Raw genomic sequence first — 142336 nt, 5'->3', positions numbered from 1 at the left:
CTCAGGGCAGGGTTGAGGAGGTTGGATCAGGAGCTATTTGCTGCTGTAACATATACAATAGATAATGGAATGTAGAGGGAATGCCCCACTGGACGTTAGCTAGAGGATTGTAGTCCTGAAGCACTGTAAATTACAGTCTGTAATAAAAAGACATAGAAACTGTTCATGATATGTCTTTATATGACTGATGTTTTTCTATTGTCTCACTCCCAACTCAATACTATGATAATATAATTACACTGCTGTTACACTGTTTTGTAACTATGTTATGAAAGCTGCTCACAGTCTTGCTCCAGACCAGGCCTGTTGTGTGATACTGTTTAATGAAGGCCTGAAGCTCAGTCCAGATGGATAGGTAGGACCTCACCCACTCCACATGACGCTTGTCTCTACAGAGAGAGGGACAAGAGGAGAGGGGGGTGAGAATTAGTGAGATGTAAACAGAGACGGACGAAGAGAGAGAGAGAGAAACAGATGGACAGACAGATCAGGAAGGAAGAGAGAGGTATTCATAGAGCAACAGTTGATGTAATCCACCAGCAGCCATACTCACGAGTCTTTATAGTCTTTCAGAACTCTGTTAGTGTAGAAAATGGCAGCATCATTCATCTCCTTCACATAGGGAACTGGCTTCTGGCTCTGGAAGAGAGATGGAGACACCAGAGGAAAAAATTGTAAAACAAAGCTGACCCCATATAAATTCAGACAGCTCTGCTCTGCATTCAATGACATATGGATAGAGAAATGGAGAGAATATTATTATGTCACTCACCACCTATTGGACAGAAATGCATTAAACCACAGTGACTGTACAGTAGACAAGCCATATATATACACACACAAAGGATAGGCCACATGCATCTTTGGCTAGTGTGTATAAGACTCAAGAGAATGTGGTGACATGAGCGTTCAAACAGGTTTGACACAAATCGTGTGAAACAGTGGCTCCCTGGCAAACCGTAGACTTGTTCTGACAGAGTCCAGACCACAGTTTCAGTCTCAAAGCAGCTTGACTGGAAGGGATTTGATGAATGTAATGGTATGGATATTATACCAACATTCAACAGAACCAGTTTTTTTTTACTGGTAGTTTAGAAACACAAAGGAGAGGGAAATGGAGACACACAGTGAAGAAGATGCATGGTCCACGTCTGTCAGAAATAGAGACCTGTGTCGCTGCCCCGTGTGCCACCAAAGTGAGTGAGTGAATGGGTGATGAGGAGGTTAGATAAGTGACAGTTTGTTTTCTCCTCACCACAGCAACCCAGCCCAGCGCTGGGATGCTCTCGCTGACAGCTGATAGGTGGTTGAATTGGCTACTGCCACGGTTACGCTCCCGGAAGTTCTGAATCTCCTGGATCTTCTCTGAGATAGGCTTCAGCAGGTCAGCCAGCTCCATCTGGGAGAGAGATACAAGGGGGGAGGAGAAGAGAAAGAGATGGAGAGAAGAAATGCTTGTGAACAAAAACTGAACAATATCATAGGTGGTGTCTTTTATATATATATATATATACGTAACTGACAATATAAAAATAGCATTTATCAATGACTGTTAAAACTCAACACCCATAAATTCCTCTGTAATAGTGCTCTTAGCAGCTCACATATTAAATAGTCTGAGAGCACCACTCTCAAAGGTCCAGTTACTCCAGTTCTGCTACCTTGGTTATAACGGATTGCCTTGCCCACAAGCAACCTGCCATGCATGCCAGCTAGATGTAAATGACTGTTTAGAACTGGGCTACTTTATTAGAAGGACCCTATTTTCAATAGGAACTTCCAGATCCCTTCTAGCTTCCATCCTTCTTTCCCTCTTTCCTCCCTCCCCTCCCAGCATTCCTCTGCTCATTAGGAGATCCCTCTGGCCTTGTAAGGCACTGGGGAAAGGAATGCATTGTTTCCCTAGTAATACTGCTGTACAGTTCTCTTATTTTGACCTGTATCTAAACTGATGTTGCTATGACAATTTAACTAAATATGTCCTGCCTTGTCGATATGCTGTGGGAAAGATAAATAAGTATAATAATTTCTGTTTCTTTATTTAGCTTTATTTTGAGAAATGATGTGATTATTCTTGTGTTGCTAAGGCAACCAATTGAATCGCATCATGGGTTAGATACATTTTCTCTTACAAAAATGTATTTTGATTGAACATGGTTTAAGGTTTTGATATGTTGTCACAATAAACACATAATAAAGTACATAATCCAGTGTGTATGAGGTCATCCAATCAGTGGGTTAACTACTAAAAGACAGCCCCTCCTAAGGAACGTTCACAGACGTGGAGAGGAAAAATAATTCTCCTTTCCACCGCATCCTTTAATAAGACTGTTCAATGGGATCTGGAGAGTGAAAGTAAAAAGTCAGTCGACTTTCGTATGAAAGGACTGTCTATCTCGTGTGTCAGAGGGAGAGGCAAAGAGAGAGAACCCTTTTTTGAACAAATTCTTGCCCAAATCAGACGCACATGATTTTCATAACCCAAAATAGACAGTCCTTTCATAGGTAGGACCAACGTCGACCGACTTTTTAGTTTCACTATCTACAGATCCCATCGAAAAGAACTTGCTAAAGGATTCTAAAAAGAAAACCACTTGTACATGAAATGTGATGATAATGCTCAGGAAGTTTTCCAATACATCTGTGATGATGACAGGCCCAGGCGGTCAACAGAGCCGGGTCAAATCATGTGGTCAGGAAAACCTCCCGGCCCTCGTGATGATTCATCTGTTAGTTCTACATATCTCTGAGGCTAGAGATCTCGCTCCCTTGTCTGGCCCAATGCTTCTACCCGCCAAGCTACCTGAAGTGTACGATCAAGCTATTTGATCTGTATCATATAAGCGTACAATATCTGCTACCATGGCTTGGCATCCCATATACTGACATTCACGGACATGCCAGGCTCTGAGCGATAGTGCAAACATGATATCAACGTTCCCAGTGAAAGTAACAAAGGAAAAAATGATGGTGGGATTTTACAGTGTAAAGCTTCACAGCAGAGCAGAGGGCTGGCGAGGGAAGACAGCTGTACTGTGGGATAAACACCCATATGAAAAAATACTATAGTATACTATGATCTAAATACTGTAGTATTACTATATTTACATACTATAGTATTCACTGTAGTGTTTTTGTGGACATGATTTAAGCTGACTATAGTATAAATACTGTAATATTACTGTTGTATATACTATAGTAATTACTGTGGTATTTTTTGTTTTATTATCTTTGACATAGAAGTGGGGCTTCCTCCTTGAGGAAACCTACTGGGCAAATACTAAGACCAAATTTTCCATAACCTGTAGGTAGGTAGGACTGGAGTCTGAACACAATATATGGTCTATACTTGGCATGTTGGTTTCTCACTCATGGGTGGCACAAATAGTGATATGGGGGAGGGGAATGTGTAACCTTCATTTAACCTTTATTTAACTAGGCAAGTCAGTTAAGAACAAATTCTTATTTACAATGACAGCCTACCCCGGCCAAACCCGGACGATGCTGGGCCAATTGTGCGCTGCCCTATGGGACTCCCAATCATGGCCGGATGTGATACAGCCTGGAATCGAACCAGGCACTGTAGTGACGCCTCTTGCACTGACATGCAGTGCCTTAGACCGCTGCGCCATTCGGGAGCAATGGGTGGAGTATATGCAAATTAAATACTATAGTACTCCTATTGTAAAAACTGTAGTATATACTATACTAATTACTGTAGTGTTTTTGCAGACATTATTGTAGTATTTACTAGTGTTTTTTGCAGATAATACTGTACTATTTAATATATGTAGTATTCTACAGTATACCACAAAATGTTATAGTAAGCACAACACATGATCAAGGGATACTGGAGTGTAGTATAGTTTTCTATTGTATCCTGCAGTTTACTACAGAATACTATAGTAAGTCCTATACTATTCTATCGTAAACTGTAGTCTTTTTTATGTGGGCGCACACACACACACACACACACACACACACACACACACACACACACACACACACACACACACACACACACACACACACACACACACACACACACACACACACACACACAGTGATAGGCTGTGACGGGGTCAGGTGAGCCCAGCTTCAAACACACACACATACACGGAGTGGCTCAAATATAGAACATGCCCATAAAAAGCCACGGAGCACAACCCCGGGCCAGTGCAGTGGAGAGAAAAAACTGAGGTTTACCGGCAGCTCTGGGGTCCCTATGGGAGAGCTGTACAGGGTCACAATCACTATTCCACCAAAGGCAATGATTAAGGTTTATATAAAACTATGTACATGTGAAAATGTGTCCATACAGTATCTGTGTGGTTTTGTAGTAGATTTCTCTGGGGGTATATTGATTGACAACAATATATTTTTGGGGGGGCTAAATCAATGCCTCTCCAATTTGAGGATTGTCAGTTATGCCAATACCATTGTGGATCGACACCCAAATTCTCAGAGAACTGCGACAAGAGTCTCTCTACAGCAGGGATTCCCAATCTCGGTCCTGGGGACCCGTTTTTTCTTTCTCCCCCAATCACTACTACACAGCTGATTCAAATAATCATCAAGCTTTGTAGTTCTAGGGCAAAAAAACTAAATGTGCAGCCCTTGGGGTCCCCAAGTTTGAGAAGCACTGCACTACAGGCTCTCTATAGGCTCGCTACAGGCTCTCTACAGGCTCTCTATAGGCTCTCTACAGGCTCTCTACAGGCTCTCTACAGGCTCTCTACAGGCTCTCTACAGGCTCTCTACAGGCTCACTACAGGCTCTCTATAGGCTCGCTACAGGCTCTCTACAGGCTCTCTACAGGCTCTCTACAGGCTCTCTATAGGCTCGCTACAGGCTCTCTATAGGCTCTCTACAGGCTCTCTACAGGCTCTCTACAGGCTCTCTACAGGCTCTCTACAGGCTCTCTACAGGCTCTCTACAGGCTCTCTACAGGCTCTCTACAGGCTCTCTACAGGCTCTCTACAGGCTCTCTACAGGCTCTCTATAGGCTTGCTACAGGCTCTCTACAGGCTCTCTACAGGCTCTCTATAGGCTCTCTACAGGCTCTCTACAGGCTCTCTATAGGCTCTCTACAGGCTCTCTACAGGCTCTCTTAACGGGCTACAGGCTCCCTTAACGGACTACAGGCTCCCTTAACGGTCTCTCTACAAGCTACAGTCTCTCTACAGGCTACAGGCTCTCTACAGGCTCTCTACATGCTATAGGCTCTCTTAACAGGCTACACTCTCCATACAGGCTACAGGCTCTCTACAGGCTCTCTACAGGTCTCTACAGGCTCTCTACAGTCTCTCTACATGCTATAGGCTCTCTTAATAACAGGCTACACTCTCCATACAGGCTACATGCTCTCTACAGTCTCTCTACAGGCTACAGGCTCTCTACAGGCTCTCTACATGCTATAGGCTCTCTTAATAACAGGCTACACTCTCCATACAGGCTACAGGCTCTCTACAGTCTCTCTACAGGCTACAGGCTCTCTACAGGCTCTCTACATGCTATAGGCTCTCTTAATAACAGGCTACACTCTCCATACAGGCTACAGGCTCTCTACAGTCTCTCTACAGGCTACAGGCTCTCTACAGGCTCTCTACATGCTATAGGCTCTCTTAATAACAGGCTACAGTCTCCATACAGGCTACAGGCTCTCTACAGTCTCCATACAGGCTCTCTACAGTCTCTCTTAACAGGCTACAGGCTCTCTATAGGCTACAGGCTCTCTACAGTCTCCATACAGGCTACAGGCTCGCTATAGTCTCCATACAGGCTACAGGCTCTTGTGGAAGGACCACCAGAGGGCAGGCTGGGCTCATAGATAGTAGCCCAACAAGGCATGTGAGACAAGGTAACCAGAGTCAATTAAGCACAGCTGACGGTACTAATGAGATATTCTCTTTCCCCTACAAGAGAGAGGATGGAACCAGCAAGAAGGGAGGAAGATAAACTATCTCTAAAGAATGGCTACGGAGAGAGAGGTGCTATCCAAGAAGATTCATTAAGACGGTGACGAATATGTGATTGTTGTTATAATTTGAAGATAACCGTAATGTGATCCTGTGTCATCTAAAGAAGACGTATGTTGTTCCTTTGGAGATTCTCATTGACTGTGTTGGAGTGTTTGTAGTGTCAGAAATCCCTCAATAGAGAACTGTGTTGAATCAAGAAAACCTACTCTGGACTCGTTTATTCCACCTTTCCACTTTAGAGTGACACCAAATGACTTGGTCCGCTCACATTGGTGGAGAATGTGGGCAACTAGGTGGACGAGTGACACAAGGATAAGTGAGTAAATCAAGATTCTTCCAGTAGACAGAGGAACCATTCAAGAACGATGGACAACGCTCTACTACAACAGTTGATAACGGCACAGCAGACAACCATAGAACTCCTGCAACGACAGCTGAGTGGGCGAGAAGAACCTAGAGTGAAGCCAAGAGCGGCTGCTCACGCCATCTTACCTCGTCTCTCCAAGGACGATGATATCGAGGCCTTCCTCATGACCTTCGAAAGGACGGCCACCTTGGAAGAGTGGCCGCCCACAGAATGGGCGAGCGCATTAGCACCTCTTTTGACCAGGGTGGCCCAGGAAGCCTATTTTGACCTGGATTCCCACGAAGCTGCGGACTATGGGCGACTAAAAACCGAGATCCTGTCCCGGTACCAGCTGACTGCCAGAGATAGAGCTGTAAAGTTCCATCAGTGGACCTATATGACTGACCAACCCGTCCGTGCCCAGATCTTCGCTCTAATACGACTGATGAAACAGTGGCTGGAACCCGGAAAGGGAGTAGGACATGTAATTGAGACCCTCGTTGTGGACAAGATATTGAGGGAATTACCCAGTGACTTAAAAAGGGTTGTGGGTCAAACCAACCCGTTGTCAGCCGACGACATAGCCCAGGCGGTGGAAACATACCGATCTACAGGGGAGTTGTTAAAAGGGGACAAGAAGGAACGGAAGGATTCTGCAAATCCCGTACCACGACTCGCCCGGCACGTCCGCCACCGAAACCTCCAAACCCCTCCGGAGGTGGGTGAAGTCATCCCCCACACAGCAGGGTCGGTGTTTTAAATGTCAGTCTCCAGACCATTATGCCTCACAATGTCCTAGCAAGGACGAGTCCATGGTCACGGAGTCATCGATGCCCATCCCCACGCATCCCGGTTCGAGAGGGCATGATCAACACTGTTGGTTAACAGAAATAGCCCCAGCCCCAGAGATTCCGGTTCGAGTAGAAGGACAAGATGTGGTTGCCATTCTCGACTCGGGAAGTATGGTTACGTTAGTAGAGGAGCAGATGGTGACCTCAGCAACACTGCTACCAGACAAAGTAGCCGTGTCCTGTATCCATGGAGACACACTGAACCCGGCAAGAAGGTGCATATCCGTCCTTACAGGATTCCTGAGGCCCGCCGAGTCATCGCCAAGAACGAGGTAAGGGAGATGCTGAGGATGGGTGTGATCGAGCCATCGACGAGTGAGTGGTCCAGTCCCATAGTCCTGGTCCCCAAACCCGATGGTAGTATGAGACTCTGCAACGACTTTAGGAGCGTGAATGCAATCTCTACATTCGACGCATATCCCATGCCCCGCGTGGATGAACTCTTGGAGCGCTTAGGAAAGGCCAAGTTCATCACCACCCTGGATTTGACGAAGGGATATTGGCAAGTGCCGGTGGCTCCAGAGGACCGCCCAAAGACCGCCTTCGCCACACCGGAGGGGCTTTTTTCAGTATGTGAGGATGCCCTTCGGACTGCATGGTGCTGCTGCAACTTTCCAACGCCTCATGGATGCCATTCTACGGCCCCATCAAGAGTACGCAGCGGGCGTACATAGACGATGTGGTCATCCACAGCGAGGACTGGGATAGTCACCTCCTACGACTACGGGCGGTGCTCATGAGTCTGGAAGCCACAGGGTTGACGGCCAATCCAAAAAAATGCTGCCTGGGTCTGTCCGAAGCGGAATACCTGGGGTACACCGTGGGGAATGGGAAAATACGCCCACAGGCAGAGAAGACCAGGGCAATTCGGGACTGGCCTCGACCCCAGACCAAGCGGGACGTTCGGGCCTTCTTAGGGATAACGGGATATTATCGCCGTTTTATCCCTGGATATGCAACCATTGCCAACCCCCTCACAAACCTCATCAAGAAAAACTTGCCAAACCGGGTAGAGTGGAAAGATGAGGCGGAGGAGGCCTTTCAATTGCTAAAAGAGGACCTGTGTTCTGATCCCGTCCTACAGGCTCCGGACTTCTCACAAGAGTTCATTGTACAGGTAGACGCCTCGGATACGGGGCTCGGGGCCGTACTAGCTCAGGGTGAAGGCGAAGCAGAGAGGCCGATTCTCTTTATAAGTAGAAAGCTCAGCGATCGGGAACAGAGATATGCTACCGTAGAGAAAGAGGCCCTAGCCATTAAGTGGGCCCTCGATTATCTCCGGTACTACCTACTGGGTCGGAGGTTTGCATTAGTTACGGACCATGCGCCCTCACGTGGATGGCTGGTAAGAGAAACAATAACAACCGAATAGCCAGATGGTTTCTTGCTTTACAACCGTTCTCTTTCCATGTCATCCACAGGGCCGGATCGAGGAACGGGAATGCAGACGCGCTGTCCCGACGCGACCAAGACGGTGCGTCTGGCGCCCGACCCTCCGGTCCGGTCCTGAGGGGGGAGGTATGTGGAAGGACCACCAGAGGGCAGGCTGGGCTCATAGATAGTAGCCCAACAAGGCATGTGAGACAAGGTAACCAGAGTCAATTAAGCACAGCTGACGGTACTAATGAGATATTCTCTTTCCCCTACAAGAGAGAGGATGGAACCAGCAAGAAGGGAGGAAGATAAACTATCTCTAAAGAATGGCTACGGAGAGAGAGGTGCTATCCAAGAAGATTCATTAAGACGGTGACGAATATGTGATTGTTGTTATAATTTGAAGATAACCGTAATGTGATCCTGTGTCATCTAAAGAAGACGTATGTTGTTCCTTTGGAGATTCTCATTGACTGTGTTGGAGTGTTTGTAGTGTCAGAAATCCCTCAATAGAGAACTGTGTTGAATCAAGAAAACCTACTCTGGACTCGTTTATTCCACCTTTCCACTTTAGAGTGACACCAAATGACTTGGTCCGCTCACACTCTCTACAGTCTCCATACAGGCTACAGGCTCTCTACAGTCTCCATACAGGCTACAGGCCCCCTACTGGCTCTCTACAGTGTCTCTTAACAGGCTACAGGCTCTCTATAGGCTACAGGCTCTCTACAGGCTCCATACAGGCTACAGGCTCGCTACAGTCTCCATACAGGCTACAGGCTCGCTACAGTCTCCATACAGGCTACAGGCTCTCTACAGGCTCTCTACAGGCTCTCTACAGGCTCTATACAGTCTCCATACAGGCTACAGGCCCCATACTGGCTCTCTACAGGCTCTCTAACAGGCTACAGGCTCTCTACAGGCTCTCTACAGGCTCTCTACAGGTTCTCTACAGGCTACAGACTCTCTATAGGCTACAGGCTCTCTACAGGCTCCACACTCTCTACAGGCTCTACAGGCTCTCTACAGGCTCTCTACAGGCTCCACACTCTCTACAGTCTCTACAGGCTCTCTACAGGCTCTCTACAGGCTCTCTACAGGCTCACACGCTCTCTACAGTCTCCTAAAGCTACAGGCTCTCTACAGGCTCTCCATACAGGCTCCACAGGCTCTCTACAGTCTCCATACAGGCTACAGGCTCTACAGGCTCTCTACAGGCTCTCTACAGGCTCCACGCTCTCTACAGTCTCTACAGGCTCTCTACAGGCTCTCTACAGGCTCCACACTCTCTACAGGCTCTCTACAGGCTCTCTACAGTCTCTACAGGCTCTCTACAGACTCTCTACAGGCTCTCTACAGTCTCTACAGGCTCTCTACAGGCTCTCTACAGGCTCCACACTCTCTACAGTCTCTACAGGCTCTCTACTGGCTTCTTAACTGTCTGAAGTAAAGATACAGGAAGTTCTCCTCACTAGTTCACGTCCACATTGATTTCCTGTTTTTTTGTAATGATATTTACACACTACGAGGTCGAAATAACACTGTGAAATTGTGAAAATGATGCTAATGCAATTTTAGTGTAAGAGGTGGTGGGATGGAGTTTTTGGCCCACAGCATGACACACGATCTGATTATTCTGACCAATCATCTTTTATTTGCATATGTATCCTCCTACCATGAAGTGGTAAGCGGGGTAGGCTCTAGTTAATATAGACGAGCCTATCCGCCAATCAGGGCTGTGTATGTATATATACACTGCTCAAAAAAATAAAGGGAACACTTAAACAACACAATGTAACTCCAAGTCAATCACACTTCTGTGAAATCAAACTGTCCACTTAGGAAGCAACACTGATTGACAATAAATTGCACATGCCGTTGTGCAAATGGAATAGACAACAGGTGGAAATTATAGGCAATTAGCAAGACACCCCCAATAAAGGAGTGGTTCTGCAGGTGGTGACCACAGACCACTTCTCAGTTCCTATGTTTCCTGGCTGATGTTTTGGTCACTTTTGAATGCTGGCGGTGCTTTCACTCTAGTGGTAGCATGAGACGGAGTCTACAACCCACACAAGTGGCTCAGGTAGTGCAGCTCATCCAGGATGGCACATCAATGCGAGCTGTGGCAAGAAGGTTTGCTGTGTCTGTCAGCGTAGTTTCCAGAGCATAGAGTCGCTACCAGGAGACAGGCCAGTACATCAGGAGACATGGAGGAGGCCGTAGGAGGGCAACAACCCAGCAGCAGGACCGCTACCTCCGCGTTTGTGCAAGGAGGAGCAGGAGGAGCACTGCCAGAGCCCTGCAAAATGACCTCCAGCAGGCCACAAATGTGCATGTGTCTGCTCAAACAGTCAGAAACAGACTCCATGAGGGTGGTATGAGGGCCCGACGTCCACAGGTGGGGGTTGTGCTTACAGCCCAACACCGTGCAGGACGTTTGGAATTTGCCAGAGAACACCAAGATTGGCAAATTCTCCACTGGTGCCCTGTGCTCTTCACAGATGAAGCAGGTTCACACTGAGAACATGTGACAGACGTGACAGAGTCTGGAGACGCCGTGGAGAACGTTCTGCTGCCTGCAACATCCTCCAGCATGACCGGTTTGGCGGTGGGTCAGTCATGGTGTGGGGTGGTATTTCTTTGGGGGGCCGCACAGCCCTCCATGTGCTCGCCAGAGGTAGCCTGACTGCCATTAGGTACCGAGATGAGATCCTCAGACCCCTTGTGAGACCATATGCTGGTGCGGTTGGCCCTGGGTTCCTCCTAATGCAAGACAATGCTAGACCTCATGTGGCTGGAGTGTGTCAGCAGTTCCTGCAAGAGGAAGGCATTGATGCTATGGACTGGCCCGCCCGTTCCCCAGACCTGAATCCAATTGAGCACATCTGGGACATCATGTCTCGCTCCATCCACCAACACCACGTTGCACCACAGACTGTCCAGGAGTTGGCGGATGCTTTAGTCCAGGTCTGGGAGGAGATCCCTCAGGAGACCATCCGCCACCTCATCAGGAGCATGCCCAGGCGTTGTAGGGAGGTCATACAGGCACGTGGAGGCCACACACACTACTGAGCCTCATTTTGACTTGTTTTAAGGACATTACATCAAAGTTGGATCAGCCTGTAGTGTGGTTTTCCACTTTAATTTTGAGTGTGACTCCAATTCCAGACCTCCATGGGTTGATAAATTGGATTTCCATTGATTATTTTTGTGTGATTTTGTTGTCAGGACATTCAACTATGTAAAGAAAAAAGTATTTCATAAGATTATTTAATTCATTCAGATCTAGGATGTGTTATTTTAGTGTTCCCTTTATTTTTTTGAGCAGTGTATAAACATTTGTATCAACACGCCCATACGATCAGACTGAGCATTTCAATGGCAAAGGCGGCTAAGGGAAATAAATGATTAAAAAAATATTTTGCTTTTTTAAATGAAATAAACACAGTGATTTATTAGACATACAGTGATGATTGAAACATTTAGAAGACTGCATGGGATCTTTAAGCAAACAGTCAATGCAGCCACCACCCACCACCGTCCTCGCCTCTCCATCTCCTCCCTCTCCTCGCCTCGCCTCTCCTCCCCTCCCCTCTCCTCTCTTATTCCCTTCCTCTCTGTCCCCTCCCTCTGCTTAAACCCTTCCTCCTTGTTTGTGTATCAGACAATTGGTGAATTCTTTCTCACCGCCTCTTAACCAATGACCTGCGAGATAGGAGTTAATCACTTCCTGTTCAGCTTTGGGCTCTGCCCCCCACCCCCCTCCCCCTGGTTCAATACAAACAAACAGCCAATGCGATGATATCAAGTTAACCCCCCCTTCCTCTCCATACCCCCTCCCTTTCCCCCCCTCAATTCCCCATACGTGAATGTGTTGTATTAGTGTTCTTTTTTATAAAGGGGGTTAATCCCTATGTGAACAGAGCTCCGGGGCACCGCATGGCTGCCCACTGGCCCAGCAGCACTGGGAAACACAGAGAGGCCTGGAAAAGGCTGCTGCTGGAACACTGGAATGGCTGATACTGAAATGAGCAATACTGAACTGGCCGACACTGAAATGAGCAATACTGAAATGGGCGATACTGGGACACTGTAATGGGCGACACTGGCTACATTACAGTAGATAACAGTAGATAAGTGCACATTAGATAACTGTGTTGAAGTGCAGTGCAGTTGGCCAATAGTCCTGATCCATACACATTTGTTTACTTGCTTTGGGTATCTGCATTCAGGACAGTTCTCCAAGCCATTACACATATCATCCTTACCTGAGCAGGCTCCTGGTGTGTGGTGGCCATTTTGAGGAAGCTTCTCTGAAGCTGCAGAGCATTGTTCACCATCTCCGACTGTCAATCACAGAGGAAAAAGATTCAAATGTCAAATCTGAGATTATTATAAACCACACTCTGCACTGCATCATGCTGGTAACAATGCATTAGTCAGGTCCCACGAGGCATGTCCCATGTTTGGGAAAACCTCCAGAGGAACTCCGGTTTTGCCATAAAAGGAGCGTTCCTAACTTAAAAAAACACCTCTAACCCACACACCCCCTCCTCCTCATTTCACTGTGATGGGAGAAGGAGATTAAGTGAATGTTGTTTTATGAAAGAAAAGACACATGAAGGAATATCCTCTCCCCATTTCACCACATATCAAGACCATTTCTCTGTCATTCTGCTTTTCCACATATTAAAGTCCTCACTTATTTCATTCCCATTTGAAATCATGTCTGCCTTGAGAAAGGGATTTCTGCAACTGGACTTGCTGCCAGTGCCTGGTATGAATCAAGGTTAAAATGATGCCTTTATTTTGGGAGTCGGAAGAGAAATCATCAAAGTGGTTGCCAACATGATTACTAGTCACAAACTACACCCCATCTCCCTTTGGAAAACGGCCTGACATCTTGGTGGAATAGGTGTTTGTGTCGCGTTTTAAATATTGGAATGTAGGGTTAAAGTTCAAACACACTCCCGCCATTGGCTTTGTAGGGGACAGGAAACAAACTGTAATTTAAATCACTCCTACTCCTCCCATCTATCTAGAGTGGTTTTCTGTAGGGAGCCGGAGTGGTTTTCCCTGGCCAAGCCCTGGACCCCACACAGTCAGAGGTTCCCAGAGCCAACTCTATGAGAGATAAAACAAGGGGAATCTATACCATGTCTCTGTCCCAAATGAAACCCAATTCCTTACAGGCTGCCATATTGGATGCATATCTCCATATAACACTAGTCCCATTGACAGAAAGCAGGCAGGGGAGTGAAGTGGTCACTAAGTGCTCCTCTCAACATCCCTCCAGCCCTACTGTCACTGGTAGAGAAAATCTCACTGTGTTAAAGATTCATCTTAAATGTGGTTGCGATTTGGCTGGGTGACAACAGTTGCATATACAGTATCATTAAATCAAGTTACACACCAAGTTTATCTCTAGCAGAACAGAGTAGTATAGCAGAACAGAGTAGTATAGCAGGACAGAGTAGTAAAGCAGGACAGAGTAGTAAAGCAGGACAGAGTAGTATAGCAGGACAGAGTAGTATAGCAGAACAGAGTAGTATAGCAGGACAGAGTAGTATAGCAGGACAGAGTAGTATAGCAGAACAGAGTAGTATAGCAGGACAGAGTAGTATAGCAGGACAGAGTAGTATAGCAGGACAGAGTAGTATAGCAGAACAGAGTAGTAAAGCAGGACAGAGTAGTATAGCAGGACAGAGTAGTATAGCAGGACAGAGTAGTATAGCAGGACAGAGTAGCATAGCAGGACAGAGTAGTATAGCAGGACAGAGTAGCATAGCAGGACAGAGTAGTATAGCAGGACAGAGTAGTATTGCAGGACAGAGTAGTATAGCAGGACAGAGTAGTATAGCAGAAGAGAGTAGTATAGCAGGACAGAGTAGTATAGCAGGACAGAGTAGTATAGCAGGACAGAGTAGTATAGCAGGACAGAGTAGTATAGCAGGACAGAGTAGTATAGCAGGACAGAGTAGTATAGCAGGACAGAGTAGTATAGCAGGACAGAGTAGTATAGCAGGACAGAGTAGTATAGCAGGACAGAGTAGGCAACAGTCTTATTTTCATCATCCGTATTATCTTTTTATGTGTTCTCATCTGCTGCTCTGGTACAAACATCACTTTGAGTTTCTGTCAGTTAAAGCGCCTGCTTCGTTTAATTTACTGTAGACTAACAGTTTAAGATAAAGACAAAGACCAAATATAACGGCAGTGTGTTAACCAAGACAGCTGGTGTGTGTGTGTGTGTGTGTGTGTGTGTGTGTGTGTGTGTGAGAACATTTGAGGGATTTGGGGATTGAGGAGGAGACTTTGTGATCTTAATGGCACAGAGCCATTTCCCATTTGCGGCCTTTAGTCAGTCATATGCAGTCGCACACACACATTCCTGCAACTCACATGCTTCTCCACATCCTCTCCTATGGCACGGCTATTCTTCAGGTACTCTGACAATGGCCCCATCAGCAGCAGGTCAAAGGCCTCCATACACTGGGACTGACCTGGAGAGACAGGAGGAAGAATGGTGGAAGAATGGAGGGAAGAAGGAGAAAACAATGCCCACAGAGGAGAGGTCAGGCGTTTTTCTACCACAGTATCTTTTCAGAGTTTAATATAGAATATTACATGTTTATAAACGTTCATTGGATAAAGTAGTGTCCCCAGTTGAACCTAGAACCTCACTACCCAATGCTATACACTGCTGTCACAGTCTGGACCACTACATTTCTACTACTCACCTCCATTGATCCCGTTACATTCCCCGTTGGCCATGCCATTGGACACCTGCATGTTGATGGACACCTGCTCCACACGAATCACGGCCTGCTCCAGCCGCTGCACTAGCGTTTCCATGGCGACGGTCCTGGAACGAAGCAGATAAAGTCAGTGGACTGATATCCATCACTGGGGCTAGTAGCCAGGGCTGGTCATGTTCCCCATGACGTCTCTCTTCTGATTTCAAGAGAAATGCAATACAACCCATTACTTTTCTTTTGTATCTAGATTTATAGGGGTTGGCTAATTTGTAGGGTCAGAGGGACATTTGAAATGCTATAGGACACTTGTGACACTGCAGACACTTAAAAACCCAAAACACGATAGGATTCGTAGGGCCCTGGTGAAAAGCAGTGCACTATAAAGGGAATAGGGTGCAATTTGGAACGCAGACCGAGTTTTTCTGGAACTCTAGCCATCTGGTCCTTTGCCACAACTTCCGCTACACAATCAATCATCTCACATCATGTACACCATACCATAGGTCAGGGATCATCAACTATATTCAGCCGCGGGACGATTTGTTCTTGAGCGGACGGTCGGGGTTCTGGAACATAATTACAAATAATTTGTAGACTGCAAATTGATCGCAAGAACCCCAAACAGATATAATGTTTGACTAAAACATAATCATTTCAAACCTGGCTTACATTTGTATACGATCACGTCGTGTCTCTCAATGCGTGGGAATACTTGGGAACAGACTTCTTAAATTACGATCTCTTGGAGCTGATTTCCTGGTGTGTTTTTTTACAACCCAATTAAGATGGTTTGGGATGAGTTGAACTGCAGTGTGGAGGAAAATCAGCCAACAAGTGCTCAGCATATGTGGGAACTTCTTAAAGACTGTTGGAAAAGCATTCCAGGTGAAGCTGGTTGAGAGATTGCCAAGAGTGAGCAAAGCTGTCATCAAGGCAAATGGTGGCTACATTGAAGAATCTCAAATATAACATATATTTTGATTTGTTTAACCTGCTAGGGCTAGGGGGCAGTATTGACACGGCTGGATAAAAAACGTACCGATTTAATCTGGTTACTACTCCTGCCCAGTAACTAGAATATGCATATAATTATTGGCTTTGGATAGAAAACACTCCAAAGTTTCTAAAACTGTTTGAATGGTGTCTGTGAGTATAACAGAACTCAAATGGCAGGTCAAAACCTGAGAAGATTCTGTACAGGAAGTACCCTGTCTGACCATTTCTTCCCCTTCTTGATTATCTCTATCCATTACAAAGGATCTCTGCAATAACGTGACACTTCCTACGGCTCACATGGGCTCTCAGAAGGCGGCAAAAAGCTGAATCGTGGCTTTGCAGGCTCATGCTGAAACAAAGTAGCGCGTTTGGGTAGTGGCTGGTTACAGTACTGTGAGACTCAGGCTCGTGCCCGCGTCGACCGAAAGCCTTGTTTTCTTTCCTCTGTTTACCTAAAAGGAGATTCCCGGTCGGAATATTATCGCTTTTTTACGAGAAAAATGGCCTAAAAATGGATTTTAAACAGCGGTTGACATGCTTCGAAGTACGGTAATGGAATATTTAGATTTTTTTTTGTCACGAATTGCGCCATGCTCGCGACCCTGATTTACCATTTCGGATAGTGTCTGGAACGCACAAACAAAACGCCGCTATTCGGATATAACGATGGATTATTTTGGACCAAACCAACATTTGTTATTGAAGTAGCAGTCCTGGGAGTGCATTCTGACAAAGACAACAAAAGGTAATCAAACTTTTGTAATAGTAAATCTGATTTTGGTGAAGACTAAACTTGCTGGGTGTCTAAATAGCTAGCCCGTGATGGCTGGGCTATGTACTTAGAATATTGCAAAATGTGCTTTCACCAAATAGCTATTTTAAAATCGGACATATCGAGTGCATAGAGGAGGTCTGTATCTATAATTCTTAAAATAATTGTTATGCTTTTTGTGAACGTTTATCGTGAGTAATTTTGTAAATTGTTAGTAAATTCCCCGGAAGTTTGCGGGGGGTATGCTAGTTCTGAACGTCACATGCTAATGTAAAAAGCAGGTTTTTGATATAAATATGAACTTGATTGAACAAAACATGCATGTATTGTATAACATAATGTCCTAGGGTTGTCATCTGATGAAGATCATCAAAGGTTAGTGCTGCATTTAGCTGTGGTTTGGGTTTTTGTGACATTATATGCTAGCTTGAAAAATGGGTGTCTGATTATTTCTGGCTGGGTACTCTGCTGACATAATCTAATGTTTTGCTTTCGTTGTAAAGCCTTTTTGAAATCGGACAGTGTGGTTAGATTAACGAGAGTCTCGTCTTTAAATAGCTGTAAAATAGTCATATGTTTGAGAAATTGAAGTAATAGTATTTCTAAGGTATTTGAAAATCTCGCCACGGGATTCAACTGGCTGTTGCGTAGGTGGGACGAATTCGTCCCGCCTAGCCCAGAGAGGTTAACACTTTTTTGGTTACTACATGATTCCATATGTGTTATTTCATAGTGTTGATGTCTTTACTAGTATTCTACAATGTAGAAAACAGTAAAAATAAAGAAAAACCCTTGAATGGGTAGGTGTGTCCAACTTTTGACTGGTACTGTCACGTCCTGACCCTAGTAAGATGTCATTTTCTATAGTAGAGTAGGTCAGGGCGTGACATGGGGGTGTTTTGGGTTGTTCTATGTTTTGTATTTCTATGTTTAAGTTCTAGTTTTGGGTTGATCAATGAGGCAGCTGATCCTCGTTGCCTCTGATTAGAGATCATATTTAAGTAGGGGTTTTTCTTCCTGGGTTTTGTGGGTAGTTGTTTTCTGTTTAGTGTATGTCACCTGACGGAACTGTTGTCGGTCGTTTTGTTAAAAAGTCTTAATTAAAAGTAAATATGAGCACTCTACACGCTGCGCCTTGGTCTCCTTTAGACGACCCTCGTTACAGGTACTGTGTGTATATATATATATATATATATATATAAAAATTAAGTAGTGCGCTGGACCTTTACTACTCCTGTATGAGCACACTGAAATAGCTGTCTGCAGAGCAGGGAGAAAAATTCTGCACCCCCACCCCTAAACATCTTCCCGCGACCATGAGGAGAGAAGGAAAGAAGGGGGCATTTCATTCATACAGAAACAGGGCATTGCTTTCAGTCATCGTCCATGAAAAACCTGCTGATCTATTGGTAGCCCTGTATACTTTAGTAGCACAATTTTTTTTTTTATCAGAGTTCTATGGTCAAAAGTAGTGCACTATAGAGGAGTCCAGGGATAGGGTGCCATTTGGGACTCAGCCATAGAAGTTATCTTCTCTTAGTTGAGGAGAAACCACATCTATCTGGTCACCTGATCCGGTTGTTATCAGTGGAGACTGACCTCATAGGCCAGGCCATTAGCCTGATTGTGTTTCTTCCTCCAGTGTTAGCAAACCAATCCCCATGCAAGGATCGGGTCCAGTGATGTCACCGTCACACAGACTGGATTATGAGTCCTCCCTAACACACACACACACACACACACACACACACACACACACGGGTGCTGAGGGGAGGACGGCTCATAATAATGGCTGGAATGGAGTGGTATCAAACGTACTGAAACCATGTGTTTGATGTATCTGATACCATTCCACTTATTCCGCTCCAGCCATTACCACGAGCCCGTCCTCCCCAATTAAGGGGCCACCAACCTCCTGTGGTACACACACACACACAAATACAGAGACAAACACACACACTTCTCATAATCCAGTCTTATTATGATGGCGCAGGAGGTGATGGCTGCCGTTTTACGGGCTCCTTACCAATTGTGCTATTGTATGTGTTTTTTCGCGTTATTTGTAACTTATTTTGTACATAATGTTTCTGCCACCGTCTCTTATGACCGAAAAGAGCTTCTGGATATCAGGACAGCGATTACTCACCTCGTACTGGATGAAGACTTTTTCTTTAACGATCAGACGCAAAGGATTTACTACAGACACCCAACAAGGCCCAAATCCCCATCATTCGCATGAAGAAGAGACGGAGATATTGGGGATGTAGGTCGGGGTGCCTTGTAAGGATCCGATGGCGAGTGAGTAATCCCCCTCTACCATCAGTCCTATTAGCCTACGTGCAATCATTGGATAACAAAATGAATTCAAATCAATATCTTATGTTTCACAGAGTCGTGGCTGAACGACAACATGGATAACATACAGCTGGCTGGGTTTTCGGTCCATCTGCAAGATAGAATACCTGCCTCCGGTAAGACAAGGGGTGGTTGTCTGTGTCTATTTGTAAATAACAGCTGATGCACAAAATCTAATATTAAGGAAGTCTCTAGGTTTTGCTCGCCTGAGGTAGAGTATCTCATGATAAGCTGTAGACCACACTATTAAACAAGAGAGTTTTCATCTATATTTTTTTGTAGCTGTCTATTTATCACCACAGACTGAGGCTGGCACTAAGACGGCACTCAACGAGCTGTATAAGGCCATAATCAAACAAGAAAATGCTCATCCAGAGGCGGCGCTCCTAGTGGCCGGGAACTTTAATGCAGGGAAACTTAAATCCGTTTTACCTCATTTCTACCAACATGTTAAATGTGCAACCAGAGGAAAAAATAAAAACTCTACACCACTTTTACTCCACACACAGACGCGTACAAAGCTCTCCCTCACCCTCCATTTGGCAAATCTGACTATAACTATATCCTCCTGATTCCTGCTTGCAAGCAAAAACTAAAGCAGGAAGTACCAGTGACTCGCTCAATAAGGAAGTGGTCATATGACGCAGATGCTAAGCTACAGGACTGTTTTGCTAGCACAGACTGGAATATGTTCCGGGATTCTTCCGACGGCATTGAGGAGTACATCACATCAGTCACTGGCTTAATCAATAAGTGCATTGATGACTTCGTTCCCACAGTGACCGTACGTACATACGCCAACCGATTACAGTCACTTAATGTATTATTACCTCAGTCATATCCTGAATGGATTACAGGCAATATCCGCACTGAGCTAAAGGGTAGAGCTGCCGCTTTCAAGGAGGGGACTCTAACCCGGAAGCATATAAGAAATCCCGCTATGCCCTCCGACGAACCATCAAACAGGTAAAGTGTCAATACAGGACTAAGGTCGAATCGTACTACACCGGCTCTGACGCTCGTCGGATGTGGCAGGGCTTGCAAACTATTACGGACTTCAAAATGAAGCACAGCCGAGAGCTGTCCAGTGACACGAGTCTACCAGACGAGCTAAATAACTTCTATGCTCGCTATAAGGCAAGCAACACTGAAGCATGCATGAGAGCATAAGCTGTTCCAGGCGACTGTGTGATCACGCTCTCCATAGCCGATGTGAGTAAACAAGTCCACAAGGCCAGACGGATTACAAGGACGTTTACTCCGAGCCTGCGCTGACCAACTGGCAAGTGTCTTCACTGACATTTTCAATCTGTCCCTGACCGAGTCTGTAATACCAACATATTTCAAGCAGACCACCATAGTCCCTGTGCCCAAGAACCCCAAGGTAACCTGCCTAAATGACTACTGTCGTAGCATTGACTATCATTAAATGTGAAGACTGTATATTATCAAATCAATTCTCTGTGTAATTTAGTTTCGCAATTAAAATAGTCATGTAACTTTAATTAACTAAGAAGTCAGGGCACCACGGAAAATGTTGTTTATAGAGTTTCAATTTCCCGAATATAACTCTTCAGATATTTCCATATCTTATCGATTACAGTCACTTAATGTATTATTACCTCAGTCATATTCTGAATGTCGCAAACCCTTGGATATCTGCACGAACCCTAACATAGATCATGAATCAGCGATATACAAATTGGTTTAATTATTTATTTACTAACTTACTTCATCAATCACAGAATTACATAGACACTAGAGGTCGACCGATTAATCGGAATGGCCGATTAATTAGGGCCGATGTCAAGTTTTCATAACAATCGGTAATCGGCATTTTTGGACACCGATTGTGTCCGATTTTTAAATGTATTTTTTACCTTTATTTAACAAGGCAAGTCAGTTAAGAACACATTCTTATTTTCGGCCTAGGAACGGTGGGTTAACTGCCTTGTTCAGGGGCAGAACGACAGATTTTTACCTTGTCAGCTCGGGGATTCGATCTTGCAACCTTCTGGTTACTAGTCCAACGCTCTAACCACCTGCCTTACATTGTACTCCACGAGGAGCCTGCATGGCTCTTGTGTTCTGTTACGCGAGTGCAGCAAGAAGCCAAATTTAATGCTAGCTAGCATTAAATTTACCTTATAAAAAACAATCAACCTTCACAGAATCACAAGTTAACTACACATGGTTGATGATATTACTAGTTTATCTAGCGTGTCCTGCATTGCATATAATCGATGTGGTGCCTGTTAATTTCTCATCGAATCACAGCCTACTTCGCCAAACGGGTGATGATTTAACAAGCGCATTCGCGAAAAAAGCACCGTCGTTGCACCAATGTGTACCTAACCATAAACATCAACGCCTTTCTTAAAATCAATACACAAGTATATATTTTTAAACCTGCATATTTAGTTAATATTGCCTGCTAACATGAATTTATTTTAACTAGGGAAATTGTGTCACTTCTCTTGCGTTCTGTGCAACAGAGTCAGGGTATATGCAGCAGTTTGGGCCGCCTGGCTCGTTGCAAACTGTGTGAAGACTATTTCTTCCTAACCAAGTCAGCCAACTTCGCCAAACGGGTTGATTTAACAAAAGCGCATTTGCAAAAAGAGCACAATCGTTGCACGAATGTACCTAACCATAAACATCAATGCCTTTCTTAAAATCAATACACAGAAGTATATTTTTTTAAACCTGCATATTTAGTTAAAAGAAATCCAGGTTAGCAGGCAATATTAAACTAGCGAAATTGTGTCACGTCTCTTGCGTTCATTGCACGCAGAGTTAGGGTATATGCAACAGTTTGGGCCGCCTGGCTCGTTGCGAACTAATTTGCCAGACTTTTACATAATTATGACATAACATTGAAGGTTGTGCAATGTAACAAGAATATTTAGACTTATGGATGTGTAACCGATGTGAAATGGCTAGTTAGTTAGCGGTGGTGCGCGCTAATAGCATTTCAATCGGTGACGTCACTCGCTCTGAGACCTGAAGTGGTTGTTCCCCTTGCGTTGCAAGGGCCGCGGCTTTTGTGGCGCGATGGGTAACGATGCTTCGTGGGATTTCAGTTGTTGATGTGTGCAAGGGTCCCTGGTTCGAGCCCGGGTTGGGGCGAAGAGAGGGACGGAACCTACACTCTTACATTGGTGCCGTGACCCGGATCATTGGTTGCTGCGGAAAAGGAGGAGGTCAAAAAGGGGGGTGAGTGTAACCGATGTGAAATGGCTAGTTAGTTAGCGGTGGTGCGTGCTAATAGCGTTTCAATCAGTGACGTCACTCACTCTGGTTGTTCCCCTTGCGTTGCAAGGGCCGCGGCTTTTGTCGCTCGACGGGTTAATGATGCTTCGTGGGTGTCAGTTGTTGATGTGTGCAAGGGTCCCTGGTTCGAGCCCAGGTTGGGGCGAAGAGAGGGACGGAACCTACACTGTTACAGATGCCACCCGTTAGATAAAATACAGAACAGTTCCGTATTTCACTGAAAGAATAAACGTTTTGTTTTCGAAATGATAGTTTCCGGATTTGACCATATTAATGACCTAAGGCTCGTATTTCTGTGTGTTATTATGTTATAATTAAGTCTGATTTGATATTTGATAGAGCAGTCTGACTGAGCGGTGGTAGGCAGGTGCAGGCTCGTAAGCATTCATTCAAACAGCACTTTTGTGCGTTTGCCAACAGCTCTTCGCTGTGCTTCAAGCATTGAGCTGGTTATAACTTCAAGCCTATCAACTCCCGAGATTAGGCTGGTGTAACCGATGTGAAATGGCTAGCTAGTTAGCGGGGTGAGCGCTAATAGCGTTTCAATCAGTGACTCGCTCTGAGACCTGAGACCTTGAAGTAGTTGTTCCCCTTGCTCTGCAAGGGCCGCGGCATTTGTGGAGCGATGGGTAACGATGCTTCGAGGGTGGCTGTTGTCGATGTGTTCCTGGTTCCAGCCCAGGTAGGGGCGAGGAGAGGGACGGAAGCTATACTGTTACACTGGCAATACTAAAGTGCCTATAAGAACATCCAATAGTCAAAGGTATATGAAATACAAATGGTATAGAGAGAAATAGTCCTATAATTCCTATAATAACTACAACCTAAAACTTCTTACCTGGGAATTATTGAAGACTCATGTTAAAAGGAACCACCAGCTTTCAAATGTTCTCATGTTCTGAGCAAGGAACTTAAACGTTAGCCTTTTTACCTGGCACATATTGCACTTTTACTTTCTTCTCCAACACTTTGTTTTTGCATTATTTAGACCAAATTGAACATGTTTCATTATTTATTTGAGGCTAAATTGATTTTATTGATGTATTATATTAAGTTAAAATAAAAGTGTTCATTCAGTATTGTTGTAATTGTCATTTTTACAAATAAATTAAATAAAAAAAATAAAAAAATAAAAATCGGACGACTAATCGGTATTGTTTTTTTTTGGTCCTCCAATAATCGGTATCGGCGTTGAAAAATCATAATCGGTCGACCTCTAGTCCGGCTTACCGCGTGTTTCTTTGGCAGAGTTGCCAACCATTTCAACATATAACTACCGCTTCATGTTTTCTGATCTAATGCAAATTTTGTTGGAAGTGGCTTTCATACTAGAGTAGAAAAAGAGGCGTTCCATGACATTTACATTTTTGTCATTTAGCAGACACTCTTATCCAGAGCGACTTGAGTGCATACATTTCATACATTTTCATTTCATGCATTTTTTGGAGGGGGGACTGGCCCCCCGTAGGAATCGAACCCACAACCCTGGCGTTGCACACACCATGCTGGCGTTGCAAGCACCATGCTCTACCAACTGAGCCACAGGGAAGACGTCGTGACGCCGATGTAACTGTCTGTACTCACGGGGTGTGGTCACTGACTAGTTAAAACTTCATATGAAAACCCATACTCTCATTTAGAAGGCTAACATCACATCTCATCTTTCAAAAGTATTACTATACTCAATCATTTATTTTATCCAACATTCAGACGCAAACCCCATAATTGAGAATTGTATACAAACAAAGAAAGAGTAATGTATGTCTCCTGTCCTTCATGAGGTCACCAAATGAAACAAACTCGACATGACTGTCCCTTAATTAAGTGTCCACGGACCATTCCCACATTCTCAAAAAAAATATTGTTTAATTCTCCAATTTTTGAGATTAGGAGCTTTGGCAAGAAGAATGTATTTGTTCTCCATAGGCTCTCTCGCTCACGTCGTGACACTACTGACCCGTAGCACTAACGTCTGTAGCCATGAAGTGCTTTGAAAGGTTGGTCATGGCTCACATCAACATCATTATCCCAGAAACCCTAGACCTACTCCAATTTGCATACCACCCCAACAGATCCACAGATGATGCAATCTCTATTGCACTCCACACTGCCCTTTCCCACCTAGACAAAAGGAACACCTACAGCTGAAGTCGGAGGTTTACATAGACTTAGGTTAGAGTCATTAAAACTCGTTTTTCAACCACACCCCAAAATTCTTGTTAACAAACTTTAGTTTTGGCAAGTTGGTTAGGACATCTACTTTGTGCATGACAAGCAATGTTTCCAACAATTGTTTACAGACAGATTATTTCACTTATAATTCCCTGTATCACAATTCCAGTGGGTCAGAAGTTCACATACACTAAGTTGACTGTGCCTTTAAACAGCTTGGAAAATTCTAGAAAATTATGTCATGGCTTTAGAAGCTTCTGATAGGCTAATTGACATCATTTGATTCAATTGGAGGTGTACCTGTGGATGTATTTCAAGGCCTACCATCAAACTCAGTGCCTCTTCGCTTGACATCATGGGAAAATCAAAAGAAATCAGCCAAGACCTCAGAAAAAACATTGTAGACCACAAGTGTGGTTCATCCTTGCGAGCAATTTCCAAACACCTGAAGGTACCACGTTCATCTGTACAAACAATAGTACGCAAGTATAAGCACCATGGGACCACGCAGCCGTCATACCGCTTAGGTGCGAAAAGTGCAAATCAATCCCAGAACAGCAGCAAAGGACATTGTGAAGATGCTGGAGGAAACAGGTACAAAAGTATCTATATCCACAGTAAAACGAGTCCTATATCGACATAACCTGAAAGGCCGTACAGCAAGGAAGAAGCCATTGCTCCAAAACCGCCATAAAAAAGCCTGACCGTGAAGCACACGGGTGGCAGCATCATATTGTGGGGGTGCTTTGCTGCAGGAGGGACTGGTGCACTTCACAAAATAGATGGCATCATGAGGGAGGGAAATTATGTGGATATATTGAAGCAACATCTCAAGACATCAGTCAAGAAGTTAAAGCTTGGTCGCAAATGGGTCTTCCAAATGGACAATGAGCCCAAGCATACTTTCAAAGTTGTGGAAAAACGGCTTAAGGACAACAAAATCAAGGTATTGGAGTGGCCATCACAAAGCCCTGACCTCAATCCCATAGAACATTTTTGGGCAGAACTGAAAGTGTGTGCGAGCAAGGAGGCCTACAAACCTGACTCAGTTACACCAGCTCTGTCAGGAGGAATGGGCCAAAATTCACCCAACTTATTGTGGGAAGCTTGTGGAAGGTTACCCGAAATGTTTGACCCAAGTACAACAATTTAAAGGCAATGCTCCCAAATACTAATTGAGTGTATGTAAACCTCTGACCTACTGGGAATGTGATGAAAGAAATAAAAGCTGAAATAAATCACTCTCTACTATAATTCTGACATTTCACATTCTTAAAATAAAGTGGTGATCCTAACTGACCTAAGACAGGGAATTTTTACTAGGATTAAATGTCAGGAATTGTGAAACTGAGTTTAAATGTATTTGGCTAAGGTGTATGTAAACCTCCGACTTCAAATGTACGTGAGAATTCTATTCATTGACTACAGCTCAGCGTTCAACACCATAGTGCCCTCAATACTCATCACTAAGCTAAGGACATTGGGACAAAACACCTCCCTATGCAACTGGATCCTGGACTTCCTGACAGGCCGCCCCCAGGTGGTAAGGGTAGGTAACAACACACCTGCCATGCTTATCCTCAACACGTGGGCCCCTCAGGGGTGCGTGCTCAGTCCCCTCCTGTACTCCCTGGTCACACATGACTGTGTGGCCAAGCACGACGAGATTGTTCTGTGTTTAGCCTTGTGCCTTGCCAGACTGTCTGTATATCGTTCGTTCACTTGTTTTGTTATTTTGGTGTTCATTTTGGGAAGTTAATAAACGTCAAGATGCGCTTACACATACCTGCTGCGTTTTGGTCCTCCATTACCGACGAAAACCGTGACATGTAGATATTACCTCAACTAACCGGTGCCCCCGCACATTGACTCTGTACCGGAACCCCCTCTATATAGCCTCCCTACTGTTATTTTATTGTTGCTCCTTATTTATTTATTACAAATTGTATTCTTTTTTTTTTTTACTTCAGTTTATTTTAGTAAATACTTTTTTTTTTTTATCTTAAACCTGCATTGTTGGTTAAGGGCTTGTAAGTAAGCATTTCACTGTAAGGTCTACACCTGTTGTATTCGGTGCATGTGAAAAATAACATTTGATTAGATTTTTTGGACCCAGAACAGTCTAGTTCAGTCCAGTTGTGCTGTGTATCCCTACCTCACCTACACTTCAACATGATAACATCCCTCACCGGTACTTTAATAAGAAGCAGAAGAGGGTTTCAGCCAGTCCCCGTGTTGACCATGCATCAGCCGTCCTCCTAGCTATCTGCTACAGTAGGACCTAGCAGCTAGCACATTCATTAGTGATCTGAAGTGTGCAGTAGGCCTCACACCAGCAGTACTGTGAGTGTACTAATTCCTTGGTGGTGGATGGGAGGTGCAGCCTGGGCGTATGCTATTAATCACTCCAGAGAATTCTCCCAGCAGTGCCAAATGTCTAACATGGGCTTCACTGTCTATTTATGCAGGCTGCCAGACAGTACAGGGCCCTAGAGTCTGTAGCCAGCCACTGGAGACCTCTGGGTTTGGTTTGAGGTCTTCTAACTGGATGTTTGAAAGTTATTTAGACACCCTTGGAAGACAGTGGAAGTTGAAAGACAAAATGTGTCTTTGTTGTTAAAACAACTGTGTACAGAATGTTGGGGAATAAAACCATCTCAGATATATATATACTTGCTATGTAACTACTGTATGAAAAAAAAGTACCATCTATGTAAAATGTCTGTATATGTAACAAAATGTAAAATAAAGTTACTTTTGTCCTCTAAAGATGGCTTAATAAATAAAAACATACAAAATACAAATAACCCAATATGTAATGGGAATGTAACTTTATCAGTGTGTATAGTAATTACTGATAGGTGGAGGCGTTCTCTAAGTACTGGTCCAGAGTCCGTTTTCGTGCTTGTGCTCCAATGGGTGAGATAAGGTATAAGAGGCAGGGAAAGCTGATATTAGATCAGTGGACAGAGTTGACTGCTCACTGGCATACATAACACTGAATATCTGATCATAGAGTGTATGAGCCACAATTGAACTATGTCTATAGTTGTAAATAAAGACATTTGACAAGCCTTGCAACATGCTATAAAACAGAGTACAGTCTGCCACTGTATTTTCCCCAGCCCTATTCATAATTTGTTTCACACGGAAGATATGTTGAAAACTGTGAATGCAACAGCTAGAATCTGGCACAGTATGACTTGATTAGCATCTCTTCACCATTGTGAGTTTGCCAAAGTCTCCGTGGCGATAGAAAGCATAGCGAATGCCATTTTAGCTCTTTCACTCTTGGACCCCAGCTATACAGTGTTACAGTAAGTTATTTGTATAAAGTGATTGAGGGGAAAGAGCCAGGACAGGATTTGAACCCCAGCCTGGTCTCATAGACTAGACGTAACATAGTAAATGTATTCTGGGATACTCAAATTAGTATGATATGTTTCGTTTGATACGGTTACATAAACAGATAATTACTTAAGGAAAAAACGAACGTAGGGTGATTGGTCAGGGTGGACGGGTGGGCGACCCAAAGTTTGCGAGTTCAAATCTCATCATGGACAACTTCAGCATTTTAGCTAATTACCAACTGTTCAACTACTTACTACTTTTTTGCTACTTTTCAACTACTTAGCATGTTAGTTAACTCTTCCCCCAACCCTAACCTGAACCCTTTAACCTAACTCCTAAATGTAACCCTAACCTTAAGCCTAACCCCTAGCCAACGAGCTAACGTTAGCCACCAAGCTGGATTTCATAACATATCATACGCTTTGCAAATTCATAACATATTGTATGTTTTTCAAATTCGTAACGTATTGTATAGTTAGTAAATTCGTTATTGTATAGTTAGTAAATTCGTAACATATTGTATGTTTAGTAAATTCATAACATATAATACAAATTGTAATTCAGAATGCATTATACAAAATGGGTAATGGACATCCACAAATTAATACATACCATACGAAACGTAACATATCATACTAAATGGAGTGTCTGATTTACTTACAGAATAATATGAAATGCTCTGAGACCAGGTTGAACTCTGAGGTTAGAGGGTTTAGAGAAATTGTTTTCTTAGTAAACAAAGCACCTAACAATTGTCTGACCAAGGGGAGGGATTTGGACCCAATAGCTGTGAAAGCAGACATCGGTGGTGTGTTATTATTCTACTGAAATGAGAATGCCATTATACTCAAGAATCACCATAGGGTCTCATAACTCTATGCCCTGGGTATCTGATCTCAGGGCTATATTGGGCCCCTGCTTCAAGCTAGTGGTGGTGATTTCCTGTCATCTATTCTAAGTTGGAAGGTTCTATGGTTAGTGCTTGATAGGCCTATAAGGTCTTTGGGCTAAGGACCATTTCATTCTTAGACATGATGATGGCCCTTCATAAAAAACCTCTAGATCTGAAACTCGAGTTTTGTCAAGAGAGAGAGATCTGAAAACTCTTATACTTATAGGGCTTATGAATTGTACATTTGAGAGTAATAATCTATCTATACCAATATGGAAATAATCAGCAGGCTAACACGTGAGAATTGAAAAATGTTCATAATAATATAAACAACATTAAACTGTCAACATTCATAATGTTCCCTGAAGGTTCATTCAAGGTTGGTGTGACACAGGTGTACTGATCCTGTGCTACAACTATGTATGTTGTGTTCATGTGTCCTCACACAGATAACAAGGTATGAGAGGTACGACAATAGCGTCAGGTCATTCCGACTCGGCGCCACACACTACACCATAATAATAATAAAACAATGCTGACATGTCATCCGTTACACTTTCATCCTGCGTCATTTGCATGCTGCATTGTATAGGCTATACCGTTGTCATCACATACAAAAATAACAATGACATCGACATACAAAATACTAAAATTCGTATATTCTAGCACTAACTGTAGCCTTTTTGACGCAATACCTGTTTTCTAGAATAAACTGAAACGCCGCAAATACGGAATGGTTTAACTAGCCATACAAACACAAAGACAAGACACACATAGATAATATGGAAAGGGCGATTGTTCAGACCTTTGTGGCTATCGGTGTCTTCCTTTCTCGTGCCAATACAGCGAATAGTATAACCGCACGCGTTTCTGTGAGGCGAGCCATCTACAAACGTGCCGCCCCAGTCCCCACCTCTCTGCCTCCCATTCCCATCTCGTCAAAAATATAAAAATCGTTAGAAAACAAACTAACCAACAGATTTACCTTCGATAGGTCCCTATCAAGTCCTGGCGTAGTGTTTTATTTCGGTTTTGTAATGTCCCAGGTTGATTCGTTCCTATGTCTGCCGCTTCACCCAGCCTCCCTGTCAGTCAATCGCGCAGATAACCCTAAGCTTCCGGGACTTCCAAATTAAGCAACATTTGTGAACCTGATAACGCAGTTGAGTGAGTGGACCACTGGCAAAGTACCAGTCGGTGCCTCCAGTCTTTCTCTCCCCCTGCCTGGTCTTGAGGAGCAGTGGTGGGAGCCCCAGACACCTAGACTAAGTATGGAACGTCTGATTGACGTCTAATGTTGTGTATGTTGTCAGTGGTCTTACCCTATGACTCAAAGGATAGTGCTGTGTGGACATTCAAATTCTAAAAGCTTGTCATATGAAAATTGTATATTAACATTATCATCATCATCATCATTATTCTCTCCAAGGTCATAAGGTTGCCCACTGGGTAAAACTGATTGAATCAATGTTGTTTCCACATCATTTTAACCCCAAAAATGTATGTGATGATGTTTAATCAATGTGGAAAACTCATTGGATTTGCAAAAAGTCATCAACGTAAGGGGATTATTATTTATTTTTAAACTTTTAACCTAATTAAGATTTCACCTTGAATCGACAATAGTTGACAACTCAAACAAATGTAAATCAAAACTAGACATTGAACTGACGTCTAGGCCCAGTGGGTGGGGATCATTATGTGGTGATATAATCACTGGTTATAGCTAGCTCACGTCAACTCAAATATAACTGGGAGCAAGTTTTAACAGGGCCATTCACTGTGCTCCTGATTATGTTAACTGCACCTACTACTGTCTGTCTGTCTGTCTGTCTGTCTGTCACATCCCAATTCACAACCTGCCTCTGAATTCCATCATGGCGGACGTCAGATGCCATGGAAGCCGTAGTGATGTCACGTGAAAGGCCTCTGTCTCTGCTGTGTCATGGCAGCTGCCTGAGTTACACTGTAGGCTGAAATAGTCCAACTGTGTCCCAAATGGAACCCTGTTCCCTATGCAATGCACTACTTTGACCAGAAAAGGGTACCATGCTGCCTCCGTGCCAGGTTAGGGAGGAGAGGGTAGGGATCTTTTATTGATTCGAAAAGCCTCTGAATCAGTCCTCAGAGGACTCCATTCCCAAACTCTCTGCTGCCAGACGTGTTTGTTTGAGTGTGAGGTGAATGCTTGTCCCACGTCATTGAATGTTCGGCTAAAATGGTGGAGGGGCCTTGGGTGACAGTGTTACAAAATGAAGAGCAGGAGCATGGTCACCAGCATACAGCTAGCAGACATTTTGTATGTAACCCCATAAGGCTTCTTTCTGGCTGCTCTGTGGTAATTTACACTCACACACGTGTAAAGTACATCACGCTGTTTGCTTAGCTTGTACCACTTCCTCCCGATTCGGCCCATAGCTTACGCGAACTCGGGACCTCTGTCTTGCTAGTACACGTGACCGCCCTCCTGAGTGTCTTACCAGTCGGCGCCATGAAAAAAATGAGCTATTTGCTGGTTCAAGTGGGGACAGTTCAGGCTGAAGAGTCTCACACATCCCCATGTGCTACATACACCCCTCAAACTTCCCCAACAGCAACCCAAGTTTTGAGCTGAGTGCAACAGTAGATCCGGATCACGGCATCACTGTAAAGGACGTCCCGCTGCTCGAGTATCACTTCCTCCCGATTCGGCTCATACCTGGCGCAAACTCAGGACCTCTGCCTTGTCAGGAAGACAAAGGAGCTGATCGTGGACTACAGGAAACAGAGGGTTGAGAACACCCCCATTCACATCGAAGGGGCTGTAGTGGAGCGGGTTAAGAGCTTCAAAATCCTCGGTGTCCACATCACTAAGGATTTATCATGGTCCTTAACACACCAACACAGTCATGAAGAGGGCACGACAACACCTCTTCCCTCTCAGAAGGCTGAAAAGATTCTGCATGGGCCCTCAGATCCTCAAAACGTTCTACAGCTGCACCATTGCGAACATCTTGACTGGCTGCAACACAGCTTGGAATGGCAACTGCTTGGCATCCGACCACAAGGCGCTACAGAGGGTAGTGCGTACAGCCCAGTACATCAGTGGGGCTGAGCTCCCTGCCCCCAAAAATTGTCAAAGACTCCATCCACCCAAGCCACTCTCTGCTACCACACGGCAAGCAGTACCAATGCACCAAGTCTGGAACCAACAGGACCCTGAACAGCTTCTACCCCCAAGCCAGGGGTCCTAGTCAAAAGTAGTGCACTATAAAGGGAATAGGGTGCCATTTGAGATGCAGATCCATGTGTGTTTGAGAGAGAAGCTTTTCCCTAGTGAAGAGGTGACTGAGCCATTCTCGTGTTGTAGGGTAAAAATCTGGGACATGTGTATCCATAGAAACTGCTGAACATCATCAACTTTAACACCTTCACCTTTCATACCTAATCTTCTGTGGAGACTATTAATGGTCTCAGGCCTCCACCACAAGGCCCACAAAAAGTCACCCAACCTGAAAACAACCCAATTGAACATCAACTCAACATTGTATCTTGAGTAAATAAAAATAAAAACATTCTGATTAAATATAGAACCTTTTATTTCAATTTAGAGTAAATAGTGTTGAAATTCTGAAATAAGGTTAACACTGTACATGCCTTAATCCAGTGACAATGAAAAGCTTCCTTAAAAAGTATTTTTGTCATTTATTTTCATATTTTCCCTTGTAAGAAATAGTTCAAGTATAAAAATTCCCAAGTGTAAAATAGCCCATCTGATGTATATTAAAAGCAATAGAAGCACAGCTATCCAAACCATGACAATAACTATACATTCTAATGTATAAAGCAGCATTTTGCTCATTTGTCAGGATTTTTTTGTCTTTTCCAACGGTTCTAAACAGAGGCAGAATAACAGTCTGCACGCAAGTATGCCTGCATTTAAATAAAATTTCATACAAAAGGCATTCATCTAGCCAATATTTAATGTCATGTTCTAAGATTTCAAAAAGGCAAAAAGTATAATTGTACAGTGCACATACAGAATTGTATCTTAAATAAATCAACATTTTTGGTAGAGTATGTTAATAATAATAATACAACTAAATCTACTCAATAACTTATATGCCTTGAGATGAATACATAACAATAGTAATTCAGTACCGCCACTAAGTCTTTGTCCGTAGAGCACATAGAACATAGTCAACTCTGAAAATAAATATCTTAAATAGATCTCTTTTCTTACTCTCTTAAATAGCAACACAAATGTGAGGCACACGAAGAACCCCCAGATTCATGTCAAGCGCCTGCAGCCCCGCCACCCCCTTTCTACATTCCCCACTGCCACCACTTTCCAGACCCTCAGAAAGGAGCCCCGGAGTTGGGGTATGTAGTCTGGGTAGAGGAGGAGTTGGTGAGACTTAGAGGAATGGGTACAGGGCAAGGGTCAGGGGGTTGGTGAGGCTGTAAGGAGTGGTTACAGGACCAGGCCTAGGGGGGTTGGTTAGGGTTAGGATAGGAGGGCAGTGTATGTACCTGACACCAGCCCAGCCGGCCAGCTCTAGGACAGAGGACAGAGGTGGAAATGCTGACAGGGGCAGGCAGACAGACAGGCAGGCCAGAGGGCCCAGTTCCCAAATGGGCCCAGGGATTAAAATTTGACAGCTCAACAAATAAGCACAAGTGATGCGTTCTTTCCAGAGTGATCCATCTGTGTGGCGCTGGGCTAACTGTCCCACCCCCCTCCCCACCCGCAGCTGCTCCCTCCCTCTCTTTCACTCTGACTAGATCCCATTGCACAGAGCCAGAGGGGAACACGACTGAGCCCTTTGTCCTTTACCACTATGTACATAACTGTGTGTGTGTGCGTAATGTATGTGTTTGAGAGTAACTGATTTGGTGATTCTCATTGTCTGAAAACCTTTCTTTCGGAGTTGCCTTCATATTGTTTGTGATGCCCTTTGAAGAGTTGATGAGTAGATGGCATTTTTGGTTATTCCTGCAGCTTTTTTGTCTTCTGGTGAACTGTTTGCTTTGCATAGGTCAAGAGATCAAGATACAGAGTCAAAAAAGGGACAATCAGCATCAGGAAGATTAAAAGGTAGTTCGTAATGCGTGACACGAGCCACGAAGGCAGAGATTGTCTTTACTAACACACTGGAAACTGGTCCATTTCCCTGATTATCACAACATTTACTTCAATGCACTTGAAAAGACAGAACGACAAGAGTCCTCGAAATGTGATAATAAATATATGTTATAAGGGCTTCAGAACACGTGTAAGTGTCCCGTAAAGAGAACGCTCTCTCTCTTCTATGTTAATGACAGCAATGGAACATAAGGTAATATTTTACACCAAGCTTAGTCGTTGCATTTCTCTTCTATAAATAAATACTCTACTACAATTATAATAATAGTAATAATTATATTAATAACAACAATAATAATCATAAGGATAAATCCACCTTATTTTGTTCTGTGAATTGGTAATGTTTACTAATTTTTTTTGGGGGGGGGGTTAAGCACAGCAAGTTGGGAAGCTACTGTATGGATCTCCCACCTCACCACCACCATCTTAACGACTCCGTCACTTAACAACACGGCCCCTCTCTCTTCCTCCTCCTCCTTCCTCTGCACAGCCAATCAGCCGTGGGCCTCCCATCCCCTCGTGTCCAATGGCTGCAGTGGCTGCTATTGCATGCGGTCAGCTTGCAGCTGCTGAGGCTGGTACTGACCGAAAGCTGCGGCTGCAGCGACGGCTGACCCCGGTGCGGCCGTAGGCAGGGGCTGCTGAACGTAGCCGTAACCGGCCGCAGTTATGTACCCGGCCGCCACAGGGGAGGCAGCGTAGGGATACTGCTCGTAGGCTGCAGCAGCGCTAGCGGCCACGGCGGCGGAATACTGTGCGTAGGCGGCTCCAGTGTAGTCGATGTACGGTGAGGAGCCGGTGGAGGCAGAGGCTGCGCTGGGCTGCATGGCATGGGGAATGACCATGGTGCTTGGCTGCATGAAGGCCTGAGGGTACACGTAGTGAGCAGGGATCCTACAGGACAGAAACAGACAGGGAGTTAGAGGTAGAGATCACAGACCTGGCCTTACACAGCCACTGACAGACAGCAGCAAACCCCAAGTTTGACAGCAGAACCAAACGCAACCAACCCAACCACACTGCGGCCAAGCGCCCCCCAACACATCAATACACCAGTCAATAACACCACGGAGATGCCTGCAAGTAGCTATTAGAGATATAGGGTTGCCAAAATAGAGATCTCTCTGTGGGATAAAAAATGGGTTGGTGAGAGGTGTTCAAAGCTCAGAGGGGTTTTGTCCTCTGATAAGGGATAGGAAGACATTTTGGGTTTTCAGTGACCCATTGATGCCGTCATGGAGAGATAATCCAGAGATGGCGAGAAGAGAGAACTTGGTTTGTGTGTGCATGGTCACATGTGGATTTGGCCCTGGTGCCAGTCCTAGTTGGGAGGGGATAGGGAACAGAGGGAGGGAGGGAGGCTCACAGGCAGCGCTGGGAGGAAGAGAGGACATGAGATGAGGGGGGCATTGTGAAAATGTCACTGCCACTTTGACAGCTGGACAGTTTTCAAAAAGGACACTGCTGGCTGTTTCCCCCTCTGTGCTTAGACAAAGAGCCCCGGGCGGGCGCTAGGCTAGCTGCACTCAGAGGGACCTTTTCATTAAATAAGCAATCAGGAACAATGAGCACATTCAGCCCTTCATGACATATCCCGGCCGTGAGGCTCAGCTCACTAGGCTCTCTAGCACTATCTGCAAGCGTGATGATGGTCGTTTGCGAAAGTTAAACTATTGTTTTGCTGGAGGAAACCCAAGTCGTTGACCTTGATAGGGAAATCACAAATGACATTCCTCAAAAATACTAAACTGCTGTTAATTGGAGTCAAGTTTATGATTCAGTAAGAGAAGACTGAGTAACCTAAATCAGTGTTATGAGAATGATTGACAATCACTTTATATTGGCTTACCACCATTTGTCAGTGTTGGGTTTCAAAGAGTTATGGTCTGGTGTGGATTTGTAATGGTCTGGAATGATGTGCATGGTGTGATGATGTTGTCAACAGGTCAATATAATCTCTTGAGAAACAACCTAACAATTGATCGGACCAAATAAATACTGACATCAATCAAGCCAATAAGAAACAAGATGGAGAGAGGAATCTTTAGTACAGTCATAGAGTTTGGAATCTGGATTGGAGAAACCAAAGACAAGATCTATCGTGGCAACCCTAATGTCAGCACTCCACTATCCAACCAATCACATCTCAAAACACTGGCCCCAACGAGGAAACAGGAAAAAACAACAGCAATTCTACAAGCACAGACGTCAAAGACAAAACAATTCTAAACGGTCCACATGGATAACCAACACAGCACAAACACAACCACTCACTGAAGGAAACAAAAAGGAAAGAATAGATACATTAAAAGAAAGAAAAAGGAAAGATCCAGTGCAGCTCTATCACTCAGGGGTCAGGGGCGCTCCTATGACATCACATTCTTGGCAGATGCCTCGCTGCTGTCTCAGCACAGTGTTACAGTCACAATACACGGTGGAGACACACACACAGGCTGGACAATGCAAAACAAAACGCAACACACACACACAGGATGTACACAGACATAACAAACGTGTACACACACACACACACACACGGGCCACTACAAAGAAAAACTCTCAAACACACACACGCACAGGCATGCAAAGATTGGTTTCACAACGAAACAACAAAATGCAGTGTCCACCAAAAAACACATGTCAAAGTTGACCATTGTTGTGCCTCCCCATTACTAGCTATATTAAGATATGGGATGCATCCCCACAGGGTCAAAAGCAGTGCACTATACAGGTAATAAGGTACCATTCAGGATGGAAGCATGGTGTCAAAAGTTGGATCAAACAGGTATTTTGAAATGCTGTTTCTTTTTTTCTGAAAAATTATTATTTCTTACAGTATGAGGAAAACCGGCACAAAAAGAAGCTCTTTCACACCACATATAAAATATGTTATGCAGTGTTACAACACACAACAAAGTTGCTTTTTAATAGCACTATATTTGCAATTGTAGAGAATGAAATGACAGCATTGAAGTGGTATGTTTAAATGATGGTGAATTATATTTTATTTGTATTTTATTTAACTAGGCAAGTCAGTTAAGAACATATTCTTATTTAAAATGACGGCCTATCCCGGCCATACCCTCGCCTGTGGGACTCCCAATTACGGCCGGTTGTGATAGAGCCTGGAATCGAACCAGGGTCTGTAGTGATGCCTCTAGCCCTGAGATGCAGTGCCTTAGACCGGTGCATCACTCAGGAGCCCAAGAAACCTGCTGTTGTTGGAAATAAAGGTTGCATCCTAAATGGCACGCTGTTCCCTTTCCACCGGCCCATAGGGATCTGGTAAACAGTAGTGCACTTTACAGGGGATTGGGTATCATTTGGGACGCATCCAAAGTATGAAGAAGACAGAGACGTTAAAATGGCCCATGATTGTTAGCCTGCATTAGACTGTTTGAAGCAATCACTGCCCAAGAGTTTCATCCCAATGTTATTTTTCCATAAATATATAGCAAAGTGCCAATAAGTCCTACACAAGTACGGTTTCCATAAGTAGTCATGACGACATTCCTGTAATGTGGATCTGGTCTCAGACATGCTCTTTGTTGCCTGGCCTCATGTATGATTGACAGGAGAGGCTGAATGCTGGGCCCCAGCTATTTTCTGCTTGCCTGTCATCCTACATATGACTTACTGTGTGTTCCCACCCCTAGAACTCATCTGGGCTCATATCTCACCCTACCTTTATTCACTTCCTCTATCTTGTCCTTCTCCCTCTCCCCTTCATAATTTCATTCAACATTAGACTACTACAACCTGTTTCTCCATCTCCAACAGAATAAACCTCTTATATGTTGGTAAATGCTGTCCCTGATGAAGACAGTTTGTCTGTCGAAACGTTGGATATTACATTTTTGCATCTGAGCTCCTAGAGTGTGCGGCTCTCCCTTATTTTCAAGTTTTCTACTCCGCTAGCCAGCACCTCGCCTTAATAGGTGTGCGTTTCTTTTTCTTCTAGGTAAATGCTGTGTCACCTAACAAACAAAACACACACACACACCAAATACACTCATCTGCCTGGATTCACTTCCGTAACGGTGTTGCTCATGGGAAGCACTGGCTACCCTCCGACTCCCATCTAAGTGCCCTCGTTTCCCTAGAGACACAAGCAAGGTTAAAAATACTAGGGTTACTGTGTCTCTCAATGCTCTGTGTAAATATATTATCTTTCTGTCTGGAACGTTGCGGTCGGTAAAGTTCAAGGCTAAATAAAGGTCTGTTTCAATCACATGTCAGATGGGTGACATCTTCGACCAGAGAGGGGGAAGAGTGGAGGGGTGGCGGGGTTTAGGAGTACACACCTGTTGTTCTCCGACACATTACAACCATTGGGATTCTGTTGCATTAGGAGCTGAGGAACAGCCAGTCATGCTACAGATAAATGTGAGAAGTGTAGAGGGGCGACATGGTGCTATAATAATAACAATGGATCTGGTTGCTACAGCCTCAAACAGTAGCCTGATCCCAGACCTGTACGTACTGCCATTTACCTAGTACCCATCAGAGGAGGCTGGTGGGAGGAGCTATATGAGGATGGGCTCATTGTAATGGCTGGAATGGAATCAATGGAACAGAGTCAAACTAGATTTCCATATGTTTGATACCGTTCCATTGATACCATCCACGCCATTACAATGAGCCCTTCCTCCTACAGCTCCTCCCCACCAGCCTCCTCTGCTTTATACCTATCTATCAAGCCTCCTACATGTGTTGGGATCATATCATTGGTGAGACTCATACCTAGTGGTGTGATAGCCATGGAGCTGGTTGCTACCCTCCCACAGGTGTGCCCATCTATGTCTGCGTCCCAATGGCATCCTTTTCCCTATATAGATTGCACTTTTTTTCATCAGGGCCCTAGTAGTGATCTATACAGGGAATAGGGTGCCATTTGGGACAAATCCTTTGTCTGCAGCCTTGGGCCTTCTACATGTGTTGGAAAGCACAGGTGGCACATAGGTGGCACTGTCTGGATGTGTCTGTGGCCCTTTAAACCTCCCTGGGGCCTCCAGCCTCCATGAGTTGGGCCTGCTGTTTTTAAAGAGTGTCCCATCCCATCATGACGGAGCGAGCCCCAGACCCCCTGCCCAGCCCCAGACCCCGCTACCAGTGCAGGCTTCATGCGACTGCAGCGTCAGCACTCCAGCCTTTGTGAGGCACAATGGAGAAGCTTGTTTTCCTTAACGCTGCATGCCCATGTGATGAAAGCTTGTTCAGAGGCTGTGGCATCCAGACATTTGTTTGTGTCATAGTAGAGACTCTGGTGCACTGCTCTACCACTGGACTGGACTACACACGAAAGGACACACACAAGCGAACACGTATGCACACACATACAATAGTATGGTCAGACATATGCACACAAACACAGTAACAGAAACACACGTTAGTAGGTGGTCTGCTTCAACTAAACTACTAGCCTTGGATGACTTTCCCTCATCTGTCACCAGTGTCCTGTAAGGGATAAGGTTAGTGACTACTGTCAATTTACAGTCTAGTCATGGACCTCTCACTGTTCTCTCTTTATCATCTCTGAATGAGAAACAGCAGCTCTCCTGAGAGTCGGCCCTGAAGTATGAAGTATACCATATACGGATAGATAGATGAGAGAGGGAGAGAAAATAAGAGAGGATGAGAGTTAGAAGAGACAAAGACCATGCGGAAAATGCCCTTGGTGGCTTGAGAAAAAGAGAGAAAGAGAGAGAATATGCAATTCCTGGGAAATACTCAATTCTGGGTGAGTTTGAGAGGTTAGGTGTTAATGCAAGAGAATTAATAACACCAAGAAGGTCCTAGAAATGTCTTGCAATGAGCTGTGAGCTGTTGATGGTTTTGGTGGGTTTGGAGGAGGGGTGACAGGGGGATAATCAGAAAGCACACAGAACACCGTCCCTCACGCCAACAACACATCCAACAACACATCCAACAACACACAGAACACCATCCCTCACGCCAACAACACATCCAACAACACATAGAACACCGTCCCTCACGCCAACAACACATCCAACAACACATCCAACAACACACAGAACACCATCCCTCACGCCAACAACACATCCAACAACACATAGAACACCATCCCTCACACCAACAACACATCCAACAACACATAGAACACCGTCCCTCACGCCAACAACACATCCAACAACACATCCAACAACACACAGAACACCATCCCTCACGCCAACAACACATCCAACAACACATAGAACAACACATAGAACACCGTCCCTCACGCCAACAACACATCCAACAACACACAGAACACCGTCCCTCACGCCAACAACACATCCAACAACACATAGAAAAACACAGAACACATCCTCACGCCAACAACACATAACTCACACCAACAACACATCCAACAACACACAGAACACCGTTCCTCACGCCAACAACACATAGAACACCGTTCCTCACGCCAACAACACATCCAACAACACATAGAACACCGTCCCTCACGCCAACAACACATAGACCAACACATAGAACACCGTCCCTCACGCCAACAACACATAGAACACCGTCCCTCACGCCAACAACACATCCAACAACACATAGAACACCGTTCCTCACGCCAACAACACATAGAACACCGTCCCTCACGCCAACAACACATCCAACAACACACAGAACACCGTCCCTCACGCCAACAACACATCCAACAACACACAGAACACCATCCCTCACGCCAACATATCCAACAACACATAGAACACCGTCCCTCACGCCAACAACACATCCAACAACACATCCAACAACACACAGAACACCATCCCTCACGCCAACAACACATAGAACACCGTCCTTCACGTCCAACAACACATCCAACAACACACAGAACAATGTTACCAAAGAAAAAGTAAACCACAAGCTACAACACAAAAGCATCAAATCAAATACATTTATTTTTTTGCTCCCCCTGGCAAAGTCAACACTCTTCCACAAAAACGGAAAAGAACACCCCAAATATCATCCAACCAGCTTTTTTCGGTCATTAAATAGACAGCACACGGTTTAGCTATGAACACCACTTCATAACAGTAAAAGAAAAAGCACACAAAGCTCTAATTGCTATTCTAAATAAATTAAAACTCAAAACCAAAATTAAAACCAACGTACATGCATCTATAATCACCATTTGAGCTTGTTTGTGTGCGTTTGAAATTACAGGTAATTCCCTGGTCTGATCTGTGACATGGCCACAGAAATAATCCTGAAACCACCAGTTATGTTAACCTGTATCGAGCCTGTCGGACCAGAGAGAGATAGATAACATTGAGTCATTGAGGCTCTAACTTTCCATTAGTTGTACTCAACGCATAACACACACACACACACACACACACACACACACACTTTCTCTTTCACTCACACAAACCTTACACTGATATGGTGGTCAACTTTGTAGTCAGTGATAAAAAGAAAGAGGACTTGTGAAACAGTTTTTTCCCCTCAACATAATTATCATGCACTGTAATCATGCAAGTATGGCGAAAAATAGGACTAAGCACAAAACAATTACATAAACAGATTATATAAACATACATGTCATTGTATGAACATGTCTTAACAATGCTAGACTTTCGCCAAATGAGGGACATCACTGCTAATATATTATAAGTAACAGATTCAGTGAGGTAACTCTAGTGAGGTTTCATATAGGTTTTCACTCATCAACACCCAACCATCCCCTCAACACACACAAAGAAGCATCAGTACTTACCCATAAGGCCTTTGGATAAAGGCAGGATGGATTTGTGGAACACCAAAAGTGAAACCTGGATGGAGATGAGGTATGGTCAAATTAATTAACGATCTTATTCATGTCATCTGTGAGTCCCAAATGGCACCCTATTGCCATTTTAGTGCACTACTTTTGACCAGGGCCCATAGTAGTGCACTATATAGGGAATAGGGTGCCATTTGGGATGCAGTCATTTAGTTCATTCTAGACACATCGGGACATCCTGAATCATGTATTGAACGCATTCATTTTACATATTTATGTGACAGAATGATTAATAACCCTTGGGATCATCATGAAAGTATTCTGCACCAGGCATGATTTGTGAGGAAAAAATGTGGATATGGAAATAAACATAAGATGAGACCTGGGGCATGTTCTATAGAACAAACAGCCTCAATGTTTTCAGAACATTACCATACAGAACAGGTACTGTTGCTTCCTACTGAGTTAAGTATACTTCACCTATAGGTATCTCTCTCTCTGTGTGACTGTGTGACTGTGTGTTTACCTGGCTGCATCACCCGTGGCTTGGCCCCCAGGTACGCCAGGTTGACGTTGGCTTTCCTGCCGTCGATGATGGGGTTCGGATCTTTACAGGCCCTGTCTGCAGCCGAGCGGTCCGCCATCGTCACCTGCAGGGACACACAGAGAGGGGGAGAGAGCACAGGTAAGAAGTGGTGAAGAAGAAGTGTGAGGGGTTGGTAAACATGTACGATAAAGACTCACCAATGTTCATATTCATTAGCTAAAGGGAGGCAAATATTAGAGAAAATATGGATATCACACACAACCCGACTGACTGTCAGTCAATGTTTTGAAAATAAAGATAACCACCACCACTACTTATAGCAAGTTGAGATCTTTGGTCCTAGGTAGGCTCTTAAACTCGTGATGAGTTATTTCCTTGTTTTCCAGAGCAGAAGCTAGATATAACGCCATCTCTGGCCATAGATACTCATCCATTCAAAATAATTGTTGTCAGTACATTGTTTTTCTCTGAGGACAAGTTTACTTGTGACTATAAGTACTCTATTTGAGAGTAATGACTATGTAAGAGTTTTTGGTGCGGTAGCAGGATATTTTTCAAATAACCCGAGGAAAACCTCTCAACTCATCAAATACTACAGGCTAATATTTCACATAAATGTGCTTAAAACTAAATGGCTGCAAGGAGGGAGGTATCATGACAGTAAACCAGTTTTATAGTAGCCCATCTGTCTCTTTTTAATGCTCATAGACATGCGGTTCTGCTCATCATCTTCTGAACATGTCAGCGCCGAACAGTGCGCGTGTGCGCCTATCGGTTGTTTTCAACGATAGAACGCTTCAAGCTGAAAACACAAGCCAATTTATGAAAAACTTCAAATATTAAGAAATAGGCCTACAGTAGCCTAACCAACACCCACTTTAACGATGACATGTGATTTACTGACATTTGAAATAATGCAGGCCTTAGACAGACACTTGTACTGTTTCACTTGCACTTTGTGTAAGTAAGTTATGAAGAATAAATACTATATTAATACTTACGAATCCATACCCCCTGGACTTGCCGGTCTGTCGGTCGGTAATCACGACTGCTTCTTCAATTTCTCCAAACACTTCAAAATATTTCCTGAGACTGGAATCCGTAGTGTGGTATGGAAGACCCCCGACAAAAACCTTCGTGTAGGTCGTGTCCTTCTGCGTGGTGTGCATCTTCACCAATATTTTAGTGCAAAATAGTATAAACAGAAACAATCAAAAATATAGTGCAATGTTGCCTTATCAGCTAGTTACGTTATTTATTAGTATTGCTATAAAAACGAACAATAAGACATTTACCACCGGAGAGGCTTCAGGGAAATAACACAAACTCGACAAAAATCAAGATTCGAGGTAGATTATGTTTCGACACTTAAAAGAGCTATGGAGCGGATTGTCCAAGAGATCTGCAGGTGTTTGCAACTCTTCTTCGTAACTGTCGTGACTAACTAAATATGTTTCGGACCCATTCCTAAAAGTGCTTCCCATAACTCCACCCAGTTCCAAACCCGAGGGCGGTACTGTGAGTGCATTACTGCCCGCCCACATGCTCCCCTACACGCTCCAGCAAACAGCTGGGAAGCGCGCACAATTAAAGATCCATGCCTGCTTAGTGGTGATGAAGAATAGACCATATTTCCCTACCACATGTTAAACCACCAGGAAAGTTATGGTCATTCGGTTTTTCATAAACCTAAAATAATCTGTTCTTACATCAATTGTATAGACTAGTGCTCACGGCAATGTTTCGGTTACTTAATAACCCACAGTGTTTTTAAGTTATATCCATGAAGATATAACTTAAAAAATGAAGGCATTGGTTCTCTTCCTGTCCCAAGGGATACCTGGCAGCAGGTGGTCGGGCCGGGAAGGTCCATTACGCACAGAGAGGAGACAGACAGTGGCCAGCCCAGGGACGCACGTGTTTTAGTGGCAGCAGCAGTTCAGCATGACCAATGCAGACAGGTGTAATCTCTGGGCCTCAAGTTTCATTGTAGAATAATGCAGTAGCGTGTTAGATTATATTTTGGACTATCATACACGCGATGCTGCTAAGATAATTATGCACAATGGGTAGGGACATAAATGTTTAGTTTTCTGGGCCCCTAATGTCTCACAGGGGGCCACTGATGACTGAACTGTTTTAAAACGCGTTTAGGAGTGAGTTCAGCCGGGTGATGATGGAATTTATGATAACCTGTTTAGGTGGACATGAAGGGAAGAGCGGTACGTGCGTAAATACGCGGCCAGGGCAATTGGGCACCCGCCCCGTGCAGAATCCGTCCATTCAAGATCATATCTTCAGATTATTTTTCAAATAGGCTACTTATGCTTGTGATTATATACATCATACAAATAATAGGTTAAATTGTATATTTTAGTACAGCAGTGTCTTGAGGTCAGATGAATGTCCACTTGTGGGTGTTGTAGTGCCTGTGATAACTAAAATAGGCCTAATAACAACGATAAGACTTTGTAAACTTTATAAAACTGTTGACTTTTGTCTTTCATGATTGAATGTGGAAAATGATGATTCTCCCTCCTTTTTTCCAGACAACTGGTCTGTAATTTTATACTGGAAATCTGATACGGAACTATTGTCTAAATCCTTCATATGGTTCCACCTCTATGGACGAAGTCAGCCATGGAGACACGCGGCCTACATAGGCCCTAATACTGGTATGTGCCTGGTTGCTTGTAGCCTACAGTAATATTATGAGTTGCAAATTTGATGTGGCTGGCTAGCTGTCATAATTGTCATCTCCTCCATCACCGGAATGCAATAGCGTGAATTGCCACTGGGCTCTTCTGTACCAAAAAAATGCCATAGCCCTCTCCTCGGTCACTATTCCCAGCCGCAACCTGATAGAGCGACTTTTCTGTATCTCGGTGGCTCAGATACTATTTTATTCATGCGTGCCCACGCGCCCTTTAAATTACAACCCGGAGCGGGAGCCGCCGCATAGTAGTCCGTTTCGGGTTTCAGCAGCCACACAATGAAGAGACCATCGAGTTGCGTCCTCTTGTTGTCTCCGTTCGCGTGCAGCATGCTGACTAATCAGAATCCCCTTACATTTTGGCTAACAAAACGTAGCTACAGGGTCACTGGTAAATCCTCCTCAGTGGTTATCCTTAAATCCCTTATGTGCATATCTTTGATGTGTACTTTGATCTTTGATGTGTACACTCCCAATGTTATAGCCTATAGGCTATAACATTGGGAGTGTGCCAAAAGGGCCCTGTTAAATTAAATGCATAGCCTATATACTGTAGTATAGAGGTATCCTTTAACGCAATGAATGCTATGTGAGTATGTAACTAACTAAATAAAAAATTGTGGAATTCCATTTCAAGTTCACCATCCTTGTGTAACAGGTTCCGTCCCTCTCTTCGCCCCAACCTGGGGTCGAACCAGGGACCCTTACATACATCAACAACTGACACCCACGAAGCATCGGTAACCCATCGCGCCACAAAAGTCGCAGCCCTTGCAACGCAAGGGGAAACCCTACTTCAAGTCTCAGAGCGAGTGACGTCACCGATTGAAAGGGTATTAGCGCGCACCACCGCTAACTAACTAGCCATTTCACATCGGTTACACTTGACTATCAGGATGGGCTTCCAACTTGAATAAACAAGGGAGCGTTAGGATGGTCATGTTTAGAAAATATAAAAGTAATACTTAACCTGACATGTGATCAGACCTTGTGTAACAGTGTAGGTTCCGTCCCTCTCTTCGCCCCAACCTGGGCTCGAACCAGGGACCCATCGCGCCACAAAAGCCGCGGCCCTTGCAACGCAAGGGGAAACCCTACTTCAAGTCTCAGAGCGAGTGACGTCACTGATTGAAACGCTATTAGCGAGCACCACCGCTAACTAACTAGCCATTTCACATCGGTTACACTTGTAATTTTGGGAACTGAGACTAGGTTTTTCACCAGTTGAAAAACACAGCAAACCTGTCAACCATATAACACCCAAAAGGCAATGGGTCATTTGGGAACAGTCAAACTAAGGTCACAAGGGCTTAGTTTGCAGAAGATATAGGTGCTGCTGTAGGCCCTCCTTGGTTGGGGACAGAAGCACCAGATCATCAGCAAACAGTAGACATTTGACTTCAGATTCTAGTAGGGTGAGGCCGGGTGATGCAGACTGTTCTAGTGCCCTGGCCAGTTCGTTGATATATTTGTTGAAGAGGGTGGGGCTTAAACTGCATCCCTGTCTCACCCCCAGGCCCTGTGGAAAGATTTATTTTTTTTGCCAATTTTAACCATACACTTGTTTGTGTACATGGATTTTATAATGTTGTATGTTTTTCCCCCAACACCACTTTCCATCAATTTGTATAGCAGACCTGTATGCGAAAATGAGTCAAGAGCTTTTTTGAAACCAACAAAGCCTGAGAAACTTCGCCTTTGTTTTGGTTTATTTGTTTGTCAATTAGGGTGTGCAGGGTATGTTAATTTGGTAAAATTGCCTACTTTACATTTCCTCAGTACATTGTTTTCACTGAGGAAATATACGAGTCTGCTGTTAATGATAATGCAGAGGATTTTCCCAAGGTTGCTGTTGACGCATATCCCCCGATAGTTATTGGGGTCAAATTGGTGATCAGTCCTTGGTTCCAGATATTGGGGAAGATGCCAGAGCTGAGGATGATGTTAAAGAGTTTAAGTAAAGCCAATTGGAATTTGTGTTCTGTATATTTTATAATACCATCAACACCACAGGCCTTTTTGTGTTGGAGGGTTTGTATTTTGTCCTGTAGTTCAATCAAAGTAATTGGAGAATCCAGTGGGTTCTGGTAGTCTTTAATAGTTGATTCTAAGATTTGTATTTGATCATGTATATTTGTTATCGAGCCAAAAATATTGGATACGTGGTTTATCCATACATCTCCATTTTGGATAGATAACTGTGTTGTTTGTTTAGTTATGCAATTTTCCAGAAGTTGTTTGATTCTATGGATTCTTAAATTACATTGAGCTGATTTCTGAAGTGCTGTTCCTTCTTTTTCCATGTTGTATTTCTGTATTGTTTTAGTGAGTCACCATAGTGAAGGCGTGGACTCAGGTTTTCTGGGTCTCTATGTTTTTGATTGGATAGGTTTCTCAATTTCTTTCTTTGGTTTATGCATTCTTCATCAAACCATTTGTCATTGTTGTTAATTTTCTTAGGTTGTCTGCTTGAAATGTTTTAAATTGATAGGGAAGCTGAGAGGTGAAATACACTGTTTAGGTTTTCTCCTGCCAAGTTTACACCTTCACTATTACAGTGAAATGTTTTGTCCAGGAAGTTGTCTAGAAGGGACTGAATTTGTTGCCTAATAGTTTTTTGGTAGATTTCCACACTATTTTCCTTCCCTCTATAGCATTTTAAAAAAAAATGTTTACCCCTTTTTCTACCCAATTTTGTGGTATCCAATTGGTAGTTACAGTCTTGTCTCATCGCCACAACTCCCGTATGGACTCGGGAGAGGTGAAGGTCGAGAGCCGTGCATCCTCCGAAACACAACCCAACAAAGTCACTCTGCTTATTTGACACAATGCCCACTTAACCCTGAAGCCAGCCACACGAATGTGTCAGAGGAAACACCGTACACCTGGCAACCATGTCAGTGTGCACTACCCCATGGGTCTCCAGGTCGTGGTCGGCTGCGACAGAGCCTGGACTTGAACACAGAATCTATAGTGGCACAGCTAGCACTATGATGCAGTGCCTTAGAGCACTGCGCCACTCTGGAGGCCATCTATAGCATTTCTTAATATTATTCAGTTCCTTTGGCTTTGATGCCTCATGATTGAGCATAACTGTTCAAGTAGAGTGTGATTTTGCTGTGATCTGATAGGGGTGTCAGAGGACAGACTGTGAACGCTCTAAGAGACTCTGGGTTGAGGTCAGTGATAAAGTAGTCTACAGTACTACTGCCAAGAGATGAGCTATAGGTGTACCTACCATAGGAGTCCCCTCAAAGCCTACCATTGACAAAGTACATACCCAGCATCCAACAGAGCTGCAGGAGTCGTGACCCATTTTTGTTGGTTATGTTGACGTAGTTGTGCCTAGGGGGGCATATGGGGGAGGGAATGCTGTCACCTCCAGGTAGGTGTTTGTCCCCCTGTGTGCTAAGGGTGTCGGGTTCTTGACTCTCTCTCATTTCAATTGCTTATTTACATTAGGGACAGATACAATGAATGTCCGACCATCCGATGCATTACACCACACCGAAGCTTACAATAATTCCCAGTGCTTGTCCCCAAATTAACATTAAAGTAATAAAAGCTACTTTTTAGACACTATAGTGAAAACACCAAGATACTCTTACATATGATAATGACACCAAAGACTTTCTGCAAGTGAACTGTAATGAACAGTGCTGAAGAAGTAATTTAATTCCATGGAAACACCGCCATCTTGTGTCTAAAACAGCTTTCAACTCAACGTCCAACTTTGCAACACACAAAACGGGGGGAATCCCTTGACCTTTTTTAAATTAATGGAAAATAAATATCTTCATGATTTCAATTTCAAATAATAATATTGCCCACCTTTATACAATATGATTTTGCATCGTAAAGTAAACCCTCAGAGATCTCTTCTATTTATACCACATCAAACAAGTCTTAGAAACAGACTGTATGCACATACACTCGGCTCTTTTGTGTACAAAAACACAAATAAACATCACTGATCCCTCTCTCCCTCACCTGCTCACTCTTCCTCTAATTCCCCCTGCACCATCTCTCTATCCTCTCCCTCCCTCTCTCCTTTCATCCATCCTTCCCTTCTCAGACACACTTGGCTCCAATAGACAGATAAGGTGCTCCCAGCCAGGTGCTAGAATTGCTCCTCAGCTTGCTCAGTCTGTTGAAATGTGGAGTCATTCTCCATCTCAAGAGAGGCTGAGAGAAGCTGCCCACTGAGCCCACTTCTGACTCCCTCTCCCCCGCCCTCCCTGACCCCTCCACTCCCTCCATCCCCTCCTCCATGAGTCTGAGTTGGGTCTGGATCCAGTGGCTCCTGCTGGATGCCTCTTGGGCTGGGTGGGGTCTCAGGGGCATCAGGGGTGTGGAGGATCTCCACAGGGCTGACTACGTTCCCCTCTCCGGATGTTGATGCAGCTTCTGGGTCATGGACACCAGCTGACTTAGGCCTCAGGTTCACGTTCAGCTCCTCCTTGTTGAGATGAGAGAGAAAACAAATAAATATTCAAGATACACACACAGGTCATATTCAGGATACACACACAGGTCATATTCAAGATACACACACAGGTCATATTCAAGATACACACACAGGTCATATTCAGGATACACACACAGGTCATATTCAAGATACACACACAGGTCATATTCAAGATACACACACAGGTCATATTCAAGATACACACACAGGTCATATTCAGGATACACACACAGGTCATATTCAAGATACACACACAGGTCATATTCAAGATACACACACAGGTCATATTCAAGATACACACACAGGTCATATTCAAGATACACACACAGGTCATATTCAAGATACACACACAGGTCATATTCAAGATACACACACAGGTCATATTCAAGATACACACACAGGTCATATTCAAGATACACACACAGGTCATATTCAAGATACACACACACAGGTCATATTCAAGATACACAAGTCATATTCAAGGCAGATATAGTTAATGTTGGTCCCCATTTAACCTCCTAAACCCAGTTTTCCCTTATTCCCCTCACCTAACATTAATCTTTTTCATGATTTCATAATCCTCACCTTCCGTTCCTCCTCCGCCTGTCTCATCCTCTCCTCCATGTCCACTTGGCTGGTGACAGACTGGTCCCTCTTGCCCTTCAGAGACTCCAGGTGAGGGGGAGGCCTACGTTTGGGTGTCTCTCTGTCATCAATCTGACCATACACACACAGCGATTAGACCATGAGTTAATACACACTCCAACAACACATATTAGGTAAACACTCATATACTGTAGTTACTGTGTAAATAACTAAAATATAATCTCTTCAATACAGAGTGACTGTCATTGGCATATTGACATAGTCAATCAGTTATGCACTCACTTCCATAAGATGACAGCAGTTTTATAAATAACCAGGAAACTAATCTAAAGACTATCCAACCAGGCCCGTCTTATGATGACAAGAGATTATGGAACTCCTCCTCTCACCTGATTCTGACACCACCATAGAGGGCTGAGACTACATGAAGCTACACTTTGCTCTGCCCCACCATTAGACCTGACCGGTACCCACCATGATGTTGTATGCCTCGCCGCTGGCCCTCTCCCTGGGCTGGGCGATGATGCCTTGGCCTCGAAGCTGTTCCAGGATGTCACTGGACTTGGGTCTCTCACCACTCTCCTGGGCCAGGCCAGGAATGTGGGCTGAGTGGGAGACACACACACAAATAGGAGGTCTCTGACGAGTACAAGATACACACGCTCTCTAACACACACACACACACACACACACACACACACACACACACACACACACACACACACACACACACACACACACACACACACACACACACACACACACACACACACACACACACACACACACACACACCTCTTACCTGCCAGTGGTGATAGTTTCCTGGGTACAGCCCCCAGTAAGGTGGGGACCTCACCAGTGTCCAGGACCACTCCACTGTCTGTGGTTAACTTTGACACTGCAGAGTCGCCCCTACAGCCTTGTTTACTCACTGTGTCATCCTGTTGGGAGAATTACAACGTCAAACTCAAATGCATAGTGTCTTAGGTGTTTTGACAGGTGCAATAATACAAAGTGTATCATATTTATTTCTAGATCAAGTAGCCAAATAGTTTGACTAAAAAGAAAGACTGCCACTAGGCTATCGGTAGGCCCCCCGCAAATCAAATTGAGAGGAAAATCGCTCTGACGCGCATCACGCCGGATGTGTGCCATTCCATTCCAAAAGTCTTTCACTTTGCCTTCTGTATTACACTTGTTCATAATATTGTGATTACAGTTTTTAAATAGGAATCGAAATTAGGAACTGCAGGCAGCGTACCTCTCCTCCGTCCAACTCGCTTGATCTCACGGGCTCGACCACCGTGAACCTGGAGCTGCTGCATCCCATATTTACTTTCAAGAGAACAGTGGTCGGCTAGAGGTTTTCTTTTTGATATACCATTAATAGAGCATTTCGCGGGATATTAACGCAAAAGGAACCTCTCAATCAGTCGCATTCCTTCACACTTTCCAAGATAGCGCGACCCATGTCGCCATGGACTCGCTGCGTTACCATGGGCCGTTGCTACAATAAATCTGACCTGGTTAAAGAGGTGACACCCCCTGGACAGGCAGTAGGTGTCCGGGTGACCGCAAAACAACACTCAATCAATTGTCCTCCAAATAAGTCCCATTCCAAATGCTTTTAGGCTTGTGCAAGCCGGTTTTGGCTCCAACCCAATCTCTTGACTTGAAATTGAAAGCATACACACAAGAAAAAATACTTTCAGAAAATAAAAATATGTAATATATGCTCTGTTATTGGTGTAACACACAACATAGATATAATATAGCTTGCATCAGTGACTTCAGCCATGCCCAGAGAGACAGGTGGCAACATTCTAATTCCCAAAGGAGCTGGAGGAGCTGAGAGGAGAGAGCAGTGCCAGGGGTTCCTGTGCTGAAGTGTTGGCGGTGAACGCGGTGGTTCCACGCAGGGGCAGGAGACTCTGACGGACCTCCTGGCACCTCCTGTTGATGTCCAGAGCCCGGGTCTTAGCCTCCAGGCTGTCCCCCAGGGTGAACAGGGTCATGGTCTCCAGGCTGTCCCCCAGGGTGAACAGGGTCATGGTCTCCAGGCTGTCCCCCAGGGTGAACAGGGTCATGGTCTCCAGGCTGTCCCCCAGGGTGAACAGGTTCATGGTCTCCAGGCTGTCCCCCAGGGTGAACAGGTTCATGGTCTCCAGGCTGTCCCCCAGGGTGAACAGGTTCATGGTCTCCAGGCTGTCCCCCAGGGTGAACAGGTTCATGGTCTCCAGGCTGTCCCCCAGGGTGTACAGGTTCATGGTCTTCAGGCTGTCCCCCAGGGTGAACAGGTTCATGGTCTCCAGGCTGTCCCCCAGGGCGAACAGGTTCATGGTCTCCAAGCTGTCCCCCAGGGTGAACAGGTTCATGGTCTCCAGGCTGTCCCCCAGGGTGAACAGGTTCATGGTCTCCAGGCTGTCCCCCAGGGTGAACAGGTTCATGGTCTCCAGGCTGTCCCCCAGGGCGAACAGGTTCATGGTCTCCAGGCTGTCCCCCAGGGCGAACAGGTTCATGGTCTTCAGGCTGTCCCCCAGGGTGAACAGGTTCATGGTCTCCAGGCTGTCCCCCAGGGTGAACAGGTTCATGGTCTCCAGGCTGTCCCCCAGGGTGAACAGGTTCATGGTCTCCAGGCTGTCCCCCAGGGTGAACAGGTTCATGGTCTCCAGGCTGTCCCCCAGGGTGAACAGGTTCATGGTCTCCAGGCTGTCCCCCAGGGTGAACAGGTTCATGGTCTCCAGGCTGTCCCCCAGGGTGAACAGGTTCATGGTCTCCAGGCTGTCCCCCAGGGCGAACAGGTTCATGGTCTCCAGGCTGTCCCCCAGGGTGAACAGGTTCATGGTCTCCAGGCTGTCCCCCAGGGTGAACAGGGTCATGGTCTCCAGGCTGTCCCCCAGGGTGAACAGGGTCATGGTCTCCAGGCTGTCCCCCAGGGTGAACAGGTTCATGGTCTCCAGGCTGTCCCCCAGGGTGAACAGGTTCATGGTCTCCAGGCTGTCCCCCAGGGTGAACAGGTTCATGGTCTCCAGGCTGTCCCCCAGGGTGAACAGGTTCATGGTCTCCAGGCTGTCCCCCAGGGTGAACAGGTTCATGGTCTCCAGGCTGTCCCCCAGGGCGAACAGGTTCATGGTCTCCAGGCTGTCCCCCAGGGTGAACAGGTTCATGGTCTTCAGGCTGTCCCCCAGGGCGAACAGGTTCATGGTCTCCAGGCTGTCCCCCAGGGTGAACAGGTTCATGGTCTCCAGGCTGTCCCCCAGGGTGAACAGGTTCATGGTCTCCAGGCTGTCCCCCAGGGTGAACAGGTTCATGGTCTCCAGGCTGTCCCCCAGGGTGAACAGGTTCATGGTCTCCAGGCTGTCCCCCAGGGTGAACAGGTTCATGGTCTCCAGGCTGTCCCCCAGGGCGAACAGGTTCATGGTCTCCAGGCTGTCCCCCAGGGTGAACAGGTTCATGGTCTCCAGGCTGTCCCCCAGGGCGAACAGGTTCATGGTCTCCAGGCTGTCCCCCAGGGTGAACAGGTTCATGGTCTCCAGGCTGTCCCCCAGGGTGAACAGGTTCATGGTCTCCAGGCTGTCCCCCAGGGTGAACAGGTTCATGGTCTCCAGGCTGTCCCCCAGGGTGAACAGGTTCATGGACTCCAGGCTGTCCCCCAGGGTGAACAGGTTCATGGTCTCCAGGCTGTCCCCCAGGGTGAACAGGTTCATGGTCTCCAGGCTGTCCCCCAGGGTGAACAGGTTCATGGTCTCCAGGGTGTTCCTGTATATCAGGTTACAGATAGACAATACCCAGTTATCAAGCATTTAAATATGTTATGTTGTCGATATAGTTAAGATAACTTTTTTCCAAGACAAAACATTTTCCTAATGTCTTTCATACCCATAACCACAAGGAGGCAATATTGAGGTGTGTGTGGTGTTGCTGTCATAGAACAGTTAGGTGTCATATGTTCACACTGTTAGTTCCAGAGAAGATATGTTTTAGCAGATTCATTTGTCATCTTCACTACTGTGAGGGATAACTCACTGAGAGAGGAGTTTCTTCTGCAGGCCAAAGGTGTTCTTCCTCAGGTTCTTGGTCTCCTGCAGAAGAGCAATGTGGGTCTGGAGGGGTAGCACTGGGTTAAGAACAGCTACACATACATACTGACAACAAACAATTAACATTGTATTGTGAACATGAAACTGTTATAGGATGAGAGAAGGCAGGTGACAGACAGACACATAGGTAGACAGACAGACAGACCTGGTCCATGCAGAGCTCGTAGTTGGCCCTCTGGGCCAGGACGTCCAGCCGGGTGTGGGCCAGCTGCTGCTCACAGCCAGAGCTCATGATATGTCTCTCCACCTTCTGCATCTCCTTGACCAGGTCCACCACTGTCTCCTTCACCTGGGGACAGGTTAAAAGGTCAGTTACAGGTCAGTCAATTTATCTCATTAGTATCACTATTCACTAAGCACAATGACAATTGTGAATTGTTTACATTGATAAACTATGACTATCATTTTCTACAGTGTGTTTTGCATAATTCTTATGTAGAACTCTTTAGGTCTCTGTTAGGCTTACACAACAGTGTGAATATTGTCAGAAATGCCAAGAGATCACAAGGCAGGTCGCAACTGCAAGGCAGATGAATGAGCAACATGGCTAAGACCAGGACAGCTGAACACTAACCTTCTGTTTCTCCCACTCTAGGACATCCCTGGAGGCGCTTAGCTCTTCAGCCTCTTCCTCAGGCCGAAGTCAGTGTCACAGCGCTGGGTCACCAGAGCCTTCATCAGCTACACCACCAACAGGATACACATAGAGAGTCAGACATACAGGAATGACACAGACATTTATCAGATAGACATATGCTTGCCAAACATAAGCAGAGTCTGTGCCAGTCTTTCTGTCAATCTCTTGCCAAATAAGACACTGATATAGCGTTGTTGAATGCAGTTACTGTACATACAGTCAACATAAGGAGGAGCATACAAAACTATGTTCCAGCCTGTACTATACCTTGGAGAGAGTATACTGCAGATTCCCACGGAAGTAAGAGCAGTCCAGGACCAGTTTCTCTGCTGTCTGCTTTAGTCTTTTGCAGTAAGCAACCCACTGACCATAGGTCAGGGTTCTGGGAAAGAGGATGGAGAGAGGGTTTATCATAAATCGCTAAAGTAGTGAAACTTTCCTTCTTTTCATCTCCAACTAGACTAAAAAGTTTTAGGTAGGACAATATGACCCGGTGGACAGATGTTCACACTCATTGATTGATTGACTCACCCCTTGACGATGTGGCAAGGCTGGTACTTGTAGCCCAGGTTGGGTGACTGGAGGTCAAAGGTCAGAGAGTGTTCGTTGAGCTTCACAGCTTGTTCCTTGTCCCTGTGGTTGGACATCATCTGGGTAAGCACGTCCTTCAGAGAGCTACAGGTAGAGTGAGGATATAATGCATTCATATATAGTCAGATCAGGTGAACAATTTGCAGGCACAATGGCTGCATTTACACAGGCAGCCAATAATTTGGCAAAAAACACAGCAATAGATAGCAATCTAGGTTTGCCTATGGAACCGATTTGAAACAGTTGAGATAAAGACTTTACAATCTGCAAATAATTTATTAATGTCATTGGAATACTTGCACAAAAACGAGACAAGCATCGGTGCGTTTTACTATCCAAGACTCATCACAACAGCAGCCTATGGGCCCTGGTCAAAAGTAGTGTACTAAATAGGGAATACAGGGCCAGTCTCTGACCGGAGGTTGTCCAGGACCAGGTGGATGATCTCCTCAGCCAGCTCCACCTCCCGCTTCAGCTCAGCATCCACGTCATCATGGACCAGCTCCGCCGCCGTCAGGCCGTCTCGGAGCACCACACACTCCCTCAGCGCCTGCCTGTACAGGACCTTCTCCTGCAGACAGCTCTCAGCGATCGCCTTCACCTGGAAACACCCAACACCCATGAAATCAGTTTAAATAACACACATGACAAGAGAGGGTCATTTACAGTCATGGAGGGTGAGCCGCAACATTTAGAATGTCCCGAGTCATGGGAATGTAGTATATGTGGACCAGATTCCCTATTCTACATGATCACCAATCACCTGGTTCTACACAACACATTGAAATCTGAACACTCTCAGATGTTGGTTGCATCTCTATGCCTGTGTTTAGACAGGCAGACCAATTCTGATCTTTTTTTCTCTAATTGGCCTTTTGACCAATCAGATCAGCTCTGAAAAAGATCTGATGTGAAACAATCTGATGTTATTGGTCAAAAGACCAATTAGTGGAAAAAATATCAGAATTGGGCTGCCTGTGTAAACCGTCTGTTCTAAAGGTATCAAGGGCAGTGCAGTGTGTCTCGAGTGTCCCAACTGTTCTCCCTGGCCCTGCATACACCCTGAATCCACTCTACCTTCACTAAGGCATCCATCTCCTGGTCTACTCTTGTGATGCTGTCAGCTGATTGGCTCTGCCAGTGCCCTAGCTCCTCTATGCGGTAGGTCAGGTGGTTCTTCTTGCTCCAGGTGGCCCAGCGGATCTAAGCCAGGGGGAGGAGAGGACATTGCATTCCAGTAGAGTCAATGAATTTCATGATATATTGCTAGTTTGGCATCGTTTCAAGCATAAAATAGACTGGATCTGATGTTTTGTCAGCACAACCCTCAGACCTGAGATTTCACCTCCAGATTGTGAGGTGTGCAAGGGTTTATTCCTATACACTGAAAAGAGAGCAGTATGGTTCCTCTAAAATAGCTGGGGGACACAATGTGTTACCTGAGTGGTAGCATCTCCACGTGCGCAGTGAAGATCCTGGTTGATCTGATAGGCTAAGGCCCTCTGCAGCTCAGACCTATTGGTGACCAGATTGCTGTTGAAGGACCAATCTGGTTGGGTGTACCTGGGGCAAGGCTTCAGAAAACTTGATTTACATTTACATTTACATTTAAGTCATTTAGCAGACGCTCTTATCCAGAGCGACTTACAAATTGGTGCATTCACCTTATAATATCCAGTGGAACAACCACTTTACAATAGTGCATCTAAATCTTTTAAGGGGGGGGTTAGAAGGATTACTTTATCCTATCCCAGGTATTCCTTAAAGAGGTGGGGTTTCAGGTGTCTCCGGAAGGTGGTGATTGACTCCGCTGTCCTGGCGTCGTGAGGTAGCTTGTTCCACCATTGGGGTGCCAGAGCAGCGAACAGTTTAGACTGGGCTGAGCGGGAACTGTGCTTCCTCAGAGGTAGGGAGGCGAGCAGGCCAGAGGTGGATGAACGCAGTGCCCTTGTTTGGGTGTAGGGCCTGATCAGAGCCTGAAGGTACGGAGGTGCCGTTCCCCTCACAGCTCCGTAGGCAAGCACCATGGTCTTGTAGCGGATGCGAGCTTCGACTGGAAGCCAGTGGAGAGAGCGGAGGAGCGGGGTGACGTGAGAGAACTTGGGAAGGTTGAACACCAGACGGGCTGCGGCGTTCTGGATGAGTTGTAGGGGTTTAATGGCACAAGCAGGGAGCCCAGCCAACAACGAGATTTCATGCCTGTAGATCTACAAAACAGGGAAGAATTAATAGAGTATATAATATCTTGCCTTTTTTCAAATTCTGACAAATAGACAATTATTGGCTTGTAAAAGGTTTCAGTTTTAAGCAGTTTTCTGTATTTTTTGTGTGATTTGGACCAAGACTGGCTTCAAAATTTCCACTAGAGTGAAATAATACCTTATTTTCCATCTGAGATTTCACAGTCAGTGCCTAAAATGATAAGTAGCCTTTACTAACAAGAGAATACATCAAACAACTAAAATAAATCACTTACCACATTATTCATTTAAAATGATGAAAATGATAGGTATAAAGCAAAGAGCTTGAAAGTTGAGTAGCTTGTTAGCGAAGACAAAAGTGAAATGTGTCAAACTTCGGAACTCTTCAGAATCACTTGGAACCCTCAGTCGGAACTCTTCCATTTCTGACATCACAGTAAACATCTTGTAGAATGTTTAAAACAGAATTCAAAACAACATCAAGAAGACACCCATTGACCTTTAACGTTTAAACCCGTTAACCCTTTCAGGGCCCTATTGAGCACACCGCCATGTTGTTAACATATTTACATATTTGCAGTAATAATCAGGAATTCTGTCAGCAATGTAGAGTTGAGGTATTTAGCACACAACATTTACGTTAAAATCTCACAGACTATAACCATGCCCATTATACTTCTCTACCAAGCAAAAAGGCAGTAACTGCTCATAACGTGGAACTGAGAAAAATTGGTTTCACAGTAACTTTATGCAGTTACTGCTAACATGACCCACATTTTCTCCAAAACACAATAGAGGCAGGATACTTGTCCACATGATTAAGCATGTATTTAATGTAACAAAAATGATGTTAACAAATTTTTGACCAAATTAGCAGTTACTGCTTTTTTGTTTGGTAGGGCAGTATAGTACTCTGTAAAAGCAACAATTAGGCTAAATATTGGATTAATACAAACTTGAAAACAATGCATTCATGAAACCAAATGGACCCACTAAATCAGATTGAGTATTTTACATGTGTTAATACCTACCAAAAACAAAGATTTACACATGATCAAAACTTCACACCAAGGTAAGCCTACACAAAACACAGCCTTAATTTGAAGTGTTTCTAAAATCCCCTATGGGAAACCAGTGGTGTAAAGTACTTAAGTAAAAATACTTTAAAGTACTACTTAAGTCATTGGAGGGGAGGGGGGGGGGGTGTATCTGTACTTTACTATTTATATTTTTGTGAACTTTTACTTTACTATATTTCTAAAGAAAATAATTTGCTTTTTACTCCATACATTTTCCCTGACACCTAAAATTACTTGTTACATTTTGAATGCTTAGCAGGACAGGAAAATGATCCATTCCACACAATTATCAAGAGAAAATGCCTGGTCATCCCTACACCCTCTGATTTGGCGGACTCACTAAACACACATGCTTCGTTTGTAAATAATGTCTCATTGTTGGAGTGTGCCCCTGGCATTCCATAAATTAAAAAGACAAGAAAATGGCACCATCTGGTTTGCTTAATATAAGGAATATTAAATGATTTGTACTTATACTTTTGATACTTTAATATATTTAAAACCAAATATTTTTAGACTTTTCCTCAAGTAGTATTTTACTGGGTGACTTTCACTTGAGTCATTTTCTATTAAGGTATCTTTACAATTAGTCAAGTATGACAATTGGGTACGTTTTTCCACCACAGTGGGAAACGATTGGAACCATTTCCTTGTTTAACCGCTAGGTTTTATGGGTATTATGACTCAAACTGTGGTACTCTATATGAAATTGGGAAGGTTGCTGTATCAACTGTGTGATGTCGCCGGTCAGACGGAGACCACCATTACACAGCTGAAGGGGCACGTGCCGGAGGACCACCAGAACGGTCGTGCAACACCGGTTTCGTCTGAACTCTAATTGTGACTGAGAGCCTGACCTCTGCAAGCAGGATTTCAGACAACACAAGCCGGAGCCTGAACTCCGGTGAAGCAGAACAGAGAAACGGCAGAGATCTACCGGAGCCACAAACTGAAATCCAAAGATGGCAAAATCATCTGCCCCATTCTGAGGAGGTACATTAGTCTTGCGTGTGGCGCCACCTGGGACAGCGCTCACACGCGTCACTACTGCCAACAGGGCAACTGAAAATATGCAACGTTTTTATTCACAGTTAGCCTATGTACACTACGCATCCTCCTTCATATTCGAGGATGCTGCTATTTCAACCACACCGTTAATGACAGGTGTATAAAAATCGAGCACACAGCCATGCAATCTCCATAGACAAACATTGGTATTAGAATGGCCGTACTGAAGAGCTCAGTGACTTTCAACGTGGCACTGCCATAGGATACCACCTTTCCAACACGTAAGTTCATAAAACTTCTGCCCTGCGAGAGCTGCCCCGTTCAACTGTAAGTGCTGTTATTGTGATGTGGAAAGTCTAGGAGCAACAATGGCTCAGCCACAAAGTGATAGGCCACACAAGCTCACAGAACGGGACCGCCGAGTGCTGAAGCGGTTAAAAATTGTTTATCCTCGGTTGCAACACTCACTACCGAGTTCCAAATTGGCTCTGGGGAAGGCCCTTTCCTGTTCAGCATGACAATGCTCCCGTGCACAAAGCGAGGTCCATACAGAAATGGTTTGTCGGTCTGTGTTGAAGAACTTGACTGGCCTGTACTGAGCCCTGACCTCAATCCCATCAAATACAGCTGGGATGAATTGGAACGCCGACTGCAAGCCAGGCCTAATCGCCCAACATCAGTGCCTGACCTCACTAATACTCTAGTGGCTGAGTGGAAGCAAGTCCCCACAGCAATGTTCCAACATCTAGTGGAAAGCCTTCCTAGAAGAGTGGAGGCTGTTATAGTAGCAAAGGAGAGACCAACTCCATATATATATAGTTGACTCTTTCAGTTAGAAGCAACTGATTTTGCAATGGCATAGACCTAGGTTATTGAGAATTTGTGTGCCCATGAGAACTGTTTTCACGCTTTAGAGTTACCATTGTTAATAACACTGTCATTAATGTAAGGAAAGAAAAGGTATTGTGCATATATATATACATATATACATACACTTACTGTCATTAAACTTCCGGCCTACTTGTTGGATGTGCAGTGGTGTCTAGCTGTAGGCTAGTTGTATAGTGATATTGTCGACCATCAACTGATCCAGGAAAGACAACAAATATTGATAGAAAAAAATAAAGCTAAAATGGTCTGGTACTTGGGGCCACGGACAGCATGGAGAACACCAATACCTGCCCTGACCTGAAAACAAAGCAATGAGTGCTCTAAACAGCTGACTGACAAAAGCAAACAATGGTAAATCTAAAGCATTGGAATAGAGGCATTGGCCATTTTAATCAAGGACACATGGCAAAGAAATTAGGAAAATTGGGAAGTACAAAGGAAAATCTATGCGTTTTAAGGGAACTCAGCTGAAATTCAGGACAGGGAGAATGTATAGAATGTATACCACTCATGGACAGGGAGACTGTTTGTGCAGCCATGTAGAAATATGTACAGTACATTTTTTACAATGCTATATATGAAAATAAAAGCTTCCAAATTAAAAGAACGCCCCCCCCAATGGTTTAAACCATTTTTATATATTTATACATTTTTATATATATATAATATATATATATACACACACACAATGGTAAATTAGCATTATTTAGAGAACCCCCAAAGTTGTTGCATTTAGGGGAGCTAATGTCTCATTCAGGGGAGATGAGCCCCCCCCCCTGACTTCCCGTAATTGGCACCCTAGTTTCATTCTTTTTCTCTTTGTTCTGATATACTAGTCCCTTATAAAACAAACTCTTCTGTCAAAATGAATCCTATTGTGTTATGTGGTAAAGGAATGATAACATGTTAGTTACAACGTTTTAATGGTTTTATTGATGGCAATTACCCATGGTTTTTATTGTGTCACTCATCCAGTAAGAATCATGGCTTTAAAATTAAATTGACTTCCTTATTATCCAAAGTCACCCTAGTCCATTTAAACAAGCAATAAAAAAATATATACTAATGCTTTGTACAATACTGGTTTTGGTCCAAACAAAAGTGGATCAGAAAAGCCAATATACCTTTAGTCTTCAAAGGATCCCAATTTGCATTTAAGTTTTTTTAAATGGATTTCAGGCAACTTTGAATATAGGGATTTACATAATAAATTCTAAATGACAAAATGCTGAACGCAGAGTTGATTTAATGCCACGTTCACGTGCTAGTCGGAACGCTGTCATTTCGACTCGCTAACTGGTTGAACGCCGCATGTAACTAACTACAACCAGCAAGTCGGAAATTTCTGAATTTCCTAGTGCCGACTAGCACGTAAACGCGACATTACACAAATTCAACTTCACAGATAAAAAAAAAACACTATTTACAGGTTTTTATAATAATATTCAAAGGCCAATTAAGAGAGAGGCAGACGGAGGTAAAGGGAGAGAATATGAATCAGAATAAAGGGAAGAGAAAGAGGGCACAAGAGAAGATATGAATATTAAGGAGATGGAGACCGACAGAGAGAGAGAGGGGTAAAAACCCCCACAAAAGAATAAGAACTGAACAGATTTGGAACTGCAGATTTACAAAGTCGAGGAGGAAACTTCAGGCATCAGCCTCCGGCCCCAATCTCCACAGTGCAGGAGTAACGGTCCTCTCCTTCTCCACCCCACTCACTTTCACCATTTAAAACACATTCATGTTTCTCACCTTCGACTGTCTGACGGCCGATGCCATGAATGACACGTACGTTCAGTTTATACACACATGCCACAGACATCTCAGCATGTACAAAGAAACCAAAACACACCTCAAATGTGTACAGGGATAACAAGCACGCGTCATTCAGCACACAGAAACCTGTACATACAGCATACGCCATTGACAACATGGCTACGCCTCAAATGGTGCCCTATTCCATACCCCATGTTGTGCACTGCTTCAAACTCAGGTTAAATGTAGTGCACTACATAGGGAATAGGGTGCCATTTGGGAGTTGCCCTACGGCTCTCATTAACCTCTGCATGAACTTTTGCAGTTCATAACCTGATCACCCATACTAATCAATGCAACAGTAATATTTTTACACTATCAACTTTCAATTTCAGTTTTTGCCTTTGTATTTTAAATCACAAAAAGTCATGCCTAAATTCTAGCTGACGTTTGCAGGTGTTGAAAATATATATCTTTGCTTTTTGTTAAGCAGAAGTCTCACTTGATTGTGTTTTTTTTGCTGTTATAGGTTCTTATTCAGTTTATAGTTTGAATTTTTAAAGTCTGACATGTCCTGAACAAGGGTCCCTCTCTCTAGTTTCTTTGAGGTCTCCACCCCCCCACATCCCCAGATAGCATGTGAAGGATGCTCTGATGAACCCCATAAGTACTTCAGTGTTTGTCCAGAGGAAGCAGTCCCGTCTTTGCTTGAAAGGCTCAAGTCTAGTCCGATGGATGTTTTACTTCTTACGTCGGACGGCTGTTTTGATCTTGCGACCGGGGATTGAGTGCTGTCCAGCGGCAGCTGCAGTGAAGGTGGTGCTCTTTGATCTGTAGTAGGGGATATGACATTATCATCAACACCTGTTTGAAATGTAGCACACGCACATCCAATAACTTGCAGGGTTTTTTTCTTTCTTCATTATCGTCACAATTGGGACTAATAACTGAATGCATGCACTAAACCAGGGCATGCAGAAATTCAGAGAGAGTATGAATACCAATGTATTTGTATATGGACAGTTGAATTTGCACCGATCCAATGGTCCCTTCTCAGGAGTCGGCGCTGTTGGACTTACCCAATATTAAAGGTAGGGGGCGCTGCAAAGTTGAAACCACTTCCAGGTGCACTGGGTTGGGGTGCGATGGAGGGCGTGGCAGAAGGGGCGGGGGACCCTCCTGGTGCCCCTCCAAAAGCAAACACCCCCGTGCTGTTACTGGAGGTGCCGAACACACTGGCTCCGCCGAACTGGAAACATCCACCTGGTAAAACCATGACATCAGGCATAAAAAGGGACTCTGACATTGCGTGGTAGACTGATTAAAATGTAATCACACTGCAATCAGACTGAGTAGCTCAAATGTATTTTTAGAAATCACACACATACACAAAAAACAACCCCAAACAAAGTGACAGTAGTAACCCACCTGATGTGGTGGGGGCGGATGAGCCAAAAGCAGGAGTGGAGTTGGCTTGGTGGCCAAACACGGGGACAGAGTTGGGCTTGGCTCCAAAGGCAGGGGGCTGGGAGGCCGTGGCAGAGAAGGGTGACGGTGCGGGGGAACCAAACGCTGGGGCACTGGGCTGGGAGGTGCCCTGACCAAAGGTAGGAGCTTGTCCTGACCCAAACCCAGTGGAGGAGGCAGGGCTGAATACAAACGGAGCAGGGGCTGCTGATGGAGCTGACCAGAGAGAGAGGTGGGTAAGTGTTATATCATTCACAGACTACTTTTCAGCCAACTAAAACAAGAGCACTAAAGTTGTAAAACATATTTGGTCAATCATTGGTCAAAGCCGTCAACAGCTATACTTGTTAGATAAAGAAAAGTTATTCTCTGTGCAAAGTGTGTAGAAAAAGCACTATACTATACATTTCAGATGAGTAAAATGATGCAGTGGCACATCAGGGGTGGAAAACCCCCTCTAAAATAAGTTCTAAAGGGAACCAACCTGCAGATGAGGCAGTGGAGGGCGCCGCTGCACCAAAAGTGAAGGAGGGAGCAGCAGCATTAGGTCCAGACCCAAACAGGAAGGGCTGAGCTGGGCCAGGGTTCAGAGAGACTGCAGGGGCAGGCAGGCTGTCCTGGCTCTGCCCAAACAAGAAGGACTTGGCTGGGGTGGCCTCAGTGGAGGCACTCTGCCCGAACAGGAAGGTACTGGGGGCCGGGATAGGGGCTGGGGCAGGGGTAGAGCTGCTGAGGGTCCCAAACAGACTGGGGGCAGGGGTGGTGGAAGAAGAGGTGGTGCTTGCCATGAACCCAAATGCTGGCTTTGGGGCTGCAGCATCTGCAAGGAAAGCAACAGAATTAAGTGAAGAATTATATCATGGTTTAAGTGTAGACAGTGTTTACATTAATTACAAACAGTTGAATAGCGAAAAATAAAAATAGCACCAAAAAAAAGAACAAATTCCATAGTAGAACATCCATTCATAAAACTGACAAATACAAAACAGGTTAATAAGAACATTAACTATTGCAGCAGAGTATTCCTCTCACCTGTTGTGCTTTGCCCAAAGCTGAATGAGGGCTTAGGGGCTTCTGCTGCTGGGGTCTCACTCTGGTCTTCCGGCTTCCCAAAGGCCAAGGCCGGTGCATTGGGCTGGTCTTTAGGTGGGTCTGGCTTACTGAAGGAAAAGCCCGTAGATGAGGCTGATGCCCCCCCCTCTTTACTAGGAACACTGAACAGGAACCCAGAATCCATAGAGGCAACCTCCTTCTCATGCTTCCCAAAGGTGAAAGAAGGAGCCTTGTCTTTCTCTAGTGATTCCCTGAATATGCTGCCCCCTAGTGGTGTGGTCAGCGCAGTAGCCTTGGCTTCAGCCAGCTTCCCAAACATAGGAGCTGCTGCTGTGGTGGTCGTAGTCGTGGTTTCTGTAGAAGCTCCACTGTCATTCTCTGTAGAAACAGGGAGGCTGAAAGTAGAGGAGGAGGAATCAGAGGTTGCCACCAGATGAAAGGAGAACCCACCGTAAGGGGGTTCGCTCTCCGTGCTAACAGCTGCTGCAGTGCCGAACGAGAGCCCACCGCCGACGCCAAATTTGAACCCGGCACCCATACTGGGGGCTTCAGCCTTCTTCCCCTCGTCCACTGCAGGGGTGGAAGCAGCCGAAGCTGCAAATTTGCATCCCTCAGAGGAGCCGCCAAATTTGAAGCCTGCAGAGTTGCTAGTGTCTGTCGAGGTAGAGTCTGATGAGACAGATGCACCAAATTTGAAGCCCCCTGAAGAGGAGGAGTCCAAGAGGGTGCCGCCGAATTTGAAGCCCCCAGAACCAGAGTCCGATGACGCCCCCATGCCAAACTTGAATCCCCCCGAGTCAGACGAGGACTGGATACCAAACGATGAGGAACCAAATGCTGAAAGAGACCAGGGATCACATTAACTAGTTCAGAATTCTGTACAATTTCTTTTTTTAAATACTTATGAATTTCCTTAGCACGTTCAGGCTTCACATCTATCCTCACTAAATCTAAATCTCGCGAAAATGACAAAGCCTCTAGAACACACAAAGATGGCAGTTGACAGCTGTACATACCTTTGGGCTCTACTTTAGCTCCAGGCTTGGGTGTCTGGCAGGCCACACACTCCTTGTCTGCTCCCTTGTTCTCAACACAGCACACGTCACACTCCCACGCTCCCTCTGGCTTCTTGAACTGGGCCCCAAAGCCTAGTAGAGGAGTGGCGCTGACAGGGGCGGGAGTTAGAGATGGAGGCGCTGCCGTTGCTCCTGTTAGGTGGATGAAGATATGAGCGATTAGCAAAAATATAAACACGTACATTTGCATCAGATTCACATCATTTAAACACTTCCTTGAAGATCTTCTGATGTAAACTGAACATTTGGCCAAGATAGCAGTATGGGGCAACTTTAAAAAAATAAGCACCAGGATGTTCTCTCGTCTCACTACCTGGCTTAGCGATCCCACAGGAAACACACTTGGTGTCCTGCACCTTGTTCTGCACCATGCACACGCCACACTCCCATGCTCCCTCTGGCTTCTTAAACTTGTCTCCGAAGCCCAGGAGTGGGGCAGCAGCAGGCAGAGTCTTAGCCTCCGAGAAAGCAGGCATAGTCAGTGTGGCCTTAACTCCAGTCCCAGGCTTGGCTGTCTCACAGGCCACACATTTGACAGCATCAGGCTTGTTCTGAACCAGACAAGTGTCACAGTCCCAGCTTCCTGCAGGCTTTGTGAACAGGGCCCCAAAAGTTGCAGCGGGAGTAGTGGTGGAACCCTCCAGCCCGGACAACAAGGGTATACTGTCGGTTTTTGCTAAAGAGGAGCCAGAGTTTAGTCGTGGGGTCACAGAGGTCACACACTTGGTGTCAGTGGGTTTGTTCTGCACCACACAGGTGTCACAGTCCCAGGAGCCTGCTGGTGCTTTGATAAAGTCCCCAAGGGAGGGGGTGGTGGTGGACAGTGCTGGGGTCTCCTGGTGGGCTTTGGGGACAGGGGACGTCTGAGTAACAGGAACGGCAAATCCTATGGGGAAGAAGACAACGGGTTAAAAACCACTAAAACAAATTAGAAAACTAATGGCACTATTTGAACCCTCCCATTAAAATGGCAACATAACAGATGCCATAACAGTCATGACAGCTGATGGAGTACCAGTTTAAGGCAACGGACTTGAGTCATCAAGATAAATCATCAAGCAGGTAATTCTCACCAGGTCCATTCAGGAGGTCCAGAACACTGCCCTGTTTCAACACCTTGGCTGGTTTACACGGCCCTTCAAACTCATCCATGCTCTCACTGGCAGCGTGCTTCACTACAGAGACACCAATGGAAACAACGATTAGCTATGAAATGAATTTCCCTTCACATCAAGGTTTGGATCTTGTTCTTATCCTGGAGTTGATACAAGCTTACCTGCTGCCAATACTGGGGTGGCCATCTTCCCGTTGGATAGTGACAGACCCGTTTTCACTACAGGTGCACTGAAGGTAAATCCAGACTGAAAGACAAAGAAAATGACTAACATCCGACAGTGCAAGGTTTGGTTTCAATACCTGGTACAGGAGTAAGAATATGAACTCACTGTTGAGTGTCAAAAACAGAAACAACAATATTCTATCGGGGAAATACTGTCATCACAGCAGGCATACTCAAGCTGCAGTAAAGCTGTGGGACTTACAGACGGGGAGAAGGACGGTGGGCTAGCAGCAGTTGCCATGACGATAGGGGAGGAGAAGGTGAAAGGTGTGGAGGGAGGGGTAGAGGGGGCTGTAGTCGGTGGCACCTGGAATAAAGACGACAACTGATCCAGGTCAGTTTCAGCAGATGGCACACTATTTATTCACTAGGCCTTCATGGTCATTAGGATGAACACTGAACACATTGTGACTTCTTCCACTAGCTTTATTTCAATGTCAAAGCCTGCATCCCAAATGGCATCCTACGGGGCCTGGTCACAAGTAGTGCACCATATAGGGAATAGGGTCAAAAGTAGTGCACCATATAGGGAATAGGGTCAAAAGTAGTGCACCATATAGGGAATAGGGTCAAAAGTAGTGCACCATATAGGGAATGGGGTGCCATTTGGGACGCAAGCAAATGGAACTGGACGGACCTTGTTAGGGACGGGTTCCTCCAGGACAGGTGAGGTAGTGAGAATGGCAGTGGGAAGCGGGAAGAAGTTGAAGCTGGGCAGACTGAAGGACGGGCTGTGGGGGAGCGAGATGGCTGGCAGGTCCGATAGCTCAGCGACCTGAAGAGAGAGTCAAATGGAGTATTTGAAACAGCACGCAGCACCAGATCATTTCTACACAGAAGGGGTAGTAAATGCCATTTTAAAATCCCACTTTCACCCTTTTCTGAAGAGATTTAGAACCAAAATCATTTATTTATCATTTGCCGGGAAACCAAACCTTTCTCCCCAGAAAGGAGAGGGGTCACAGAGAGTGAGAACGGAGAACCCACCTGGTCTTCAGGACGTTTGGAAGAGGGTCTCGTGCTGGTCCTCTCCCTCTTCATCTTCCCACCTCCTGACCCTGTGCTACTGGATGCAGGAGTGCTGGACAGAGGGTAGGTGGGTAGAATGCTGCTTGTGCTTTGAGAAGGACCTGCCACTGCTTCAGGAATCAGAGGGGATTGTCTTGTGGGCTGGAGGCAAAGCAGAGGTGGAACATGAAACACAAGCAGCAGTCTGGCTGTAATTTGGAAAGCAACTCTGGAATAAAACACAGACTTAAAGGCTTCTACACATCTATCCAACCGCCTATGGACAGGTGTTAAAATAGTCAGCACGGTGTGTAGCCTCAGCTGATCGCCGCTGGACATAGTTGTTGGACATCGTAGCTGGTCCCGATTCAACATGTAGAAAGTCATTGACAGTCTGAGTTCGGGGAAAACTTCGCAACACATCATCGATAGTTAATTTGCGGTAGTTGGATGGATGCGTAGAAGCCATTAGCTGACTAATGTGGAGGTGGTGGTGGGGGTCCTCACCGTGTCTCTAGGGGTCCGAGCCAGGCCCCCGGGGGTCAGAGAGGGCCTGAAGGACATGGAACGGTTCCCCGACACTGACGCTGCCGCCGGGATCACCAGCTTCTGGACTGGGGGGAGGGGAGAGTCCAGCTGGAGGGGGAACACACAGAAACGTCAGATAAATACTCAAAACAAATGTGTCCCAGGCCCGCGAGCACACACAAATGTACAACGTTAAAATGTTTGTCTCAGCTCTCCAATCCATATATGGCCATTATCCACAGCTGGATTAATCTGGCCAAATGAAACCAAAGAAAAGTTCTAATAAACTGGCACGTACCACTGCCAAACTTTCATTGTAACAAAATGTTTGCATGGTCTTTGAGAAATCTCAAAAAGGTAGCACTTAGTCAATATGGCCACAACATTGAGAGGAACCAGCCCTCGAGCCTTCTGTCCCAAAAAGCCATCTATGGATCTGGACAGTCTTGTCAGACCCCCTTACTTCTCAACGGCCCATTGTCAGGGCTTAGTGACCAGCTGTCACAGCTGGACCATTTAACAGTTACGGACAGCCATCCAGCATTGGCATAGCTAACCCTACTAGATAGCAACACAAAGAGACACACATGCTCACAAACACACTCTTCACTCACTCACACACCCACTTACTTAAAACCACACACCTGCTCACAGACTCAGGGCATAAACACAGCAGAGCAGTGGTGAACAGCTGCCCCAGCCTGACACCCATTAACTACAGCAGACAGGAATAAAAGGGGCAGGAGGAACTAACAATGACACCACTGTTCACACCAAGTAACCGCAGTGTTTGGCTCAAGACCTTTCAGCTGCTGCTGTGCATGTTAGTTGTTGAGGTTCATAATATTGTGGACTAACAGCTGGGAGAAAACTGGTTAACAACACACGTAGAGGAGAGGAGACCAGCCATTATGTCAATTGTCAGTGTCAAGAGATTTTGTAAAGGTTGATTAGAGGATAAACACTTACCCGTTTCTTTTTGGCCTGAAAATGTGAAAGGTGTAGAGTGCTGCCATCCAGTGACTGAAGGACATAGGAGAAATAACTGTGAGATCATGACAATGACAACAATTGAGGATCTAAGAAAAGTTTAAAGAGAAATACTGAACACTTACTGTTGACAAGGGAGAGGAAACAGTAGAGGGGATTCTCTTGGCATCCTGTTAAGACAAACACACAACTGTGATGCACTTGTTAACATAAACAACCAATATTTACCATTACTTGGTAGCCAAGTTGAGATGTTAACTTCACTTCCTTGTGAGGATTCACCACTTCTCAAATCGCTTTCCAGAAATATAGAAAATGTAAGATATAAAGCTGACTGAGGTTGAAAGGTCTACACAATAAAATAGAACGGTTCTGTAACCATTGCCAGGCTGAGTAAGCCCCTGTCCCTGCTAATCTGAGGATTCCATATTCAATTAAAACATGTGTACTCACAGCGAGGGGGCTGGACATGCGCTCCAGGGACTGTAGGATGCGTCGGGCGGTGGCGCTGGTCACCCCACAGGGCTGAGCCCCAGCAGGCTTGGCCTTGATCTGTCTCCGCAATGGAGCCTAGAGGGGAAAATATAGAAATCAAATTAAATATAGCAGCACTTTTCACAAACCCATTTCCCACAGAATATTGTTTCTTGCCTAGGAGAAAATCAATAGGGAAACATTGTTGAGTTGTAGAGAACTACCTGGTAAGGTATGGCTGTGCGTGAACGGGCTGTCCTAACAGCAGCCGCTCCCCCGTAGGTAGTCTTCCCTGGGTAGAAGGGGGAATCCCCCAACTGACTGGAATTCAGCACGGAACTGTTCATCGTAGACTAGTGGAGGAGAAGAACACAAATGCCCAATGTTAAAACACACAATCATATATATAATGCCGCAAAAGACAGAGTTTCCAAGATCCTATAGAAAGTCAACACCCCCCCTTGAATTGTCACATTTTATTTTGTTACAAAGTGGGAATCAAATGGATTTAATAGTCAGTATTTTGTGAAGATCCTTGACAAAACATGTAATTTTTGTATGTTTTTTTTTATTTAACTAGTCAAGTCAGTTAAGAACAAATTCTTATAATGCCAAAGTGGAAGAAAAAAATATTTTTTCAAAGATTAATTAAATACAAAACACTATTATAAACTGGGTGGTTTGAGCACTGAATGCTGATTGGCTGACAGCTGTGGTATATCAGACCGACAAAAAACATTTATTTTTACTGCTCTAATTAAAATTGGTAACCAGTTCATGATAGCAATAAGGCACCTCTGGGGTTTGTGGTATATGGCTAACATACCACGGCTAAAGGCTGTGTCCAGGCACTCTGCGTTGCGCTTAAGGACAACCCGTAGCCGTGGTATATTGGCCATATACCACACCTCCTCGGGCCTCATTGCTTAAATATACCTTGATTAGGTAAGAGTCTATACATGTTAGAATCACCTTTGGCAGCGATTACAGCTGAGAGTCTATAAATACACATATATTTTTATCTCAGTCAAGGTGTTGGGGATCATTGCTAGACAGCAATGTTCAAGTCTTGCCATAGGTTTTCAAGCAGATTTAAGACGAAACTGTAACTTGGCTACTCAGGAACAATCACTGTCTTCTTGATAAGCAACTCCAGTGTAGATTTGGCTTTGTGTTGTTGATTACTGTCCTGCTGAAAGATGATTCCTCTCCCAGTGTCTGGTGTAAATCAGACTGAAGCAGGTTTTGCCTGTTTCCGTGACATGGTGAAAGTACAATCCAATAAAGAGGCAGAAACGTCAGTTTAGGCTATTTGCGCAGGCAAACATGAACGCCATAACATGCCCACCACCATGCTCAATACACAACACTTAGCGCCATCACGGTTTTTTTATCCAGTTTTTTTTTAATCCATCGGCAAAGACTGCCTAGTCTTTGTCGATGTCAAGAACACCCATACCATGATGCAACCACCACCATGCTTGAAAATAAGAAGGCAGTTACTCAGTGATGTGTTGTGTTTGCCCCAAAACATAAGGCTTTGCAAAAAGTGGATTTCTTTGCCATATTAGTTTAGTGCCTTGCTGCATACATATGCATGTTTCGGAATATTTTTTATTCTGGATATTTGTATTCTTCTTTTCAATCTGTCATTTCAGTCATTATTGTGGAGTCACTACAATGTTGATCCGTCCTCAGTTATCCCATCACAGCCATTGAACTCTGTAGCCCTTTAAAAATCACCAAACGGCCTCATGGTGACGTCGCTGAGCAGCTTCATTCTGGTCCTGCAGCTCAGTTCAGTAGGACGACTTCATCTTCGATATGTCTGGGTGGTTTAATACATCATCCACAGCATAACTGTTCACTTTATCATGCTTAAAGAGATATTCAACGTCTGATTTGTTATTGTTACCCATCTACCAATAACAGCCCTTTATGAGGCTTTCAAACAGCTCCCTGGTCTTTGTAGTTTCATCTGTGCTTGAAGGACCTTACAGATGTTTTATGCATGAGGAACAGAAGGGGAAGACAAAAATAATTTCAACTCCATTATTTTACACTTAGAATTTGCTAAATGCTGCTATATTTAATTTGATTTCTATATTTTCCCCTCTAGGCTCCATTGCGGAGACAGATCAAGGCCAAGCCTGCTGGGGCTCAGCCCTGTGGGGTGACCAGCGCCACCGCCCGACGCATCCTACAGTCCCTGGAGCGCATGTCCAGCCCCCTCGCTGTGAGTACACATGTTTTAATTGAATATGGAATCCTCAGATTAGCAGGGACAGGGGCTTACTCAGCCTGGCAATGGTTACAGAACCGTTCTATTTTATTGTGTAGACCTTTCAACCTCAGTCAGCTTTATATCTTACATTTTCTATATTTCTGGAAAAGCGATTTGAGAAGTGGTGAACCCTCACAAGGAAGTGAAAGGTGTAGTAGAATTTGCTAAGCCAAATTCTACTTCTGAACTAATTTAGGCTTGCCTAAAAGGGGGTGACTATATTTTAGTTCTAAAAAATGTATTAATTTGTATCATTTTCTTTTCACTTTGACATTATGGAGTGTTTTGTGTAGGTCAAATTACTTTTCTTTTTAACTTTTCAATCCCACTTAACATAAAATGTGGGAAAAAAGAGAGGGGTTGTAGACTTTCTATAGGCACTCTATACATGTTGGTTTTTCTGTAAAAAATGTACTTATATTTGTGTAAATGATCAACTAGTCAAAGTAAATCAACTGAACATCAGTAGCTAGGCAAGTAGAGTTTGTGGACTCTCGACTGGCACTCACAGTGGAGGACTGACTTGACTGACTGGCACTCACAGTGGAGGACTGACTGACACTCACAGTGGAGGACTGACTTGACTGACTGACACTCACAGTGGAGGACTGACTGACACTCACAGTGGAGGACTGACTGACACTCACAGTGGAGGACTGACTGACACTCACAGTGGAGGACTGACTGACACTCACAGTGGAGGACTGACTGACACTCACAGTGGAGGACTGACTGACACTCACAGCGGAGGACTGACTGACACTCACAGCGGAGGACTGACTGACACTCACAGCGGAGGACTGACTGACACTCACAGTGGAGGACTGACTTGACACTCACAGCGGAGGACTGACTGACACTCACAGTGGAGGACTGACTTGACTTGACTGACTGACACTCACAGTGGAGGACTGACTTGACTGACTGACTGACTGACACTCACAGTGGAGGACTGACTTGACTGACTGACTGACTGACACTCACAGTGGAGGACTGACTTGACTGACTGACTGACACTCACAGTGGAGGACTGACTTGACTGACTGACTGACACTCACAGTGGAGGACTGACTTGACTGACTGACTGACACTCACAGTGGAGGACTGACTGACTTGACTGACTGACACTCACAGCGGAGGACTGACTGACTTGACTGACTGACACTCACAGCGGAGGACTGACTGACTTGACTGACTGACACTCACAGCGGAGGACTGACTTGACTTGACTGACTGACACTCACAGTGGAGGACTGACTTGACTGACTGACACTCACAGTGGAGGACTGACTTGACTGACTGACACTCACAGTGGAGGACTGACTTGACTGACTGACACTCACAGCGGAGGACTGACTTGACTGACTGACACTCACAGTGGAGGACTGACTTGACTGACACTCACAGAGGAGGACTGACTTGACTGACACTCACAGAGGAGGACTGACTTGACTGACTGACACTCACAGTGGAGGACTGACTTGACTGACTGACACTCACAGTGGAGGACTGACTTGACTGACTGACACTCACAGTGGAGGACTGACTTGACTGACTGACACTCACAGCGGAGGACTGACTGACACTCACAGTGGAGGACTGACTTGACTGACTGACACTCACAGTGGAGGACTGACTTGACTGACTGACACTCACAGTGGAGGACTGACTTGACTGACTGACACTCACAGTGGAGGACTGACTTGACTGACTGACACTCACAGAGGAGGACTGACTTGACTGACTGACACTCACAGAGGAGGACGTCCCAAAGACAGACAGGTTGAACGCAGGCTTCTTGAGACTGGACTGGGACTGCTGAGGCCCAGAGTGGGTCCGGTCCATCTCCGGGGACCAAAGCTGGGGTAGCGATGCGGTCTTTGAATTAGGCACATCTGGGGACAGAGAAGATTCAAATTTGAGTAATCATACAAAATGTGTCATACATCTACGCAACAAAGGACTGATTTTTAGCAGTACTGACTACAGATGCCAAAATCCTATATTCAAGACTTGGGATATAATTTCTCAAAGCCACATCCTACCATAAAAATCTCTTCTGCTGACTCAAGACCTCAACAGGATTGCTAGTAGCCAAAACGTGATTCCGTACTTTTGACACACACTACCTTTGTCTGATGCACGTGAAGAGAAGCCGCTGGTGGTAGAGATGTTGTCGTCCTCGTGCTGTGAGCTGTTGTCTTTGATCTCTTTGACAAGGGAGAAGCTGGGCGAGGCCCCAGCGAAGGGGCCCCCAGAGAAAGGGGCAGAGGAGGTGGAGGGCTGGGAGAAGAGAGAGCTGGGGCCCCTGTGGACCGGGGAGGTGTCCAAGGAGGGGAAGTGGAGGTGAGAGCGGTTGAGGGGGGGCCTCGACAGAACATCCTGAAAGTTCAGGGATGCCCTGCTTGTCGAAGGTTCTGGGGGTGTTGAGGAGAAATGTCTAGGGTTAAGATGGGTTGATACATATTTTGAGGTTCAAAATTGCACTGAAGTCCCAAGGCAAGTCCAACTACTGGAATTAGGCTTTACAATCCTAACACAAAATATGAAACATTAACAAATATTATAAACTGGGTGGTTCGAGCCCTGAATGCTGATTGGCTGACACCATATCTGCTAACCTGTATTGCTGGTACCGGGCTCCGGAGAGTCCCGTCCATCAGGAAGGGGTGCTACCTCCTCGCTGCCATTTGGGGGAGGGGCCTGGCTGTTCTGCTCCGCCCCCACTACGGCCCCTCCCCCTTCTGCAGCCTCCCCATTCCTGAAGTATTTCTGCAGCCAAGAAGGAACGATGCTCTTGACTGTGTCCGTCACTCGACTAATCAGGCCAGGCTGCTGCTGGTGGAGAGAAAGTGGAGAGCGGGATGGAGAGAATAAAGGGAGACATTTAACACAATAGTGAAACTTTCCAAAAGAAAATAAAACTGTGATGAACATTGTTTGGTGAACATCTAGTGTTACACATTATAGCGAAGTACAAATTCATTCAGGGCAACAAACTAGAAAAAAGTCAAACCACACCAATGATGAAAGTGTCACTAGGTATCGAAAGAGAGCGAGCGAGCAGTGGGCGCACAGGAAAGTAATTCCTCTCAAGCGAAACGCAAAGCCCTACTTACTCAAGCTCTCAGTGAAAAGTGGGTCAGAGGAGTCTGTCTGACGCAGCACTGAGTAGCACAGGTCTAATGCTGTAACACACACACCCTTCTACAGGAGATCTAGGCTTATCTACAAGCCAGAGGGAGATGCTTCCTGTCTTTAAAATCAATATCACAAAAACGGTCCTGAAGTGCTCTACAGCTTCATTAACTACACTAAATGTCCTTTTAGAATGGGTCTGCAGGAGCCTCAAGCCCAAGTTAAATTTGGCCGCAACTGTAAAAAGGAGGTAGCTCGACACCGCCCAGTCTCCTGGTAGCTTTTGACTCCTGATAACGACCATACGCTCCACTCCACTTCTGCTCATCTGTAAAAACCACCAGTTGAGCGCAGCGCAGCTGTCCACACAGTTTTTACCAAGCAAACACCAGTGTAAACACAATCAATTTTACATGACTTACCACAAGGCAAATTGTTTATTATTATAATAATAAGCCTTTAATTAGTTACATTGACTGCTAAAATTGACCGGCAAGATATAGCGGTAAAAGAAAATGCGCCACTTTGAATGGTAGTTCTCAAGAGCTTTTGACTGTGATTGTGGTGGTCCCGGAATGGAAAAAGTTATGAACTGCTGCTCTAGATAAGTCTAATTAACCTATGTACCAGCCCCTCAGACCTATGTACCAGCCCAGCCTCTCAGACCCCTCTGTGGGTCAGTTAGTGCTCGCAGGCCTTTCTTGTGATTCTAGGGATTTAAAGATGCTGCATTACTCCTGTGAATGGGGCCATGAGACCACAGGACTGTGCCAGAAATCTGCTCTCATTGTTCTCCCAGGAAGCACTTGTGTGTGTGTGTGTGTGTGTGTGTGTGTGTGTGTGTGTGTGTGTGTGTGTGTGTGTGTGTGGTTGAAACAGTAAGATGGGATGGAGGCGTACAATTGACAGACGTTCAAGTGAACCAATGAGCTGCTAGGCTATACAAACTGGACAATGAGTCTGACTCAGATTGTAGCATTTCATAAAAAAAGGAACAATTATTTTTGCCATAAATCATAATATAGGACCACTACAAAAGCAGACAGGTCAAGTGGTCAACGTAGCTAAATATACAGACCCCAAACCCTGTCAACACTGGCTCGGGGTTCCACACACACACAGATGTAAATGCAATGTTCATTATTACCTATATGACTGGAAGAGCTGACTATGTCACACCACAATAGGCCACTCACCTCGGGGCGGTTAGTTCTGACACATCCTGTCTACAGACCACACGGGTTTAACCTCTAAAAGTCTAGGCCTTAGGCGGGGTGTTTGCGAGTGTCTCCTTTCCATATTAGTTAGTTGGCCAAACCATTCGGACGCTACAGATGTTTTCGTGAGAGGACCGATTTTCGTGATGTCTCCTGGTCTGACAAACAGAGCTTTAGCTCTGCTATACATTCCACCGCAGATGCAGAAGGCCAACATAGGCAGATTGAGACACAGCCAATGCAACAAAAAAAAACATTTCTCTAGCTTAAACATTTGTTGGGTATTTTTTATGTTAATTCGACTGATGCTCAGGTGCATCAGAGTTAAGTTAACGACTACTAGCATGGTAGGCCTAACTATTCTGAACAAAAATATAAACACGTAGTGTTGGTCCCATGTTTCATGAGGTAAAATAAAAGACCCCAGAATTTTTCCATACACACACAAAAAGCTTATTTCTCTAAAATGTTGTGCACAAACTTGTTTACAACCCTGTTAGTGAACATCTCTCCTTTGCCACTCTAAAATATGCAGTTTTGTCACACAAAACAATGCCACAGATGTCTCAAGTTTTGAAGGAGCGTGCAATTTGCATGCTGACTGCCGGAATGTCCACCAAAGCTGTGCCAGATAATTGAATGTTAATTTTTCTACCATAAGCCAATGTCATTTTAGATGTCATTTTAGAGAATTTTGCAGTACGTCCAACCAGCCTCATAACCGCAGACCACGTTTAACCACTCTAGCCAGGACCTCCACATCCAGCTTCCTCACCTGTGGAATTGTCTGAGACCAGCCACCTGGACAGCTGATGAAACAGAGTATTTCTGTCTGTATTTCTGTCTGTAATAAAACCCTTTTGCGGGAAAAACTAATTCTGATTGGCTGGGCCTGGCTCCCCAGTGGGTGGGCCTATGCCCTCCCAGGCCCACCCATGGCTGCACTCCTGCCCAGTCATGTGAAATCAATAGATTAGGGCCTAATTTATTTATTTCAAATGACTGACTTCCTTATATGAACTGTAACTCAGTAAAATCATAGAAATTGTTGCGTTTATATTTTTGTTCAGTATATAGCAAAGTGTCAATGGCATGTGGAAAAAATCTATTCCCGATGCATTTTTAAAAAGGGAGGTCCAATCTGTAAGAAGGACTGTTCGTGAGAGGACGCTTCGTGTTAAATTCAACAAGGTGGGATGAAAGACAGTGATTTCACGCTCATGATTTTTCCCTTCCTCCAAGGCCAATAACCTGAAACCAGCTGCTGTGATGACAGTTCATAACTTTTACATGTCCATTTAAAAGTGAGTAGGCCTACTGCTTCCCTCACCAACACTTCCCAGCTGACGGAAGAAAAGCACAATTTATGCATGTGGGGTCCAACCAAATAAGTGGAATGTGCAGCTGACATGTAGGCCTACACAAACATAACCCTAACTGGAAGTTCGAGTTCACTGGTCTGAAGTGAACTTGTGTCAAATATTCCGCTAGTTTGGCCTACACGTCCTCTGTGTTATTACTGCTGGCGGGCTTCTGGCCTTCACTTTCCAATAGCCAATCTAAAAGTCCCAGTCTTTGCCCACGGGCTATTGATAAAATTACTTTATAATAAACTGCTAAATGGTGCATTGTTCCTGTCAACTGAAAAAATGTATTTACAGACATGTTTTGACTTATGAAAACATACTGTGGCATTTCATGTCAAGGTGTTATATGTTCCTGGAATTCTGGATGCTGATATGACATAGTACAGGGAAGGGCAACTAACTTTTGTAGGCCAGCGGATCAATTCCCCACCCCCCGAATGAAAAGACTGAGCTACGAGTTGGGGACCAACGTAATCAGATTCCCTCCCTCTTGCAAAGATTGTATTATCATCCCCTTCATTTGAGGAAGACTGATTAAATATTTAATTAATCAAATGTGTGGTCAAAAATAGTGATGTTAAAATTAGGTCTGACATCCCTTAGTCGACTGGTTGATTGTTGGCAGGGCCTAAAATTACGTTTGGTCCACCAGCCACTGTGGCAGGTAGATTACTTTTTTATTTATTTTTATCTACCAACCAAAATGTTTTTTTTTCCCCCCGCTAAAATTACACCAACAAATCAGATGAGCATGCTTTGTAATGTTTCTAAAACAATAAATGTATTACTAGCTAATTTGTCCTGGGATATAAACACTGGGTTGTTATTTTACCTGAAATGCACAAGGTCCACTATTGACAATGAATCCACTAATAAAAGGGTAAATCGAGTTTGTTTCTAGTAATCTCTCCTCCTTCAGGCTTCTTCTTCTGATTTTATATGGCGCTTGGCAACCAATTTTAAGGTGCCTTACCATAAACCCGACTGGACTGGAGTGTGGACCTCAGTTCATCTTTCAATCACCCACGTTGGTATATGCTCCTCAAAACCAATGCGGAGATGGAAGATGCAGGACTTGCAGCGCGTCGAGTGTCACAAATAGAACCAAGTTCTATTTTAGTGCCTGGCTACGCAGACGCTCGTTGACGCGTGCGAGCAGTGTGGGTACAATGACTGAATAACGTGTACATTTACTTTTCAACGCTCGCGCACATCGACGCAAACAGCCTGGTCAGCATGTAAGAGCGTGTGCTGTTTAGTCTTAATACTTATGCCTATATTTCAATAAATATGCTACTGTATCAATCAATCCTGGAATAGAACCAAGGTCTGTAGTGACGCCTCTAGCACAGATGCAGTGCCTTAGACCGCTGCGCCACTCGGGAGCCCCATGTCATCACACAGCATATGAGTCATTCATGCTTTGAAATACAATCAAGCATTTCCGTTTTAAAATGAACTAACAAAGGGAGCTTTGAATAATTATCCAAAACAAGATATAAACCGCAATTCACGAATGCATGCAACCTTTAGTATTTGCTGTAATTAAGGCTTTATACAGTAATATATATTATTTACCTTCATTAGAACAGACTCTAGTATACATACTTTATTTTGTGTTTACACTGTTCCAAATGGTCCAAAAATATAATATTGTAATCTAACAGCACCTGTTTGGCACACAGTACTCACACAGCGCTTGCTCATATAGCCTCTTTTCTTTATCTCCAGTAGTTTCCAAAACTATGTCAAATGTCTTCCACAGATCTGACTTCCCCTTTCCCTCCTGAGAAACAAGTAAACATTCGCCTGTTTCAAGTCCATTTTGTCCTCCCACTTTGCATAGAGTGGGTGAAAACGTGCTTTGGTGATGCCATTTCACTTCCTTGTGTTGTAAAATAAATTTGACCAAGACAAATATCATTCTTCATGTTCTGAAAGTCAGACTTCGTAAAATAATTAAATCTGATTAAAAGCACTCGACAGAGTGGTGCCACTTTCACGCAGCAACTTTTTTGGATTTTACATATGGTGATCATCTGCAAAGTTGTTTCCTCGTTTTATATTAAAAAAAAAAAATTAAAAGGTAGACTCAGCGGTATGACGTAGATGTAGAAAGTAAACAGCAAAGTGGGTCAATTTCTCCAACAACTAAGAGCGTTGAAGCACGAGGCTCAAATTCTGTTTTGGTGCCCTGGCTAGCACGCTGTGAACTGCGTGAAGCAAACCTGTGCACATACTGTGTGTGACAGAGTGAAGTCTTGCATCTCACTCATCTCAATATCTGTGGTGCTGCTCATGGCAACATTGTCTCATGTTAAAGGCAGAGTCAACAAAACAATCTGAAGTATATGTTAAAGCCGTGGTGTAAAGTACTTAGGTAAAAATACTGTAAAGTACAACTTAAGTAGTTTTGGGGTATCTGTACTTTACCATTTATATTTTTGACAACCTTTACTTCACTACATTCCTAATGAAAATACACTTTTTCCTCCCTGCATGTTCCCTTACACTCGTTCCATTTTGAATACTTAGCCGAACAGGAAAATGGTCAAATTCACACAGGTATCAAGAGAACATCCCTGGTCATCTCTACTGTCTCTGATCTGGCAACATAACTCAACACAAATGCTTTGTTTGTAAATTGTGACTGAATGTTGGAGTGTGCCCCTGGCTATCTGTAAAAAAACAAAAAACAAGGAATGGTGCTGTGGTTTGCTTAATATAAGGAATTTGAAATAATTGACACTTACTTTTGATACTTAAGCACATTTAAAACCAAATACTTTAACTCTAGTATTTTCCTGGGTGACTTTGTACTTGAGTCATTTTCTATTAAGGTATCTTTACTTTTACTCAAGTATGACAATCGCGTACTTTTCCCACCACTGTGTAAAAGGCTTTGAAAATCTAAAGCTTGTGGTACGCTCAGTGCTCCGTTGACATTTCACAGAGAATATTTCTCACAAAAACAAGCCTAAAAATAAGAATTTTGCATTAATATTAAAATAATTTGTAAAATATGAAAATGCTACATGTCATGTCTCAAAATCGATCTCACCTCCAAGAAGAGGACTAGTTCAACTAATTCTAGCACAGTATCCAGCCTAGCTGACGATGATATTTTCCAGATTTGACCACTTACTCTGGCTTCCATCGATTTATTCACCCTTCAATGTTAAAAACTACAATAACTTTAACAGATAGAGACATGAGGTTTGAACTGTATTGTGGTGGACCTGATTGTTCTCGGGTCCGAGTGGCCCTTTCAAAACATTGTATTATCCGGTTCGGTTACGATTGTCATCGGGTTTAACTTTTTGGCCCCTGGAAGACCTCTAGTCCACTGTCCTCAAAGGAGCTCAATGCCCCAGGCTAGGCTACGACTTGTTAGCTACGTTTCCACACCGCCTCACATTTATGCCCCTTTCGAGATGAACAAACCCAAGTCATAATATTGCCTTGTTTTTAAGAAATCTGGAAACGTACTACTATCACGGCCTAATGTTGATAATTTATTTATGTTGCCTTAGTAGACTGTAACCAAGTAATGCTTATGTTAAACGACCTAGCCTCTAACGTTTCTCGCTCAGCTAGTATTGAACTAGTCAACCATGTGGTCACTTGAAACGGTTCTGAAATTAGCTAGTTAGCAATGCTAACTAGCATTGCGCACTAACTACACATTATGACCTAAACGGCTATGAAATGACAAAGACCAAAGCCAAATGTCTTAAATAGAAAATATATACATTATTGAATAGGGAGATACTATCAACGTATCACAACTGATATGATATTACATAGTTTACGTTGCATATCAATGTAGGCAAAGAGACAACGCAAAACTAGCTAGGTAGTTAGATTTAGCAAGCATCCGAAATTAGCTAGCTAACGTTAGCTACTTGTCGACTGCTTGCTAGTTTGAATAGCTACGCATGTAGCCAACGCAAACTTGACAAGAAGCCAGTAACGTTACTACATATAAACTAGTACATTTAAATATTTCTACAAGACAGCGTGTTAAATAACTATGGCTGTCGTTAGTCTTTACAGTTTTAAAAGATACACGCCGGTTACCTGGCTAGTAACATTAACGTTAGTTCCCTGAACCGGCAAAATGTTTGTCTCACTTCGCTAGCTTGCTCGTTTCCTTGACACAGCGTGGAGGCCATGAGCGCTAAGACTAGGCCACACAAAATGTCTCCAAGAAAACAATAACACAAAAGCTAAAAGACAACTGTCAAGAAACTACATGCTATCCTTCAATGTGGAACACTCATACGAACACGGTCATTTTATTTACCTGTTTGCTTTTGGCGTAAGGTTTCGAAGCACTATGACATCTTCTGCTTCTAATTTTCCCTCCACCCGTGGCCGCCATGGCTAGATTGAATATCGACTCGGCACCGGATAGCTGTTCCAACTGTCCTGTCATAGCATTAACCATAGAGTTCAGCGACTCAGTCCTCTTGGAAGGAAGCTTCACGTTAAAAGAGAACCATGGGAAATGCAGTTTAGGCATTCACACTTGTGAGCCTCTTCAGGGTTTATTTACGTAGTGCCCCTGAAAGCTATAAATATCAGACATATGAGTGACAAAGGAAATTAATAACAGACTTAAAAATGTGATGTACATTTCCCAATGAAAAATAAACAAATTAAAACAGTTGCACTAGACTCAGATCCTCAAAATATGTGTACGCATGCATTCTTTTATCAGTGTCATTTATTAAAGACACAATGCATGGGAGATTAATGGAAATATTTTATTTTTGAATCCCTCCAGCCCAGTAGTAAGACTGATCAAAATGATCCTCTGCTACCTGACTCTCTACTACCACCAACTGGTACAAATTGGTCATAACACAAAGGACCAAAAAATACGGTCCTGTTTTAAATATTGACTGTCATGTTTTAATTATTTATTAGAAAGCTATAGTCATATACATCATCTTGCAACAGTGTGCAGTTCACATCATTCATATAAAAACACATGCACTCTTAATGCTTGTATAAAATCAAAGGTTAATCACATTACCTTTCACACACTCACCTGAACAAAATAGGTCACCATTACATTCTAAACATTTAAGGCCTGGAATTATTTCTACAAATCCTGATTGAAAAAAATGTGAATTCTGACTTTCAATATACATGTATAACTTTAACTTATTGAGTGAAAAAAAATTATTGACTCAAATTCTGAATCAAACTCTCAATCTCAACAATTCAGGCTTAACCTTCAGATTATTACATTTTTCATTGTTAGTTAAATGAAACCCATCCTGTAATACTTAGTCATCATTTGAACAACACAAAAAGAGAGGGGGGAAATTAAAAATTGCATTCGGTACCCCTTGGTGTACAGTAAATTATGTGAAAAGTGTAAACTCAAAAGTTGGTGCCTCCTCATCAAAAGGTAAATGCAACTTTTGTTGAACAGTTCTTGATCTCACACACACACAGTAAAGTGGGAGTGGTCACCAAAGTGTAGTAAGTCGCTCTGGATAAGAGTGTCTGCTAAATGTTTAAAAGGTAAATGTAGTAAAGCTCTCTGCTCAGCCTTTCCCATTCAGTTTACGCTTCATTTACTTTCTCCTTGTTCAACCACCTATTTAACCAATGTAATATCCCCACCTCTTGAACCTCCTCTCCCAAATTCTCCTCCTTCCATCTCCCCACAGAGTTGTTGGGTGCAGTAGGGATGTAGTCCCTTCATCGGCTCTCTTTGCTTTTAATCATTGTGTCCATTGACAGCTTTGGTTCTCCCAGAGCCTCTCCTTCGTTTAGATGAGCTGGCTGAGTTATTCCAAGAGTCTCTCTCACCTACAAGAGGACAAACAGGAAATAGGCTCCTTGATGAACATCAACAAATATGATTCATTGGATGGGGCCACAGTGTCTCCTGACCCCTCCTGTCTCAGCCTCCAGTATTTATGCTGCAGTAGTTTATGTGTCGGGGGGGCTAGGGTCAGTCTGTTATATCTGGAGTATTTCTCCTGTCTTATCCGGTGTCCTGTGTGAATTTAAGTATGCTCTCTCTAATTCTCTCTCGGAGGAACTGAACCCTAGGACCATGCCTCAGGACTACCTGGCATGATGACTCCTTGCTGTCCCCAGTCCACCTGGCCGTGCTGCTGCTCCAGTTTCAACTGTTCTGCCTGCGGCTATGGAACCCTGACCTGTTCACCGGACGTGCTACCTGTCCCAGACCTGCTGTTTTCAACTCTCTAGAGACAGCAGGAGCGGTAGAGATACTCTCAATGATCGGCTATGAAAAGCCAACTGACATTTACTCCTGAGGTGCTGACCTGTTGCACCCTCGACAAATACTGTGATTACTATTATTGACCATGCTGGTCATTTATGAACATTTGAACATCTTGGCCATGTTCTGTTATAATCTCCACTCGGCACAGCCAGAAGAGGACTGGCCACCCCTCATAGCCTGGTTCCTCTCTAGATTTCTTCCTAGGTTTTGGCCTTTCTAGGGAGTTTTTCCTAGCCACCGTGCTTCTACACCTGCATTGCTTGCTGTTTGGTGTTTTAGGCTGGGCTTCTGTACAGCACTTTGAGATATCAGCTGATGTAAGAAGGGCTATATAAATACATTTGATTTGATTATGCTTCATATATAAAAATACATTCCACTTGACTCTGATGCTTACCTGTGATGTCATCAGGGACGTAACCACACAAGTCTATTAGGTTACCATCCTCACGCTCAGAGACGCTCTAAAGGAGAGGGTTCTTGATAGTCAGTCAGAAGCAAAAATAAAAAATACTAAACTGGACAAAGATTTATGGCCAACATAGTTTTTCTGTGAAACAGTTGACTGTGGGCTTACCTTTAACTCAGGCTCATCCTTCTGCTCATACCGCACCATCCCATACAGACAGAGACTGGTGATGAAGGCCTACAGAGAGAAAGGTAGAGAGCACTGACACCACAATGAGAGCACTCATCTCCCACATAGCAGTCACATGTCAGAGCATACCAATGGTATTACACAGCCTAAATTGCACATCATTGTTATGGACACTTGCGATACAAGAATTGGAGCAGGGAGAATTGTTTAAAGTAAACACATGTTCGTGCACACACACACACACACAGAGAGAGCGAGAGAGACACGGCTCTTACCACACACAGAACCCACTGGAACACAGACCGGACTTGTGTTTTGGAGAACACATCCTGACCAAACTTGATGCACGCTAGGGCCTCCAGGAAGGCTATGGCCCTGTGGGTTAGATAGAGACCGTTGTTAACGGACACTCACCACCAAACATTCACCTCTAACAATAATTGCATTTTACAACAAGCATTACCTATAGCAAAATATGTTTTTTTTGTTAATGGCACTATGTTAAAATGCAGTCACAGAAAACAAATACATTTCCTCATTAATTCTAGTCACCAGACTGCAGAGGGTACATAGACTTTTGCTGCGCTTATGATATTGAAGGGGTGAAGCCAGGGGCATATAAGGCCCTCATTGTTTTCTATTTAATAGTGAGAGAGCAAGTCTGGTCACCATGGTTACCAGAGCCTAGTCAGGGCAATCACAAGCTTAGGACTGAGATGAGGTCAGCATCTTTACAATATTTTGAATAAAACTGTACGTGACCTAATTTCCCATTCACAGCACTTCTGAGACGTTTGTCAATGACATGGTCGCAACTTTAGAAATGGCCACTAGAGGATCCAGACGAGACTCACCCAAACATCCAACATTGTGTTCCCACTCTTTTGCACTGTGAGTCTGTCAGATACGCATAATACTGTCTGAAAGAACAGGAAGACGAACATAAGATACAGTTTATCTACAGCCATGACAAAAATGACTGTCAAATCATTACGATAAACAGAAAGGTTTACAGAAATAGTTCAAAACTGATTTCAACTCAATTCCATCTATATGAGAAGAGACTGCACGTGTCTGTCAAAACCCAAATGTGCCTCTATAATGTAGAGCACGTGTGGAGTGGCATGTTGGAGAGGTCCTTACCGTACAGTAGGGGCTGTGATGATTCCGAGGAGGAGGATCCGGCACCAGCTGAGTGTGTGAAACGCCTGGAACACGAAGATGTGCTTCAGGAAGAAAGTGTTCAACTCAGTCAGCTGTTTAGAGGAAAGGAGGACAGACAGGAAGTAAAGTAGTCCAGCAACATGTATATTAAAATCAACACTGAACACATAGCTTAGATACCATAACATCTACCCCATAATCTTCAGCAACATCAATAAGACAAGATCATAGAAAACATATCAACTGTTGCAAATTATATATATTTTTTAAATACAAATAAAAATTGTTCAACTCCATTTGTTTCCCAACAGTGTTCAATCACAAATGACTTCAGTCAATATTCAGAGTAATGACATAAATGGATTCTGACTTCTAACCCTGACACTAGATACTATGTATCATTTCCAGGTCAGAGGTCACCTGCCAGAGGATCATAAAGAGGTAGATCCCAGCCAACCTCTGGAAGGAGTTCTTGGGGTCTAACCAGCGTATGTAGGTCCAGCTGGCTGGGGTGAACTGGAGCAGAACTCGTTTCAGCTTCCCTGTGGTCGTATGGATGTCTCTGAAGACACATCATAGATACAGATATACAACCAGAGGTACACCTACACACTGGGAAGTACCACTGATGGGTGTTCAGACACAGACACATAAGGTTAAACACACAGATACAGGCATAAAGAGAATTACATACGTACGCTGAGTGTACAAAGCATGCCTTTCCATTACATAGACTGACCAGGTGAATCCAGGCGAAAGCTATGATCCCTTATTGATGTCACTTGTTTAATCCATTTCAAATCAGTGTAGACGAAGGGGAGGAAACAGGTTAAAGGATTTTTAAGCCTTGAGACATTTGCGATATGGTTTGTGTATGTGTGCCATTCAGAGGGTGAATGGGCAAGACAAAATATTTAAGTACCTTTGAACGGGGTATGGTAGTAGGTGCCAGGCACACTGATTTGAGTGTGTCAAGAACTGCAACGCTGCTGGATTTTTCACACTCAACAGTATGGTGGTAATTACAAGATTGTTATAATACTTTTATTCCATCAAATGGTTGTTTTATTCAACAGCATAGAGGGTTCTTATTGTGTCTGGGTGAACTGAAAGTGGGCCTCTGGGAGATAACACTGACAGGAGATTTACGATGTCTTTCGGGTACCGCATTCCAGAGCATGAGTTAATGTTTCTGTTCTATAGGGTACCAGGGAGAGATGACCCCAGGGCCAGACCTTGGTCTCTACACAAAGAAAACTGTTTTTAACCGCAGATAGTGTCTGCTGTGAATTATAAGTATCTTTCATACAAATCTTAACCTTGTTACCCATTCCATACATCTGTTGTTCTTCATGTAGACTGAAGGGGGTTCATCTTAGCTATAAAAGACCTTTGTACTTTTGTCTCGGGGCTCTGAACGAATCATCTGAGGGTGATTCATCGACCAGCCATCATAGAGCACTGAATCAGTTCACTTTATATGTGTATGTTGTACTGACCTGCTTCCTTATTAATAAGTGAATACCGATTTAGTTGAAGTATAACTCTGACTTGTGTGATAAGTTTGTCTCTCCTCATTTGATAGTAAAGAAATTAACCACCATAACAGTTTCCTGTGTGTATCATGAATGGTCCACCACCCTATTGACATCCAGCCAACTTGACACCTGTGGGAAGCATTGGAGTCCACATTGGCTAGCATCCCTTTGGAATGCTTTCGACACCTAGTAGAGTCCTTGCCCCGACTAATTGAGGCTGTTCTGAGGGTTAAAAAGGGGCAACTCAATATTAAGGTGTTCCTAATGTTTTGTACACTCAGTGTAAATGAGAAAGCACACATTCAATTAATCAAAGCAGGCAGAAATTCAATAGAATAATGTAGTTTAACTGTATTGTGCCATCTGTCATGAGACTACAGGAAAAGGGAGGAATCCAATAGAAAGATAACTCACTTGATGCTGGCCCATTGGTAGGTGTGCATCTCCAGGAAGCGACACACAGTCATGCCCAGCCAGATGCCCCCTCCATTACAAAGCAGGAAGTCCAGGATCACCTGGTCCCACCAGCACTCAGAAAAGTTAGGCAGCAGGTGCATGAAGAACAGCTGAGAGAGTGAGACAGAAAAAGAGCGAGACAGACAGACAGAGAAAGCGAGGTGAATGAGGAGCTGACATTTGACTTAAATGAGCACATCCAATAGAATATATCAGAGTCTACATATGGACTGAAACCTAAATGTGATCTGTTGTTAGAAATTGAGCAGGACTTCAAAGACATGTGTGTCCCAAAAGGCACCATATTCCCTAAATAGTGCACCACTTTTGAGGGTCCATATGGCTCTGGTCAAAATGTGTGCACTGTATAGGGAATAGGGTGCCATTTGGGATGCACATTTATTTACCTCAGTGAGCTCCCTGGTGATGCTGATGGTCCAGCAGACGCCGTAGCTGCGGATGAGCAGGGCCTTCATGGCCCAGCCCGCAAAATTCCCAAACACAAAGATGTCGAAGTGGCTCAGGATCCGCTCCCAGGTTATCACGTGGCAGTTCACTGCATATTCCTGCAGGAGAAGAAAGGCCAGGTAAGACATGAAGACAGAAAAAGCATATAAGACATAATACAGTGGTGGGAAAGGAAAGGGGTATACCTAGTCAGTTGTACAACAATGCCTTGAACTGAAATGTGTCTTCTGCATTTAACCCCTCTGAATCAGAGAGGTGCGGGAGGCTGCCTTAAATCAAAATCCACAGGGAACAGTGGGTTAACAGCCTTGCTCATGGGCAGAACGACAGAGCTTTACCATGTCAGCTCAGGGATTCGCTCTGGCAACCTTTCGGTTACTGGCCCAACGCTCTAAGTGATTCTAGACTCTGACATCCAGGTTTCGCTCACATATAGTTCAGTCAAGATTTGGGAGGAAGGCCTCATGAGACAATGGGTACGTTTACATGAACACAATAATACGCTTATTGTGAATACTCTAATATAATTTGATTAAAACGTTTACATGCTTTGCAAGAAGAACGTTTTGCCTATTAATCCTGTTTACATGGACACATCTGAAATCGGGCTACCTGATTGGACCTTGATCAATATAAATGTTCTACCACAGCGACTATGTTATTTTTGGGAAGCCTATTTGATTCTGAGTTCAGACATAAAAAGTTTGTATGTGAAAACTATTTCTAAAATGCATACTTTCAGTTTGCCTAAACTCACTTATTTTATCATTGGAATGTGATACAAAAACGAGGAAACGGTGTGATTTTGTACCATGCGGACGCTTCCGAGCGTTCGGGTAGGCTGTTTGGAGAGTTTATCCAAATGGATAAATAATAAATAGATATCTAGATCTATATATAAACTCAGCAAAAAACAAGACCCTGTCAACCTAAGATAATTCGTAAAAATCCAAATAACTTCACAGATCTTCATTGTTAAGGGTTTAAACACTGTTTCCCATGCTTGTTCAATGAACCATAAAGAATTAATGAACATGCACCTGTGGAACAGTCATTAAGACACTAACAGCTTACAGACGGTAGGCAATTAAGGTCACAGTTATGAAAACTTAGGACCTTAAAGAGGCCTTTCTACTGACTCTGAAAATCACCAAAAGAAAGATGCCCAAGGTCCCTGCTCATCTGCGAGAATGTGCCTTAGGTATGCTGCAAGGAGGCATGAGGACTGCAGATGTGGCCATGTCAATCATTTGCAATGTCCGTACTGTGAGACACATAAGACAGTGCTACAGGGAGACAGGACGGGCAGCTGATCATCCTCGCAGTGGCAGACCACGTGTAACAACACCTGCACAGGATCGGTACATCCGAACATCACATCTGCGGGACAGGTACAGGATGGCAACTGCCCGAGTTACACCAGGAACGCACAACCTCTCCATCAGTGCTCAGACTGTCCACAATAGGCTGAGAGAGGCTGTACTGAGGGCTTGTAGGCCTGTTGTAAGGCAGGTCCTCACCAGATATCACCGGCAACAACGTCGTCAATGGGCACAAACCCTCCGTCACTGGACCAGACAGGACAGGCAAAAAGTACTCTTCACTGACAAGTCGCGGTTGTGTCTCACCAGGGGTGATGGTCGGATTCGCGTTTATCGTTGAAGGAATGAGCATTACACCGAGGCCTGAACTCTGGGGCGGGATCGATTTGGAGGTTGAGGGTCCGTCATGGTCTGCGGCGGTGTGTCACAGCATCATCGGACTGAGCTTGTTGTCATTGCAGGCGATCTCAACACTGTGCGTTACAGGGAAGACATCCTCCTCCCTCATGTGGTACCCTTCCTGCAGACTCATCCTGACATGACCCTCCAGCATGACAATGCCACCAGCCATACTGCTCCTTCTGTGTGTGATTTCCTGCAAGACAGGAATGTCAGTGTTCTGCCATTGCCAGCGAAGAGCCCGGATCTCAATCCCATTGAGCACGTCTGGGACCTGTTGGATCGGAGGGTGAAGGTTAGGGCCATTACCCCCAGAAATGTCCGGGAACTTGCAGGTGCCTTGGTGGAAGAGTGGGGTAACATCTCACAGCAAGAACTGGCAAATCTGGTGCAGTCCATGAGGAGGAGATGCACTGCCGTACTTAATGCAGCTGGTGGCCACACCAGATACTGTTACTTTTGACCCCTCCTTTGTTGAGGGCCACATTATTCAATTTCTGTTAGTCACATGTCTGTGGAACTTGTTCAGTTTATGTCTCAGTTGTTGAATCTTGTTATGTTCATACCAATATTTACACATGTTAAGTTTGCTGAAAATAAACGCATTTGACAGCGAGAGGATTCTTTATTTTTTTTAGTTTATATGTAGTACAAGTCAAAGGTTTGGACACCTACTCATTCAAGGGTTTTTCTTTATTTTTTACTATTTTCTACATTGTAGAATAATAATAATGAAGACATCAAAACTATGAAATAACATATGGAATCACGTAGAAACCAAAATGTGTTAAACAAATCCAAATAGATTTTAGATTCTTTCAAAGTAGCAATCCTTTGCCTTGACAGCTTTGCACACTCTTGGCATTCTCTCCACCAGCTTCACCTGGAATGCTTTCCCCAAAGTCTTGAAGGAGTTCCCACATATGCTGAGCACTTGTTGGCTGCTTTTTCTTCACTCTGCGGTCTAACTCATCCCAAACCATCTCAATTGGGTTGAGGTCGGGTGATTGTGGAGGCCAGGTCATCTGATGCAGCACCATCACTCTCCTTCTTGGTCAAATAGCCCTTACACAGCCTGGAGGTGTGTTTGGGTCATTGTCCTGTTGAAAAACAAATGTTAGTCCCACTAAGCGCAAATCAGATGGGATATCACAGCAGAATGCTGTGGTAGCCATGCTGGTTAAGTGTGCCTTGAATTCTAAATAAATCACTGACAATGTCACCAGCAAAGAACCCCCACACAATGACACCTCCTACTCCATGCTTCACGGTGGAAACCACACATGCGGAGATCATCCGTTCACCTGCTCTGCATATCAAAAGACACAGCAGTTGGAACCAAAAATCTCACATTTAGACTCATCAGACCCAAGGACTGATTTCCGCCGGTCCAATGTCCATTGCTTGTGTTTCTTGGCCCAACCCAGTCTCTTCTTCTTATTTGTGTCCTTTAGTAGGGGCTTCTTTGTAGCAATTCGACCATGAAGGCCTGATTCAGTTGATGTTCAGATGTGTCTTACACTGTGAAGCATTTATTTGGGCTGCAATTTCTGAGGCTGGTAACTCTAATGAACTTATCCTGTGCAGCAAATGTAACTCTGGGTTTTCCTTTCCTGTGGCGGTCCTAATGAGAGCCAGTTTCATCATGACACTTGATGGTTTTTTTTGACTGCACTTGAAGAAACGTTCAAAGTTTTTTTAAATGTTCCACATTGACTGACCTTCATGTCTTAAAGTAATGATGGACTGTCGTTTATCTTTGCTTATTTGAGCTGTTCTTGCAATAATATGGACTTGGTCTTTTACCAAATAGGGTTATCTTCTGTATACCACCCCTACCTTGTTACAACACAACTGATTGGCTCAAATGCATTAAGAAGGAAAGTAAATCCACAAATTAACTTAAGGCACACATGTTAATTGAAATCCATTCCAGGTGACTACCTCATGAAGCTGGTTGAGAGAATGCCAAGAGTGTGCAAAGCTGTCATCAAGGCAAAAGGTGGCTACTTTGAAGAATCTCAAATATAAAATATTTATTTATTTCTTTAACACTTTTTTGGTTACCACATGATTCCCTGTGTGTCATTTCATAGTTTTTATGTCTTCACTATTATTCTACAATGTAGAAAATAGTACAAATAAAGAAAAACCCTTGAATGAGTAGGTGTCCAAACTTTTGAAAGGCACTACACACACACTGTGTGTGTGTGTGTGTGTAATATTATATTTTTATTATATTATTATATTAGTCTTATTTTTTATTTATTTTGTATATATTTTTTATTTATTTAAAAAAAAAAATTCTACTGCATCATTGATTGTATGTTGTTTTACTCCATGTGTAACTCTGTTTTTGTATGTTGTCGAACTGCTTTGCTTTATCTTGGCCAGGTCGCAATTGTAAATGAGAACTTGTTCTCAACTTGCCTACCTGGTTAAATAAAGGTGAAATAAAATAAATTAAATTAAATAAAAATATATAAAAATAAACAAACAAGGACATTTCTAAGTGACATACACACACATACACACTCACTACCGTTCAAAGGTTTGGGGTCACTTAGAAATGTCCTTGTTTTCCATGAAAACATATATGAAATGAGTTGCAAAATGAATATATTGGCTGGATTGGCTTGATGGTCACTTCTTATGTACCATACGGTCAAGCTGCTCCCACAACAGCTCAATAGGGTTGACATTCGGTGACTGTGCTGGCCACTCCATTAGACAGAATACCAGCTGACTGCTTCTTCCCTAAATAGTTCTTGCATAGTTTGGAGCTGTGCTTTGTGTCATTGTCCTGTTGTAGGAGGAAATTGGCTCCAATTAGGAGCCGTCCACAGTGTATGGCATGGCATTGCAAAATGGAGTGATAGCCATCCTTCAAGATCCCTTTTACCCTGTACAAATCTCCCACTTTACCACCACCAAAGCACCGCCAGACCATCACATTGCCTCCACCATGCTTGACAGATGGCGTCAAGCGCTCCTCCAGTATCTTTTCATTTTTTCTGCGTCTCACGAATGTTCTTAGTGATCCGAACACCTCAAACTTAGATTCATCTGTCCATAACACTTTTTCCAATCTTCCTCTGTCCAGTGACTGTGTTCTTTTGCCCATCTTTATCTTTTCTTTTTATTGGCCAGTCTGAGATGCGGCTTTTTCTTTGCAACTCTGGATAGAAGGCCAGCATCCCGGAGTTGCCTCTTCACTGTTGACGTTGAGACTGGTGTTTAGCAGGTACTATTTAATGAAGCTGCCAGTTGAGGACTTGTGAGGCGTCTGTTTTCTCAAACTAGACACTAATGTACTTGTCCTCTTGCTCAGTTGTGCACCGGGGCCTGCCACTCCTCTTTCTATTCTGGTTAGAGCCAGTTTGTGCTGTTCTGTGAAGGGAGTAGTACACAGCGTTGTACGATATCTTCAGTTTCTTGGGAATTTCTTGCATGTAATAGCCTTCATTTCTCAGAACAAGAATAGACTGACGAGTTGCATTAGAAAGTTATTTGTTTCTGGCCATTTTGAGCCTGTAATTGAACCCACAAATGCTGATTCACCAGATACTCAACTAGTCTAAAGAAGGCCAGTTTTATTGCTTCTTTAATAAGAAAAAGTTTTCAGCTGTGCTAACATAATTGAAAAATGGTTTTCTAATGATCAATTAGCCTTTTAAAATTATAAACTTGGATTAACTAACAAGGTGCCATTGGAACACAGGAGAGATGGTTGCTGATAATGGGCCTCTGTACGCCTATGTAGATACTCCATTAAAAATCAGCCGTTTCCAGCTACAACAGTCATTTACAACATTAACAATGTCTACACTGTATTTCTGATCAATTTGATATTATTTTAATGGACAAAAATGTTGCTTTTCTTTCAAAAACAAGGACATTTCAAATTACCCCAAACTTTTGAACGATAGTGTGTGTGTACATACATACATACATACATACATACATACATACATACGTACATACATACGTACATACATACATACATACGTACATACATACGTGTGTCCCACTTCTAAAAACCAAAGTTGCGCATCTATCTCCCGCAAATGTCATTGGATTACATTGCCCTCCGGATTGGAAAGCTTTCCAAACCTAAACCATGATCACTTCATCAGAATTTAGCCTACCTTTTCATTGTGAAAACATGGCATGGATTTAAACTAAAGGATGGATGTAATAGGATAAATGCTAGAGGGAATGGAGGGGGAGTCATAGATCATCTTGAATACAAGCTCCAGGGTTAAGTTTCTCCAAAGTACAGATCTAGGAACAGCTGCCCCTCCCCCAATCATAACCTGACTCATTAGTTGGAAAAATGCTTAACTGACCCAAGATCAGCGTCTAGGGGCAACTACACACACCGAATATGGTGTTTGGCATGCGGTGAATGAATACAGTAACATATTGAGATAAAAATCACTCACCATGATATCAGCCTCACGGGTAGCATAGCGTAGGTTGGGGTCCACCCAGTACATTAGTCTCTTTACCTGAGCCCAGTTCAGGAAGAGGAGGATGACCAGGAACAGGAAGTACAGAACACTCATACCTGACAACAGGAAGGAACCAATCAGAGTGGAGTTCCATGAACATGTTTCCATAGAGGAGTTCCCCTGATGATGACTTATACTGTACAGTTGGCCTACTCACCAAATACCATGCGCCAAATCGCAGGATGTGGTCGGGTGAATGGACCTGAAGTGGTTAAATTAAATACTGCATTTACACACTTATACATGCATCTACCATTATAAGAGTGGCTCTACCAAAACCTACATACACTGCACTTCAAAAGTTAACGTAGCATATACTGCAAACAGTGGGTATCCCATTCACTCGTACAATCAAAACCATGTCAAGCTGCAAAAGGCCATGCTGAAGACTAGTTTTGAATCTTGGAAGAACTCAAAAGACCTTTACATCTATTATGTGACCAATGATCTACACTAGAACAACATTCCTCCCACCCACCCCATGCAGACACACGTTTTCTACCAGGTGCAGGGCTGGGCTATTGTCAAGTACAAGGCAATGACTGAGTGAGTACCATTGGGGAAGGCCAGGACACTGATGATGAGGAAGAAGGAGACAACCAACAGGAGACCCACTCGAAGGTTGTTGTCAGCATCTGTATCCTCCCTGGCAGAGAGAGCAGGGTTTAACATAAAAAATAATTGGCTGAGATATGCAATATGTACATTATTCTCAGAGGATGAAGTGAGGTTTACTATGATACAGTAAACCGAAAATGTGACATTTAAAAAAAAGTTTGCTTGATTTTTGTATTTATTACAATAAGGAACATTAGTGTCTAAACGTACGTAGTTCAATTATACAATTGAGTTTACACATGGGTTAGATTAATAGGCCAAGTTAGCACAACCACTAGGTCTACTTGCTGGTCCAATGAGCCGTCTACTCTCTACGGTCATTGGGTTACCTGGAAAATACGAAGTAAATCAAACTAACTACAGTGAACGTCAAGAGAGTGAGAGTGTGAGGCTTGTAGAAAACGTCGATGCTGATGTCCTCCACCTGTTGCTCGTTAATCATCCTAAAGTGTAACATGTAATTCACATCATCCTTGCTTAATGTCCGGGACCCCAAAACAGGTGCCATGGCGAGGGTTAAGGAGTTTCTTTTTTTTAAAGTATCTGTCAGCACTTCCAGACAGGACAGGTTTGTCTTCCAATAAGTACATGGATGAGTACTGGGAACGACAAGGGTCAGAGAGAGTACTGAGCAAACCAGACAACGGCGCAACCAACTCAACAAAATATAGGGGTGTAGTGGGACTGCACATTCCAATACCAGCACTCCCAATTCATTCACTGCCATTTTTCTTCGGAAAGAGTTTTATATTTTATAATCTCTAACATTAGAAATTCCCGATTGTATCGGTCCCTCATAGGTTGTTTTAGTTTGAGCTGTCTCATTGCCTTGCTGTATTCCTATTTTGGTACAGCCAAAATAGGGACACTTCCGTAATCCTTCGGTTTGAGTGCACACGTGAGTAGATTGACTTTGGCGCTATCTTGTTGTTTTTACGCCTGTTCAGGGGACATATTCATGTTTTGACCCATACTTTTGTAAGTTAATGTATGATGTCATCAATTTTGTACTAGCAAAAACCACTATTTCTATCCGCTGGCTGGCTACCCCGTATGATTGTTCTACGCAATCTAGCTAGCCATTGCTGCTTCAACGAGACATGCCCTCTTTTAGCCAGCAGATCCGACCTGCTTGTTTATAGCTGCACTAGGGTCTGACAACATTGATGTGTATATTAAGACACAGCGGAACCAGCGCGAGATATGGCTCAGAAAACATACCTCAATCCAGGGATGAGAAATGCGTTATATTCCGAATTATCCCAACAGTTAGACTGAGAAGATTGAACAACTGCTAGTTTTGAAATAAAACTGTCATTTTCATCCTCATGCTTGGTAGCAAAAGCCACAGCAGCCATTTTGGAATGACAGTGTCAGTCAATCAGCTCCTTTGTTGTTCAACACCACATACCATCCCATAATGGATGCTGTTGCTACTGATAGATAGAATGAAGACTAAAATGGCAGTTTACTTAAAGTGGAACTGACAGCGTTTTAACTACAGATATGAAACAAACAATCATATCAATAATGAAGTGTGAAATTCCCAGTTTATGCTTCAAAACCAACTCTATACAATTTTTTTTTTTAAATAAGTTATATTTGCCTAAAAATTACATATTGTACAGTAAGGCATTGTTGTCAGAATAGATGGATCAAATACAATTTTATTTGCCACATTTGCTGAATACAACAGTTGTATACCTTTCTGTGAAATGCTTACTTACGAGCCCTTAACCAACAATGCAGTTCAAGAAATGGAGTTAAGAAAATATTGACTAAATAAACTGAAGTAAAAAAGTAACACAATAAAAATAACGAGGCTATATACTATAAATAGGGGGTACCGGTACCAAGGTAATTTGTAGATGTATGTAGGGGTAAAGTGACTATGCATAGATAATAAACAGTGAGTAGCAGCAGTGTAAAAACAAAGGGGGTCAATGTCAATTGTCCGGGTGGCCATTTTATGAATTGTTCAGCAGTCTTATGGCTTGCAGGTAGAAGCTGTTAAGGAGCCTTTTGAACCTAGACTTGGTGGTCCGGTACCACTTGCGGTGGGGTAGCAGAGAGAACAGTCTATGACTTGGGTGACTGGAGTCTTGACAGTTTTTTGGGCCTTCATCTGACACCACCTAGTATATAGGTCCTGGATGGTAGGAAGCTTGGCCCCAGTGATGTACTGAGCTGTACGCACTACCCTCTGTAGCGCCTTACGGTCGGATGTCGAGCAGTTGCCATACCAGGCGGTGATGCAACCGGGCAGGATACTCTCAATGGTGCAGAACTTTTTAAGGACCTGGGGACCCATGCCAAATATTTTCAGTCTCCTGAGGGGAAAAAGATATTGTTGTACCCTCTTCACGATTGTCTTGGTGTGTTTGGACCATAATAGTTTGTTGGTGATGTGGACACCATGGAACTTGAAACTCTCAACCCGTTCCACTATAACCCTGTCGATGTGAATGGGGGCATGTTCGGCCCTCCTTTTCATGTAATCAACAATCAGCTCCTTTGTCTTGCTCACGCTGAGGGAGAGGTTGTTGTCCTGGAACCACACTGCCAGGTCTCTGACCTCTCTATAGGCTGTCTCACCGTTGTCGGTAATCAGACTGTTGTGTCGTCAGCAAACTTAATGATGATGTTGGAGTTGTGCTTGGCCCTGCAGTCGTGGGTGAACAAGGAGACACTCCTTCAAATGATTGGATTTGGCTATTTCAGCCACACCCATTGCTGATAGGTGTATAAAATCGAGCACACCACCATGCAATCTCCAAAGTCAAACATTGGCCGTAGAATGGCCAAATGAAGGACTTTCAATGTGGCACCGACATAGTCAGTTGGTCAAATGTCTGCCCTGCTAGAGCTACCCCGGTCAACTGTAAGTGCTGTTATTGTGAAGTGGAAATGTCTAGGAGCGACACCGGCTCAGCCGCAACGTCCTAGGCCACACAAGCTCACAAAACCGGGCCGCCGAGTGCTGAAGCGTGTAGCAACACTCACTATCGAGTTCCAAACTGCATCTGGAAGCACGCCAGCACAAGAACTGTTCGTCGGGAGCTTCATGAAATGGGTTTCCGTGGCCGAGCATCTGCACACAAGCCTAAGATCTCTGGAGTGATGAATCACACTTCACCATCTGGCAGTCCAACAAACAAATCTAGGTTTTGTGGATGCCAGGAGAACTCTACCTCCCCGAATGCATAATGCCAGCTGTAAAGTTTGGTGGAGGAGGAATAATGTTTTGGGGCTGTTTTTATGGTTCGGGCTAGGCCCCTTAGTTCCAGTGATGGGAAATCGTAACGCTACATTATACAATGACATTCTAGACTATTCTGTGCTTCCAACTTTGTGGCAACAGTTTGGGGAAGGCCCTTTCCTGTTTCAGCATGACAATGCCTCCGTGCATAAAGCGAGGTCCATACAAAGTGAATGATGGCAGTGTGGCAAATGGCTTATTTGCATATAGGCCTACTATAGCTGTGATTGTCTATGCCACACCGGTCTGCGTAGATTCCGGACAAGACTGATGTTTATTTACTGCAGCGTGTATCAATTGTCCAAACGCACAGCCGCTTTCCCATTCTATATTGCAATCGAATTTTCACAAATGCCTTATAGGTCATTCTCAAAAATTCAATGAATTTATGAAAATGTGAAAATGACTACCTAAGTATTCGCTTTTTCAGAAAATGTTTAATAAAAGGTGTCATATTCTTCCTGGCGGTTTATATGAACAGATTTTAATAAGATTCCATGTTGCTAAAGCTCTGTCAGTTCCCCTTTAGTAGTCGTTCCATATTCTCGGTGTAACAATAATTCGGATTAGAACTAATTTCTCATCCCTGAATTGAGGAATGTTTACTGAGCCATATCTTGCGCTGGCTCCGCAGTGTCTTAATATACACAGGTTAGGCTGTCTGACCATAGTGCAGTTGTAAGCAAGTGGGTCGGATCTGCTGGCTAGCCCCTTATTCATTGTTTATAATCTATTGGTTGCTTCTTTACTCAACAACACCAATCCCCATCATTCAAGCTCAATTAAAAATTCATAGCAGTGGCTAAAGTACTTGCATGATGGTGTGTTCCAGTTACGTTCAATGTACAGACCCCCTTCTCATGTCACAATGTCCTGTGTTTTTATCACAGATTTCTACATGGCTTTAACCTGTATCCAGCTTTGTCAGAGATGTACCAGTTTACTGAGGTCAAGGATTGTGGGTATCATCACCCTTCAGTATTCCACAGATGCTCAGCATTGGCCTGCAGCCCTCTGGAATTCTTTCATTGTTCCAGTCTTGCCCTCCGTGCTCCAGAGAAGTCCGAATCCATCTCAGACGCGACAGAGGTGGAATCTAGGAGTGCGGAGTTACTGTGAATCTCATGCTAAGGTCCAACCATCTCAAACGAAACACAGGAATACTGATGAGTTACCTGGGACTGATATGGTGTCATATCAGAATCCTCTCTCCCATCAACTCATAGATGGAGGGATGCTTCTGAAGGAGTGGCAGACAGCTTTAGGTACTAATGCCACCCCTGTACACACACACACACACACAGTGGTCATTTCTACCTAATATTTTTGTCCTCTCCAGATTTGCATGATGCCCCAGGCCACTCTGCATTAGAGGAGATCAGTCATGAGGAGGCAGTTTGTATGGACATCCCAGCTGCCCTGCCTCCTGTCTCCATCTCCCTCAAAGACTATGTCAACGAGTCAGAGACGCTCGGCAAGCTTGTACAGCTAGGTAGGTTGGGTCCATTTAGGGTGTGTATCTGATTAGCCATTACTCCCTCACTGTCTAGTGTACAAGAGCAATAGATGTCATGTATATCTATGTCTCTGGATCGTATTCACTAGGCACCAAACTGAAGTAAATGGGGAGGGATTACCAGAGCCCAAAAATAAACACTTGCTTTTGATTTCCACTGCAGAGCATTTTGATAATGAATGTGACCCTGGTTTTAACACTTCTTTTCCCTCATCAGGTGTTCAGCTATGGAAACTTGAGCAGAGGCCTAACGTGGGTTCCATGTTGCTGAGGCTAGACTTCCAGACAGACGTGACCCCACGGCTGGTCTTCCTGAAGCAGCTGGGAGTGGAGGATTCTCGCCTGGGCTATCTGATCAGCCACAACCCCTTCATCCTCACAGAGAGCCTGGAGAACCTGCAGGCCAGGTACCAGAGTTGAGGGGATGGTTGTTGTATTGGCAGGTTGCATTTTCTACAGTCAGCAACACATAGGGTTGACTATTGTAATGGACCTTTTAAATTGTGTGTCCACGTAACTGGGTATGTAACTAACCTTGTGAAACTGTCCTATTATAAACTACTGTTCTTCTGAGTATAATTATGTGTTGCAAACCAGCTTGCTCCTGTGTCCTTGTAGAGATGAAAGGATAACTTAAAGTCCCACCCAAGAACAGGAAACTATAAAGATATGTGTTTATCACCCAATGCTTCGGAATTCAGACTGTGCACACTGAGCTGTGTAACTCTGTTCCCTCTGAGCTCAGAAATAAGGAATCTTAGTTTGACTTGGACTCCAGAAAATCCTTATTTTATAATATTCACCATACTATCTTAGGGACAGAGAGTAAACTTGGTGTTTCCATACCTGTGTTATCTCTTGTCTGTCAGCTTCAGTTCTTATAGGACTATGACAGGTGATACATTTCATTGTTACATTATTTACAAATAATCTGTAGTATAAAATAAGGTAATAATCTCTCTTTCACATTAGGGTGGCATATCTTAGGTCCAAGAAGTTCAGCGCTGAGTCTGTGGCCTCCATGGTGTCCAGAGCTCCGTACCTGCTGAACTTCAGTGTGAAGAGGATGGACAACCGCCTTGGATTCTACCAACAGCAGTTAGGCCTTAGTGCTCAGAAGGTCAGGTCTGAATTCAGTAAACAATTAAATGTAAAAGTTGTGTAAGGATTGACCCAAGAACAACCGCAATTGGTCACATTATGTCCCACTAAATTTGTCATAGAACATTATTCACACCCCAAATTACAGACAGTAAGATAATGCAAGATTATTTTACCCATACATTCATATCTTTCAGACACGGGATGTTGTGGCTCGCCATCCCAGACTTTTGTGTGGGAGCTTGGAGCCAGTTAAGGAGAATCTTAAGGTATGAAAACAAACGCTATTAAACGGTAACTGTGATATGTCTTAATTCTTGGAGAGAAAAATAGGATTAATTCTCAGAATCTGTCTTTTTCATCCTAGATATGTAAACTGGAGATGGGATTTCGTGAAAATGAGCTCCAGCACATTGTCACTGTAATCCCCAAAGTTCTTACTGCTAACAAGAGGAAACTGACCCAGATATTTGACTACATCCACAACACGATGAACATACCCCATGACCTGATTGTAAAGTTCCCACAGGTAAGCTATAAACTACCAGTCCTGAATTATCCATCTTTAGATAGTGGATACTCGCAGATAATACATGATCTGGACATGTTAGTGTTTACCTAGCCCAATAATTTACTCCTTATAGTTCATGTTCTGTTTAAAGGCATTTAAGCTCTGGAAGCCGAAACAGCCAAATACTCCATCTAAACATGAATCAGTTCTACAAACAAAAAGCCCTGTACTTTCATATCACATCGAAGTAATTTCACAAATAGTAAATATACTTTTTTCAGTGACAATACGTTTTTGGCGTCCGTCTTCCATTTACACACTAGAGTTTGGAAACGCAGATAGCCAATTAGCACAGCTAGTCCACACTGTCTTCAGTCTGTTTTCCGTAAACAAGCGCTGTAACATGTAAATATGGCCGTGTGGGAACCCTAACCCTATAAAGGTGTGTAGTAATTCAACTATTTGTTTATTTTATTATTTCTCGCTGATATAAAAGATTCGTTCATTATGTTTCCAAAACCATACCGCAAGCGATGCGTGTTCACGTTTAGAGAAACGTCCGGGCTCGTAACAAAACTCCCCCGGCCAGAAGATACTATCGTCAATAGGCGTTTAAGGTAGTTCACGTCTATGAATTGGGTGGGGTAGTATTTACCAAGTGATGGATCAGGAACCACTTATGGGTCACGGTGGGTAACCCCTACTGGGTCACGGCAAAAGACTGAGTTGTGGCTAAAAACATTTGGTTTTGTTGAGCTGATGGGACACAGTACATTACCAGTGAATTGTCTTTAGACATGTCACAGATTCAGTTAGACTTGCCATCACCTGTTGTCTGTCCTCTCTACAGGTCCTGAATGCAAGGTACCTTCGTATCAAAGAAAGACACCTGTTCCTGCAATACCTGGATAAGGCTCAGTATGACCCTGCCAAGCCTAACTACATCTGTCTGGACAAGCTAGTCTCCCTGCCAGATGAGGCCTTCTGCACTGAAGTGGCATCAGCCACACTAAAGGATTTTGAACTGTTTCAGAAGACAATGTAATTGATAAAACACTACAGTTTCTGTATATGTGTGTTATTATGTGAATAAATATGTTGAAGATATTCTACAATTGAATATTGCTGTTTACTATTGAACTGGATGAATGAGCCGATGAGCATGTTTGTACCAAGATGTACCAGAAGAGGGCCACATTTCGACACATTGAGATTTTGGATGAAACTGAACTGGACCTTTGATAAATGTAGCTATACTTCTTCATAAGGACTAACGTAATCATATAAATGGAAAAATAGAGAGGAAAATTTCAATTCGTGTGATTAAATTCTTGCATTTTGTGCAGATTTGCGCAACCGCGGATGACCTCTTTCACAGGACGTCATTTTACCCACAATTCCACTCAACTTTTTTTTAGACAACAACATGGCGTCGAGGGCACCAGGTAAATAAAATCACCAGTCTTTTAAGCATTTCTTTACCCGTAAATCGAGATCATACATTGCAGATGTTGAGTATAGGGGATATTGATTTGTGAAAACACCAAGACGATGCGGAGTGTTTGTGTTCAAATCCATGTTAAGGACTGTCGTCCTCTGTGTCCCGGCGAATGGCATGAAGTATGTTAGCTAGCTATGGCAAATTAAGGAAATCTGGTTCGTGCCAGTGACATTGTGCTTTTAAATGAAATGTATGCCAGTTGGCTAATGGTTAGGTAAAACAGTACTATAACAGTTAATCTTCTATGGTCTGATCAACCTTCAAACGCCACGCCAGTGCAGCTTGATTATCTAACAGCATCTAACGTTAGCAGTTCCCACCTAGATAGTAATATGTAGGTCATGTGATCTAGCAATCTATCCACTTATCCAGCACATTTGTAATATTTGCAGTTGCACTACAAGGTTCGCCCAAATAATACTGTCAAATCCTCCCTCCAGTCCCTACTTCTATAGTTCACTCATTTCTAGTCGATCCACTCCAGTGTCTTTTTAGATTCATGGATAACATTATTGGTTGTCTCGTTGCTTTTGTGCTGCAGTGATTGCAACTGGATTTTAAGCTGTTTTAGTGAACAATCTTGTTGACAAGCAAATTATTCTTCTGGTCTCCCCCACAGCAACTACCGGCAGACTCCTGGTCAGCTTTCGTAAATGGTACTACAATGCTGCTGGATTCAACAAAATTGGTAACTCTTGGGAGTCTTGTTTTTTATTCTATTTGGGGACATCTCGGAGTCTTAAGACGAATTCATTCACTCAGTCTTAAACATCTAGAATCTTCAGTTAGATCTCGCCTTGTGGATATTTTTGGTTCCAGGTCTGATGCGTGATGACACAATCCATGAGGATAGCGACGTAAAAGAGGCCCTGCGGAGGCTCCCAGAGAAGGTGTACAACGACAGGATGTTCAGGCTCAAGAGAGCCCTGGACCTCTCCATGAAGCAGGCGGTTCTGCCCAAGGAACAGCGGACTCAATACGAGGAGGTACAGCAGACCTGGGCTCAAATGTCGTTTAATGGACTAATAAAAAGTCCTAAAACTGCAAACTCCACTCATCTGGCACTCCAAGCAGGCTAGCGCAAACGCTGAAGTATTTGAAATAATTCAAATAATATTTGAACCCAGGTCTGAGGTACAGTGCATATAGTCTCACAATTAGTTTGTACAGAAATGGCTTTGAGATGCCACTGGGGAAATGGAAGATATGTCCAAAGTTGATGTTATAGTGACGAGGTATTCAACTCTTACTCTACGAGGCCTGGAGTTTTCTGTTCTACGTGATAATTAATTGCACCCACCAGGTGTCCCGGGTCTGAATCAGTCCCTGATTAGAGGGGAACAATTAAACGCAATGGAACTGGCTTCGAGGTTCGGAGTTGAGGGTTATAGTGTAACTTTGGAATGAAGGGCAAAGTCTAGCCTCTGAGGCTAAGGTGGAAATATTGTTATATTGATAGTGCTAAACTAATTGAACAATCAATGGAGTAGGATAATTATGATTATGAAGTATTAGATTATGAAGCAAGTAGGAGTAGAGACTAAAGGTCAGATTGGAATTGGGCAATAGTTGAGTTGGGAGATGCCTATAAAGCTGTTTAATGTTGAAAAATGACATACGAAAGATGACAGAACTAATGTTTTGTTTCTGTTTGAGCTTTTTTCTATAGGACGTACATTACTTGGAGCCTTACCTGAAAGAGGTCATCCGTGAGAGGAAAGAGGTTGAGGAGTGGTCGAAGAAATGAGATGGACGTGGAGGCTTGATGTTCCTTCTCTTTGGTCTGGTGAATGGTTGTCCTCTGTAATATTTCAAATAAAGTGGACCCTGTGGGAAGACTGCTTATTAAAAATCTACATTTTTGGAAAAGATGTACAAGTGTGGAGAGTTTTTATGAAGCATTGCAAGATTTGTAAAATAGCTTTTGGGTTAAGATGTGAACCAGGATGTTGATCCCCACAGTAATGTTTATTTATAGTGAATCCACATTAATCCCACATTTTACACTTTTGTAAAATTGAATTTTTCCATTGTCATAATATACAATAAACATCAAAACCAGAATATATACATGTAAATACATTTTTGGTATACAAGTAGTACTATTCTTATATAGAATGCATTACTCTGATTGCCACTCACGAATGGAAGACATAAATAACAATTGACTAAACTAATCGAACAGCAGTTGCATGTTAAAGAAATCCTGTGATAATGGGGCAATACATTTGTCAATCTGTTGCAAGTACTTATGAATCAGTACATATGGATATAAAACACATTTTCTCAAGGCCTTAAGCAACCCACTAGGCTAAAGTTGTTTCCTTTTTATTTGCACTCATTTCTTAGCTGTCTTTGGATAAGTGGAAATTAAGTGTTGCAAACCACAATAGACAATTGAGAAAGATTAACCCTTTGTTTGCACACACCCTTGTTCTATCAACCCTCTTTCCCGCTGATAAAGGAATTTTATATCTTAATGATAATAATCAATAATCAATAAGCCTTGACTAATTGCCAAGGTTTGGAAGACAAAGGGTTAAATAATTAGGCAAGGACTCAGCTTTCTGCAAAAGGTTCATTCATGAGAACGTTCTGAGGTCAAGATAACAAAACAGCCATTATATAGTTCCTTCCTTACGCAAATGCATTTACACACAAACTGTTGGTGAACTGCATTCCCACACCGTTTATCACTATCCAGCTCTGCCTGTTCCTTTCCCTCAAGGTTAGGAACCCCTTGAAGTTTTTACCATCTGTCCCCTGCTCTCTTGGGCCCACTAAATACACACATTTCTCTCCCTCTCCAGCCTCTACTAGACTTCCTGGGACTAATTGATCATTACATTGATTATTCATTAACCATGCTACATGACTTATAATTCCTAATGGTTTATTGAGTCATTTACCTTTATTAGATAGTTCTCTTATCACCCGCCCTCTGGTATTCTACCTCTTGATCTCCTGTTGTCCACGATCTCAATGGTATCAATAAAGTTTCCAATGATGCTGTTGAAAGATTTCACCATGGACACCCCCAGTTCCTTACTGGTCTCATTGATATCTGCGTCATAAGCGCCCAACGGGGGGTGACTACCTCCACATTCCCCACCCCTGAAGTATCCCCATCATTTGACCCCTGACCGCCTGGAACATCTCCCTGTCGTACTGCAGCAAGACCGTCTCATCCAAGGGCTAGGTGACATCCTCAGGTTAGCAGTCCCGGGGCACTGGCAGCACCATATACCTCAGGGCTGGGAACCCAGCGGCCAGAGTCGAGAAGAGGCGGCGAAGGGCCGTGGCGCTCAGAGGGTTGCCCAGTATCTTCAGCCTCTCCAGGCAGCCAGGGTCAGGATGTCCATGTGTTTGTCCTCCAGGGTGAGGCTGTGGAGAGTGGCGGGGAAGAGGCCAGGCTGTTGGCCAGGTAGGCCATGTCCACATAGTTCAGGTTACAGTTGGCCAGCTCCAGGCATTTCAGTGGGGTGGTCAGGGGGCTCTGGACAAGGCCAGAGTCAAAAATGTATTGTATTCAATTTTTCACAATATTATCACTTATGCATGCTTGCAATGTGTGTGAGGGTGTGCGCCTCACTTCACCCAAGCTTGACAAAAAAAAAACTAAGCCAATATGAAATCTCTAGAACGCGTGCTTAACTAATGGACAGTGCAGGTGCCTGCTTGTTGTTTTGGGTCATGACCTCAGTGCTATTTCAAAGTCAGCCGTAAATGACACCCTATTCACTTTTAAGTGCACTACTTTCTACCAGGGTCCAAAAGCTCTGGTCAAAAGTAGTACACTATATAGGCAATAGGGTGTGATTTGGGAAGGAGACAATAGCAACCATTAAGTGTACCGTGGTTTCTGGCCAACCTGCAGATTTAGCAGCTGTCTACATTCTCCTCCACAGCCAAGCAACAAAAACAAAATGCCACTGAGTACCGCAAACTGCAGCCCCCATGCTGAAAGAGGTATGGGACTGTAGGTGGAGTGAAAGAGGTATGGGACTGTAGGTGGAGTGAAAGAGGTATGGGACTGTAGGTGGAGTGAAAGAGGTATGGGACTGTAGGTGGAGTGAAAGAGGTATGGGACTGTAGGCGGAGTGAAAGAGGTATGGGACTGTAGGTGGAGTGAAAGAGGTATGGGACTGTAGGCGGAGTGAAAGAGGTATGGGACTGTAGGTGGAGTGAAAGAGGTATGGGACTGTAGGCGGAGTGATAGAGGTATGGGACTGTAGGTGGAGTGAAAGAGGTATGGGACTGTAGGTGGAGTGAAAGAGGTATGGGACTGTAGGTGGAGTGAAAGAGGTATGGGACTGTAGGTGGAGTGAAAGAGGTATGGGACTGTAGGTGGAGTGAAAGAGGTATGGGACTGTAGGTGGAGTGAAAGAGGTATGGGACTGTAGGTGGAGTGAAAGAGGTATGGGACTGTAGGTGGAGTGAAAGAGGTATGGGACTGTAGGTGGAGTGAAAGAGGTATGGGACTGTAGGTGGAGTGAAAGAGGTATGGGACTGTAGGTGGAGTGATAGAGGTATGGGACTGTAGGTGGAGTGATAGAGGTATGGGACTGTAGGTGGAGTGATAGAGGTATGGGACTGTAGGTGGAGTGATAGAGGTATGGGACTGTAGGTGGAGTGAAAGAGGTATGGGACTGTAGGTGCGAGTAAGGATGACAAAAGGCAGAGAATTTACCGCTTACTAGGAATTTATTCCTTCACATGGTAAATTTGGGGAAGAGGGGCTGAACAGAACCAAAGATAGTAAATGTCAATGTCTCCTACCTTAACTACCTACCCACAACTTACTTAACTAGCACACTAACAAAAATACAGGGGATGGTCCACCCAGGTCTTACCTAGTGTGCATAGACAGTATATACTACGGGTATATGTATGCCCGCAGGCCTCTTGCCTAAGCACTCCCAAGGTGCCTTCCCCTTCCCCCCTGGGAACAAATGAAACAGAATATTACAAACAATTTCACAATCAAAAAGTCCTTTTGTCATAGACATACCTTAGTAGGACCGGCTACAAAATACTGACAACAAATTATACCTCTGCACAACAACAAAAACACAGGACATACCAAGAATCAATCTCTCTCTCTCTCTCTCTCTCTCTCTCTCTCTCTCTCTCTCTCTCTCTCTCTCTCTCTCTCTCTCTCTCTCTCTCTCTCTCTCTCTCTCTCTCTCTCTCTCTCTCTCTCTCTCTCTCTCTCTCTCTCTCTCTCTCTCTCTCTCTCTCCATCCGGGACAACAGCAATTCCAGGTGCGGGGCCTCCAGGTGAACATTATGGACCATCGGTAGTCTCCTCAGGCCTCCGGTTGGGCCACATGCAGCACGTAGAACAGCTGTTTCAGGACCAGGGAATTGGCTCGGAACCTGACGAAGCGCAGCTTCAAGGGGCAGTGACGGAGGAGCAGGAAGGCCTGGGCCACCACCTTGTAGTTCCGCCCGGTGACAAAGCCGTTCAAGTGCACGTCCACCTCGGTCTCAAGGGCTGAGGGTGCAGCGTCGCCCGCCTGGAAGACCACCATGACCTCGTAGCACATGCGGGTGAGGAGCTGGGTGCGGGCCCACCGACCCAGGGTGGATCCACAGGCGCAGGTATGGTACTCTGTGTCCTTCAGCCCAGTCAGGTCCACCATACGGAGGGTCTTGGCGTAAGTCTGTGTTGGACGCAGCACATAGGACTGGAGATGGAACAGATGGAGATAGAACATAACTGTTTATTGTCTTCAAATGGGAATTTGTCTTACAAATCAAAGTTATAGGCCCTTATGATGTAAGGTGACATTTTGACCTTGTATTGCCCCAGTGGCAACTCAAGTAACTACAAACACATTGAGACTTGAAGCAAAACAAAAAACGTGTCACATTGGCCAAGATCCAGTGCCTCACAAGCAGCATTTTTGACCAGTGACAGGCTGCACCTCTAAACACAACACCAGAACTTTCAGCCCAGTCAACAGAGCCATCCAGGCACTGCCGGCAGGTGCAGGAGATCCTCCTGGCAGTCTACCGTCCTTCCCAGGAGCCTTTGCAGGTTAAGCTCGTGCAGAGGCAGATTTGGACCAGGTCGTGGAGGAGGAAGGCCTTCTCGTGCAGGTAGCAGGCATTGAAGAGGAGCGGGTAGAGATTGAACAACAAACAGCTAAGGTTCTCCGTGGCGCTCGGGCCACTCTGAGCGAAGCCCTCGGCAGCAAGAAACCTCAGGCTCTTCATGGCTCTCTCTTCTCTGTTCTGTCCTCGAGGTCTGGGTCTTGGAAGTGTTAGGATCAACCAATCAGCCCTTGTGACTGGATGTGTTTGTGTTGTTGCTCTCTCCCCGACTGTCTCTCTGTCTGTTGATTCTTTGTCTCTGCTAGTACTGTATATCTGTCTGGACCTCGTTTGCTGTGGTATCGCGTGGCGAAAGAGAGGCTTGGCGCGTGAGGTAGGTGAGTAGGAGGGCTATTTTATTTACAAACAGCCGTCTCAACCCATTGGAGAGGTGAAGGGAATATCTATTTGCATCTTTCGCCAAGGGGCAGAGCAGAAACAACCTTTTCCTACTGATTACAAAATTAGGTCCAACCTCCCTCCATACCACCAACATTGAAATGACCTGTTTATGCAAGCAAGCTATATACAGACGCCAGTGACAAAAATAACAGTAACGCAATGTGGACAAACATAGCATGGACGTTGTACAGGGTAACATTGGCATCATGCCCACACTGAATTGATAGATTTACTGAAGGCTTAGATGTTAATCAAGACCAAAGCAGTGGCGGATCAGATATCATAATGTACTAGCCTAACATGACTGGTTATGAAAACATGCATTTGATGAGAGTACTCAGGAACACCGAGTGTTGTAAGTATACTGAACAAAAATATAAACGCAACATGTAAAGTGTTGGTCCCATGTTTTATGACCTGAAAAGATCCCAGAAATGTTCCATATGCACAAAAAGCTTCTCATCTAAAATGTTTTGTAGAAATTTGTTTACATTCCTGTTAGTGAACATTTCTCCTTTGCCAAGATAATTCATAATTCACCTGACAGGTGTGGCATATCAAGAAGCTGATTAAACAGCATGATCATTTCACAGGTGCACCTTGTGCTGGGGACAATCAAAGGCCACTCTGAAAGGCACTGCATCTTAGTGCTAGAGCCGTCACCACAGACCCTGGTTTGATTCCAGGCTGTATCACAACCGGCTGTGATTGGGAGTCCCATAGGGCGGCGCACAATTGGCCCAGGGCCGTCCGGGTTAGGCTGGGGTAGGCTTTCATTGTAAATAAGAATTTGTTCTTAACTGACTTGCCTAGTTAAATAAAGGTTAAATAAAAAATGTGCTGTTTTGTCACACAACACAATGCCACAGATGTCTCAAGTTCAGGGAGGTGCAATTGGCATGTTGACTGCAGGAATATCTACCAGAGCTGTTGCCAGAGAATTTAAAGTTAATTTCTCTACCATAAGCCTCCTCCAAAGTTGTTTTAGAGAATTTGGCAGTACTTCCAACCGGTCTTACAACCGCAGACCACGTGTGGTCACACCAGATACTGACTGGTTTTCTGATTCACCCCCCTACCTTTTTTATTTAAGGTATCTGTGACCAACAGATGCATATCTGTATTCCCAATCATTTGAAATCCATAGATTAGGGCCTAATCAATTTATATAAATGGACTGATTTCCTTATATGAACTGTAACTCAGTAAAATCTTTGAAATTGTTGCATGTTGCATTTATATTTTTGTTCAGTGTACTTTCCTAAATATTCATAGAGCCTTAGCACGGAATGTTTTGCCATAAGAGAGAACACATTTTACATTTGACAACTTCCACATGACGTGAACAAAGTGTATCTCTTTATTACAAATTGTTTTACATGTTTCTTCTTCCCAAATCTAAAAGCGTCAGTCTTCATTAAATTGTGAGTTTTTTCAATTGACAAACTACAATGATCACAAGCAAAGTTGTATCATGCTTTCATACATCAAAATACAGACAATACAAAACATACTGCATATACTCTCATACGTAGATGTAACTGTTTAAATCATTATATTAAATGAAAGTGGTAATCTATAGAAACCTGAGAAAAAACTTCAGTCTAGAGGGCTTCCAAAGGTTAGTAGCATATTCAACATGACACATTCAACATGAAACTCAGTCATCAATACAAGGCACATAAGCTCATTTTTGTACAGAGTTGCTATTATTCCTTAGTATGGAGAGTGATGGTGCCCCACAGCCCTATACTATATTTAGGCCCACCTGATCTAACCAGGAACCACTTGGGCCCTAGCTATAGGCTAAACCACAGGGAGGTGTCTCTCAGTCTCTGTATCCCTGAGTGGAGTGCAGACTGCAGTCATGCTGGGGGGTGGTAGTGGTGGTGATGGTGGTGGTGATGGTGCTCGTGGTGGTGGTGATGCTCATGCCTCTGAACCAGGGGGATCAAGACCCCAGAGGAGGCAGGCAGGCTGGGCAGCGCCACACTTTCCCCCCCTGGCTGAGCTTGAGAACCAGGCTGCTGTACGTTGAGTAGGGTTCTGGAGGGGGACCCAGCCTCTCTGGCCCTGGAGCGAAGCCTCTTGCTCTGGCTGTGCTGTAATGGGAGTTGGGGCTGGGAGTGTGGCTGAGAGGGGTGGCACCATATGGAGGGGTGGTGGCCATGGAGCTTGCTTGATTTATCCCCACCTCCTCCTCCTCCTCTGTCTCCCCCCACTGCCTTGGCTTGGCCCCTGAGAGACCTGAGGAAAGAAAGGCCCCTGCCTCTGGACTCTGTAGGGCCGCAGTTCTCCCCCACCACCACTGAGCGGCGCTGCTGGGCTGAGCGAGAGTCCGGTCTGGGCACCTGAGAGGGGGCGTCTGCAGAGGATGGAGAACATCATGTTATGCTGTCATTTCTCTTTGTTGAATGTCATTCATCTTTGGTGTATTTTCAGTAAAAACCATGTTGACTTTAATGATCTGTGCCTCAAAAGTGCTGAAAATAAATGGCCATTGTGTACCTACCTGCATCGTCAAACTTGGAGGAATAGTTCTCTATCCCAGCTAGGTCTAAGTAGTGGTTCCTGCGTTCTGTGTTTTCATCCACACAGTGAAAAGTCCTCTCTGGGCTCCCTGCCTCCTCCTGCTGGACTTCCTCCATTCTGTCCCCTGTTCTGGAGCTGCTGGAGGGGGCCACCACCAGTTTGACCTTCAGGGCTGTGCTGTTACATGAAGGCTGCTTGGCCGACGCTTCAACCACCTCATAGATGGACTGCATGAGACTGGACATATCCTGTAAGACACACACACACACACACACACACACACACACACACACACACACACACACACACACACACACACACACACACACACACACACACACACACACACACACACACACACACACACACACACACACACACACACACACACACACACCATTAGCAAGGCTGCAGGGTTGACTTAAGAGAAAACTCAATGCGCAAGAGTTGCTTGTTGTAGCTGTGTGAATCTACTGTACCTCCTTGGTGACTTTACCACTGTTGTCAAAGTGATACAGTGTGAAGATCCACTCCTGTCGAGTGTCATCCTCCAACACAACATTGCACTCTGTGTCCTGTAACCATGAATAATTGTCACCATTATGTAGACACTTTTATGCGTGCTTACATTTTACGTGCAAGTGGTCCCAGGAATTGAACCCACTAACCTAGCATTGACGCTCCATGCTCTACCTACTGAGCTACAGAGGACCAAACACAACAGGTACCATATTATGGTCATCAAACAAATCCCTGCCATACTCTGTAAAGATTCTATAGATCAACTCCTTTTGTAGTTGTAGTGTACAGGACAGTAAAAGGCAAAAAAGCCACTCACATCAACATGGCTGTTCCTCTTCCTGGGCTGTCTGAAAGGAACGTGGATGTAGCTCTCTCTCTCCTTCTCTGATGGCAGTACCACTGTAAAACAAACAAAGTATATTCTCATTAGCCTTCATGTTTGCTGTTTACAGACGATAATACACACACAGTATCCCAGGTTTCCAGGACAAGCAAGGGGAATTCTTAGTTAAGATATGAACCATGCCGAATCAAACAGGTCAACCATTGAGTAAGTCTAAGATGTTAAGTTAATGATGCATGCTAGACTAGAATCAGTGCAACAGTAATGTGACCAGCCTGATCCACTGAGGCTTGGTTTTTCTACTCACCCTGTAGGGGGCTGTTATGGTTCAGGGACTGCTCATCCTTCACTTCCCCTCTGCACAACTCCTGGAAAAAGAGGGAGAGGAGCGATGGACCAAGTGAGAATTAGGAGAGAAAAAGTCACAGAAGAGGGGGGGATAGAGATAGAGATAGGGAGAAGGAGAAAGATATGAAAGTTTAAATGATGTGAGAGCAGGAAATCTTTGATCATCTCGGGGCCTATTGTTTGTCATCAGCTGGGTAAATAATACTGTGAGAACCAGCTGATGTTTTCAAGTTCACCTCAACTTCCGATAAATTCAATAAAGCCGTATGTGTTCTATAACTAATCAGATGTAATGCAGACACAACTCTAAATACACCCACACACACACACACACACACACATAATAGAACACTAATTCGATATACAAGTAGCTAGCAAATCAAATTTTATTTGTCACATGCACAGGACCAGTAGTAATTCATCTCCCCTTTGGGATGAAAGCTGTCCTTCTAATCTGACCCCTGATCTCCTCCGCTCACTGGGACAGAGTTTGTTCTACAGTTGATGTACTGAGGGTCAGCGGAGAACCCAGGAACCTTGTCACATGGGACCGAGTGGAGAACAGAAGGTCAAGACATCACTACCCTGAACACAGGAGCCACAGACAGATGACTGACCTTCTCTGTCTGTGTCTCGTTTCTCATCTGACCTTCCTGAGAGATATAATCTGCCAGGGTCTGTTTTCCTAACATTTGAAGAGCTACTTCTGATATCAGAGTCCAAAAATGACTGGCATTAGCTCAAATCTACCTCATAATCTAATATCCAAGAAGCAGGAGACAAATGTCTATTCCACTTCCAGCAGCATACCACCCTGCATCGCACTGCTGGCTTGCCACTGAAGCTAAGAAAGGTTAGTCCCTGGATGGGAGACAAGAGGCTACTGGAAGTGGTATTGGTAGGCCAGTAGGGGGCACTCTTTCCTCTGATCTAAAAAAAATGTCCCAATAGAGTACCACAGCATGAGTCATAATACCCATAAAGCCTAACTGTGAAACAAGGAAATGGTCCCAATTGTTTTTCCATCATTCATTTTCCCCATAGGGGATTTTAGAAACATTTAAAATAAGGGCTGTGTTTCCTATAGGCTTACCCTGGTGTGATGTTTTGATAACTGTGTAAATCTCTCTTGGACAAGGTGACTTTTATCAATATATTCACCTATTTACCCCCTAAAAATGAAATGCTAATTAGCAGCTAATCTGGCTTTGATAAAGAACTACAAATGCCATGATGATCTGGATGAGACTGCTGAATCGAGGCAAAGGTAAGAATCTCTGGATTAACTATCTAATGTTAGCTAAATTGAGTAAATAATAAACTGACAGCATTTTTTTAATTGACAATTCTGTGAACTGTGAATTCTGAATTCTTTCTTTTCTCTCAAACTCTTGAACGTGCCGTCCTTGGCCAGCTCTCCTGCTATCTCTCTCAGAATGACCTTCTTGATCCTAATCAGTCAGGTTTCAAGACTGGGCATTCAACTGAGACTGCTCTTCTCTGTGTCACGGAGGCTCTCCGCACTGCTAAAGCTAACTCGCTCTCCTCTGCTCTCATCCTTCTAGAACTATCTGCTGCCTTTGATACTGTGAACCATCAGATCCTCCTCTCCACCCTCTCCGAGTTGGGCATCTCCGGCGCGGCCCACGCTTGGATTGCGTCCTACCTGACAGGTCGCTCCTACCAGGTGGCGTGGCGAGAATCTGTCTCCGCACCATGCGCTCTCACCACTGGTGTCCCCCAGGGCTCTGTTCTAGGCCCTCTCCTATTCTCGCTATACACCAAGTCACTTGGCTCTGTCATATCCTCACATGGTCTCTCCTATCATTGCTATGCAGACGACACACAATTAATCTTCTCCTTTCCCCCTTCTGATAACCAGGCGGCGAATCGCATCTCTGCATGTCTGTCAGACATATCAGTGTGGATGACGGATCACCAGCTCAAGCTGAACCTCGGCAAGACGGAGCTGCTCTTCCTCCCGGGGAAGGACTGCCCGTTCCATGATCTCGCCATCACGGTTGACAACTCCCTTGTGTCCTCCTCCCAGAGTGCTAAGAACCTTGGCGTGATCCTGGACAACACCCTGTCGTTCTCCACTAACATCAAGGCGGTGACCCGATCCTGTAGGTTCATGCTCTACAACATTCGCAGAGTACGACCCTGCCTCACACAGGAAGCGGCGCAGGTCCTAATCCAGGCACTTGTCATCTCCCGTCTGGATTACTGCAACTCGCTGTTGGCTGGGCTCCCTGCCTGTGCCATTAAACCCCTACAACTCATCCAGAACGCCGCAGCTCGTCTGGTGTTCAACCTTCCCAAGTTCTCTCACGTCACCCCGCTCCTCCGCTCTCTCCACTGGCTTCCAGTTGAAGCTCGCATCCGCTACAAGACCATGGTGATTGCCTACGGAGCTGTGAAGGGAACGGCACCTCCATACCTTCAGGCTCTGATCAGGCCCTACACCCAAACAAGGGCACTGCGTTCATCCACCACTGGCCTGCTGGCCCCCCTACCTCTGAGGAAGCACAGTTCCCGCTCAGCCCAGTCAAAACTGTTCGCTGCTCTGGCACCCCAATGGTGGAACAAGCTCCCTCACGACGCCAGGACAGCGGAGTCAATCACCACCTTCCGGAGACACCTGAAACCCCACCTCTTTAAGGAATACCTAGGATAGGATAAAGTAATCCTTCTAACCCCCCCCTTAAAAGATTTAGATGCACTATTGTAAAGTGGTTGTTCCACTGGATATCATAAGGTGAATGCACCATTTTGTAAGTCGCTCTGGATAAGAGCGTCTGCTAAATGACTTAAATGTAATGTAAATGTAACTGTCTTGTGCAAGTTTTAAATTGACACAATACCTGTTAGCAAAAGTGTCAGCTGGATATGACGTGTAGGAGCTTGCAGGGATTTGTAGTCTTGCATGAAATCTACTTTGATGCTAATTAGCATTTTTGAATCTGAGCATAGAGCTGAATATATTTATAAAAGTCACCTTGTCCGAGAGAGATTTACATGGTTATCAAAACGTCACGCCAGGGTAAGCCTACATGAAACACAACCCTTATTTTAAGTGTTTCTAAAATTCCGGATGGGAAAAATGACTGGTGGAAAAACGATTGGAACCATTTCCATGTTTGACCGCTAGGTTTTATGGGTATTAATACACCTCCACTGCCAGGGCAGTGATTGGGGATGTTGCCCTGTGTAGTGTGCTGTCTTTTGGACGGGATGTTAAATGGGTGTCCTGACTCTCTGTGGTCACTAAAGATCCCATGGTGCTTATCGTAAGAGTAGGGGTGTTAACACTGGTGTCCTGGCTAAATTCACAATCTGGCCCTCATACCATCATGGCCACCTAATCATCCCCAGCTTCCAATAGGCTCATTCCTCTCCCCTGTAACTATTCCCCAGGTTTTTACTGTAAATGAGAATGTGTTCAGTCAACTTACCTGGTAAAATAAGGGTAAAAAAATAATCTGTTGTATTTTATTCTGTTCTCAGAGAGGGAATAAAGCACTGGAGAAAAATAGAACCTATAAGGGTAAATTTACTGTAAGAGAAGGCAGGCAGGCAGTCATGCTCATGCCCTGACCATGCCAGCTGTGACATCACCATATCCAGTAAAAGTAAATGCATTAAGTCACTCTTGGTATTAAAGTAATATCACCTACAGAGTTCCCATATATGTGTAGAACTGAGCGTCCCATATGGAAACAATAACACACAGTCTATACATTTACTATGTTCAAAAACCTGCTGAGACTACAACCTATTTATAATGCCTACGGGCTCAAGGCGGATATTAACTTCAACCCAATCCACTGGGTAGTCGTTGCTTGGTGAGTACCCACACTTTGAAACTAGGTGTTGCCTTGAACGGTGTTGAGCATATTGCGTGTGCTATCAAGGCCAATCAAGATTTGAGCATATGATATCCAACCCTCTGTTGCAACAAGTCAGAAACCGTCCCTTCAAAAAAGGACAGTGAAAAGCACCAAAACATTAGATCTGTGCGTCTAACTGTCTCCACCACAGACATTCCCAGCAGCCAGCCGCCCACAGCTCTGACAGATGCAGATGAGTAACAAAGAGCCTGTGGAGTCTGAGAGGACCATGCTGACAGATAACCCTGACTGCTGATGGCTTCAACCAGCATACCAGCCAAACCCCTGCCATCGACCGCCACGCTCTGCCTGCTACAGGCCCTTTCATCTGGGGTCGGGTTACCAACCGAGAGGGGAGAGGAGCGGGGGCCTTTTCCTGCACTCAACTGGGTGTCACCAAGCTTTGCATCCTGTCCTGTAGCCCCCCTCTCTCCCACCCGCCTTTAGTTAGAGTCAAACGCAGAGCCCAGAGAAGAGAAGAGAACAGTACAGAGCTTTGTTTTAACAATCTCTCTTCCTGCCAACCAATACCTGGATAGGTGGTTGATCATCTCTCTTCCTGTTAACCAATACCTGGATAGGAGGTTGATCATCTCTCTTCCTGTTAACCAATACCTGGATAGGAGGTTGATCATCTCTCTTCCTGTTAACCAATACCTGGATAGGTGGTTGATCGTATGGGGGTGGGGCTGTATGGGGAAGGATGGTTGCTTCATCGCAGGAGTTTATGTGAAGCAGCTTCTGTTATATACATAATAGGAAGATAAGTCTCTTGAAGTTGGTATACAAGTTGATATTCAAAGAATATAAAGGGGGTTGGGGTTGTTTTCAGGCTCAGGCAATAGTTAACGTTAAGTCAGAGAATAACCATTAAGAAGTTCTCATTTTCAGAGGTCTGGCCTTGCTCACAGAAACCAGATGTGTGATTTCTGGAGGAGGGGAACTGAGGGAGGGATTTGGATGTTGAGCTGTGGTTGTGTGAGGAAACGCTGGAGCCAGAGTCTATACGGGTATCTAGCTATAGAACTGGGCCTCTCTCCAACTGGCCAATCAGTTCTGCTGGCCATGAGGGCGGAAAGCAGTGGGACATTTTCAGATCATTGTGGGTAGAGATGTCCAAGGGTTCTTACCACCTAATGATATGACCATGGTCTCTTTCTCTCTCTGTCTCTATCTGTCTCTCTCTCTCTTTGTCTCTCATCCTCTGTCTGAGCTACAGCCCAACAAACAGGGTGGGTAACCAAACATGAAAGGGAGAGCCAGCCACCTGAACAATCCAATCTGTGTTTGGGAAAAATCGGCTTCCCTGGCTTAGAGTTGGAATGTTCTGGGAGGCGATTTCAGCCCAAATATAATCACAGTCCAGAGTCTGAACAGTAGAATAATAAACAGAAACCTCTGGGTCAACAAACAGGACAGAAACACCTTGGTGGAAACAATAAGAGGGCTAGAAGGAAGATTCCTTCTCCAAACCCAAGAGAATGACTGGCCCAGTTTAACCAGCACTGTTGTTCCAAATAGAAATCCATTCAGAGACAGGGATGCAAACTGCAATCCGATTCTGATATGGTTGGTTGCATTTCATCAGACAACTTTTTTTATACTTAGTGTTTGTCCATTTTACAGACTCTCTGGCTCACTTGACTGAGCTGTACATGATCCAAACCTGCCTTGGATAAACAGGTTTATTAATGAAAAGTGCCTTTGTTATTGTATCAGGTGATGTTGTCAACACTCCACCCTGAGTCATTGTAATTAAACAGAAACAGTATGTCAATATTGAGGTTAATTGTTCTACAAGTCTTAAATTGTTTAACATCCTGATGGAAATAAGGTTGTGTTACAGATATTGAAATGGGATTTTTAAAAACACGCACACTGAGTAGAATCACCACACAATTATCTTTACAGAAATGAAAGCACACATTCATTCAGAATTTTGCTCCACTTTTTTAAGTTGAGCAGCCAGAAGAGGAGAAGCTGTAAGAAAGAGGGATTCTTCCAAGACTATCAGTGAACAGGGTGGGTAATGGAGAGCTGTGGTGTCTCACTGCAGGACTAACAGTGAACAGGGTGGGTAATGGAGAGCTGTGGTGTCTCACTGCAGGACTAACAGTGAACAGGGTGGGTAATGGAGAGCTGTGGTGTCTCACTGCAGGACTAACAGTGAACAGGGTGGGTAATGGAGAGCTGTGGTGTCTCACTGCAGGACTAACAGTGAACAGGGTGGGTAACGGAGAGCTGTGGTGTCTCACTGCAGGACTAACAGTGAACAGGGTGGGTAACGGAGAGCTGTGGTGTCTCACTGCAGGACTAACAGTGAACAGGGTGGGTAACGGAGAGCTGTGGTGTCTCACTGCAGGACTAACAGTGAACAGGGTGGGTAACGGAGAGCTGTGGTGTCTCACTGCAGGACTAACAGTGAACAGGGTGGGTAACGGAGAGCTGTGGTGTCTCACTGCAGGACTAACAGTGAACAGGGTGGGTAACGGAGAGCTGTGGTGTCTCACTGCAGGACTAACAGTGAACAGGGTGGGTAACGGAGAGCTGTGGTGTCTCACTGCAGGACTAACAGTGAACAGGGTGGGTAATGGAGAGCTGTGGTGTCTCACTGCAGGACTAACAGTGAACAGGGTGGGTAACGGAGAGCTGTGGTGTCTCACTGCAGGACTAACAGTGAACAGGGTGGGTAACGGAGAGCTGTGGTGTCTCACTGCAGGACTAACAGTGAACAGGGTGGGTAACGGAGAGCTGTGGTGTCTCACTGCAGGACTAACAGTGAACAGGGTGGGTAACGGAGAGCTGTGGTGTCTCACTGCAGGACTAACAGTGAACAGGGTGGGTAATAGAGAGCTGTGGTGTCTCACTGCAGGACTAACAGTGAACAGGGTGGGTAACGGAGAGCTGTGGTGTCTCACTGCAGGACTAACAGTGAACAGGGTGGGTAACTGAGAGCTGTGGTGTCTCACTGCAGGACTAACAGTGAACAGGGTGGGTAACGGAGTGATGTGGTGTCTCACTGGGTCTATGACCTGAGGCTGCAGGATGTTGACACAAGTGATCCAAGACATGTGACCGCTACAGCCTGGACACCCCAATGAAGGCATCAAAGTTGACACTATAATCAAGCTTCCTTACTGAAAAGAGGACAAACAATGAACATAATCTTAGACAGCCAGACACACACATGAAGTGCCCAGGCAAATAACATAGAGTATACCAGTACACTACAAACTGTAGCTAGCCAGGCCCCCTGCTGACAGTTACATATGCGGTGGTGCCATGGAGCTGGAATACAGAATCACAGGAACAACTGAACTGCCATTAAAAAGACATGGAGGAGCTGGGTCTCATTACAGAAACCTGGCAGGCTCAGCCTTTCTTTCCTAATAACAGGCTCCAGAGAGACAGCAACATGGACCAATACTGCATTAACACCTCATCCCCACCATGACTTCAAAATGACACTGCAGCAGACATTCAAAATGGCTCCAACGGGTCTTTCCAAGTGTTGAAAGATGATTACGAGAGAGACAAGAAGACATTCAAAATATGTGAGTGAGGCAGTGAGTGGCCACACAGTTTAGAGTCAAAGAAGAGTTATGAGCATCAAGATGTTGTACTCTCACTATGCTACATCTTCCCAAATGTGACCATCTCATTAACAGTACTAAGCCTACATGTGAAGGTGTTCCACCCACAACCAGACACTCCGCCTACCAGACCTTGTCTCCCCCTGCCAGCACCAGATGTGGGGTTTCAGTGTGGCGGTAATGAAAGCCCCTGCTGTTCTGGACAGCGGCCATATGCATTCACACAGACATGACAGCCTCCTCTCACAGAGAGCAAAGGAAGGAGCAGGGGGGAAAAAGCCCCTCTCCAAACACCTTTCATGTCCCTGGCTTGGCTGTGTGCTTATACTGTTCTATCAGCCTGTGGTTGCTTTGCCTTTGCCTTGGCTGGGACTGGGAGGGAGGGAGGGAGGAGCAGACCTGGCTAAGACATCATGCACATGTGATTCAGAGTCAGTGAACCCTAGTGCGAACACCAGTGTGGACTCAATGTGAGCATGAAGTGGTGACTGACAGTGTCAATCCTCTATGGATGGATGAATCAGGATGTAAACAAGACTGAGAAGGCAGCAATTCAAAATGTTATTTGTTGTTTTTGTTGTTTACCCAGATGGTACATAGTTTGGCTGTGATTTATGTATAAAGATTGATGAATACAACACCATGTATTCAATAGAGAATTGTCAATTTGCCTACTTTTGTCTTAGATAAGAAGCGATGTGTGATACACTGCCTTCATCTTTTCATTAGGACTCTAAGCTCTTCCACTCTGGGCGGCTGTGTTCCATTCAGCTACCCTTTCACAGGACTCCACCATTCTGGTTCTTGTTAGCGTCATTATCCAAGTTCAAGCCTCTCAACTCTAATGACACACATGTGTCTGTGTTGCTTTCCATTTCCAGGCCTTTCTGGGCCAGAAAGAGCCAGAAGCAGATGCATCATGAACATGGTCCAGAGAAGGATGCTAACCCCCCAGGATGCAAAATACAAACTACAGTTTGGTAAACAACTGACTGTTAGCATTGACAAACTAAAGAACTGTCCTAGAGAAGTAGGCCTATGGGGATTTAGGTGCGAGAAGGATTTGGCAGCAGGGTATTTTTATTTTTTATTTAACTTGGCAAGTCGGTTAAGGACAAATTCTTATTTTCAATGATGGCCTAGGTACAATGGGTTAACTGCCTTGTTCAGGGGCAGAACGACAGATTTTTACCTTGTCAGCTCAGGGATTCGATTTGGCAATCTTTCAGTTACTGACCCAACGCTCTAAACTCTAGGCTACCTGCCGCCCCAAATATGGCTAGTGACTGTCTGATGACTCTTTCTCTCTCAATGAAAATCTGCAAACAGATTAAATGTTCATTATATTTCAATATCTCTGGAAACTGCGTTGTACAGTACCTGCTTGAATCTGGTTTTGTGGGTGTGGAGATCCGTACATTCCAGCTCTCTCTGACAGGTGAGCACATTGGCAGCAAAACTACCACCTGGAAGAAACAAACAAATAAAAAAATAAAGTCTATATCCTGCATAACACTATGTTTGAGAGACATATATTTTGAGACTTTCCTAAAGGTGATTCTTACCTTCAGGATTTTCTCTGCGTTTACTGGCTATCCAAATTAGGCATGGAATGGAAACATAAAAGAGAGAAAGAAAATATTGTTACATTTTGGTTATTAAGAGATATACAGTAGCCTCTGAAACGAAATACTAAGTCTTACCATGTTTCGATTGGAGTTTGCCCATATTTTTTTATATTTCCTCTCGTGCCTTGAACCTTCATCTATTTGCGCATTGATCAAGATGTTTTCATCATCTCCCATTGATAACAACAAAGACAGTTGTATCCTGTATGCACCGATATGTCGATTTTGCCATGAAGTTATTATAGGGTTGAGATAGACAAGAGGACCGACGCTTCGTGAAGGTGCACACAAGTATGTTGGACAGAGAGAACTTGAGGAGTTTATTGTGGAAAATACACGAATAATCAATATACATAGGGTACAGCACATCCTGCTGGCCATTCGGGGAAAGTATTTTCTAAATGTTTAATTAGCTCACTAGACATAATTTAACGCGTGCATGATGTGTCTTTCGTGTAAACATAAAATAAGAGCCCTTCATTATACAAACGTTTTATTTGTTTAGTATCTAGATCGCTGTTTCCCTAAATAGGCTACTGTATATTGGGGCGGCAGGTAGCCTAGTGCGTTGGGCCAGTAACCTAAAGTTTGCTAGATCGCATCACCGAGCTGGCAAGGTAAAAATCTGTCGTTCTGCCCCTGGACAAGGCAGTTAACCCACTGTTCCTGGGCCGTCATTGTAAATAAGGATTTGTTTTTAACTGACTTGCATAGTTAAATAAAGGATAAATAAATAAAAAATATATATATATTGCCACCCAGTGGTGTCTGCGTAATTTGCGCATATAATGTCTATCTTCAGGAACGAGCCCTTTCTGGTCAAAGATTCCTCAACATTCTTCACAATATTTGTAACGGGGTTGGTGAGACAAACGCTGTAAACGCCTCCCACTCCCCAACTTTTCACTCCCTAAATGTTCACTCTCCAACCCCTCCCACTTCCCAACCCCTCCCGCTCTCCAACCCCTCCCACTTCCCAACCCCTCCCACTCCACAACCCTTCACTCCCCAACCCCTCCCACTCCCCAACCCCTCCCACTTCCCAACCCCTCCCACTTCCCAATGCCTCCCAGTCCCCAACTTTTCACTCCCTAAATGTTCACTCTCCAACCCCTCCCACTTCCCAACCCCTCCCACTCTCCAACCCCTCCCACTCCCCAACCCCTCCCACTCCACAACCCTTCACTCCCCAACCCCTCCCACTCCCCAACCCCTCCCACTTCCCAACGCCTCCCACTCCCCAACTTTTCACTCCCTAAATGTTCACTCTCCAACCCCTCCCACTTCCCAACCCCTCCCACTCCACAACGCTTCACTCCCCAACCCTTCACTCCCCAACCCTTCACTCCCCAACCCATCCCAACCACTCACACCCTTCACTCCCCAACCCTTCACTCCCCAACCCATCCCAACCACTCACACCCTTCACTCCCCAACCCTTCACTCCCCAACCCATCCCAACCACTCACACCCTTCACTCCCCAACCCATCCCAACCACTCACACCCTTCACTCCCCAACCCTTCACTCCCCAACCCATCCCAACCACTCACACCCTTCACTCCCCAACCCTTCACTCCCCAACCCATCCCAACCACTCACACCCTTCACTCCCCAACCCATCCCAACCACTCACACCCTTCACTTCTCAACTCTTCACTCCCATCATTCTTATCCAAAAGAGGGCATAAAATAAGATCCTCACCACACATGTTTTCTCCATTCCTTAGTGAGCTATGTAGTACGCCGATGGTTTTAGTAATGCTGCTTTGTTACTCCATGTTGTAATGTGTTATTTCTTGTGTTTGTGTTCCTGGGTGTTGAGGGTTTGGCTATGATGGTCACCATCATTATGTAGTCCATCCCAGACATGGCCAATATCTTCGTCCTCCTCCTAATCATGCTTGTACTGTAGATACCCTCCTCTCTCTCTCTCTCTCTCTCTCTCTCTCTCTCTCTCTCTCTCTCTCACTTCATTAAAAGTCATCTTAATCCATTCCCACTTTTTCATCTCATTCCTCTGACTTTGAATGAGAAAAGAAACGTTAGAACTGTCAACTATACGTTAATGCCCCTGGTCTTTCCTCTGTTACTATTTGTTGTGTTGGTTTGTTGCTATGGCCCAAGATGAGTGTGTGATGTTTCAAGGAGTGATATAGAGACCATAGAAATAGAATCCATTTGTGGTCCCTGTGTTTGTGATGGTGGGACATCTGCTCAGTGGTCCCCTGTGTTTGTGATGGTGGGACATCTGCTCAGTGGTCCCCTGTGTTTGTGATGGTGGGACATCTGCTCAGTGGTCCCCTGTGTTTGTGATGGTGGGACATCTGCTCAGTGGTCCCCTGTGTTTGTGATGGTGGGACATCTGCTCAGTGGTCCCCTGTTTTTGTGATGGTGGGACATCTGCTCAGTGGTCCCCTGTGTTTGTGTCTGATGTCTCTGTTGATGTCCTGTCTGTGTCTGTCAGGTGTTTGCAGTGTTTGGCTTGACCCTGTTCAGTGCTGCTGTCCCATCAGCCTTTGGCGACCTGTCTTTGGCCCTTTACACCCTCTTCTTCTGCATCCCTAGGACGGATGGATGGCCATCTACAGGGAGTTTGTGGAGTAAGAGACACAAGGCCCTACATTTCCCCTTATCCAGTTCATACAGTATGAGTCCTTGGATAAAGACTACATTTCCTCTATCCAGTTCAGACAGTATGGGTCCTTGGATAAAGATTTTGAAAAGCAAGAAGAGATTATGTTATTAATCAAATGGGGCTTAAAATGTCGCAATAGAGTGAAAAAGCTTTTGTGAAAATACCAATATATTGTTGACATATTTCTATGTATTTTGTCCCAATGTGGTAAGAGTTGTCCTTTCTGTCTGCACAGTAGTTATGAGGGGCTGATGTACGGACCGTCTCTACTTCTTCATTTTCACCAATCTCCTCGTCGCCGTGGTAACCACCAACCTGGAGGTATAGATGGTCGACTACGACGACAAGAACTCTAACGAGTCACGTTAGTGTTATTCATACCAAGGCTCTGTTGTTGATGACAGAGGGGGGTGGGAGTTGTGTGATGAATTTTGTGTCTTCCACATTGTTGTATACTGATTATTACTACAAGCTGCCTTTCAAAATCATCAATACGACCACTCCTCTTTCGTTGTTTTCAATCACATATTACCAGCCTGTGTATTAAGTCCTCTCTCCCTACATACCACACCAAACTCACTCCTCAACCCCTTCATTCTCCCACAGACTATACCGGAAGATACGGGAGTCCTGACGGACCAGGGCAGAGGTGGTGACCAGGACAACATGACCCGGCGCCAGATGAGTAGTAGTGTAGTGTAACGAAAGCCTCTGTTTGTTTTAGCGAGAAGCTATTGAAACCCCTATTTTTTTTCTTCGTCCATCACAGTAACTGATTCTGAGTTATTGTGATACCAAGAAATTATACATTTTTCAATCACTATTTCTCTGAATTCAATGAAAGCCCAACATGTTTACCTTATAAAGATAGTGTCTTCAATTAAATAAAATCTTATTTCTCTCTTTGGACAGTGGAAGAACTGTAGGTATATTTCAGACCACGTGCATGTGTTTATCCACAGTATAGTGGAGGAGGTGCACAGCCTGTCGTTCAACGTACAGCAAGAGGTGATGATGAGGAACCATATGACTGCAACCCTCCAGGACAAAATATTGAATAATGATATTGCCACCGGCCATACTGGAGACATACTGTCCACCCTCATCACCCTGGAGAAGGTAAGAAGGCAGTGGACATGGCACTATTCCCCATATAGTGCACTAATTTTGATCAGAGCCTTATGGGTGCTCAATAGATTCAATGACTCTTCCTGGAGTTGTCTATAACTTTTATTCACTGTTCTGTTACTAATGTCAGTTGTGTGTCAGGCTCATCAAATCCAATGTATTTATAAAGCCCTTTTTACATCAGCAGATGGCACAAAGTGCTTATACAAAAACCCACCCTAAAACCCCAAACAGCAAGCAATGCAGATGTAGAAGAACGGTGGCTAGGAAGAACTTCCTAGAAAGGGAGGAGCCTAGGAAGAAACCTAGAGAGGAACCAGGCTCTGAGGGGTGGCCAGTCCTCTTCCGGCACAGCCAGTGCTTATACAAAAACCCACCCTAAAACACCAAACAGCAAGAAATGCAGATGTAGAAGCACGGTGGCTAGGAACAACTTCCTAGAAAGGCAGGAGCCTAGGAAGAAACCTAGAGAGGAACCAGGCTCGGAGGGGTGACCAGTCCTCTTCTGGCTGTGCCGGAAGAGGACCTTTCAGAGTACATGGCCATTAAGGCCAGGTTGTTCTTCAAGATGTTCATAGATGACCAGTAGGGTCAAATAATAATCACACTGGTTGTAGAGGGTGCAAAAGGTCAGTACCTCAGGAGTAAATGTCAGTTGGCTTTTCATAACCGAGCATTTAGAGGTCGAGACAGAAGGTGCGGTAGAGTCAGTCGAAAACAGCACGTCCAGGACAAGGTAGCACATCCGGTGAACATGTCAGGGTTCTATAGCCACAGGCAGAACAGTTAAAACTTGAGCAGCAGCAAGACCAGGTGGACTGTGGGCAGCCAGGAGTCATCAGGCCTGGTAGTCCTGAGGCATGGTCCTAGGGCTCATGTCCTCAACTCGAACACAGCATCCCCTCACCTGTTCCAGCAGGGGGATATGCATCATGCAGCCATGAGGCTGTCCATGGACAGCCAGCTGTCCTACCCGTCTTCTTCTACACATGTGGATGCGGGATACAGTAAAACTCCCAGCACACACCACAACACAGGCTGAAAACACTTTTAACAGCCATTTGGCTTCACTGATTAGCTGAAATGACCTCAAAGATAATGATAGGTTTCACATTCACATGCAGCTCAATGTTGACAATGTACTGTGAAATCAAGGGGGATTTTGTTTTTTTTTATAAAAAAGATTGGAGATTTGTGGGGGGGTAAATGATCATAAAGGTCTCACAGTGTCTCAAAAATATACTCAAAGGGATATAACTTGGAAGCTATTAACAGCTTATTTCTAAATAAATGTTCTTTATTTAAAAATGTTAGTTGGTCTCGATCTAATATTCGTTAAACACTTCACATGAATGACACAGATGTCTAAAGAAAATTAAGTTGGTTGTTTTAAAAGCATTCTAGTAGACAAAACTTTTGAAAATGTATTTTCCACATTACTGAATATAAAAGTCAATCCCATGTCTGACGGTGTCATCTCTGGATGATCATTTCATGGGTAGTTATCGTACTGTTCAAGATGCTACATTTAGATTGGTTTGTAAACATCCACAGTTTCCACATTCAAAGACTAATAATGTGTCTTATACAGTCTAAAACTTGTCTCCATTATATTACAAAAATGTACATGCGTCCGTTAGCAAGCTAACAGACAAAGTTCATATCTTCATGGTAAATGGCCCAGCAGCTAATTGCTGTTGCCAAAAGATTCTTTGATAGCGATGGCCGGCGTGGGTCCAATATGGGTCCAGATGTAGCCTTTCTCTGGACGGATAGGAATGGTGGGGAAAGGACAGCTCCTGGACTTGAAGTACTCCGAGGGGGCGTGGCACACAAACTCCAGGTACTCCATCTTCCTGGGAAAATCCTCCTCTGGACCTATAGAAGTCAGATAATCAGTAACAGAAACATTATCGGCTAGTTGTGGTCTTTGAGTCTACTGTGACATTACTCACATTTACACAATGTGCAAAGAGACATAACTTATTTCTGTATTCTCAAATGTAACTTTCAAAAATGTGACGTAAATTCAATCATCACTCACCAACAATGTAAGTGGCAGGATCAAACAGGTCCTTAGGACTGGCCTGGGTTGGTATCAACCAAGTCAAGGCTGCACTCTTCTCACAGTATTGGTCCTGGACAAAACCTCTGATCTGTGCATAGTATGGCCTCCCATCATCCTCATCTGTAACTTTGATGACATCTCCTATCTGATAATACACACCCTGCACAATGACAAAAGATGATAACTATTGCTGACAGTTAAACAGATCTGTGGCATACAATATATAAACAGATATGTTTATGTTTGCTAACATACAGTACTGAATGATTTAAAAAAAAGTAAACATACTGTACCTTATAAAAGACTGATTCTGATGTGATGATAGTGGAAACAGATTCTGGTGCTTTGATTGGCTGTGGAAGAAATCACATTTTGAAGCGCTTCAATTAGAACAATTGTCTGACAATCCAACACAAAGACAACAGAGTTCCTGTGTATTGAACCAATGGTACTGACATTTCTTAGTTTGAAGATGTGTCTTCTTCCTTTTCCTTTGGTAGAGACCTTTTTTTCGGTAGCAGGGGTTTTGTACTTGGTGCTCCTCAACCGTGCTGATCTCCTGTGGATCTCTTGTTTAGACTGTGGGCAAGATGTGTCAAATACCAGTATTACATCTCCATCAGGATGACAATGTGGATCACACATGCCTATATGATTGATCTCTGCTTTGCTTTGGAAGTAGAACAGTATGGAGGTACAGCCACTAAGGGGAGCGCAGTGCAGTGCAGGCCTATGTATATTTTATATGCGCAAACCTGCTTGCCCCCGCCATTATTCTGCTGTGTGTTGGAGGACGCAGAGGGTCCAGATGCTCCACTGCTGGTGCTCTTCCCCGTACAGTTATTGCACAGAATCTCTCCTTGGTTTCCCTTTTTCCACATAGACGATGAGTTTGTTTTGCAGACAGCGCAACATGGTTTCAAACCCAGCGGCATCTTGATAGAAAAAAATGTAGGCCAGCGAAATGAACGCAGAGGCTGGCTAACAACATCAGCAACAACAACAAATCCGCTCTTTACGGACGGACTTAGACAAACAGCTACAGCATGCAAATACAACCAGCACTAAGCTAGATCTAAAGGAACAACACAAATGGCTACATCGATTTAGCCCAGACAGCTAGCTAACCAGTCTGTAAAAATGTCTTCTTCTTTCAAGTTCAGCTAGCTAGTGTGGGCCGCACTAAGCCAAGTGTAATGCTCCACCTACTGTGGTGGCGTGTATCGACAGCCTTATATCTAGGTATTATATTTATCTAACAGGCAGGCTTATAAACTATCTATCAGCTACTTCTTAGCAAAAGGGAAGCAAAAAAACAACAACAATCATATTTTTCTTAAACAGGAGTACATACTGTTGAGGGTTCGTCAACTATGTTTGGCCTCGGCCCAAATCTTTTCTGAGCTAATATCGGCGGGTCGGTCAGAACCTAATTAGCATATGATATTAGCACAATGAATTGGCCAACACTACAAATTGAACATGTTTAACAAATCCGATTAGTACATAATAAATTCAGTGACAATAACATCATCATTTTTTCGGTCTGATTACGCTCATAAAATCACCATGTCTCTATTCAAATATTATTTTGTCTAATTCTCTGTAGGTTGATTGGTGGGGGAAAACAGGTCTACTGTAGGCTACACTACTTTTGTAACGTCAACATTCGTTCTGTTCAGAACAATCATATTGATAGCAACAGAAAATGTCGCTCTCAAAACGTATCAAAAGAAAGGTGGATAATGAAAATTGTAGTTTCAGGGAAGAATGTACAGAGATATGCGTTCATCTTACCATATTTTCCCAATGCCAAGCCAGTGTGTCTTATTTGCAATGAAAATATCGCTGTTTACTAATAATTCAATCTGAGACGTCATTATAAATCTAACCATGGCATATTCTCACTTAAACTTAAACGGGTTAAATCTCCAGTTACAAGGAAGAGGGAAAACAGTCGTGGACATGGTGGAAAAATGTGAGGCCTTCACTAGGAAGCTTGAGCTGTTCGATTTGGACTTGTCATCTGGAAGGCTACTGCACTTCAGCACACTGAAGAAACGACAGGCAGATGGACCAGGTCGCAGCATTGACATAGAGGTGATGGAAGATTTCAATTTACAAATGACAACTTCTCCACCAGATTTGAAGACTACAGCATGCCCAAGGATACCATTGCGTTTGTACGTAAACCTTTCACAGTCCGCCCAGGTGTAGAAGTCTCCTCCCTTGCTAAGAAAACGATACCCTCGCTGGATGAGACCGCAATTCAAACTCAGCTGATTGAATTCCAGACATCCAGACATCTCAGGGATGCACTCCGAATCTTTGTGTGCGTTTTGGATGGAATGCTCAGAGGAATACAGCACAATAAAGAAACTTGCATTTGATGTACTAACATCAAGTCCTCATTTTCCTCTATGAACGCAATATAGACTCATGACAGGAACCAGCTGCAGTTGCAGCTTTACCTTTCAGCACCACAAAATGGTTCGCTGCCTCCTTTATTATATGACTGTCTCCTGCATTCTCTCTCCTGATGAAATAAGTTAAAATGCAACTTTAGCCTTATTTAGGGAGAGTAACTTCCTTCTTGAGACATTGCATTTGGGAGTTTTTGCATCTCGAGTCCTTGATTTTTTAAATAATAATTTGTTTATTATTTATTTAATGAAAAAATATATATATTTGGGGGGGCAAATAATATTTCTGGTGGGCCAGATTTTACCCGCGCGCCGTAAGTTGGGGAACCCTGCTCTACTGGTAGAGATACTTGATAAAGATGTATATAAGGAAACTATGCCAATATGTTACTTTTCCCTCTGCTAAAATGTACTGGAATGCAGCCCTAGGACAAGTGAACTGGAACAAAGTTTCGTTGTTGTCTGGTAAATATTGTATATCTAATAAGGTGAAAGAAGTATCATACAAACTCATTCATAGAATCTACCCTGTAAAGACCTTTATTATACACAGATTTAAAATAGCTATTGATAACAAATGTGTATTTTGTGATTGTGACCCAGAGACTCTTGACCATTTATTTTTGGACTGCTCTTTTGTCAAAAGATTTTGGTGTGAGTTAGAAGATTTTATTTTAAAAGAAACAACTATTAATGTTAATTTGAAAGACTGATATTATGTTGTATTTTGAACCAAATGATATGGACCCTGATTTAACTTTCATTGTTAATTTGTTTATCTTTCATGGACGATTCTTCGTCCATAAAATGAAGTGGGCAGAGAACAAACCCCTTTTCACATTATTTAAGATATAATTGAAATATTATTTTGAAACGATCAGTAAATGTAAAAACAAAAAAGCAATACGCACCATAAAAGTATTTAACAAATTGAAAAGGAATCTTGATATGTAATACCCCTGTTTGTTAGGTTTTGTACTCTTGTTTGTATATTTCTGTTTTTTTTTGTATTTGTTGTGTTCATAATAAATAAAAAAGTTTTTTTAAATATAATAATAATACTTGTTAAAGATTTGTGGGGAAATGGAAGAAGAAAAAAAAACTAACCACGCCCACGTCACTGCTCTAAAAGGAGTGGGGTACTTCCGCTCTTCGCAAGTGTTTATCAACGGTGTGCCCTTACTACTGAGAAACAGACTTATCAAGATGTCGGGCAACAACGTGGAAGAGAAAGTGAATCATGCATCTAACAGCAAAGGCATCTCTCTTCCAATGACTCGCGTGAAACTGATCATGAAAAGTTCTCCCGACGTCTCAAGCATCAACCAAGAGGCTCTTCTCCTCACCACCAAAGCAACAGTAAGTTTAGTTCAATCGGCAGTTTGTTTATTGGTTTAGCTATGCTAGCTAGCTAATGGTACGTATTAGCTAGGCCTACAAGGTAATTTTGCAGTAAGGTCTGAAATGAATGTATACATATACAGACAGTACTAACTATCTACATTCATAAATTGTAACTTTAATCTCGAAGAACACTGTACTTGTCAAGGTAGGTAACTAACACTGAATGGCTGTAACAGTTAGCTAACTAACGTTCACCCCGAAGTGACATTACTGTTGCACATAAAGTGGAAATATATTTGGCTTTAACTTCAAAATAGGATGTACAGTTATCCCGTAATGAATGCAGGGCCTAAAATTAACACCCGCCAAATCCGGGTAGATTTTGTCATTGGCGAGTAAGAATGTCTAATTCACTAGCTATGTTTGCGGGGTGGTCACACTCAGGGCTCTGAGTGCGAGCGTTTAAGTATAGGTACGTTGTGATTTATACCAAAATAAATGCTGCAGGTTTTCAAAGTATTTCTCCCGTTTTTGTTTCGTATCTGGTCATGCACAACGATCTGAATTCTAACGTCAAATATATCCCACCTAGCGCAGCAACACTGCCTGTATCTACCGGCCACAGTGGCTGTTATACACAAACGTTTTAGTCTGGACTCCCAAGTGGCGCAGGGGTCTAAGGCACTGCATCTCAGTGCAAGAGGCGTCACTACAGTCCCTAGTTCGAATCCAGGCTGTATCACATCTGACGGTGATTGGCCCAGCGTCGTCTGGGGTAGGCTGTCATTGTTAATACTGACTTGCCTAGTTAAATACAATTTTAAGTATTTTCTACCATGTAGGATGTGTAGACTGAAAAACAGCTTCTATCTCTTCTTCGATGAGGCTTAACCACGGTTGGCAGCCAAAATATGTTGCATTACTGCCACTGACTAGACTAGACCTCCTCTGCCTCTTTTTCCCTCCATTCCTCATCTGTATTCCAAGTATACATATCCTTATGATAATACTGCACTACTCCTGACATACAGTTAAAGTCGGAAGTTTACCTACACTTAATTGGAGTCATTAAAACTCGTTTTTCAACCACCCCATACATTTCTTGTTAACAAACTATAGTTTTGGCAAGTCGGTTAAGACATCTTTGTGCATAACACAAGTAATTTTTCCAACATTTGTTTAGACAGATCATTTCACTTATAATTCACTGGATCACAATTCCAGTGGGTCAGAAATTTACATACACTCAATTAGTGTTGAACTTGGGTCAAATGTTTTGGGTTGCCTTCCACAAGCTTCCCACAATAAGTTGGGTGAATTTTGGCCCATTCCTCCTGACAGAGCTGGTGTAACTGAGTCAGGTTTGTAGGCCTCCTTGCTCGCACACGCTTTTTCAGTTCTGCCCACAAATTTTCTATGGGATTGAGGTCAGGGCTTTGTGATGGCCACTCCAATTCCTTGACTTTGTTGTCCATATGTGGCCAAGCTTTTACTTCCTGACTGACGTCTTGAGATGTTGCTTCAATATATCCGCATTTTCCTGCCTTATGATGCCATCTATTTTGTGAAGTGCACCAGTCCCTCCTGCAGCAAAGCACCCCCGCAACATGATGCTGCCACCCCTGTGCTTCACGGTTGGGATGGTGTTCTTCGGCTTGCGAGCATCCCCCTTTTTCCTCCAAACATAACGATGGTCATTATGGCCAAACAGTTCTATTTTTGTTTCATCAGACCAGAGGACATTTCTCCAAAAAGTACAATCTTTGTCCCCATGTGCAGTTGCAAACCGGAGTCTGGCTTTTTTATGGCGGTTTTGGAGTAGTGGCATCTTCCTTGCTGAGTGGCATTTCAGGCTATGTCGATATAGGACTCATTTTACTGTGGATATAGATACTTTTGTATCTGTTTCCTCCAGCATCTTCACAATGTCCTTTGCTGCTGTTCTGGGATTGATTTGCACTTTTCGCACCAAAGTACGTTAATCTCTAGGAGACAGAACACGTCTCCTTCCTGAGCGGTATGACGGCTGCGTGGTCCCATGGTGTTTATACTTGCGTACTATTGTTTGTACAGATGAACGTGGTACCTTCAGGCGTTTGGAAATTGCTCCCAAAGATGAACCAGACTTGTGGAGGTCTACAATTATTTTTCTGAGGTCTTGGCTGATTTCTTTTGATGTTCCTATGATATCAAGCAAAGAGGCACTGAGTTTGAAGGTAGGCCTTGAAATACATCCACAGGTACACCTCCAATTGACTCATTATGACAATTAGCCTATCAGAAGCTTCTAAAGCCATGACACTATTTTCTGGAATTTTCCAAGCTGTTTAAAGGCACAGTCAACTTAGTGTATGTAAACTTCTGATCCACTGGAATTGTGATTCAGTGAAATAATCTGTCTGTAAACAATTGTTGGAAAAATTACTTGTCATGCACACAGATGTCCTAACCGACTTTCAAAAAATATAGTAAGTTAACAAGCCATTTGTGGAGTGGTTGAAAAAAGAGTTTTAATGATGCCAACCTAAGTGTATGTAAACTTCTGACTTCTTCAACTGTATTTATATTCCAGACTCTGACGTTGCTCTTTCTAATATTTTTTAATGACATTTTGGGGATTTTCGTGTATTGTTGGGTATATTACTGCACTGTTGGCGGTAGAAAGCGTTTCGCTAGACTTGTGATAATATGTGTAGGTGACCAATAAAATGTGATTTGCCCCTCAACTTACTTTACGTGGCTGTAGTGTAACCTCCATCAGAGCCTTGTAAAGAGAAGACTGCCCTCCATCCTAATGGTGTCACTGGTAATGATGGGGAACTGTCCCATGTAATAAGTTGATTCATCTCTCTTCTAGGAACTGTTTGTTCAGCATCTAGCTCTGTCCTCATTCAACAATGGATCAGGGAAAGACCAGACCCTCTTGTACAGTGATCTGGCCAATACTGTTGAGGAGAAAGAGACTTTTCAGTTTCTCACGGGTAAGAACTCTCTCACAGAACCTTCTTTACTATTATGTATTGATTTTTACAAAATAAATTCACTCTTTATGTGATGCGCAATGCAGAGAACACTGGAATAATTATAATTTAATTACCATAGTAAATTATTGTAATGTTTGTCAATTAATCCCATAAGGGATGGGTTGGTGATTTGACAAAACATTTTTTTTGAATGAAATGTTATTTAATACATTCGTCACCACCAGTTGACTGTCCTTCTCTTCTCTCTGAATGAACATGGGCGATCATGACACTGAAAAAGCTCATATTTGTATCTGTTCCGTATACCGTTTGCAGATATCCTACCAAAGAAGATCTTGGTTCGGGATTACCTGAAGCTTCTAGAAGAAAATCCAATTGAGGAAGCAGACAATTGAAGCAAAACCCCTTGAAGCAACAGTGGTTGTGTTGCTAGCATGGAGTCTGAATATTTTTCTCCAGCTCATTCCTGAAGTAGACCACATTCATACCACTTCCATTCAATGGCATTGTGTAGGCCTACATCTTGATCTCTGAGATTTACTAGAGCATATTATGTTTACTACAATTTAAGTTGCCTAGTCATCCGCATGCTGAGCATCCAGTTTTGGGTCAGAAAGAATCAGTATGTGAAATTACTACAGATAAAGCGTTAAAATCATAATTATATGTTGACCATGATTCCCCCCCCCGCCACAGCAATAACCTGCTGCCAAAGAGAAACATTTCTGTACTCCCCCAGGTTTTGATACCAGCTGATGCAAATAGTGCACAGTGATGAGGGCTTTCATTTGTTTTGGGCATTATGTTTTACAGGAGACTTTGAAGCAAAGGGTGAACAGATCAGGTGCTTTTTTTCAACAATGTCTTCCATACAAGCAACGCCGTTCTCAGGTCGAAATACATTTGCCGCATTGGTTGTAGCCTTTTATAAAGAGGAACACCTATGCACAGTCTTTGCTAATGGTCTTTTATTCCTTTTATTCATATACCCAATGAAATCTTCAGAAATATAAACATGCAAACTGATTTCTTACAGCATTTGAATGGGGTATGTGACTAAGGAATATACAGACTTTAGATTTTTGCTGTGTTTAGTGTGATCTATTTTCTATACTACTCATAAGTACTTTCAGTCCTGGGTGGCTGCAGGCAGCACTTATTTAAATCTTCTCTTATTTTTTTGTTTTGTAACAGCTCCTCTCCAATTGCAATGTAAGTTATGCTACAGTGGGCATTGCCATATTTGTAGGTTTTTCATGTGAAATCGTCATACTGACTTACTACATTTATTGAATCAAAGTCTAAATATGCTACTGTGTGTCTTTGTGTCAAACTACAAAGCAAGGTCCTGTAATGTGCTGTCTCAAGAATGCACTGAACTAAGTAGCCTAACTGTCCAATTAAAACACAACTTCATCATATTCTGTTAACTCATACCCAAATAAATGTTGTTGACTCATCCAATACTCATATTTGTGGCCAAAGCATAAATTGAAGAAAAAATCCCCCACCTCAAACTCAATTGCATACTCCTGACATCCTCTCTTTTCGCCTCCTTCTCAAATTCCATTGGATGTGAAAGCCAGAGGTCCCGCCTCTCTAACCTTCTCCAATGGGTTTTGAGAAGTATGCAATTGAGATTCTCCTATTGTATCTCAAACAGAAGTCAACATTTTTTGGGGGTTTCCATTTCCTCAGTGGATGATATCATCTTCAGGAGGATGAGCTGGCCAATCTACTTGCACCATTCTGTTGTTAGGGTACTTAACTTGATAACCATTACATAAAAAATGTTGGAAGGAAAACAATCACTCATATTTAATAGAAACCAGGAAACACTGGACAGTTTAACAGCTATGAATATATTTTTTCTACAAGAGTGAAAAACAGCAATTTCGATCCCACCTAACTAATGAGACTTGCCGTTTCTATGTTTTTGTACCATAGTTTAGTTTTATTAATAAATTAAATCCTCTTCATGCTACACAGACTATTCATCATTACCTATTTGTGTTGAAATACTGTAGATAAAGTTTTCGCCTCTGCAACAATGTTATGCCATACACGGAGTGTCTCACACACAGCTGTACTTCATTCAATAAAACATCTCTTTATGGTACAGGTCTGAAGCCTGGGAGAATAAACAGATTTTATTGCCATCAAAATACCCCTGATGCTGTAGGCTTTGCATACAGTTTGGATTTTAGGTACATGTGATTAAAATACATGATGCTGTGGAGGAATAAAAGGCAAAGAATACAGTACATATACAAAGAAAGTGCACCCTGAATCTGCAAGCATTGTTAGTGGAATATATTACATGGTATTCAATGTAAAAAGCCTGAAGAACATATTCGCTGTGCCACTTGTTTTTCAAGTCGGAGTTGCATGATATAAAGACCACTCTAGGCTAGATAACTGTTTCTCTAGGAGGGATGATGGAGTCCTTTGTGTTGGCAATGTGCTCCTTTATACTAGAAACACATCAATCACAAAAGGTTCTTATAACCCTTAAAAACGGGTTCCTAGTCCAACAATCCTTTTGCACAACGATGCACTCATGGAACTCCTAAATATTTACATCTGAGAGGTTACCAGTGGGATTGGTTCAAGCTGTATCATACTAGAAAGATGTGGGGAGGACTGAAGATGTAGAAAATTTGCAATTATTCTGGTGACATCTGGATAACCGTTTCTGCTCTGTTTTTGGACCCCTCTCCTCCGTGTGACAGGTCCTGAACATAAACTGTTCTCTCTGCTTCTGCACGGCAAGCGGGACCGGTTCATCAAGTTTGCCACCAGCAGACTCCTGAACAGCTTCTATACTATATTGATTGCTGCACTCTTGGGTTTAGAGCTTGCAAGAATGACATTCCATTGTACTTGAGCAGGTGGCATTAAAACTTGACTAGTGGCTGATCATACATGACTTCATACGCTAGGAATTCAACAATGCTGGTTTGGAGCAGAAAGCTCAATATTACCTTTCCTCTTTGTTCTCTTACTCCCCTACTCTGCTTGCACAAGCCCATAGAGGAAGTTCACTCAATCACCTTTGATCAACTAACTTCTACAACCATTTCATTTCTCAATAGTATTACCTTCCCTATAATAAAATAACAATCACGGTGGAAAAGTACCCAATTGTCATACTTGAGTAAAAGTAAAGATACCTTAATAGAAAATGCCTCATGTAAAAGTGAATGTCACCCAGTAAAATGCTACTTTAGTAAAATTCTAAAAGTATGTGTAAATGTTTAATTTAAAATGCAAGCCAAACAGCACAATATTTGTTTTAATTTACAGATAGCCAGACATAATTTAGTGAGTCTGCCAGATCAGTGACAGTAGTGATGACAGCACGTTCTCTTGATAAGTCCATGAATTGGACCATTTTGCTGTCCTGCTAAGCATTTGAAATGTCACGAGTACTTTTGGGTGTCAGAGGAAATGTATGGGAGTAAAAAGCACATTTTATTTAGGAATGTAGTGGAGTGAAGATAAGTGAAAAACAAAGTACAGATACCCCAAAAAACAACTTTAGAGGTACTTCAAAGTACTTTTACTTAGTTTATTTACACCACTGGTAAAAGGGCATTAATATGACTGCTTGGATATTCCCTCTAGGAGCAAAGCCTAGAACAAGCCTACTACTATCCTGGTCCCGCCCGCGCCGGGCGCCAGGAGGAAACAGGACAGGCAGAACTCAGCTCGTTGTTCTACCCTGGAGCAACTACACCACAATGGAACTGTACCAGTCTTGTTCCCCAGCCGTGTTTCTATTAGCCTGGCAAGTGAGGCTGCTGGGCTGAGGAGTAACGTAAAGGGCATCATTATTTATATAGGCCTAATAAGTGCAGCTAGAAACAAACAAGGCCAGCACTGAATCATTCATCCAGGAAAACATGAGCCCATTTCCAAACCACAGGACTCTTTGTTTTGGATATTGCATTAAGTTCCCAGTAACTTTTATCTGTTCTTCAAGAACTCTCACCTACATTTTCCTGTGTATTCTTTCTGTGTGCTAGTAGGGTGGTCTAATTAAGCAATAAGGCCCGAGGTGGTGTAGTATATGGCCAATATACCACGGCATAGGGCTGTTCTTAGGCACAACGCAACAGAGTGCCTGGATACAGCCCTTAGCCGTGGTATATTGGCCATATACCCCAAACCCCAGAGGTGCCTTATTGCTATTATAAACTTGTTACCAACATAATTAGAACAGCAAATTGCATTTGTTTGTTATACCCATGGTATACGGTCTAATATACCACAGCTTTCAGCCAATCAGCATTCAGGGCTCTAACCACCGGTTTATAATAGCAATGTTTGGCATGGTCCCACTGAGCAAAAACTGGCTGAATCAACGTTGTTTCCATGTCATTTCAACACAAATCAAAATACACTGCTCAAAAAAATAAAGGGAACACTAAAATAACACATCCTAGATCTGAATGAATGAAATAATCTTTTTAAATACATTTTTCCTTTTACATAGTTGAATGTGCTGACAACAAAATCACACAAAAATAATCAATGGAAATCCAATTTATCAACCCATGGAGGTCTGGATTTGGAGTCACACTCAAAATTAAAGTGGAAAACCACACTACAGGCTGATCCAACTTTGATGTAATGTCCTTAAAACAAGTCAAAATGAGGCTCAGTAGTGTGTGTGGCCTCCACGTGCCTGTATGACCTCCCTACAACGCCTGGGCATGCTCCTGATGAGGTGGCGGATGGTCTCCTGAGGGATCTCCTCCCAGACCTGGACTAAAGCATCCGCCAACTCCTGGACAGTCTGTGGTGCAACGTGGCGTTGGTGGATGGAGCGAGACATAATGTCCCAGATGTGCTCAATTGGATTCAGGTCTGGGGAACGGGCGGGCCAGTCCATAGCATCAATGCCTTCCTCTTGCAGGAACTGCTGACACACTCCAGCCACATGAGGTCTAGCATTGTCTTGCATTAGGAGGAACCAAGGGCCAACCACACCAGCATATGGTCTCACAAGGGGTCTGAGGATCTCATCTCGGTACCTAATGGCAGTCAGGCTACCTCTGGCGAGCACATGGAGGGCTGTGCGGCCCCCCAAAGAAATGCCACTCCACACCATGACTGACCCACCGCCAAACCGGTCATGCTGGAGGATGTTGCAGGCAGCAGAACGTTCTCCACGGTGTCTCCAGATTGTCACGTCTGTCACATGTGCTCAGTGTGAACCTGCTTTCATCTGTGAAGAGCACAGGGCGCCAGTGACCAATTTGCCAATCTTGGTGTTCTCTGGCAAATGGCAAACGTCCTGCACGGTGTTGGGCTGTAAGCACAACCCCCACCTGTGGACGTCGGGCCCTCATACCACCCTCATGGAGTCTGTTTCTGACCGTTTGAGCAGACACATGCACATTTGTGGCCTGCTGGAGATCATTTTGCAGGGCTCTGGCAGTGCTTCTCCTGCTCCTCCTTGCACAAAGGCGGAGGTAGCGGTCCTGCTGCTGGGTTGTTGCCCTCCTACGCCCTCCTCCACGTCTCCTGATGTACTGGCCTGTCTCCTGGTAGGGCCTCCATGCTCTGGACACTACGCTGACAGACACAGCAAACCTTCTTGCCACAGCTCGCATTGATGTGCCATCCTGGATGAGCTGCACTACCTGAGCCACTTGTGTGGGTTGTAGACTCCGTCTCATGCTACCACTAGAGTGAAAGCACCGCCAGCATTCAAAAGTGACCAAAACATCAGCCAGGAAGCATAGGAACTGAGAAGTGGTCTGTGGTCCCCACCTGCAGAACCACTCCTTTATTGGGGGTGTCTTGCTAATTGCCTATAATTTCCACCTGTTGTCTATTCCATTTGCACAACAGCATGTGAAATTTGTCAATCAGTGTTGCTTCCTAAGTGGACAGTTTGATTTCACAGAAGTGTGATTGACTTGGAGTTACATTGTGTTGTTTAAGTGTTCCCTTTATTTTTTTGAGCAGTATATTTTATGAGATTCTTCAAAGTAGCCACCCTTTCTTTGCCTTGACAGCTTAGCACACTCTTGGCATTCTCTCAACCAGCTTCACCTGGAATGCTTTAAGTCTTGAAGGAGTTCCCACATATGCTGAGCCCTTGTTGGCTGCTTTTCCTTCACTCTGCGGTCCAACTCATCTCAATTGGGTTGAGGTTGGGTGATTGTGAAGGCCAGGTCATCTGATGCACTTCATCACTCTCCTTCTTGGTCAAATACATTTACACAGCCTGGAGGTGTGTTGAGTCATTGTCCTGTTGGGAAAAAAAATGATAGTGGGATTAAGCGCAAACCAGATGGGATGGCGTATCGCTGCAGAATGCTGTGGTAGCCATGCTGGTTAAGTGTGCCTTGAATCGAAAATAAATTCATGACAGTGTCACTAGCAAAACACCATCACACCTCCTCCTCCATGCTTCACGGTGGAAACTACACGTGGCAATTATCCGGTCACCTACTCTGCATCTCACAAAGACACGGCGGTTGGAACCAAACATCTCAAATTTGGACTCAGACCAAAGAACAGATTCCCACCAGTCTAATGTCCAATGCTTGTGTTTCTTGCCCCAAGCAAGTCTCTTCTTATTGGTGTTCTTTAGTAGTGGTTTCTTTGCCCAT

General features: G+C 44.0%; 10 protein-coding genes and 1 pseudogene across 18 annotated transcripts in view; 3 read left to right on the top strand and 8 right to left on the bottom strand.

Moving 5' to 3' along the window:
• cap2 (cyclase associated actin cytoskeleton regulatory protein 2) overlaps positions 1–30386 on the bottom strand; it is a 39354-nt gene extending 8968 nt beyond the window's left edge. Inside the window, exons 1-7 of one of the 4 annotated variants that reach the window (XM_014142883.2) lie at positions 29930–30386; positions 15296–15420; positions 14958–15058; positions 12824–12901; positions 1256–1399; positions 554–639; positions 284–389 (exon numbers count right to left, since the gene is read on the bottom strand). In XM_014142883.2, the coding sequence (XP_013998358.1) occupies positions 284–389; positions 554–639; positions 1256–1399; positions 12824–12901; positions 14958–15058; positions 15296–15410 (630 nt within the window). In that variant the 5' untranslated portion in view covers positions 15411–15420; positions 29930–30386. The remainder of the gene's footprint in view (positions 1–283; positions 390–553; positions 640–1255; positions 1400–12823; positions 12902–14957; positions 15059–15295; positions 15421–29929) is intronic. The other 3 variants (XM_014142884.2, XM_014142882.2, XM_014142885.2) reach the window with 3 other exon arrangements.
• A 4228-nt stretch (positions 30387–34614) lies between these two features.
• LOC106570483 (RNA-binding protein 24) lies at positions 34615–44004 on the bottom strand. The gene is made up of 4 exons (XM_014142881.2): positions 43536–44004; positions 42514–42637; positions 41982–42036; positions 34615–35143 (listed from the first exon to the last, which is right to left on the bottom strand). The coding sequence occupies exons 1-4, from the start codon at positions 43701–43703 to the stop codon at positions 34792–34794; spliced, it is 699 nt and encodes a 232-aa protein (XP_013998356.1). The 5' UTR covers positions 43704–44004; the 3' UTR covers positions 34615–34791.
• Positions 44005–48899: 4895 nt separating this feature from the next.
• stmnd1 (stathmin domain containing 1) lies at positions 48900–51934 on the bottom strand. Of its 2 annotated transcripts, none has more exons than XM_014142896.2 (5): positions 51583–51934; positions 51124–51262; positions 50796–50926; positions 50301–50432; positions 48900–49703 (listed from the first exon to the last, which is right to left on the bottom strand). In XM_014142896.2, exons 1-5 carry the CDS (start codon positions 51649–51651, stop codon positions 49368–49370), a joined length of 807 nt encoding a protein of 268 aa, XP_013998371.1. In that variant the 5' UTR covers positions 51652–51934; the 3' UTR covers positions 48900–49367. The 2 variants fall into 2 exon arrangements, with proteins under 2 accessions (XP_013998371.1, XP_013998370.1); XM_014142895.2 differs by having other exon boundaries at positions 48900–49706; positions 51583–51893.
• A 9808-nt stretch (positions 51935–61742) lies between these two features.
• Positions 61743–83076, bottom strand: LOC106570482 (nuclear pore complex protein Nup153). 3 transcript variants are annotated; one of them, XM_014142877.2, is made up of 21 exons: positions 82834–83076; positions 75427–75643; positions 74935–75222; positions 74561–74700; positions 70746–70874; positions 70501–70617; positions 70173–70217; positions 70027–70080; positions 69037–69165; positions 68509–68691; positions 68159–68296; positions 67724–67828; positions 67459–67543; positions 67256–67357; positions 66496–67068; positions 66123–66314; positions 65086–65943; positions 64538–64873; positions 64015–64269; positions 63666–63849; positions 61743–63417 (listed from the first exon to the last, which is right to left on the bottom strand). In XM_014142877.2, exons 1-21 carry the CDS (start codon positions 83050–83052, stop codon positions 63327–63329), a joined length of 4440 nt encoding a protein of 1479 aa, XP_013998352.2. In that variant the 5' UTR covers positions 83053–83076; the 3' UTR covers positions 61743–63326. The 3 variants fall into 3 exon arrangements, with proteins under 3 accessions (XP_013998352.2, XP_013998354.2, XP_013998355.2); XM_014142879.2 differs by having other exon boundaries at positions 75427–75640; positions 82834–82984; XM_014142880.2 differs by lacking the exon at positions 67724–67828.
• Positions 83077–83282: 206 nt separating this feature from the next.
• On the bottom strand, positions 83283–97319 carry LOC106570478 (phosphatidylserine synthase 1). Of its 2 annotated transcripts, none has more exons than XM_014142870.2 (13): positions 97100–97319; positions 95815–95906; positions 95418–95462; positions 95192–95316; positions 88965–89123; positions 88516–88667; positions 86984–87125; positions 86543–86655; positions 86254–86319; positions 85675–85774; positions 85379–85447; positions 85199–85265; positions 83283–84356 (listed from the first exon to the last, which is right to left on the bottom strand). In XM_014142870.2, exons 1-13 carry the CDS (start codon positions 97234–97236, stop codon positions 84265–84267), a joined length of 1359 nt encoding a protein of 452 aa, XP_013998345.2. In that variant the 5' UTR covers positions 97237–97319; the 3' UTR covers positions 83283–84264. The 2 variants fall into 2 exon arrangements, with proteins under 2 accessions (XP_013998345.2, XP_013998343.2); XM_014142868.2 differs by lacking the exon at positions 97100–97319 and adding an exon at positions 96208–96605.
• mterf3 (mitochondrial transcription termination factor 3) lies at positions 96746–103372 on the top strand. The gene is made up of 8 exons (XM_014142875.2): positions 96746–96776; positions 100028–100402; positions 100477–100629; positions 100871–101060; positions 101626–101773; positions 101952–102023; positions 102122–102283; positions 103116–103372. Exons 2-8 carry the CDS (start codon positions 100036–100038, stop codon positions 103308–103310), a joined length of 1287 nt encoding a protein of 428 aa, XP_013998350.1. The 5' UTR covers positions 96746–96776; positions 100028–100035; the 3' UTR covers positions 103311–103372.
• Positions 103373–103600: 228 nt separating this feature from the next.
• On the top strand, positions 103601–105637 carry LOC106570481 (cytochrome b-c1 complex subunit 7). Its single transcript, XM_014142876.2, has 4 exons — positions 103601–103710; positions 104386–104454; positions 104586–104752; positions 105436–105637. The coding sequence occupies exons 1-4, from the start codon at positions 103692–103694 to the stop codon at positions 105511–105513; spliced, it is 333 nt and encodes a 110-aa protein (XP_013998351.1). The 5' UTR covers positions 103601–103691; the 3' UTR covers positions 105514–105637.
• Positions 105638–106696: 1059 nt separating this feature from the next.
• Positions 106697–110615, bottom strand: LOC106570491 (leucine-rich repeat-containing protein 14B-like; annotated as a pseudogene).
• A 989-nt stretch (positions 110616–111604) lies between these two features.
• Positions 111605–123463, bottom strand: LOC106570477 (protein naked cuticle homolog 2). 2 transcript variants are annotated; one of them, XM_014142867.2, is made up of 8 exons: positions 123199–123463; positions 123061–123087; positions 122876–122961; positions 113972–114032; positions 113638–113720; positions 113279–113374; positions 112780–113047; positions 111605–112632 (listed from the first exon to the last, which is right to left on the bottom strand). In XM_014142867.2, the coding sequence occupies exons 1-8, from the start codon at positions 123221–123223 to the stop codon at positions 112133–112135; spliced, it is 1146 nt and encodes a 381-aa protein (XP_013998342.2). In that variant the 5' UTR covers positions 123224–123463; the 3' UTR covers positions 111605–112132. The 2 variants fall into 2 exon arrangements, with proteins under 2 accessions (XP_013998342.2, XP_013998341.2); XM_014142866.2 differs by having other exon boundaries at positions 123061–123083; positions 123199–123456.
• Positions 123464–128164: 4701 nt separating this feature from the next.
• Positions 128165–130132, bottom strand: LOC106570476 (GATA zinc finger domain-containing protein 1). Its single transcript, XM_014142864.2, has 5 exons — positions 129712–130132; positions 129413–129535; positions 129250–129309; positions 128933–129116; positions 128165–128766 (listed from the first exon to the last, which is right to left on the bottom strand). Exons 1-5 carry the CDS (start codon positions 129889–129891, stop codon positions 128576–128578), a joined length of 738 nt encoding a protein of 245 aa, XP_013998339.1. The 5' UTR covers positions 129892–130132; the 3' UTR covers positions 128165–128575.
• Positions 130133–132569: 2437 nt separating this feature from the next.
• Positions 132570–137169, top strand: chrc1 (Chromatin accessibility complex protein 1). Its single transcript, NM_001146628.1, is given in 3 exon segments — positions 132570–132738; positions 135581–135704; positions 136023–137169. Coding segments are annotated over 3 exon segments (357 nt in total). The 5' UTR covers positions 132570–132585; the 3' UTR covers positions 136103–137169.
• Positions 137170–142336: the final 5167 nt, after the last annotated feature.

This window comes from Salmo salar, chromosome ssa14 (genome assembly GCF_905237065.1).
Source record: "Salmo salar chromosome ssa14, Ssal_v3.1, whole genome shotgun sequence".
NCBI classification, from domain to species: Eukaryota; Metazoa; Chordata; class Actinopteri; order Salmoniformes; family Salmonidae; genus Salmo; species Salmo salar.
This window is presented reverse-complemented; position numbering and strand designations above follow the sequence as displayed.

Coding starts and splice junctions, on each gene's coding strand:
- mterf3 (XM_014142875.2), top strand. CDS start 100,036: ATGGCTTTAACCTGTATCCAGCTTTGTCAGAGATGTACCAGTTTACTG. Junction 100,630..100,870: donor CGGCAAGCTTGTACAGCTAG/GTAGGTTGGGTC, acceptor TTCCCTCATCAG/GTGTTCAGCTATGGAAACTT. Junction 101,061..101,625: donor CTGGAGAACCTGCAGGCCAG/GTACCAGAGTTG, acceptor CTTTCACATTAG/GGTGGCATATCTTAGGTCCA.
- LOC106570476 (XM_014142864.2), bottom strand. CDS start 129,891: ATGCCGCTGGGTTTGAAACCATGTTGCGCTGTCTGCAAAACAAACTCA. Junction 129,536..129,711: donor ATAATGGCGGGGGCAAGCAG/GTTTGCGCATAT, acceptor TCTTGCCCACAG/TCTAAACAAGAGATCCACAG. Junction 128,767..128,932: donor TCCTGCCACTTACATTGTTG/GTGAGTGATGAT, acceptor TGACTTCTATAG/GTCCAGAGGAGGATTTTCCC.
- stmnd1 (XM_014142895.2), bottom strand. CDS start 51,651: ATGGGATGCAGCAGCTCCAGGTTCACGGTGGTCGAGCCCGTGAGATCA. Junction 50,927..51,123: donor GAAACTATCACCACTGGCAG/GTAAGAGGTGTG, acceptor TCTCCCACTCAG/CCCACATTCCTGGCCTGGCC. Junction 49,707..50,300: donor AGGCGGAGGAGGAACGGAAG/GTGAGGATTATG, acceptor CATCTCAACAAG/GAGGAGCTGAACGTGAACCT.
- LOC106570478 (XM_014142868.2), bottom strand. CDS start 96,605: ATGGCAGTGAATGAATTGGGAGTGCTGGTATTGGAATGTGCAGTCCCA. Junction 89,124..95,191: donor CCCGTGAGGCTGATATCATG/GTGAGTGATTTT, acceptor CTTCTCCTGCAG/GAATATGCAGTGAACTGCCA. Junction 85,266..85,378: donor AGGATGAGCCTGAGTTAAAG/GTAAGCCCACAG, acceptor CCTCTCCTTTAG/AGCGTCTCTGAGCGTGAGGA.
- LOC106570477 (XM_014142866.2), bottom strand. CDS start 123,260: ATGAAGGTTCAAGGCACGAGAGGAAATATAAAAAAATATGGGCAAACT. Junction 114,033..122,875: donor ACAAAACCAGATTCAAGCAG/GTACTGTACAAC, acceptor CTCTTTTTCCAG/GAGTTGTGCAGAGGGGAAGT. Junction 113,721..113,971: donor CCATAACAGCCCCCTACAGG/GTGAGTAGAAAA, acceptor TTTGTTTTACAG/TGGTACTGCCATCAGAGAAG.
- LOC106570482 (XM_014142877.2), bottom strand. CDS start 83,052: ATGCCTAAACTGCATTTCCCATGGTTCTCTTTTAACGTGAAGCTTCCT. Junction 69,166..70,026: donor TTCAGGCCAAAAAGAAACGG/GTAAGTGTTTAT, acceptor TTCCCCCTCCAG/CTGGACTCTCCCCTCCCCCC. Junction 68,297..68,508: donor CCAAACGTCCTGAAGACCAG/GTGGGTTCTCCG, acceptor CTCTCTCTTCAG/GTCGCTGAGCTATCGGACCT.
- LOC106570481 (XM_014142876.2), top strand. Junction 104,455..104,585: donor TGCTGGATTCAACAAAATTG/GTAACTCTTGGG, acceptor TTTTGGTTCCAG/GTCTGATGCGTGATGACACA. Junction 104,753..105,435: donor AGCGGACTCAATACGAGGAG/GTACAGCAGACC, acceptor TTTTTTCTATAG/GACGTACATTACTTGGAGCC.
- LOC106570483 (XM_014142881.2), bottom strand. CDS start 43,703: ATGCACACCACGCAGAAGGACACGACCTACACGAAGGTTTTTGTCGGG. Junction 42,638..43,535: donor AGTCCAGGGGGTATGGATTC/GTAAGTATTAAT, acceptor GTGTCCCTGCAG/GTGACGATGGCGGACCGCTC. Junction 42,037..42,513: donor GCCACGGGTGATGCAGCCAG/GTAAACACACAG, acceptor ATCTCCATCCAG/GTTTCACTTTTGGTGTTCCA.